This window comes from Sphaeramia orbicularis, chromosome 18 (assembly GCF_902148855.1).
Source record: "Sphaeramia orbicularis chromosome 18, fSphaOr1.1, whole genome shotgun sequence".
NCBI lineage: Eukaryota > Metazoa > Chordata > Actinopteri > Kurtiformes > Apogonidae > Sphaeramia > Sphaeramia orbicularis.
Window position 1 is genome coordinate 40,693,616 of NC_043974.1, and position 129,092 is coordinate 40,822,707.

The window sequence follows — 129,092 nt, forward strand, 5'->3', positions numbered from 1 at the left end:
AAAATACACACATTAACAGTAATAACAGTGTATTAGCAGTATATGTATATATGCAATATTAACAGTGTGTATATCTATGAAAGTCTATAAAATATAGTGCATTTGTATTTGAATAAATGTTGAATAAATACTGTATTGTTATTGTAAGAACATTGCACATAATTCACAATTTTACAGGTTATCGCACATTAATGATCGTGACTGTATGAGGGTGCATTGTGGGAAGTGACTGTAGTGAAAGAACATCAGATTTATGACTTTTTGCAGTTTAGTGTGGTGACGGCTCTTGGGAAGAAACTGTCTCTGAATCTATCTGTCCTTGTTCTGAGGGACTTGTGGAATCAGCTCCTGTTTATTTAAGAAAACACTTCATTTATCAGGTAGCTTGACTTTATTCTGGGGCGCCGCTAGCAATTGTGAGCCTCCTGAAAGCTACATGTTGTGGGCCCTTGCTACAAGAAAGTATCTGTTGGAGCGGGGGGGGGGTATATACGTGGGGGTGTGTTCCAGAACTGCTGGAACAACCAGAACTAGCGTAAACCAAAAGTGAAACTTAACACACTTTGAACATCCAACTCCCGGCTTCTATGTCATCTATGCCATGTTACACTGGATCTTACACGAAATTTTCACTGCTTCTAACCTGTATCCACTGGGCCCCCTCCACTGCTCTATGGCCCCCCCAGGAATGCTGGGCCCCATGAATTTGTCATGTTTACCCCCCCTTTACGGTGCCCCAGACTGTAGTTGTGGTTAATATGTCATGACCATCGCATGACTCTCACACAAATACTTGATTAAATTTACCATGATTAATTTACCATGTTATCATATCAGTAAGCTAGTGTTTAGCATTAGCTCAGCAATCACCCTTCAGTTCCACCCTTTTGTCCATATATGGTCACGTCTGGATCTTAAGAAGCATAAGGACAACAGCCATAAAAACAAAACAAAAAAACCTAGCTTCTGCGGGTAGCCTAGGGTGACAGTGTGCTAATTGCTAACAGGGCTGGAACGCGGTGACAGGTTGGAGCTGCTGATGTTTGTTAGCCTGCTAGCTCTTAAGCTGTGCAGCTAACATTAGCAGTGCGGTGCTAGCGGCTGCAGACGGAGCCTCAACCAGCGTGCCAATGTGACCCGTCTGGGGGTTCCTGTCTCCGTGTCCCCCCACTGCAGCTCCGGTTCTGCGACCTCGTCCGTGAAGTGAAAACAAATGTCCGAAACTGTAATGTCTGGCTAATGTTTCCCACTCCCCTCTGCTCCAGTAGCGGATTTGATGACTATTTTTTTGCCTTGTTGTCACTGGTTTCATTGAAAACAAATGCACATGGTTGGAGGGGGGAGAGTTAAGTGTGGGTTTAAAGACAGTGAATATGTACTTCGAAACTGTAGGTGAAGCTTCATAGAAAAAAATTTACAAAAACAATGAAGAAGAACCAAAATGGTTCCACTTGAAACGTTTTGTCAAATTCATCTTGTAGGGGCAGATTGGACCATGTGGGGGGCTGGTTTTGGCCCATGGGCCATATGTTTGACACCCCTGTTTTAAAGGAACACCTCCTAGTTACTGTTTTTAACATGTGGCTAAAACACAACCTAAACTACACCAGTAGAAATGTGTCCACCAGGTCCTGATGGATGTTAATAAATCCCCATTATCATCCTGTAAATCCTTCCTCCTAAGTAGATCCAGACTTTTTGAAATAAGTAGATCCAGACTTTTCTAAGGGAATAAACCAACTCTGACCACGTCCACCAGTCGGTTATATCACACTCTGTGTTTCCCAGATGGCCAGCTCTTGGTATTCAAAGCGCTGATCACAGCGAGCCAACAAGAAAACTAATAATCCAGTACACGCAGTGATTTGCCAGGCTATTTTTTAAAGGCTTAGAATTTGTCAGCCGTGAGCTTGTGGTAAGCTGATTCCTACAACAGTGAACGGTGACACTGTCTGACTGGTGCTTCATTATGTGAAGTTAACAACCGCCCAACCCACTGGTAAACGATACCTGGAAAGAACACCTCAGTACACAAATAATCTGCAGCCAGACCTCCACTTAGAACAGTTACACATAAGGAACCTGTGGCTCTGACTCATGCAGTAACCCTTAGATGCATGAGTGGATTAAAAATGACCCAGTGAGGTGTTTCTTTTGCAATATCTTTGTCATGAAAAGTTATTATTTCATATTCCAGGTATTCCTCAAAAGACATGTTACTGACATCTTGCCATTTCAACTTTTAACTTATCTTTTATAGATTTTATGAAACTATAGTTTTTGTTTTACTACCCCGACCTTTCATAGGTGGGTCAAATTGACCCACATTCATTTACAATGGAATTTCATCTGAACCTTTGATTCATTCTACAGCAAAACCAAAGGACGGACGGACAGACAGATATATATTTTGCTTTCCAAATTTTTAAAATATACAGTATATATATAAAAAAATTAACATTTTAAAATTGTTAAAAATTATTGTTTGGTTTTTTTTTTAGAAAATAATAAATATCTCAAACATAAAATCGTTATTTTGTGGACCCAAATATAATACAAATCATTATTTCTTAACATAACAAAATGACAAAGGTGTCATAAAAAGCCACTAATTTTAATACAGGTCATTTTGGACCCATTTTGGAAGAGTGTAGGGTCCAGACACTGGTGCATTGAAGGGTTAATGGACATACAGGGACATACCCCTGAAAGAAGATGATACAACACTTGTGTTCTTAGTCATGTGCTGTAAGCTCAGTGTGTGAAATGCTCTGACACTGATCCCACCAACAGAATAATACTTTAACTGGACACAAGAGACAAGGAACCTTCAGTAAGGACTGAATTATTTTACCTTCCCTTGACCAGAATCATCAGTCATTCCACAGGTTGTGCAACAAAATTGCTTGTGGTCTTAGTATATGACTAAATACAACTCAATAAAATACAGATATATATTGAAATAAATAAATAAATAAATAAATAGAGTGCAACAGAAATATGTGCAAATTACAGATATATAACAGTTAAACTTTTAACAAGAGTTCATTGTACATCATTTGTCAATGAGCTAAATAGGTTATAATTCAATTTTAATTAGAGAAAATCAGAGATTGCAGACTGTCATCCCCTTAGATCATTTCCACCATGCAGAATAATTCCACAATGTGTAAATTCATGCAAAGAACCAATATATTGTACAGATTCCGATTAAAGTTTATGTCATCCACTCTTTTTCTGTTGCTTATGGTGAGTGGTGTCACTTCCCACTTCTATGGGGACATCAGTCTCCCCATAGAAGTGGGTGGGACTTTCCCTGGAGGAGAACTCAACTAATTAACTCATACAGACCCAGTGTTACTTTTGTGTCAGTTCCCAAATGATTTTTTCTCTCTATTTAACCTTTCTTAAGGGATTTATTACAATTTATTGTACTATTATCTTCTATATTTTTCATTTTTTCAGTGTAAATCATGTATTTTCCTATATTTAATTCATTGATCATGTAGATATTCATAAAAGCTCAGAGTAAATTTGAGGTTTATATCAAAAATAGAGAAAACTGAAGAAAAAGTAACTTTTTCAGCAAATCTATCATTAACTGAACATTAAAACACCCATCTGTAACCACTGTCATTGATCCAACTCCATGGGTTTTACTGGTGAATCAATGTTGTAGAAGATGACGATGTTTCTATGGTAACTACAGAGCCTCTGAACATCCAAATGGGACATATCTGATGACCCTGAAATAAAGTATTTCTTTAAGTATCATTTGTTGTTATTCCCTCATTTGTGTATCACAAATAACCCACAAACAAACTTGACAAAACTCATTCATTTCATCACAGAAACAAAAAATCACAAATAAACGGCAGGGGTATGAATAATTTTGAGGATGACTACATGATCAGTGAATTAAATATAGGAAATAAATACATGATTTACACTGAAAACATTCACAATAAAGAAAAATAATATCAGAATAAATGGTGATAAATCACTTAAGTAAGGTGAAATATAGAGGAAAATTAATTTGAGAACTGCTACAAAAGTAGAACTATAGGTCTTAATGAGGTAAGATTTGACTGTGTAGAAAGAATGAGTCCAAATGAACAAAAACATCATCATCATTTGGTTTCAAACTTCTGAACATCTTAGTGTTGACAAAGGAAACAACAACAATGACAACAACAACAACAAAAAAAAAACAATAAATGTCATGTGGTGAAACAACCAATCATGTTCTGGCGTATTATTGTTACTCAAACGAAAATTTACTAATCTACTGTGTACAGGTACAACAAAATTGAAAATTGCAATCATTCTAGGTGCCATAAAAAATATAAATAATGTATATAAAAGAATATAAAAACTGAAATATAAAAGAAAAACCATGATGGCATAAATATCTAAAAAAAAAAAAAAAAAAAAGCAGTTTAACCGTTTAATACCTATTGATCCACTAATCCTATCAATACATGTCAATAATTGTTGTAAAATACAGTTTGTCATCTTTTCATGGTCATCAGACGTGACCCATTTGGATGTTCAGAGGCTCCGTAGTTACCATGGAAACACCATCATCTTCTGCCACATTGATTCACCAGTAAATCCCATGGAGTTGGATCATTGACAGTGGATGGACACACTGGGTTTTACATTATATTACTGATATATTTGCTGAAAAACTCTCTTTTTCTTCAGTTTTCTCTGTATTATAATAAAAAATTCCCAACTTTAATCTGAGCTTTTATGAACATCTACATGATCAGTGAATTAAATATGGTAAAATACATGATTTACACTGAAAAAATGCAAAATGCAGAGGAAAAAAGGATAATTAATGGAGATAAATCACTTAAGAAAGGTTAAATTAAGAAAAAAACTGACGCACAAGTCGCGCTGGGTCTGTATGGGTTGTGTTTCCATTCTGTCCCATCCTTTTCTGATCTGCGGTTGTGTTTGTCATTTGTCTTTGATTCGGGAACTAATTTGTGAATACGTGCCACTTGTTGACAGCTCCACACTAACGTATGCACAGACTCCCAGTCAAACATTCAGCCTCATTATTCGGTGGAACCTTCCTTGGCCTAATTAGTTAGTGGCTTGAACAGAAGCCTCCTGCTTAAACAATGACCTGTTGATTTTGCCAACAGGCAAAGCAGGGGGCAAGCGTGTGTGTGTAGGTGCGGGGGTGGAGGGGGTATTACCATGTTGTATAAATCCACACCAAACGCAATTAACAAGCAATTGGGAGGAGAAGTAATTAGTATTATCTGCTTATCACCGACAACCTCCATTCGCAGGAAAATGGGTTAGAAAACACACAATGACACACACACACACACACTAATTCCCTCCAAATGTGTAAGGGCTAATTACAAGCTCATTTGCATCTCAATAGTGGTATCCTCTCAGACAGGTCTATCCCCATGCGTCCCCCTCCTCCCCCCCTCCCCTCGGCCACAGCATACTGTGTTAGCTTTAGCTCTCAGCCTGTCCGCCAGGGGCAGCTGCCAAACCAACAAGGACTTCCTCGGCGGCGGCTGTGTGGTGATAAAAGAAAGATCTGCTGATTCAATAGACACAGGTGAGGTCTGCCTTCACAGCAAATACTGACCTGCTGATAATGTCATTAAAACACAACTACGACAGGAAAGATGCAAAGTGTATGTACGGTAGAGCTGTTTGAGCGATATACAGTCGCAGAAAAAATGATTAGACCATCAAAAGTCATCAAAAACAATGGTTATGCACTCAAATACTAACTCCTGTGTGTCTCATGTGACTAAAACAGACAGAGAAGAAAACATTGAATGCCTAAAAGCACTGTTTTTGTCAGTACAATGCCACAGATATCAATGTAAGGACTATAGAATAAAATCTAAAATAGAATCCACACGGTAAGTAAGGTAGAGTAAAACTACCATAATAAATAAAATATACCAAGAAAAAAAAAAAGAAATCGAAGAAAATAAAAAAAAAATAATAATAAACTCTTAATATATACACAATTCACAGTTTAAAGCCACAGTACAGTTAAAGTGGTGGTGCATATGGCAGCAGCAACAGTGACAACCTGAACTAAAATGAGTTCCACACCTTTGACTAAATACAGTTGCGGAAAAAATTATTAGACCATCAAAAGTCATCCAAAACAATGGTTATGCAATCAAGCACTAACCCCTGTGTGTCTCATGTGACTAAAACAGACAAAGAAAACATGGAATGCCTAAAAGCACTGTTTTTGCCAGTACAATGCCATAGATATTGATGGAAGAACTAACGAATAAAATCTAAAATAGAATCTATACACGATAAGTAAGGTAGAGTAAAACTACCATAATAAAATAAAATACTGACAAAAACAGTGCTTTTAGGCATTCCATGTTTTCTTCTCTGTCTGTTTTAGTCACATGATACACACAGGAGTTAGGACTTGATTGCGTAACCACTGTTTTTGATGACTTTTGATGGTCTAATCATTTTTTCCACAACTGTATTTAGTGAAGAGTGAGGAAATCATTTTAGTTCAGGTTGTCACTGTTGCTGCTGCCATATGCACCACCACTTTAACTGTACTGTGGCTGTATACTGTGAATTTTGTACATATTAAGAATTTATTCTTATTATTTCTTTTATCTTTTTCAATTAACTTTTTTTTCTTTGCATATTTTATTTTATTATGGTAGTTTTATTCTACCCTACTAACTGTATATATTCTATCTTAGATTTTATTCTTTAGTTCTTACATCAATAGTTATGGCATTGTACTGACAAAAACAGTGTTTTTAGACATTCCATGTTTACTTTTGTCTGTTTTAGTCCCATGATACACACAGGAGTTAGGACTTGATTGCGTAACCATTGTTTCTGATGACTTTTGATGGTCTAATCATTTTTTCCGTGACTGTAGATCAAACAAAAACCATATTTAAAATGGGAGTTAGTGGTCAGGATGGGGGTGGAGCAAACTAAGGAGGGAGGGACATTCTCCTTTTAAAGACTTCAACTGGCCAATTACAGCCAAGTGAGGAGAGACATGGCAGGTGCAGCTGATAACCACTAACGACCTGTGGACAAGATCCAACCAAGAAAGAAAACATCTGTGGGATCTGTGTGTGGAACAAATGACACTGAGAAGATGAAGGGAATTCACTAAATCCACATTTAGAAGTAATAACAGTTGACAGTCAGCCTGTCTCTTGTCCACCCCTCTACCATGTGTCTGTGGTGGAATTTACTGGAAAAGATAAAACAGTCAATAAAAACCTGTTTATAAACTTTCCTCCTGTCGATCCATAACTGTACATCTTATCTCAAAAATTCTTGCTGGTGAATCTTGTGAATGTATCGATGTAAAAAAAATGTGGGAAAAAACAGTCAGGACTGAATAAGCAGTGATGGTGGGAATATGGAGTTTGTCAAACATGTTAGTGAAAAATAATAATAATGAAATAAAATCCCAACCTGGTTTAAGGCGCCCGAGTTTTTTTTTTTTTTTTTTTTATAATCACATTTTGACTATGTCTCTCGGCTGGCCTGGGAACGCCTCGGGATCCCCCCGGAAGAGCTGGAGGAGGTGTCTGGGGAGAGGGAAGTCTGGGCATCCCTGCTTAGACTGTTACCCCCGCGACCCGGCCCCGGATAAGCGGAAGAGAATGGATGGATGGATGGATAATCACATTTTGATGTCAAGATTTCAAAATACTATAGCTTGGAAGTGTTAGAGATAAAGTAATGATGTATAGGAGAAAAACTTTGGGTATGACCCATCTGGATTCTGTTGGGTTTCTGTAAATTGGCTTAGAGTCTGGTTTTGACCAACTCTATATATGAAGTGTCATGAGATAACTTTTTTGTTGTGATCTGGCGCTATATAAATAAAATTTGATTGATTGAGTGATTTGATTGGTTTTCCCCTGTAAGTCGCTTTTGGAAAAAAAAAAAGTGTCTGCAAAATGCATAAACATCTAATTTGCATATTGTGACGTCACAGGGTGGCGGCCATATTGGATTTTGTAACTTTCAGTGAAATTTAACTTTGAACATATTTACATGAAACTTTTCTTTGTGTTTTTGGTTTTTCTCATCTTATACTTAAAATATATTAACCTAAACATGAGTAGAAAGTAAAATGCTGTAAGTTTTGGTGGCTTTTTAACCTAAAGCATCTTTGAGTACTTAGAAAAGCGCTATATAAAACCGATGTGTTATTATTATTATTATTATTATTATTATTATTATTATTATTATTATTACCTCCACCAGCAGGTGTTGTGATTGCTTTGCTTTGTGTGTTTGTTTGCGTTTTTGTTTGTTAGCAGGATAACTCAAAAAGTTACGGACAAATTTTCATGAAATTTTCAGGAAATGTTGATATTGACACAAGGAAGAAATGATTAAATTTTGGTGGTGATCGGGGGGTGGTGACAGAACTGTCTTGGCAGAGGTCTGCGCTCTCCAAGTGCTTTTCTTGTTATTCTTATTCTTCTTCTTATTATTATTATAAAAAATGGATAATAATCTGTCACGTTCCATCTGTAACACTGTGTGCTTTTATATTTATTGTTTTTTGATATTTTATATTGTTGCACTTTGGTAAGGGCATCCTGAACCAATTTCGTTGTAACTTGGAGTACAATGACAATAAAGTCTATTCTATTCTATTCTATTCTATCTGTTGTGAAGGATTATGAATAGGACACAACATTTCCTCCTAATATGACATATTCAGTCATAGTGTTGTGTTTTTCGAAGGCTATTACGTACATGACTGACCCCGTGCAGACCCCGCCTCCTGCAAACACATCCATCATCTGTCGCTCCGTTCAGCCCATCACCATCTTATCATTCACCCTGTTCTAACGGCTTGGGAGAGCTTAAGGAGATTCCAGTTCAGTCTGCTCTCAAAGTGTTAAACAGATTGAGGGAGGGGATTTCTGATAATGAAGGTGACTGTGTGTGTGTGTTTGTGTGTGTGTGTGTCAGTGTGTGTGTGTGTGTGTGTGTGTTTGTGTGTGTGTGTGTCAGTGTGTGTCATGGTCAGTGGCGGGAATCGTCTGTAACTTGAAAGGGCTAGATTAGCCGTTAGCAAGATTTTCACTTGAGCTCATTTCTCCCCGTTTGAGACTCACAAACAGTCACCCCACCCCCACCCCCTGGTACCCCCCCCACCCCTTCCATTAGTCTGACAAATCCAGCTGGTATTTTAATCTAGCTTTAGGATCTAACACATATCAAATGATTCCTACTGCTTATAAGGTAATTCTACTCCCTTTCTATGCTCTATAGAACACTGTTGTAGCTTTGGAAAGCTTCTTCCATGACTAGAGCTCAAAGAATTAGACCGGCAGAGAATTAACACGTCGTTTTGATAACTGATTAACTGTTTAAATAACCAATTAATATGTGATGGTTACAGGTTCCTCACATTTGATGCATTTCTGCTACTGTGTTTATCATAATATTGAATGAAAATGAAAAAGTGATTACATTTGAGGTGGTCAAGTTAAAAAAAAAAAAAAAAAAGGATGCTTTGTGATTAAATTTTCCAAAGTGCATATTTGTACTGAATTAATGTATGATTTTATATAATTACAATAATACAACTAATATAATACAAGGAGGAGCTCTCAGTGCTGTATTTCCCCACTGTTAGCATGTAATAGCTAATATGTCAAGTGCTTGAAAATGTATTTTATTTAAAATAATAAATAAATTTATTAATTAATCAAAAATTACTTATTACTTTCTGGATTAGCCCCCAGTTTCCAAATGAACATGGCCCTAAACAGTTCGGTACACACAATTTTAACTTAACCCTTTCATGCATTCTGGTCACTCCAGTGGACAGTTATTCTACAGCTGTTCTCTTCTATATTCATGGGTTTTTTTGTTTTTAGTTCCTTATCAGCAAACACAGTGGACACTTACGCATCATCCCATACACTTCAATTTATACCATTACTGTAACTTTGCTGTTCTTGATAAACCTGATCTGCAGTAACATGTTTGAGTGTGAATTAACTGTTATTTGTTAAACAAAAAGTTTTTTGTTTTTTTTTTGCATATTATCTCCATGACGTGAGTAATAACTAGCATTAGAACATGTTAAAATGTGAGAAAACATCAGATTAGCACCATTAAACTGTTTTTATTTCATTCTTTTCATCTCAATTTCTGATATTGGCTTTTAAACACATTTCTTTACTTCAAAACTAAAATGCATGGACATTTTTGTAACTCCATGAGAAAAAAAACTGGATCACAATTTTTTTTTTCATGCCTAAGGAGGAATAAAAACACTCAATAAAAAAATCTTGACTAAGGTTCTCATCATTTATGCATGAAAGGGTTCAATAAAATTCTGATCATTTTTATGGTCATTCTCTTTAAATATCAGTTACTTATAATTTTATGTGCATTACTATACATTTTAACAACACACATATGCCCACCCAAATCATGTTAAACAAAAGATGCTAATTAAAATGACAAAATCTTCATCTCAATTTTATAGAATGTTTTTTGAAAGAATTATTTTTCCATTTAAAATAAATCAGTATAAGAAAAGTTCATCACCTTTTGTTGAGAGTCAACTGATAAATGAGTGGAACTAATAATCCCAGATGTTTGGGATCAGCCTTTAATGTCTGGCAGCTCATATCTGTATTCTAGACAGATCAGATTTGTAGACGGGGTATTAAGCCCCTTCACCTCATTTTAAACCAGATCATCCTTCACCTGACTGCAACCTCTATGCAAAGCTCTGTGTCTGCCTCCACTTTATTATACAAGATTAATTCATGACTAATTAGCTCCTCTTCAGCCCTGTAAGGACCACCATTATAACAGCCCATGAGATTTCTTCATTTGGTTCTCGCAATAAGTGTCAGAAAATGTCTCTTTTTTTGCTGATTCTTTTGCACCTTTTTACAAGAACTTAACTTTCAATTTGTAGCCATTATTATATGTAATAAATGCTTAAAACAGCTTGTGATAGCAAAAAACAAAACAAAAAAACAGACTTTGAATCAGAATTTTTAACACATTTATCATGAAAAACAACTATAAATATACATAACAAACAGTGCATCTCTTTCTTCCCGGGCTAGATCTCTGCTTATATATTTGCATCTATATTAAAAAAGGGAAGTGGTCTCTGTCTGTCTGTGTGTCTTGGGCATCACAAAAAACCTGGACAGAGCTGACTGCTGCAGTTTGGCAAACGTATGTATTTTGGGTAAGGAAGAGACTAGTGGAAACTGCAAAAAAGGACCAATGTTTTAGGAAATAGTAGTAATTTTGGAATACAATAGCCTGACAAATGCCCAGAATCACAGAATCATCATTGAAGTGGGTTACCTAGCAACAGATAAACAATAAGGCCACGTTGCCATGGTGTCAAATTTCAAGTGCAGAAGCAGACAGGCCAGCTGAGAGGTTATTCAACTGAAAATGCCAATGGAATTTACCAAGAAAGTAAAAAAAGTAAAGGAACGAACTGTATCAGAGGTAAGTTTATTACATTAAAACGACCATATCTAGAACCCACGGGTTAACGCGCTTGTTGCATATAATAGTGATAGTGTGGTTTTGGAGTGTTCTACTAGTGTGTTTTGCTGTGTTTGTTGAGTTTTGCTGTTATTTTCTGCATTTTCTTCACTGTTTTTGTCTGTATTTTTCAGTTCATTGACAGTTGTATTTCAGCTGTAAGTATTACATAATAAAATATCTATATATGTAACCGGTGGTGTTGAACTATGCACTGTGTTCTTTTTTTTTAAGGACGAGACCCGCACATATGTCTTTGGAAGCAGTCTCCGTTTATTGATTTTTCGTTCCTGACAAGTGACAGAAAAACACAAAAACCTCCAGTCAGCGACCCCCGTAAAACAAGCTCCTACACAAACCAAAATGACACAGAAATGTGTTTCAGCACATTATAAGCACCTCTTACAGCCTGAACTAGCCAGTTCATGTCAAAAAAAAAAATTAAATTAGCAGAGGCTAAACCAAAAATTTTCATGAACTGCACGGCTGCTTACCTCTCCCACAGAAATCCGGAACAAAAGGGAAGAGGCAAAGGCGTGAAAACTCCGATTATAGCGCACAGTGTCACACTGTAAACTGCTCGTTGGGGAACAGACTCAAATTAAAAGTTCCACACACTGACCTGGAGGCCCACAATGTCAGGTACCAACCAAAAGAAAATGAAAATAAAATGAACTGATTTTGTGTAATTATAACAATACACAATATCATATACATACCCACACTGCTGCAAAATAACTGACTCTGTTACATATATCTACTGCTTTTTCTTGTGCAGCTCCCTGATCTGTTGCTAGGTAACCCACTTCAATGATGATTCTATGATTCTGGGCATAGCAACGTGATTGGTCATTGGGAGGCCATTGTATTCCAAAATTACTAATATCTCCCAAAATATTGGTCTTATCAATTTGTTGTTTCTGCTAGTCTCTTCCTTGACCAAAAATACATAAGTATCCCAAACTGCAGCAGTCAGCTCTTTCCGGATTTTGTGTAAATCCCCAGACACACATACACACACGTACAAAGAAGCCACTTGGTTTTTATAAAATAGATTTACAAGAATTCACAGCAAAAACACTGCTACGAGTGATACAATTCTTCCATCTCTCTCTTGCCGACTGCACTGTGCTGCTCTCTGCTCTGCTCAGTTACACCTTTCTCTTATATGGCAATAGAAAGCTCCCAATCTCTGCTTTCAGATAACATTTTATTTTGTCAAAAGCACTAACGGTTCAGGAGTTATGGTAATTTGTCTGATGGTGTCTGCAAAAATGTGTCACCGGAGACACAACTGTCCATAAAGGGTTAGCGTTATTTAAAATGTGTCCTCTAAATGTGATTCTACAACACATGGCCTAAGTGACACAGTTTGTTTTTGTCCCCCGTAGACTGTGATCATTCATTGGAACATGCCAATAATAATGGTGACAGATGCTGACAGGAATCTGAACCTGAAATTATCCTAAGACAGTTTAATGAGTCACTAAGATCAGAGGGATTGGAGCAGGCAGCGGATGGTCAACTCCATGTCCTGGCGTTGGTCCACTGCACATCGATCTGCTGGAGGGTTCTGTTTTGGCACGGCCAGAAGGGGATATCATAGATACAACAAACAGTGTCTGGTTTAATTACATGGGTATTAGCAAGTCCAGGACCTCTGAAGGACTGAGCCCAGATAGATAGATGGATGGAAGGAATATTGGCAATACACAAAAACTACAGAGATTAAATATTAAATATACAAATACTACTAAAATACTAATTACGACTAAAATATGCAAAAAGCTAATTATACGCTGTAAAAAAAAAAAAAAAAAAAAATCTGTAATTCAACAGAATTTTCACTGCTTATTTTACAGATTTTTCCTGTATTTTTAAGATACAGGAAAATATCAATGAAATTACAAAAATAGACTGGGATTTTACATGTCAAATGTAAAATAACCTGAAAAAACTGTAACTGTGAATAACAAAAAAATTTCATTTTTTTAAGACATTTTTTTCTTTTTTCACACAAAAATACAGTTAAAATACATTTGCAAATGTATCGTAATTTCACAAATATTTCTTTTCTATTTATGAAATTAAACTGTTAATTTAAAGTTTAATACTGTAAAAAAAGAATAAAACAAGTAGGGGTGGGCAAGTTAACGCGTTATTACCGCGTTAATCCATTCATTAAATAACGCCGACAATTTTTTAATCTCACGTTAACACCGTTTCATTATTGTTCTGCCTTTCAAGCAAGTCTTAGTTGATTTATACATACGGACTCTTATTTTGAAACTCATGCTTTTATTTTGGCGGTCCACACGCAGGTGCTGAGAGGAGAAAAGAGCGAACTTTACAAGTAATGCTGAATCAAACTGTGTGTAACTCCTGCAGTTCAACGCCTGTATGTATCAATCATTCTGTTGTTTGCTAAATAATTTCACATGCAAACGTGCCGTTAGAAACATGTTTATGACGTTATTTTGGATGTGTTTATTACAATGTGTTATTAACAAGTTTAAGCTAATTCGTTTATGCTAGCAGTCGCAGATGGGTTGCTAATTCTTTATGCAGGCTCATGCTAAGTTTATGTATATTCATTGGTTGTGTTTAGGTATAATATGCCAGCCTTCAAACTAACCTTTACTTATTTACGATGTGAATGTTGTATTAGCAGTCATTTTATCTCGATGCTAACTTGAATGGGAAAATCCACAGACACGCTAACAATTAGCATTTACAGCTTAATTTAAGATTTACAACGTCTTTTTATCCAGCAACAAAGGTTCACATCAGAGATATTTTATACTATTCATTCTTACAACTGAACATAAAATACTCACAGACAAATGTTTTTGGGGCCATACAAACAGAGTGACAGAAACGTGTCTGTTAGTTTGTTCTTATGTCCGAACTGACTACAGTAACACCGCAAGGACAAAACATACGTTTGTGCAACTTATTCTGACCACTTCAGGGGCCCTTTTGCTTGCTTTGAACAACTGAACATCACATATTACTGGGCTTATTAATATTAGGACTTATTAGTGGGCTTAAGACTCCTGTCAATCACTCACAACTGTAAATACACTGGTGGGGACATAAACATGTGTAAAAGTAGTGTTTTTTTCCATGGACATTTTCATTTTAAATGTCTTCAGATGGTGGGGTTGAGAAGGACACAGTTGTTTGTGAGCACTGACGTGCAATTATTTTTATCACCGGAGTACTTCCAGTCTGAAATATCACTGAAAGGCAATACACGCTGTTGATGCCCCCCCCCCCCCAAAACAACTATGCGATTAATCGCGATTAATCACAGAACTCCACGCAATTAATCACGATTAAAAATTTTAATCACTGCCCAGCACTAAAAACAAGGTAAAATTACTGACAATTAACCGTAAAAGAAGTATTTGTTCTGTAAGTTTAACAAGACTTATTTGTTAATTGACAAACATCTTGTGTAATTACAGGAGGTTTCACAACAAAAATGTTGAATAAATGTATTTTGTGAATGTATAACATGTATAAGCACTGATAAACTGTCCAAATACAGTTTTTATCAGTGGATTGTACAACTTAGTCTCATTGAAAATTATATATATGTATGTATATATATATATATATATATATATATATATATATATATATATATATATATATATATATATATATATATGTGTGTGTGTGTGTGTAATTTGATTGTTTAATACATGTAAATATTCTTTATTAAACATTAAAAAGTAAAGAAATATGCAAAATCTCATGTAAAGTTAGGGCAAAATCTGTATTTTAATTATGGAAAATCGCCATATTTTTATGAGATGGTTATTTTACAGTATTTTTTTTGGCACCCCTGCTGCCGGAATATTACTGTTTTGTTTTGTTTTTTTTACAGTGTAGGCTACTACAGATAATAAATATGTACAACATATAAGGATATATATAAGGTAAAATTAAAAACAAGGTGCATATGTGTGGTAGGGTGAGTATTACACTGTCCATTAGACTGGAAAAACAGGAGCACTGCAGTTTGCAAGTTTTCTGTAACATTTTCAGGTTACAAAACCACACAGAAGTCTTTTCTCCACATTAATTTATAGTTTGATTAACCCATAAAAACACAAACAGCCACCAGCAACTAAGAGCATCGACATATATATTATGTTTAATACCTGCTGATCCATTAATCCTATCAATACATGTAAATAACTGGTGTAAAATGCAGTTTGTCATCTTTTCATGGTCATCAGATATGACCCATTTGGACGTTCAGAGGCTCCGTAGTTACCGTGGAAACAGTGTCATCTTCTACAACAGGGGTTCCCACAGTGGGGTACGGGTAGAAGCCCAGGGGGTACTAGGAAGTTTTTTGGAAAAATACTGTACATTAAATAAGTCACCATGTACTGGATACAAAATAAATAATGAGAATAAATGCTGAAATATAAAACACAATAAATACATTCATATAATAGTCTTATTTTCAATCATCTTGTTTAAGCTTTGGTAACATAAGAACATTTTTATTTTATATTATTCAAAATGAGTTTATTTGAGTAGCTTGGTAATTATTTTTTGTTGATGAAAGGTTCATTTATTAATTAATGACCAATTTATTTGTTTTTTATCAATGAAACAGGGCACTTTTCAGTTTATATTTTGCACAAAATTTACTATAATAATAATAATAATAATAATAATAATAATAATAATAATAAATTTATTTATAAGCACCTTTCAAGACACCCAAGGACACTGTACAACATGATAAAACAGACAATTCATAAAATACAAAGAAATAAACAGATAAAAGAATAATTACTATGTATAGAAATGACGATGTAAAATGGAGAGTAGAACCTATGGTGGGTAAGCTATTCTGAAAAGGTGACTTTACATTTTTTTTATATTTTAATATATTACAATTAAATATATGTCATTTGTTTACAAAGTCTTGAAAATATTAACAGACACCTTTGGCAAAGGAACAAATTTTGCCTAATTTTTCAAATCAAAAATGCTGAAGTGAGAGTTGACAAAAAGTATATTTCAGGTGGTACTCCACTGTAAAAAGTATGAGAACCACTGTTATACAACATTGATTCACCAGTAAAACCCATGGAGTTGGATCAATAACAGGAGACACTTGGTTTATGTTCAGTTTTCTCTATTTCTGACATAGTAACCCTCAAATTTAACCTGAGCTTTTTCAAACATCTGCATTATCAGTGTGTTAAATACAGACAAACACATGACTTTCACTGAAAAAAAGCAACATAACAGAGTATAATATGATGATAAATCACTTAAAGCACAGGTGTCAAACATGCGGCCCAGGGGCCAAATCCGGCCCGCAAAAGGGTCCAATCCAGCCCGCTGGATGAATGTGTGAAAAATTGCAAAAATTACACTGAAGATATTAATAATCAATGGTCTCAAAATCATTTTAATTCAGGTTCCACATACAGACACATACAGTCCAATTAGATTTGAAGTGGGTCAGAACCAGTAAAATATTATCATAATAACCTATAAATAATGACAACCCCTAAATTTTCTCTGTGTTTTTTGGTGTAAAAAAGTAAAATTACATGAAAATGTTTACATTACCAAAATATACGTTTACAAAAAATGTGAATAACCTGAACAAATATGAAAAAACGGAAATATCTTAAGAAAAGTAAATGCAATTTTACCAATATTCTGCCTGTTACTACGTGTGTGCAATTGTAACACACATGTGTAAATGATAAACTGATAAACTAAGGCATGATTTTGTTAAAATTGCACTTGTTTTTCTTAAGACCTTTCAAGTTGTTCATTTTACTCATATTTTTAAGGAAACTTTGTAGATGTAAACCTGATCATAATAGAATTTAACTTTTTCACTGTTATTATTTCACTGGTTCGGCCCACTGCACATCAAGTTGGACTGAATTTGGCCCCTGAACTAAAATGAGTTTGACACCCCTGACTTAAAGAAAAGGTTAAATAGAGAGGAAAAATCATCTGGGAACTTCCACAAAACTAACAGTGGGTCTTTCTGGGTTAAAACTGTAGTTTCTGCTGCTCAGAAACGTCCATCCACATCCTCTTCATCTCATCCTCCTCCTCATCATCCTCATCTCCTGAGGCAGGCTCCAGATCTGACCTGTTAAATAACCTATCCCTGCTTGTTTGCTCCCTGCAGTCCTCCCTGCAGTCAGAGGATCCTCGGGGTAAGCCAAACAAGCTGCTCAGCCGTCCGTCACCTCTGTACACACTACCCCCCACTAAGAGGCTAATGGCCGGGGACGCCTAATCCTTCTCAAAACAACCACAGAGATGCTAATTGTATCAAGCTTTAAATACAGGTTGACTTCTTGTCCCCTTTCTTTATTCGGTCCTACTCTGGAACCCTGGAGTGGCCGCAGCCGCCGGTGTGTGTCGGTTTACCTCCAACTTTTACCACAATACCAGGAGCCAGTCCCTGACACCAGACACACTGGACATAGACGCAGCCCGGCGCACACGCCTGTCCAAGACGCACCGCGCCGGAGACACGGAACTTTACGCACGGATCCGTTTCATGCATCCGGTCCATATTTAAGAACTTTTCGATCGAGCTGAGACAAAACAAGTCAGCATGTTCCCTCTTCCGATGTTCACCCCGGACCAGGTGGCCCGGGTCTGCGAAAACCTGGAGGAGACCGGGGACATCGAGCGCCTGGGCCGCTTCCTTTGGTCCTTGCCGGCCGCGGTACCGGGTTCAGCCGGGGAAGCCCTGAACCGACACGAGTCCGTGATGCGGGCCAGAGCTCTGGTGGCGTTCCACGGAGGAAACTTCGAGGCTCTTTACCAGATCCTGCAAAGCCACCGTTTTACGCGCGAGTCCCACGCGAAGCTCCAGGACCTGTGGCTGGACGCGCACTACCGAGAGGCGGAGAGGCTGAGGGGCAGGCCCCTGGGGCCGGTGGAGAAGTACCGGATCCGCAAGAAGTTCCCCCTGCCCCGAACCATCTGGGACGGAGAGCAGAAGACCCACTGCTTCAAGGTAAAAACACGCTCTTTGGGTCCAATCTAAAAGGATTCTAAACCTTTTTACGCACAAGAGACAAAAAAAAAAACCTCTTATAGAAAGTAGATTCTGTGAAGGACAACATAATAATATATTTAGGAACCAGGCAGTAACAGCACATGTGGAGGCAAAGTCAGGTCAAAATATGATGAATGTTTACAGTGTGTGACAGACTGCAGTGGGACAGAAGAGTGAATGAATATTTTACATAGATGGAGTTATAAATATGCATTTTTTACTGTTCTTTAATGCTTTAGTTTTTATTAATGTCTGTTTTTTTAATGATATACAGATGGAGTTGTAAATATGCATTTTTTACAGTTTTTTACTGTTTTAGTTTTAATCAATGTCTGTTTTCTTAATGATAACATCAGCCTGCCCAGGGACTACAGGTGGAGATTAGCACTAGTGCTAGAACCTGGCACACTACAGCTCTACTTTTTAAGGTTAATGTATATTGTGCATTGTCCCTGTCTAAATAAATAAATTAAATTAAAATGAAATGAAAATGAAATTTGACAAATATAACTGTTTTACAGATATGTACTGTTGTCCACTAACAACAACAATGTGGTTTTTAAACATTAATGTGATTATTTTATTTTATTTTTTTACCTTTATTTAACCAGGTTGGTCCCATTCAGATGGGGGATCTCTGGCCAAAACAGTCACATATTTACAGTTTTACAATAAAATAACCATTATGGCAAACACAAAACGCACCTGTTGAACTGATTCACAATGTACTTCCACACAACTACACCATAGGTTACGAGAGTAAAATACATGCTACAAATGTACTTTATAGAATGTACACATTTTCACAGATTTCTCATAAAAACATTAAACTATATGAATATGACATAAAAGACATTTACATTTCTTCTACAAACGTGCTTTGGGACTCATTGAGTTAAGCAGGTCTATATCTGACCTTAGAAGATTATTTTTGGCCTTTTGCCATAAGACCAGCTTAAAATCCATTATCCAGCTTATTCTGTCACAATATCAGACCTTAGAGCTATTTTATTTATACTATAGGACTATATAAAGGGTATACCTGACAAATCAATTAGACAAGATTGACAAAGTTATCATGATAAAACAGTTACTCAGTATTGTTAATTATAACAATAATATATTTTTCTTTCAAGGTTAAAGGCTGATCTTTGACCTGGTGGTTGTTAAGGTTATGTTTTATCGTGAAATATGAGTTTAGTTAGATTATGGTTAAACTAAGAGCACAACTACATGCCATAATGTTTTTGTTTCAACATCATTTCAATTCAATGTTCTATCTGACAGTAAAAAACATCAATTTGAAAGACAAAAGACTAAAAGGGTTGTGCTGAAGATATTTATTGCTATACAGAAATACCTCATCAGCATAAAGGAGATTATAATTTGTAAATCAAATCAAAATCAAATAGATTTTAAATACTGAATGTTAAAATACCTTCATTTCCTTAAGTCACAGCTCTTGTTAGAATACACCATGTTCATTTTGATGTGTTATATAGTTTATTTTACCACCAGTTTCTCAAATCTCACATATATTTTAACTAATAAAGAAACTACAGTGTTATGTGAGTGTGTTGAAATTGTGTATTATTTAATATTTTCTAACTTAAACACATGTTTTGTTGACACAGGATAAAGTTACAAATACTTTTCCAAAGTTTAACCTTCTCGATTCTTAGCAGCTAGTGACATTTTCACTACATCTTTATTACATTCCTAGAACACATTAATTGTATAGTTTAATATGAAAACATAAAGCCACTTTTTTTTTTTATTTGTCTATGTTTTTATTGAGGAATCAGAGAAACAACCGTTATTAAAAATTGTCCTAATTTTGAAAATTAACAGAGTTAATGAACAAAAAATACACAAAAAACAATACAAACATAAAAAACACACCAAATTTCTTCTATTTTTATTGTACACAGTGACAATAAAGGCTATTCTATTCTATTCTATTCTATTCTATTCTAAATCATATTGAACCAAAAACTCTTTCCTCCAACTATAATTTAACTAAAGGAATTCCTGCTTTTTGCCAAAACAAGTACTTTTCTCTTTAATTTCACATTTCAATAATAGGTTCAAATGTATTATCGCCTCCAGGGTTCAGAAGTTACATCTGTTGAGTTTGTGGGGTTTGTGTGTGGACGCTCCCTCTTGTGACAGGGTTCGGTATTGTTCTAATCCATAGTTCATACTTAAGCCCCTTAATATGATCCCATTTACCGGACCTACATTATAACATACATAATATACATCATCTCTTATGAAATCCAGTCTAATATGATTATGTTGAGCACATGAGGGTGATAGGAGATTAGTGTTATTTAATAGGATGATGTCAGACCAACACTAACCATGTCACAGATGCTGGACATCCATCTGATTATTTAGTGTTTACACACACATTGAATAGATACCAAGTCTTTCATCGTTCCCCAAACAGGAAAGGACTCGCAGTTTACTGAGAGAGTGGTATCTTCAAGATCCGTACCCGAACCCATCCAGGAAGCGTCACCTGGCCCAGGCCACAGGACTCACACCCACTCAAGTCGGCAACTGGTTCAAGAACCGACGCCAAAGAGACCGCGCTGCCTCCGCAAAAAACAGGTACGTCCGAAAATGGATATTAGGTGTGATACTGTTAAAAATAAGTTCCCAGGAGCTCATTTTAACCAAAGAATAGTTCCACGAAACACAAAAAAAAAATACACACAGAGGAAATGCATGGAGCTAAACGTCTTCTTCAACATACAAATTATCAAACAGACCAAATAATTCCATTCAAACAAACAATTTTAGATGGAAATCAGTGTAGTTTATAGGGTCACCCATTGATACTACATAGCCTTGTTAACTTTCTGGAAATCTACTTAATGGAAATGGGCCTTAATAGCAGTTTCTTTTTATGAAAACACGTTTGCTTTAAATCGACTTGATAATTACAAGGACACATGCATTTATTTTATTTAATTTTCATTCTATGTTTATACCAATTCCAAATTTTTCATTTTTCTTTTTATACTTAATTTTCACTAATTTCTATCTAATTTTATGTGGGTTGCATTATTTGACCCTGATAATAATGGAGTAAAATCTTGAAATCATTTCACTGGTCCTTTTAAACTGTCTCATAGCACCACCTACTGTTGTGGAGGATGAGATACTAAGTATTTGCATTGGTTTGTGAACAGTGTTTTATTATATAATCAGTCTTTGGCTATTTGCAAAACATGCTTCGTTTCTTTGTTGATTTTTTTAAAGGAACTGAATTTGGTTTACGTTATTTTAACAGTGGGCCTATATGTGTAAATGTTAACAGATGTCAAATTTTAACGGGAAATTAGCCATCATCCCTTTCCATTTTTAAAAAAAAATTAACCTTTATTTAACCAGATAAAGTCCCATTGAGATCCAGATCTGTTTTTCAAGGAGGACCTGGCCAAGAGGTCAGCAGCACACACCATAATGAAAAACAGGTTAACCCTTTATAGGACACTCATTAAAAAAACTCTGAAATTCAAAATTTTAACCTTACTGTGTTATTGGACATCGTCATCTACCTCCTCGTCGGTTGCTGTGAAAACAGTCTCTCTCCTCTTGCCGTAAAACATCCGAGCAGGACTTGCTAAAAAGTAAACACATGCAAGAAAACAACTGTTATAAGGTCATAAACATACAAAAATCACTCATATTTACTACTTACAGCTTCAAAATAGTGTATATTGTTACAAAAACCAACTGGACTTCACTGAGGCAAAGGATTGGACCATATTTAATGTTTGAGGAAATTACCAAAAATAGTCACTTGCCTAATAAAGGGTTATAAGATCAGTAATAACAATAAATTAAAAATCACGCAATTATTTAGTAATAACACAAAGTAATAAAAAGTGTTTGACCAAATTTTTTTATACTGCAATGTAATTTATGTTGCCAGCAATTTTTCAAAGATTTTTAGTGTCACGTAGAAAATCAAGGTCAATGAAGTTACCATATTTGGTTCCTTGCACATAAGCGGCCAAAAAAAAAAAAATCCAAAAAGTATAAATAAAAAGTACAAGAAAAACTCATGTAACGTGAAAGGAACATGTATTTTAGAGCATTACAACAACATAAGTGCTGATACAAACACCTGTAAGCATCCACATTATCACTTTTGGTGATAACAATAAATTAATAAAACAAACAATAATTTAGTCATAACCAAATTTTTACAGTGCAATGCAGTTTAGGTTGCCGGCAACTTTATTACTTTTGTAACATTTTTTTTTTCTTAATTTGGATTGTCGTGTAGGAAATCAAGGTCAATTGAAGTTACCATATTTGGTCACTTGCCCATAAGTGGCAAAAAAAAAGTCCAAGAAGTACATATGAAAAGTACTAGAAAAACCTCACATTAGTACCATTACTTCACGGTACCTAACAAAGCAGGTCCACTCACTGTTCATGCAGAGGTGGACCTTACAGACCCTGGAGACCACATTGGACCTGAGATTGTTGACTCACTGTAACTCTTTCTGTCACTGTCTTGTAATGTATGTCAAAATTACCAAAATAGTCACTTGCCTGATAAAGGGTAAAAAGATCAGCGATAATAAATGAAAAAACAAGCAATAACACAAAGTAATAAAAATGTTTACAGTGCAATGTAGTTTATGTGGCTGTTTATTTTTCTAAAGTGCCAGATTTGGTCTAGATCTGACTGTGGTGTGTGGTTTCTGTGCAGACTTCAGCAGGACCCGTCCCTCTTGCCCTCTGAGAGCTCCCCTGAAGGCCCCCTCCAGGAGCGCCGCCACCACCCCCACCTGCTGCCTGCGTCCCCCCAGCGCCTCGACAGCCCCGAGGCCAGCGACTCCAGCACCGGGGCCGAACACAGAGGAACAGGGGCATCCACCCCGGAGATCTCAGTCAGCAGCGACAGCGAGTTTGAGTCTTAAGACGCTGGACTATTTTACACGGACAGATTCTGGTTTCCTGCCGAGAGCAACGTCCGACATCTGCCACGGTGAAATAAATATCCAAGACACTTGAACTGTCTGTGGCTGTGGACGCTAGAGGCAATATCAGTGGGAGGAATGCAAGGATAATATGGCTCTGAGCGACGATGTAAAGTCACAATATGCAAAAATATAATGCACTTAAAAGAGTGCCATGGCACATGACCTTGACTGTTACATGAGTTAATGTTCCAGTGGGTAATTTCACATCAACAACAGTTTTTTTTTTTTTTTTTTTAAATCTCTCACACAAAGTATTTATAGAGGTGAAGCCAATGGCCTATAGATAATGTGAAGATCCAGTATATTGCAAGTTTTGACGCTGTTTTCAGTAAATATTTTGAGATAGATAACTTTCTAATAGCTGTGTGACCTATATAAGCCATTTGTTTGCAATAAGACACAACAAAAACTGTGGGCTATCGCTGTATCCTTACATGCACATTTGGTAATTTGACCATATTAAATCTTCAATAACATCCATCTTTTTCATGTAAACCTGAATCCTAAGCAAAGGTTCACTTAGGAGTTGTAACAAAGTTAGTGCAAGTCAAAACCGTATGTGTTAGACTTCATTTGAATTGTAACATCTTTTAGCTTTGTGTTTAGCATACGGCACTACAAAACTAAGAGGGTTATTCAAAGTATTCAGTTTTATTTTTAGTATTAATAACCAATGTAACACAATTCAGCGCCTTAAAAGGAACTAAAAGGAACTAAAGGGCATCACACTTGAATAATGCAATGATAAATATGTTTAGACAGACATGACCTTATGTAATTAATGATATAATGTGACATGTGATGTGCTGCTCAAAAAACTTTTTCTTATCAGCTGTTGTTCTCAGTTTTGAGGATGGTTCGAAGGCTTTTTGTGGGGATAAAAAAAAAAAAAAAAGTGCTCCTGAGCTGCTCTGGTGATGAATTCATGCAGGAGCTGAAAGAAAAGAAGATGAAACCGAGGGAATATAAAGCACTAACCGGTCTTAACTCAGTGTGCCTATTATATTTGAGAACAGTGAGACCTCCACACATACTCCAAGGCCTACTGTTTGCTTTCTTACAACCATCATTTCTCATAGTCAATTCCAAAGGAAACGTGTATTTTGTAAATGTTTAATGTAAATAAATTGACCTATTTTTATTCAACAGTGTCTGCTTTGTTGTGAACATCCTCAGTTGTGTACAAATAGACTAATACAGTATTCACCCAGTTTAAGAGGATCTTACTTATCCCACCATTGGATGAAGGACACCTCAGAACAAGACTTAAGATGTTCAGGGAAATACATCCACTAGATATTTTTGTGTATTTTGTGTCTAAAATTTTGAATGGGGTTTGTGTTTTAGTCTCATAAGACGTATGTAAGACGTATGTATGTGTGTGTATGTATGTACTATGTGTGTATGTATGTATGTATGTATATGTGTATGTATGTGTGTATGTATTCATGTATGCATGTATGTGTATCTATGTGTGTGTGTGTGTGTATATATATATATATATATGTGTGTGTGTGTGTGTGTGTGTGGGGGGGGGGTTATGTATGTATGTATGTATTTATGTGTGTGTATGTATGTATTTATGTATGCATGTATGTGTGTATGTATGTATGTATGTATGTGTGTGTGTGTGCGCGCGCGTGCATGTATGTATGCATGTATGTGTGTATGTATGTATGTATATGTGTAAGTATATATGTATGTATGTACTGTATGTGTGTATGTATGTGTATATGTATGTATATATGTATGTATGTATGTATGTACGTACGTACGTGTGTGTATGTATGTGTGTATGTATGTATATGTTTATATGTATATGTGTATATGTGTATGTATGTACGTATGAGTGTGTATGTGTGTAAATATGTGTGTATATGTGTATGTATGTACATATGTGTATGTATGTATGTATGTATGTATGTATGGGTGTGTATATGTGTATGTGTGTATGTATGTATGTGTGTGTGTGTGTGTGTATGTATGTATGTACGTGTGTGTATATGTATGTATGTATGTATCTATGTGTGTATATGTGTATGTATGTATGTATGTATAAATTAATGCGTGCATGTATGCATACATACATGACTGCATGTATGTGTATGTATGTATGTATTCTAAATTATTTATTTAATGGTTTACACATCGTTATCTTAAAGTACTTGTGTATGACAGGTAAGTGCAGTTGTTACATTTCAAATTAATGCAGTAACAAAATTTACTCTTTGATTTATAACATTAGCAAAAATGAAAACTATTTATCATTAAATGAGTGTCAAATTTTATCCAGCAGTAGGTTCCACTGCATCCACGAACCTGTCAGTCCACATTAGTCCACTGACACACACACACACCCCTCTTCTACCTCTACAGAAAAGGGCGTCCACTCCTCCTCTAACACCTCCTTCTCCTGCAGAAGTTGTCACAGCACTTGCTCTTACCTGTCAGTTGAATCCACTGCTCCACACTGGCAGACCAGAATAATCCTACATCGTTTCTTTGTTAGTTAGACCTGTGTGCTGACAGGAGGGAGTCTGCAGGCCTGTTTTAGTATGGACAGCCAGGGACGGAAAGTGGTGGTCTGTGACAATGGGACGGGGGTAAGTGGGTCTACCCCTATGAAATGAGCTGTAGCACTATTAACTTCAACTGAAATCTAATAATTATCTTAGACATATCGCCTTGACTGTTTTTCTGCAGTTTAAACTACGTTCCACTTCCTTTTTTAAACACTCGTGAATGTTCTTGGTGGGACAACTTTACATTTCGTATTGATTCATAGAGCAGAACTAAAAATGGTTCCAGGGTGTGAATGTGTGTGCATACTGCAGCCTGATTCCACATCTGTCTGGGCTTGTCACTTGGCCTGTTTTGAGCTCACACAGCCATAAATGGTAGTGATGCTTTGAGCTGAGCCGTCATTGGATGAGGAGAAGGAAGCGACAGTTGGCTTCAAAAAGTCTGTGAACTGAATTATATTTTGCCATGTAAAAGGCAGACATTGTCTTAATTTGGACGGATATTAAAGTGTAAACCGTCAGAAGCTCCATGTTACATATTTCGGGTTTCTCCTGTGGGCTCTACCTGGGATATAGTGTTCCCCCTCAGGCTAAGGAATGTGTCTGTGGTCAAACAGACATGTTGAAACAGCACAGTGGTAAAAAGGAGTAGTCATGACAGAAAGAGGAGAACACAATTAAATCTCTGACTACACAAAATAAATTTAATGCAGCTTTAATTTTCAAAATGAACCATTTCGCATTTTGCATTTACATTGTCTGATAAGCACAATCCAATCTGGTAAAAGCCTTGTAATTCCACACTGGGTTATTTTTTTTTGTTTGTTTTACAGGGTGCAGATTAAGCTCAGTGCTGGATTATAGTGAATGGACTTGATTTATAAATGCAACGTGTTCGCATGAATGTCAGTTTGGTTCAAGCATCAACAGAGATTCAGAGCTTTATAAACAAACTTAAGTTTTTGTTACTCAACATTTGGGGTGTATACTGGCAAGAATCTAACGATACGATACAAATCACAATGCTATGATTAGGGGTGCAAGAAAATATCAATTTTGTGATATATCACGATATTTCATTTCACAATACTTTATCGATATTAAAACGTACTGTATCGATATTTTTAGGTGTTTATTCAATTGCAGATATTGTGGAGGCTCATTTTTGTTTTTTGTTTTGTTTTATATTTTATTTATTCTTATTTATCACTCTTATTAAACAATGTTAGTTCCTTTGTTGGCATCGCACAAAAATAACGTTATGATATCAGTTCTGAACTAACAGAATATGAACATTTGAGCAGGATCTCAAACTGTAATGTCTGTAAAACTTCATTTCAGTTTGAACACAGGAACATTTTGTGATATAGCATTAGATCCTGTTGTGATCGAATAAAAACGTGTTTAGTATTCATGCAGATTTCTGGTGTGATTCAATTCTTCAAGGATATAATTATAAAAAAAAAAAAAAAAAAAAGAAACAAACAAAAAAATTGCCTTTTTAACAGTATCATGATATATTGTGATATATTGTATCAGGATCCGAGTATCTTGATTTGTATCGTAATGCCAGATTCTTGCCAATACACACCCCTAGATATGATATATCACGATACTGTTAACAAGGTGATTTTTTGTTTGTTTTGTTTCTTTTTTTCAAAGATTATTTCCTGAAAGAATTGAACTACCCAGAAACATACACAAATACTAAACACATTTTTATTGGATCAGAGCAGGATCTGATGCTATATCACAAACTTTCCTCTGTAAAAACTTAAATTACGTTTTAAAGACATCACAGTTTAACATCTTGCTCAAATGTTCATATTCCATTAGTTCATAACATTATTTTTATTCAATCCCAACAAAAGAACTAACATCTGCCTCTCTCAGATGGTAAAACATATTTTTAGGTGCTTCAAATAACCAGTATTTAACAAAACAGTGTTAATAAGGATAAATATAAACAAAAAAGAAAAACAAAACACAAAAATGAAGTTCCACCATGTCTGCGTATGAATAAGTACCTAAAAATATCAATACAGTACTTTTTAATATCAATACAGTATCGTGAAATATCGTGATATATTGCAGAACCAATATTTTCTTACACCCCTACTCGACATGTTGAATGAGCAATATTTTCAGCTTCACTCTCACATTCTTCCACAGTTTGTCAAGTGTGGTTTTGCTGGATCCAACTTCCCAGACCATATCTTCCCTGCCATGGTGGGTCGACCAATCATACGATCAACCACCAAAGTGGGAAACTACGAATTAAAGGTACTGTTTTTTAAGGCTTTTATCATGTTAAGTTAGGATAATCACATTGACAACCATCTGCCATCATCTGCCTTGTCGCTATGGAGTTTCAACACAACAAAATATGTACAAAAATATAATTATTATTATACCCCGGCCCCGAAGGGAAGGCAAGGGGTATTGTTTTTAGTTCGTTTTGGTTTGTTTGCTTGTTTATTTGTTTCTTTGTTTGTTAACACTCAAGCAGCAAATTGGGTTTATAGATTGCCAGTGACCTAGAATAGATGTCACTACATTTTGGGAAAAGCAGGTCGAAATTCATCATGTAGCATCGACATTGACTTGTTATTTTTGGATCATATCTTTCCAAGTGAACACTAGGGATGTAGCAATAGGAAAATTTCATATCATGGTTATTTTGACCAAAATTATCACGGTTTTCATTATTATCACGCGGTATTGTAGAAATTGTGCTCAAAATGTTAAAAAGTACTTATACAAACCCTGATATAATTGAACCCTTTCATGCATACTGGTCACTACAGTGGACAGCTATTCTACAGCTGTTCTCTTGTATATTCATGGATTTTGTTGTTCTTTTCATTGTTGTTGTTGTTGTTGTTGTTTTTCACACATATCTTTATTAAAGTTTTAAGACACTACATATCTTTTCTGGCATGAACTGGTAACATTATGTAGATCTCTCCTGAGCATAAAGCCCCAGAATCACAAGCCCTCCCCATAGTTTTAAAAAAAATGTAGCAATAAATACATATTTCTGTGTGTCAAAAATTAAATGTGTGGTGTCCAGCTGAGTGGACATTTTTGCAACTTCATGAAAAATAGGTTCACAAGACTTTTCGCATTGTATTTTTTTTTTTTTTTTTCCATGCCTAAAGAGGAATAAAAACACTCAGGAAAAAATCTTGATTAAGGTTCTCAAAATTTGTGCATGAAAGGGTTAATAAAGTTGCATTTAAAATAATAATAATAATAAAATAACAGCACAAAGTACTTTGTTGGCAGAAACATTCATACATTACCATGTAAACATCAAACATACAAATGTGCATTACAGATGACACTTTAAGTCTGAGTTGTTTTAGTTTCTTTTCCAGAGATAGATAGATAGATAGATCTAACAGAGGTCTCTCTCTCTCTCTGTTTTCAAAGTGCAGTAATAAAACACAGTTATCATGATAATTAGAATAATAGAAAAATAATTTTAAAATAATCAAAAAATAATTAGAAAAAATGGTAATACTAACCACGGGGAATTTTACCTCGGTTTATCATTATACCGGTCATCCTTACATCCCTAGTGAACACACACCTCAACATGCTTTAGTGCGCATGTGTGAACAAACAGAACTTCATCACCGTTTGCAGGTGATACACTGACTAGGTTTTCTTACCTTTGCTGTGACGACTGTGTTTGCACAATTCTCCGGTTGAAATGAGTAAAACTCCTGCACCCAGCCATTGGAGAAGTGTCCATGAGCCTCAAGAGATTTGTCATTTTTAAACTCTTGAAAAGTGAAAGCACTTCTGCCGTAAACCAGTTAGTAACGTCCATGGAAGAAGTCACTGTGTCGGCTTTCCAGCTGTTTTTTTTTTTTTTCAGGTTATAGGGATCCATGTTGTTTACAGAGGCCGACTTAGCACAGTACGGATCCCTGGCATTCTTGCTAAGCTTCTCTTGATTCGGTGTCCGTTCGTTCTTCTTTTTCCTCTCCATTATTATATTTCCTTACTTCTCCTCTCTGTTGTTGTAGCTGTTGTTAGCTTACCCATCAAAATGGCGTCGGGGGCGTGTCTACGACGTCGATATCAAAGACCATATCGGTTTAATGACGTTCGGTAATCTAATAAATTACTATTTGAAACGTTACAACGCCGTTACCATTACCAGTCAGTGAAATATTGTGCGTTACTATGCACTGATATCTAACGGATGTTATCTATCCTGGCTAGCTAAGCTAGGCATTAGGGGTGTGACGTTCGAGGACCAGTCGAGTCGTTTGAACGGCTATTTAAAGTGAACAATAAGAACCGATTTGTTGTGAGCTGTTCTTACATTCAAATTACCCACACTGCCTTCATGCTTCACCTGTGCGCCCATGAGTCTGAGTTGTCCATGCTGCCTTCATCTGAACGACTAATGACATCTGCGAGTTTGAGTTTTCCGCCGTACAGCCCGTGCACTTGAACGCAGCTATGTGCGCAGCTAACTTAATGCAGGAGTTATCGCTGAGTCTTTTTTTTTTCAACTTTATTGAAAATATTTGGGTATACAAGACATATAAATTTTGAACAAACATCAAGATGTCAAAAAGAAAAAGCATTTGAACAAATAGATTTAAGAAAATAATGCATAGGTTTAAAGACACAAAGTGGAATAGACAAATAATAGTATAAATAAATAAATAATCTAATAAAAATAAATAAATAACTGCATCAGAGAGTTCAGTCTATTTTAAAGAATTGTTTATAAATTGCCAGGGTGCTAGAGCTTTTTTTTGTTACATCAGAGACCTTCTAGTCCAGTATGAACCATCCAGACCACTCAGGTCATCTGGTGCAGGTCTGCTCTGTGTTCCCAAAGTCAGAACTAAACATGGAGAATCAGCGTTCAGTTTCTATGCTCCGTATATCTGGAACAAACTACCAGAAAATATCAGGTCTGCTGAGAGTCTGAGTTCTTTTAAGTCAAGGTTAAAGACTCACCTGTTCACTGCTGCCTTTGACTAAAAGGCTTTTGACTTTTTAAACTTTATATTCTCTTTGAAACTCTTCACTGCAACTCTTACTTTAATATGTGTGTGTTTTTATTTTTATTTTATTCTATTTTTTTAATTTTATTTTTTATTTTATGTGTTGTTTTATTACTCGCTGTTTTTAATCACATTTTACATGTTTCTTTTATAATGTTTTAAATGTGTTTCTTTTTGTTTCTTTTATTTCAATGTCCTGTGTGAAGCACCTTGAATTGCCTTGTTGCTGAAATGTGCTATACAAATAAACTTGCCTTGCCTTGCCTTAAGGATAAATTCTAATGATTTAATATATTTTTCAAATTCCATTAGGAAGATTTCAAAATTTGGGTGTGTTTTGGTATATTTATTTTTGTGTATATTAAATTTTCCAAATAAAATGATCAAATTTACAACAAATTCTAAATTATGAATGTCATGTTCAAAATATGTAATTACATTTTAAGAAGTTATGGGTATTTTTTCATTACTTTTAGATATGATATATTTTTCATGGAGGTATTCAGACCAAAGGCACTAACCGGCACTAAGGTACAGTCATCATCATCATCATCATCATCATGAATGAGTATTTTCTCTAGGACAGGACTAATATTATCAGACAAAAGTCGCCGCAAGATGGAAAAAGTGACATCACTTGTCTTCTTTAACTCAAATTTGCCAAAGTATAAGAAGGAGAGGCAGTAGAACCTTTAAAGGATGCAACTACATTATTATTTCAGGGATAATGTCTTTGATTTTGTTCACACTCTAATAAATATTTAGTTAAATGAAGTACCTGTCTGTGCTGTTCTACTCTATGAAACTGGCCTGTGAAACACGCTCAAAAATCAGTTTTCTTTTACATATTTGAAGGTTTTTCAAAAAAAGTAATGCAATATTACTTTCCCTAGTAACTTAGATTCATGAAGGAGTAATTCAGTTAGAAATAAAAATTACTTTTTTGGAAAAGTAACTATAACTAATTACATTTTAAAAGTAATTTGCCCAACACTGATCATAACCATTTTATGTTTATAATATATATATACGCAGTATATGTTGTTTGTTTTTTGTTTTTTTCTGCTGTTTGAGCTCTCTCTGTATATGCCTCCCCCTGGCATTCTGATGTTCCTCATGTTACTATGTCCTACAATTATTCTCTTTATCACTGTAAACAAAGAACTTGAATAAAGAAAGTGAAAAAAAAAAAAAAAGAAAAGTACCGCTCAGCTGTGTAATTCTGTGATGAAGTACCACATCACTTTTCTCCAGGATTTGATGGTGGGGGATGAGGCCAGTGAATGTCGGTCTATGCTGGAGATCGCCTACCCCATGGAGAATGGGATGGTGCGCTGCTGGGATGACATGCTCCACCTCTGGGACCACACCTTTGGCCCAGATCGCCTCGATATCAACCCATCAGAGTGCAAGGTACAACAGAGCAGACCCAATGTACAAACATGTCACAGCCCCCCAGGAGGAATGACTGACTGAATTTTATTCTCATAAGATCCTGCTGACTGAGCCGCCCATGAACCCCACCAAGAACCGGGAGAAGATAACAGAGATTATGTTTGAGAAGTACCAGTTTCATGGGATTTATGTGGCGATTCAGGCTGTGCTTACTCTGTATGCACAAGGTAAGTGGTATATCAGCATGTTTGACCCAAAAAGACCCAAAAAGACCCAAACAGCCACTGGCAACCAAGACCATCTACTGATCTAAACTGTTTAATACCTGTTGATCCACTAATTCTATCAATACATGTGAGTAATTGGTGTAAAATACAGTTTGTCATCTTTTCATGGTCATCAGATATGACCCATTTGGACATTCAGAGGCTCCATAGTTACAATGGAAACACCATCATCTTCTACAACATTGATTCACCAGTAAAACCCATGGAGTTGGATCAATGACAGTGGATGGAGACACTGGGTTTATGTTCAGTTAATGATAGATTTTACGGAAAAATTCACTTTTTCAACAAACAGCTTTTGAATTTACTCTCAAAAACTCACTTTTCTTCAGTTTTCTCTGTTTCGGATATAATAACCTATGAATTTACTCTGAGGTTTAATGAACATCTACATGATCAGTGAATCAAATATAAGAGAATACATGGTTTACACTGAAAAAACTCAAAATAAAAAGGATAATATCACAATAAACGTTGATAAAACACTTAAGATTGGTTACATATAGAGAAAAAAATAATTTGGGAACCACCACAAAAGTAGTACTGGGTCTTTATGGGTTGATGGATGTGTCTGCAGGTTGGTTTTATGAATGGGATAATCTAGAACACATTCTTATGCCAGGTCTGCTGACTGGTGTGGTCGTGGACTCGGGTGATGGCGTCACCCACATTTGTCCGGTCTATGAGGGTTTTTCTTTACCCCACCTCACTCGCCGGTTGGACATTGCTGGACGGGACATCACACGCTACCTCATCAAGGTGGGCTTTAAAATGGTCTGTTTATAACTGGGGGAGGAGTCATGACATCTGCAATTACATTTTTGGAGGAAGAATTTTGGAGGAAAAAATGATATTTTGACAAAATTGGAGAAACTCTGAATTATACATGAGCTAATGCTAAGCAACCTTACTGATTTGGTAAATAGTATACTTCATAAAACATTATGTCTGGTTATAGTAACCCATTAATCGCAACTATGTTTGAGCTGACTATTAGACAAAAGTTTTATTTAAAAAAAACAGAATTACAAAAGACAATGGCAGGTATAAAAGCCTTCTATTTCCCCTGAGGTCTTACAAACAGAGTAGGAACTGGAAGATGGACCAGCAGATCATTTATTACATGGTCCAAATTAAACAGATGTAACTTGAATATATGCTGAAAAAAAAAAAGTTACACAGTTTTTGACAATTTTTTGAGGAAGTCCAATGTAAGTCCATCAGCGCTATGACTTTATGAAGCCACTTTAATAGCTCTACAACATAAAGATACTTCCATTTTTATGTAACTCTCGTGTCAATTTCCTTTTCCCTTACATGGACTAAAAAAAGATATCATTTTGAAGCTGTGAGTTTGCGATTTGTTGTGTTCTGTTGTCACCATTTTTTTTTTTTTTGTGACCAGAGGTGACTGTACTGGGACAAGATGCTGGAACTGGGTATAAATTGCATGTAAAACTAATCAACTTATCATTAACTTACTACAATTTTCAATCCTAAACAATGATGTAAACACTGTTTGTTATCCAAACCATGTAATTTTAACTATTTGATAAATGTTAACACATACAAAAACATTGTTTGATGTTTAAAGACACCACTTACAGCACTGGCTGGACTAATTAGCAGACAATAGAATCCAAATATAATTGAATATTGAATCAATTTAACTTATATATGTCACCTGTTGAACTACATGAAATACTTCCCACACCACTTACATTGTAATGTTAAAAGTCACTAAACCAAATGATGACACATACAGTTGTGTTGCTCACTTCATGTAACGTGGTGGATAATGACAGAGATAATGCAAACTGGCATAATTAGCAGGTTCTATCATCTAATTCAATACTGAATGAAAACTATATTTTGCTAATACAGCCACGCTAACAAACTAGCTATTTTAACTTTGCATAAATGAAACATTTGCAAAATACAGTTTTGCAAGTGTCACTTATTAACCATAGTCGACAGTATAGATATCTGTCAGAAACAGCATGTTTTATTCAACAGGAAAAGAAACTCTGAAAAAGTCTTCAGGCAGTATGGTATCAACTTATGACTACCAAAAACTGTCAGTATACACACACACTTTTATATAAAACTGTAACAGGTCTCTGTTTATTGTCTCTTACCAGCTGCTGTTGCTTCGTGGTTATGCGTTCAACCACACAGCTGACTTTGAGACTGTACAAATGCTGAAGGAGAAACTGTGCTACGTGGGATACAACATAGAACAGGAACAGAGACTGGCAACAGAGACCACCTACCTGGTGGAGTCCTACACGGTACGCACTCTATCTATCTATCTATCTATCTATCTATCTATCTATCTATCTATCTATCTATCTATCTATCTATCTATCTATCTATCTATCTATCTATCTATCTATCTATCTATCTATCTATCTATCTATCTCAGCTCTAAGTATCACATAATATCTAGTGCTGGGCAGTGATTGAAATTTTTAATCGCAGTTAATCGTGTGGATTTCTGTGATTAATCGAGATTAATCGCATAGTTGTGTGTGTGTGTGTGTGTGTGTGTGGGGGGGGCATCAACAGCGTGTATTGCCTTTCAGTGATATTTCAGACTGGAAGTACTCCGGTGATAAAAATAATTGCACGTCAGTGCTTCCAAACAACTGTGTCCTTCTCAACCCCACCGTCTGAAGACATTTAAAATGAAAATGTCCATGTAAAAAAACACTACTTTTACACATGTTTATGTCCCACCAGTGTATTTACAGTTGTGAGTGATTGACAGGAGTCTTAAGCCCACTAATAAGTACTAATACTAATAAGCCCAATAATATGTGATGTTCAGTTGTTCAAAGCAAGCAAAAGGGGCCCTGAAGTGGTCAGAATAAGTTGCAGTAACGTATGTTTTGTCCTTTCGGTGTTCCCGTTGTCAGTTCGGACATAAGAACAAACTAACAGACACGTTTCTGTCACTCTGTTTGTATGGCCCCAAAAACGTTTGTGAGTATTTTATGTTCAGTTGTTGTACGAATGAATAGTATAAAATATCTCTGATGTGAACCTTTGTTGCTGGATAAAAAGACGTTGTAAATCTTAAATTAAGCTGTAAATGCTAATCTTTAGCATGTCTATGGATTTTCCCATTCAAGTTAGCATCGAGATAAAATGACTGCTAATACAACATTCACATCGTAAATAAGTAAAGGTTAGTTCAAAGGCTGGCATATTATACCTAAACACAACCAATGAATTTACATAAATTTAACATGAGCCTGCATAAAGAATTAGCAACCCATCTGCGACTGCTAGCATAAACGAATTAGCTTAAACATGTTAATAACACATTGTAATAAACACATCCAAAATAACGTCATAAACATGTTTCTAACGGCACGTTTGCATGTGAAATTATTTAGCAAACAACAGAATGATTGATACATACAGGTGTTGAACTGCAGGAGTTACACACAGTTTGATTCAGCATTACTTGTAAAGTTCGCTCTTTTCTCCTCTCAGCACCTGCGTATGGACGGCCAAAATAAAAGCATGAGTTTCAAAATAAGAGTCCGTATGTATAAATCAACTAAGACTTGCTTGAAAGGCAGAACAAAAATAAAACGGCGTTAACGTGAGATTAAAAAAAATTGTCGGCGTTATTTAATGAATGCGTTAACGCGGTAATAACGCGTTAACTTGCCCAGCTCTAATAATATCTATATATCTACTGCCTTTTCTTGTGCAGCTCCCTGACGGACGGCAGGTGCAGGTGGGTGGGGAGCGGTTCGGGGCCCCTGAAGCGCTCTTCCAGCCCCACCTCATTAACGTGGAGGGAGCAGGAGTGGCCGAGCTGCTGTTCAACACCATCCAGGCTGCAGACATTGACCTCAGGTCCCCACGCTGCTGCCTTCACTGAACCTAAACACATGAGTAGTCTATAGGTCCAACAGCCTCTTCATTTGAGCGTGTCCTGTCTGTTCTGAATGCAGGGCAGACTTCTATAAGCACATTGTTCTGTCAGGAGGAACCACCATGTATCCAGGCCTTCCATCCCGACTGGAGAGAGAGATCAAACAGCTTTACCTGGAGAGAGTCCTGGACGGGGACACCCAGAAACTATCAGTATGTTTGTTCTGCTTTACTGCACAAACAACACACATTTTTACATTTCTTTATAATACGTTACATTGAAATATTCAAAAATGACTTAGTTATTGTAAGTGTTTGGAAGTCATGTCATCTCAGACGTCAGTGTATTGCATTCCAGAGGTACTGTATCTACAGCTGATAAAAGTACAAAGAAAACATGTTTTAACCCAGGGGTGTCAAATTCATTTTCGTTCAGGGGCCACATTCACCCCAGTATAATCACAAGAGGGCCGGACCAGTAAAATAATACCAGTGAAACAAGTAAAATTACATTAGGATAATATTTACATCCACAATGTTTCCTTAAAAATCTGAAAAACATTAACAACTTGAAATATAATAATATAAAAGGGCAATTTTACCAATATTCTGCCTCACTTTATCATTTACACATGTGCATTACAGTTTACGTTACAATTACAAATACATAAAACATTTAGTAACAGGCAGAATATTGGTAAAATTGCATTTACTTCTCTTCAGACATTTCAAGTTGTTCATATTTGTTCAGATTATTCACATTTTTTGTTTGTTAATGTAACATTTTCATGTAATATTACTTTTTTTTTTACACTTAAACAAAGATTAACCCTTTCATGCATGAATTGTGAGAACCTTAGTCAAGATTTTTTTCTTCAGTGTTTTTATTCCTCCTTAGGCATGAAAAGAAACAATGTGATCAAGTTTTTTTTTTTCTATGGAGTTACAAAAATATCCATGCATTTAATTTTTGAAGAAAAGAAACATGTTTGAAACCCAATATCAGAAAGTGACATGAAAACAATGAAATAAAAACATTTTTACTGCTGCTAATCTGGTGTTTTCTCACATTTTAACATATTCTAATACTAGTAATTACTCACTTCATGGAGATAATATGCAAAAAAAAAACAAAAACCTTCTTGTCTAACAAATAATTGATTTACACTCAAACATGTTAGTGCAGATCAGGTTTATCAAGAACAGTAAAGTTACAGTAATGGTATGAATGTCAGGGTATGAGATGGTGCATAAGTGTCCACTGTGTTGGCTGATATGAAATTAAAACAACAAAACCCATGAATATACAAGAGAACAGCTGGAGAATAACTGTCCACTGTAGTGACTTATGCATGAAAGGGTTAAATCTGCAGTCGTCATTATTTATAGGTTATTATGATAGTATTTTGCTGGTCTTACCCAAATAAGATTTAATTGGTCTGTATGTGGAACCTGAATTAAAATGATTTTCATACCATTGATTAATAATTTCTTCAGTATGATTTTTGCATTTCACAAGTTCATCCTACAGGCTGGACTGGACCCTTTAGCGGGCTGGATTTTGGCCCCCGGGCCTTATGTTTGACACCAGTGTTTTAACCCATAAAGACCCAAACAGCCACCGACGACCAAAACCATCAACAATAAACAGTTGTTAGTGTTTTGGAGGCATCAACATCTGCTTCCATATATATTCTTAATTTAACCAGGTAAAAAGCTTCATTGACATTGCAAATCTCTTTTTCAAGAGTGACCTGGCCAAGAAAAGCAGCATAGCACACAGTTTCTGACAAGACAAGACATAATTAACACATAACACAAAAACTTACTATCGATAGTGACAAACAATCATTTGTACAAGTTTAAAAACAGTTACATTGACCAAGCTCACTGATTTCACACTCCTTTAAAATAGCTGTAAATTCATCCATAGCAGGGGTGTCAAACTCATTTTAGTTCAGGGGCCATATTCACCCCAATATGATCTCAAGTGGGCCAGACCAGTAAAATAAAAACAGTGACAAAAGTAAAAAATTATATTATGATCAGGTTTACATCTACAAAAATCTGAATAACATGAACAACTGGAAACATCTTACGAAAAACAACTGCAATTTTAACAATATTATGCCTCAGATTATCAGTTTATCCTTTACACATGTGCATTATAACTTACATTACAATTACAAATACACAAAACATTTAATAACAGGCAGAATACTGGTCAAATTGCATTTACTTATCTTAAGACATTTCAGGTTTGTCACATTTTTTTGGTAAAATAACAGTTTTTTAATATAAACATTTTCATGTAATTTTACTTTTTTACACTAAAACAAAGATAAAATTGGCTGTTTTCATTATTTATAGGTTTAATATGATAGTATTTTACTGGTTCTGACCCACTTGAGATCTAATTGGTCTGTATGTGGAATCTGAATTAAAATGATTTTGACATCCTTGATCGTTAATATGTTCAGTGTAATTTTTATATTTCACAAATTCATCCCACGGGCCAGATTGGACCCTTTGGCGGGCCAGATTTGGCCCCTAGACCGCATGTTTGACACCTGTGACCTATAGTATAGTAACAAGTTCAGATAGATGTAGGTTGTTTTGCAGGGCATTCCATGTAGAGGGGGCAGCATATTGAAATGCAGTCTGACCCAACTCTGTTCTGGCCCTAGGAAATGAATAGAAATGTTTATATTTACACATGTAATTTAGTTGGACCGTGATGTAATTAATCAGAGATGTTATTTATTTATTTATTTATTTATTTATTTATTTATTTAGTTAGTTAGTTAGTTAGTTAGTTAGTTAGTTAGTTGTGACTTATTCCAATTTTTCTGGGAATAGGGTTTGCATTCAGAGGAATAACACATCTATGTTTAATAAATGGAACTCTGAGTGTAGCTTTGAGTCTATAATGTGTGCATTGGTTTGACTTTGTTATAGCTGCTCATATTTGTAGTTTTGTGCTTTTTTTTTTAACCCATCGAGACCCAGTGTTACTTTTCTGGCAGTTCCCAAATGAATTCTTGTCTCTATTTAACCTTTCTTAAGTGATTTATCACCATTTATTACAATATTATCCTCTGTGCTTTGCATTTTTCACTGTAAATCATGTGTTTTTCTGTATTTAATTTTATATATTCGATTTAGATGTCCATGAAAACTCAGTAAATTCTAAAGTTATTACATCAAAACAGACAAAACTGAAGAAAAAGTGAATTTATCAGTAAAGATATCAATAACTTTACATAAAACAAGTGTGTCCATCCACTGTCGTTGATCCAACTCCATGGGTTTTACTGGAGAATCAATGTTGTAGAAGATGATGGTGTTTCCATGGTAACTACGGAGCCTCTGAACGTCCAAATGGGTCATATCTGATGACCGTGAAAAGAAGACAAACTGTATTTTACACCAATTATTTACATGTATTGATAGGATTAGTGGATGAACAGGTATTAACAAGAAAAGCACTCGGACAGCGCAGACCTCCACCAAGGCCAATCAGTGGGGCCCCCCCTGTGGGCCCCCCCACCCCCGATCACCACCAAAATTTAATTACTTCTTCCTTGTGCCAGTATCAAAATTTCCTGAAAATTTCATGCATAACTTTTTGAGTTATCTTGCTAACAAACAAACACACATGCACACAAAGCAAAGCGATCACAATACCTCCTAGTCGAGGTAAATATTTTGGACCAGTAGATTCTTTGGTTACCAGTGGTGGTTTGGGTCTTTATGGGTTAATGTTTCTATGGGGACACATTATTTTTGGTCACTGTGAACCCTAATCCAACCTGAAAGTTTATCTCATTAGTATTTGCTTAATTATACAGTGTTTTATAAAGTCAGTAAAAACAGTGTTTGATTAATTTATTATTTTTTATTATTTTGTTTATTTATCTTTTTTTTCTCTTATGTTTTGTATTATGTTTGTGTCTGAACTAAACTAAACTAAACTAAACTAAACTAAACTAAACTAAACTAATGCCTTGTTTGTTTTCCTTTTACCTGTAGAAATTTAAGATCCGGATCGAGGACCCTCCCAGGCGTAAACACTTGGTGTTCCTGGGGGGAGCTGTGCTGGCCAACATCATGAAAGACAAAGACTCCTTCTGGCTCAGCAGAGACGAGTACCAGGAGAAAGGCTTAGGGGTGCTGCAGAAACTAGGAGGTGGAGTTAGATAAATATAAAAAAAGAATATATCAGATTGTATGTACAGCACAATTATACAGCAGAGTAAATTCAGCTTTGTGCAGTCTTATCCTGGGTCAGTCTGACAAAGTCCTAATGGGTCCAAAGAATGTGTATTTATCACTGTTTTATAGATTAAAGTCAAACATTCACTGAGTAACAACAAACTCAAAACCTCCAAAAAAAAAAAAAAGACTATATTATGGGTTATTCTTATATTTGTTAAATGTAAATGAGTGACAGAAAATACTGATGACTCCAGATTAATATAGTTAGTGAATTTGTTGAGTAGTTACCCCCCCCCCACCCCGAAGGGAAGGGAAGGGGTATTGTTTTTGTTTCGGTTTGTTTATTTCTTTGTCTGTTTGTTAACACTTTAGCAGCAAAACTATTGGTTGAATTCATACCAGATCAGGTTTATAGATTGCTAGTGACCCAGAATAGATCTGATTACATTTTAGGAAAAGTAGGTCAGAGTTTTTTGTTTTTTTTTTTAATGAATTTTTAAAAACTTTTTTCCCCCTGTTTTCTTATAATAGGCAAAATTTCACATCTGTAGCAGCAAAACTCTCGGCTGAATTTATACCAAATTGGGTTTATAGATTGCAGTGACCCAGAATAGATGTGGTTACATTTTGGGAAAAGTAGGTTTTAAAATCTTCCCATTTACTTATAATGGGTGAAATACATGTGAGGGGAGCTGGGTTTGTTGTGCCTGGCACCACTTGTTTTATTTGCAGTATTAAAATAAAAAAAATAAAAAATAAATAAATAAATAAATAAAACTGATATTGTTTTTTTTTACTCAGAGGATAACTTGTGATAAATCAAGTGTTGGAGTAAACGGCAAAGTGCTTTCTGTGTCTGTGATTTTAAATAACTCACTACTGATTTAACAATGTACAGAGTCACAAACCTGATACATTTTTAACAGTGTTCTTGTCATTGTGTGCTCAAGATTTTTATTAAATGCAAAAAAAAACAAACAAAAAGCTCCACTTCTACTCACCCAGGTTCACTTGTTTGCTTTTAGCTTTATTATAAAACTTATTGCAGGTTCAAGACTTTTAAGTGTAATTGCATTGTTTTTAGGGGTTTTAGGTTTTAAGGGGTTATTAGGAGTTTTAATGGTTTCAGAGGAATTTTAAAGGACAGTTCACTCTTTATTCCTATTTCCTGTGATTTTAGAGTAAACAACTGCTTTATTTATCAAAAACTCAATGAGCGAAACTAACTCCAAATACCCCTAAAGCACTATTTTCCTAGTGATTGTAATACTAGTGGTTGAGCTGGTGATAGCACTGGTCTACAACTTTTTTTTTTTTTTTTTTAAATATTATCTGCCACAGAGAAATTTTTATTAAACATATACACTGGTTTATACATATACATTATACAGTAATACAATAGCTTTATAAATTATCCACTAGAAAGAACCTGTAAAGTGACTGTATTTTATTGTAGATGTTGTAGATCTGGTCACTCTGAAACAAACATTCCTTTTGTGTGAAACTCATTTTCTTATTAACTGTCACAATTTTACATTTTGACCCAAGACTGTATTTTGGAAACTACAGCCAACCAAAATTTTTGACTCAAACTTGGTAAACGTTTCACTACTGTACTTTTATTCTGGAGGAATTTTACTCACAGATTGTTACTGTGTAATCATAAGTGGAACTTGTGGAACTGATTTTAAAAATACAAATAAAAAAGAAATGGTCCATCTGACATTTTCTGATCACAGAAAGTGTTTTTAAATTTGAATGGTCAGATGTTAGAACTTTATCAGAAGTTTTATTTGTTAACCTTCTGGTATCCAGGTGAGCATATTATGCACACTTTGCACTTCATGTTATAAAAGGTCATATTATTTTTCACCATTTGTTTTAGGTTAGAGCTCAAAAGTTGTTCATTTGTACATGATTTTTAAAATTCTAACCCAGCCACTAACATTAAAAACAAGGGAAAATTCTCACACTAGCAATAAAAAAAAAAGCACATTAACACATTTTAGCAAACAAAAAATAATAATGCATATTAAGTTGCGTTGCTGTTAGACATTTGACATATGCCAAGCTGCAAAAAAAAAAAAAAAAAAGTAATCCAATTTTTATGTAATATATTGGGGAAAAAATTGTTTTTTGCATTAAAAACATGATTTGTTTACTTTACAAACAAACATGGCCTTTAACCCTCTGGTATCCAGCAAGTGTGCCTTTTTGGCACACTTGTGGAATAATGTCAAAAAAATTTTCATGCAGTTTTTAAAAAAAATTCTTTTACACTTTTTTCTATTTCATCAACTTGAGCTGTAAATAAAAATACCTAATACTCAATAATTGTCACATTTTTTAACCCTTTAAAAGCCGTGTTTGCATTGTAAACAAACCATTTTTATTTTTTGGATGCAATAAACAAAAACAAAAAAGTTTTTTTCAATATACTACATAAAAATTGGATCACATATTATTTGATTTTTTTCATCCTGGCATATGTCAATGATTAACTCCAACACTGGTTAATTTGCATTATTATTTTTGGCGCTAGGTCAAATGTTCAAAAATACTAGCATCTGTCTCCAAGTGTGCGTAAAATGCACACCTATAAATCAAACTATTAAATATTATATATTGATTTATTTTTCTGCTCTAATTTGATTTTATTTTTGTAAATCAAGGTCAGTCCTAATCATACATATCAAATGGAAGAAATAGTGCGTTTTAGGCACACTTGGGAGACAGATGCTAGTCTTGTAATTTTCTTTTATTTACAATGTGCACATTTTAGTTGGTGGCCAGAATTTTAAAGATCATGCAAAAATGAACAACTTTTGAATTCTAACCTTATTTAAATTGTGAAAAATAATATGAAGTTTTTTAAAACGAAGTGCAAAGTGTGCCTAAAAGGCGCACTCGGATACCGGAGGGTTAAAGGGTAAAAAAATCTACAGTTATTGGACATTTGGTATTTTTGTTTATGGCTCAAGTTGATGAAATAAAAGGAAAAAAAAGTTAAAATCAAACTGAATGAAAACATTTGGACATTACTATGGTACTATGCAGATTATGTACTTTTAGTGGTTAGAAGGACCTCTGTGGACATGTATTTCTACATTTATTTCCCACTCCATGCAGCAGGTGTTGTTTTGTGCTGTCGTATGCTTCCCTCTGGTGGTGATTTTTTTATTGCACACCATCAAATATTCACACATTCTCCCAACAAGGGGATGTAACAGATTTGTGAACAGATATTGCAATTTAGTTTTTATTGTGATACTGAGTTACCTGACAAAATACAGTAATGTGTTTTTACACTGAAAAATAGTGAGCTCTCACAATGAACACATGCACACACACACACCACATTCGCAGAAACCTTCACATGTACAGTAAATGAAAAAAAGCATGCAATTATGTTCAAAACACATCATAGGTCTCAAATGAACCTCCTCAACTGATTAAAAGCTCCAGATGTGTTGAAAATCCATACTAAGGTTTGATATCTACCCAACAAATCGAACAATTAAAAGTAGTCTTAAATACAGAATCTGATAATCGAGAATGACACGGGCTCCAACAGTCAGTTGGTAGTGATGACTTGCAGCAGTAGCTACCAGAAGCTGGTGACATTTACATGTACATTCGACCAGTACAACCGTGAGGTCCTGGTTTAGTGGTTGGACCGTCCTCTGGAATGCAGCTGTGGCCCGGAGAAACAGTGGAACTGAAAAGCGGTGGAATCACAATATGACATGGATGCACTCTGGAAAGGATTAACCCTTTAACCCCTGACGTGTCTGTGGTGAGCGCTCTGAAATGTGTGGTTTATTCTCAATATTCATACAAATTCAAATGGAACATTTTCAAAACGTGCTGATGGAATAGACCTTGTTCTTTACATAGACATCTGAGCATGCTCGGTACACCCCCACCACCACCACCACCTGTGGAATGGGGGCAAAACACAGAGCAGTGAGTAGTCGCTTTTCCATTAAACATAAGCGCAAAACTTTACCGATATTTACTAAATGTGGAAAAAACAGAAGTGCGTAATCACAATGTGATGATTTGTTTATTTATTATCGCGAGATGACACGAGAAGTCCTTCCATAAACACGGTGACGAACATAAATATCGTGTTGATTTACAGATATATTCATTATTAGTAGTAGTAATAGTGGTGTAGTTTTATTTCCAGTACATAAACATAGAATCATCAGATAACAAAAAAACCACAGAACATGGTCAAACAAAATTTTTCTGCACTCGAAAAGGAGTAGGAAGAAGTATAACTTACTGACTCCCATCCCTTTTTACAAACTAATAATTAAATCTGCTTCGTATTATCATTATTATTATTATTATTTATTACCTCTCTATCCCGTACTAAATTGTGCTTTTCTTCTGTCTAAGATTATTATTCTTGATATTTGTATTATTATGTATGTTTTGCTAGTGCATATATGTTAAATTTCGTTGCATGTTCAGAATAAATCACTAAATTACTAAAAAAAAAATCACTAAATTAAAAAATGATTCAGTTTCCTGGTGTGTCCACACATACCGGACCATGTTTCTTATAAAACTCTTCTTCTTCACTTGTAACGTCTGTCAACATCCATTTTTTTTACTCATGTGACTCCAGTTGCAGAAAAAGGTCTTTCCATTACAGTTTTGCGTGATATACCAATTGTGCTACGCCTGAAAAACCACCTCTTGCCAGTACTAAAACTTGTAATCGAAAAACGAGTTTTGGCGAAAATGTCGTTTTTCCCATTAGGCAAATTTTTATGCGCAAGTTTTATTCGCGCAGTTTGAGGGTCAATGGAAAAGCGACTAGTGAGACCGACTCGCAATAAAAACAGACGGTTTAGCTTTTTTTTCCTTGTTGTTTTTACTGTTGTTTGTAGTGTTATGCTGATTTTTCTTTGTTTTTACTGTGATTTTACTGAGTTTTGAACATGTAACTGCTTTTTGGAGTTCAACCAGGTGTCAAAAAGCAAGACTGATTTGGAAAAAAGAGCCCCAAAACAAAAACTACGGGGCCAAAACACAAATCCTCGTTGTTCAGTGTGTTCCAGTTCATAGCCACATCCTAAATCTCTTACTGATGTACATTCTGAGCGCCTTATTTAGTCCAAACCTGTCCAACTTCAGTTCCTTTCTTTGTCTTTTTCTGTTATTCCACCTGTTTTGACCTTAAAACACACAGTAAAACAAAACTCACTGAAGAAAAAGAACACAAGCACATACAACAGCTTTTATGACACTGAAATAATGTCTGAGGGATTAAAGGGTTAAAACTCTTGACACGAGGGGAAAAAAAAAAAAAAAGGATAAAGATTTGAATACATTCACAAGTCATTCAGAAATCTGATACAGGTTTGTCTCTTGTGTGTCGCAGCTTTCAGGATTCATATTTCTCACATGGATGAAAAAACACAGACCTGATGCTTTTCTGTCACTTCCCTCCTACTCGCCCATTAGTCCACCTGCCAAAAAAACACTTAATACACTACTCAAGCAGGTGGGAGTGTCTGCGCTTTTTCTCGAAAAGTAAAAATAAAACCATCTCTGTGGGTGAGTCTAAAAATAAACAGCTGATTTAAAGCTTCCTCTGAGCCACGAAACCTAATTCCCTTCACCTGCTGTATCACAAAATGGCCTCTTTTCATGTTTATCTTCACTTTGGTATGGAGATTCAGTCTTGGCTATAAAATAACTCACCTTTTTTCTACTCATCCAACGACATTCCGAAAGCGCACACGAAGGTTTGCGACCATTTAACAACATGGTTTTCACTCAGAGATTTGCAGAAGTCTACAAATAAAAGTAAAAGAAATAAAACATCCATCTTTAAGATTTTTACCCCAGAAATATACTGTGAAAGGGTTACATCATCGAGGTGGACAATTTGCCTTTTGTACAGGAAGTGGTTTTGTTTCCAGGCAACAGTAGTCTCACAGAAAGTGTCTTTGGATTAGAGCCTCCTCATATTCTAAGGATGGGATTCTATGGAACTATTTTCATGCCAAAATGTAACAAACAAACAAAACATGTTTTACAATTGACCTGCGGTTGTTGATTGTATATTTTTGTTTACTTCCTGTATTAACAGTGTTTATTTTATATTAAATAATTGTTTTGATTGGGAACTGTTCTGTCAGATAGGTTTGTTTATTTATTTATTTTATTTCTATTTTTTCCCCCATGTTTTTATGGATCGTCATTTGCTGTGGAGGGTATTTATTTTATTAGTTTAATGTTATTTTTTAAGTGGAGCTGCCATCTATGGAACTACTTTCCTGCCAAAATTTAACAAGCAAAACATGTTTTACAATTGACCTGCAGTTGTTGCATATATATATTTTGTTTACTTCCTGCATTAACAGTATTAATTTTATATTAAATAATTGTTTTGACTGGGAACCGTTCTGTCAGATGTTTTTTGTTTTGTTTTGTTTTGTTTTTTTAAATTTAATTTTACTTAATATGTTTATTTATTTATTTTATTTCTATTTTTTCCCCCATGTTTTTATGGAATGTCATTTGTTGTGGAGGGTATTAATTTTATTTTATTTGTTTTGTTTTATTTTATAAGTGAAGCTGACAAAAACACATAGCTTGGTGTCAGAAGGTAAATCCAAAATGGGGGGACTTCCTGTTGGCTGGAGGTTTAGGGTCAAAATAAATTTTTGTAGTCAATTATTTAAAAAAAAAAAAAAAAAATTAAAAAGGTATGCTATTGATTACCAGCTAAGCATTGTATTTTCTGTGTTACCATGGCAACGCTATTCACTATCATAGTATTTCTCCTCAAAGACCAGAAACTATGGCAAATTTTACCAAATTTACTAGGTCTGTGAGGGCTTTATATTTCAAATATGAGTTTTCAATATGCTCAAAAATGTAATTCTTTGGTGAGAAGATTGTCAAAGTTATTAAATACACAATGAAAAGGGTTTCAAGCGTCTTTGAGTGTCCAAAAAAGCGCTATGTAAGTGTAACGTCTTATTATTATTATTATTTCAAAAAATACTCCTGAGTGACAAATTAGTCTCATAATTTCAGAAAATTAAGACTTTATGAGTTGTCGTCCTATTTTTTTAAAGCTATATCTGTCAGAAGGTAGCTTAACCCTTTATCAGGCAAGTGACTATTTTTGGTAATTTGGTATTAAAGTTGCTGGCAACCTAAACTGAATTGTACTGTAAAAATTTGGTTAAACACTTTTCATTACTTTGTCTTATTACTAAATTATTGTGTTTTTTTTTTTATTTTATTGTTATCATTGATCTTTGAACCCTTTATTGGGTAATTGACTATTTTTGGTAATTTAGTAATAAAGTTTCTGGCAACCTGAACTTAATTGCACTATAAAAATTTGGTGAAACACTTTTTATTACTTCGTGTTATTACTAAATTAGTGCTTGTTTTTTAATTTGTTGTTATCGCTGATCTTTTAACCCTTTATTGGGCAAGTGACTATTTTTGGTAATTTCCACAACATTAAATATGGGTCCAATCCCTTGCCTCAGTGAGGTCCAGAAGCATGTTGGTTTTTATAACAATGTACAGTAATTCAGAGAGATTTTATAGACATTCTGAAGTTGTAAATAGTGAATACGATAGATTATTTTGTCTGTTTATGACCTTATGTAACAGTTGTTTTATTACATGTGTTTACTTTTTAGCAAGTGCTGCTCGGATGTTTTATGGCAAGAGGAAGGGAGACTGTTGTCATAGTAACCAACGAGGAGGTAAATGACACAATAACACACTAAGGTTAAAAATTTGAATTTCAGAGTATTTCAATGAGTGTCCTATAAAGGGTTAACCCCAGAACTTATTAAAATAGGTTTTCTTCAATCACAGGCCATTTGGAAAAAAAAAAAATGTTTTGTTTGTTGTGCTTTGGCTTCGTCCTTTCATTGTATACCTCTGGGTTCATGTTTCAAATAACAACCAAATCCAGTTACTACACATTTCCATTTCACGAATAACACACTCCTGTACACTAGCAGCCACACCGAGTGGTACATAGTACAACTTTTGGCAACAGTCTGTATGTTGGTCCTGCTCTGCATGTTGGTCCATGTTCTAGGGAAGAGTTTAGGGTTAAAGGTCAGCTCCTGGTCTGGAGAGGGGCTGCAGTTTGTGTCCTGACCCACCACAAGACACCACACCAGAGGAACGAGACGGAACAAGGGAGGGAAAGAGACTGACCATCCATCTCCTCCTCCTCCTCTTCCTCCTCCTCCTCTTCCTCCTCCTCCTCCTCCTCCCCCCTCATTTCTCCATCCCTCTCACTCACTCCTCACACACCGACTCGCTTAGGTCCACGGCTCCACCTCTGGTGAGCCGCCGCATCTTGCTGAAGTCGTGGTCGGTCCTCAGGTAGGAGAGGGAGGGGCCTCCTTCGCTGTGGCTGGCCAGGTCCTGGGGCTGCGCCTGAGCCGGCAGCGCCCTCATCTCGCCGCCGCTGCGCCAGTACAGGGTGTATTGCTGCGGGTCGGACACTCCGAAGGTGGAGGCGCACAGCTGGGCCAAGGCCTGGCTCGTCTCCCCGGCTCTCCACTGCAACGTACGCACGGCGCTCCTCTCCCCGTCCTGGAACAGTATCCGAACGCACCTCTGGAAGGACGGACACACAGACAAAAGATGGAGCTCATGTTCTGCCAAAGCCTCAGAAAACAACCTGTAATCCACAGGTCAGTCCTCCCACAGCCAGCAGACCCTACAACACAGGTGTCAAACATGAGGCCCGGGGGCCAAATCCGGCCCGCCAAAGGGTCCAATCCGGCCCGCGGATGAATTTGTGAAATGCAAAAATTACACTTTAGATATTAACACTCAGTGGTGTCAAAATCATTTTAATTCAGGTTCCACATACAGACACATACAGTCCAATTAGAATTCAAGTGGGTCAGAACCAGTAAAATATTATCATAATAACCTATAAATAATGACAACCCCAAATTTTCTCTTTATGTTTTTGGTGTAAAAAAGTAAAATTACATGAAAAGGTTTACATTACCAAACTATACTTCTACAAAAAATGTGAATAACCTGAACAAATATCAACAAACGGAAATGCCTTAAGAAAAGTAAATGTAATTTGACCAATATTCTGCCTGTTACTACATGTTTTGTGCGATTGTAACGCACATGTGTAAATGATAAACTGATAAACCGAGGCAGAATATCGTTAAAATTGCACTTGTTTTTCTTAAGACAATTCAAGTTTTTCATGTTATTCAGATTTTTAAAGAAACTTTGTAGATTTAAACCCAATCATGATATAATTTTACTTTTTTCACTATTATTATTTTACTGGTCCGGCCCACTTCAGATCAAATTGGCTGAATGTGGAACTGAACTAAAATGAGTTTGACACTCCTGCTCTGCAACAACAACAGTTCCCAGTAACAGTTCCCACACACACACACCACTAGGGCTGTGTATGACAAGAATCTGGCAATACGATACAAATCACAATACTAGGATCACGATACGATATATCACGATATATCATGATACTGTAAAAAATGCAATTTTTTGTTTGTTTCTTTTTTTTTTAATGATTATTTCCTTGAAGAATTGAATTACACCAGAAATCTGCACAAATACGAAACACATTTTTATTTGATCACAACAGGATCTAATGCTTTATCACAAAATGTTCCTGTGTTCAAACTGAAATTCTGTTTTACAGACATTACAGTTTCAGATCCTGTTCAAATGTTCATATTCTATTAGTTCAGAACTAACATCAGAACATTATTTTTGTGCGATTCCAACAAAGGAACTAACATTACTTAATTAAAGAGTGTTATTTAATAATAAATAAAATCTAAACAAAAAAGCAAAAATGAACCTCCACAATATCTGCATTTGAATAAATACCGAAAATATCAATACAGTACTTTTTAATATTGATACAGTATTGTGAAATGAAATATCATGATATATTGCAGAGCCAATATTTTCTTACACCCCTACACACCACACCACCACCCCCACATCACATTATGTGCATGTGCAGCCATGATGATGTAAAAATGTAAATAATTTAAAATTTTTAATTCAAGTTCTTTTTTTATATGAATACCAAATTTCTTATTTTTCTCTTTATATTTCATTTTCACTTGCTTTTACCCATGATGGGATAAATGAAATAATATCTTATCTTATGTTATCGGATCTGATCTCTTTTTAACTTATCTCATCCCATCTCAACTCATCCTATTTCATCTCATCTGATCTCATCTCATCAATACCCTGCAATTCAATAGCAAGGTGTTTTAAAAATCACAAAATGATTAGCATTTAGGATGTACAGAGTATCCACAAAGTCTCTTTACAGATTAAAAAATGAATTACAAAAGCAGCTGATGAGATGTTGATCAGATTTGTTCTATGTACTCAGTGGTTATTAAAGTTTTTAACCCATAAAGACCCAAACATCCACCAGAGACCAAAATCATCTACTGATATAAACTGTTTAATACCTGTTGATCCATTTATCCTATCAGTACATGTAAATAATTGGTGTAAAATACAGTTTTTCATCTTTTCACGGTCATCAGATATGACCCATTTGGAGGCTCCATAGTTACCGTGGAAACACTGCCATTTTCTACAACATTGCTTCACCAGTAAAACCCATGGAGTTGGATCAATGACAGTGGATGGACCCACTTATTTTATGTTCATTTAACTTATATTAAGTTATATTTTGAAGAAAAAGATTCTTCAGTTTTCTGTGTTTTTCATGTTTTTAATGTCCCTCAACTTTAATGAATATCTACATGATCAGTGAATTAAATATAGAAAAATACCTTATTTTCATTTAAAAATGCAAAAATATTAAAGTAAATGGTGATAAATCACTTAAGAAAGGTTAAAAATAAAGAGAAATTCCTTTGGATCTGCCATAAAACTAGCACTGGGTCTTTATGGGTTAATCACATTGCATTTGCGTATTCCAGGTGCCCTGTTGATGAAATAGGTTCAGTTAAATAAACCCCTGAAAACAGCTACTATTTCTTTGTAAGGGGTTATATTAAAGATATCAAACAAATATACAGGTCATTAATAACCTGAAGCAAAACATCACTGATGCCATTGATGAGGCTATGCTACAGCCAACATGGAAACAAATCCAGTACCATCTGGATGTGCTTCATGATACTAACAGTGCCCACATAAAGGTGGATTAAATGAGTCAAAAACAAAACAAAAACAAAAAACCTTCAATATCTACTTTTCATTTAGTAATAATTTCCACAGATTTGTCTATTCATTTGCTTTTGTAACAAATGTGTTAAGTTGTACAGAGACTTTATGGACACCTTGTATTATTTCCAGCAGAACTTGGCTCAGACAGAGGCCAAGAGCTAACGTTTGGCTCCCCAAATGGAATTACCCACCCTGACAGAAAATAACAGCTCAAAATATAAAACTTCCCCTAGAATTACCTTGATTTTTACAGTTAGTTCTACATTTATTTATGTTTTGCTATCTTCATATTATACATATTGGTTCATTTTAACCCATAAAGACCCACACATCCATCACCAACCAAAACCATCTACTGATCTAAACTCTTTAATACCTGTTCATCCATTAATCCTACCAATACATGTAAATAATTGGTGTAAAAAAACAGTTTTTCATCTTTTCATGGTCATCAGATATGACCCATTTGGACATTCAGAGGCTTTGTAGTTACTATGGAAACACCGTCATCTTCTACAACCTACAACTTCTACAACCTTTCTTAAGTAATTTATCACCATGTATTCTAATATTATCCTCTGTATTTTGTGTTTTCTTTTTTTGGTGTAAATCATGTGTTTTCCTGTATTAAATTTCCTGATCATGTAGATTTTCAGGGAAGCTCAGATTAAAGTTGCAGGTTATTCTGTTTAACCCATAAAGACCCAAACAGCCACCGACGACCAAAACCATCTACTGATCTAAACTGTTTAATAACTTCTGATTCATTAATCCTATCGATACGTGTAAATAATTGGTGTAAAATACAGTTTGTCATCTTTTCATGGTCATCAGATATGACCCATTTGGACATTCAGAGGCTCTGTAGTTACCATGGAAACACTGTCATCTTCTACAACATTGATTCATCAGTAAAACCCATGGAGTTGGATCAATGACAGTGGATGGACTCACTGGGTTTATGTTCAGTTAATGATAGATTTGACTAAAAAAGTCACTTTTTCTTCAGTTTTCTCTGTTTTGACATAACCCTCAATTTTAATCTGAACTTTTATGAACATCCACATGATCAGTACATTTAATATAGAAAAAAACAGGATTTTCATTGAAAATAACACAAGGTAAAGGGAATAATATTAGAATTTATGGTGATAAATCACTTATGAAAGGTTAAATAGATAGAAAATTTCATTTGGGAACTGCCACAAAAGTAGCACTGGGTCTATGGGTTAAATATTAAACATTCAATAAAGGAGGGGTTCAGAGGCTCCATAGTTACCATGGAAACACCGTCATCTTCTACAACATTGATTCACCAGTAAAACCCATGGTGTTGGATCAGTGACAGTGAATGGACACACTTTGCTTTACATTCACTTTTTGATATCTTTGCCAAAAAAAACACTTTTTCTTCAGTTTTCTGTGTTTTTATATAATAACCTTTGAATATACTCTGAGTTTTCATGAACATCTAGATGATCAGTGAATTAAAAATAGAGGGAAAAATGCATGATTTACACTGAAAAACGCAAAATACATAAGATAATATTATAATAAATTGTGATAAATCACTTAAGAAAGGTAAAATAGATAGAAAATTTCATTTGGGAACTGACACAAAAGTAGCACTGGGTCTATGGATTAAATATTAAACATTAAATAAAGGAGGGGCTCAGAGGCTCTGTAGTGAACGTGGAAACACCGTCATCTTCTACAACATTGATTCACCAGTAAAACCCATGGAGTTGGATCAATGAAAGTGAATGGAGATACTTTGCTTTACATTCACTTATTGATATCTTTGCTAAAAAAAAGCCACTTTTTCTTCAGTTTTCTGTGTTTTTATATAATAACCTTTGAATATACTCTGAGTTTTCATGAACATGTAGATGATCAGTGAATTAAAAATAGAGGGAAAAATACATGATTTACACTGAAAAACGCAAAAAAATAATGAGGATAATATTATAATAAATGGTGATAAATCACTTCAGAAAGGTTAAATAGAGATAAAATTTCATTTGGGAACTGACACAAAAGTAGCACTGGGTCTATGGATTAAATATTAAACATTAAATAAAGGAGGGGCTCAGAGGCTCTGTAGTGAACGTGGAAACACCGTCATCTTCTACAACACTGATTCACCAGTAAAACCCATGGAGTTGGATCAATGAAAGTGAATGGACATACTTTGCTTTTCCTTCAGTTATTGATATCTTTGCCAAAAAAATCACTTTTTCTTCAGTTTTCTGTTTTTATATAATAACCTTTGAATATACTCTGAGTTTTCATGAACATCTAGACGATCAGTGGATTAAAAATAGAGGGAAAAATACATGATTGACACTGAAAAATGCAAAACACAGAGGATAATATTTTAATAAATGGTGATAGGTCACTTAATAAAGGTTAAATAAAGAGAAAAATTCACACAAAAGTAGCACTGGGTTTTTTTGGGTTAAAAACAATGAAGCTACCACAGTATAGAAGCCAATCCTAATGAAAACCCCGTATTTCTTAAATTTGATATATATTGGCAAAGTAAAGTGCATTTTTAGTGAATCACATTTGCAAAAGTAGTCCTGTTTGTTTGGTTGGAAATTGGCTGTATAAAGGGAAAGAGGAAAAAAAAAGAGTGACTATATACTGTATTCATTAAAAAACAGAGGTCAAGAGCCTTATGGAGTGAGGGCAAAAGAGGGGGAGGAGAGAACGATGGAGCCAGAGAATGAAAAGAGGCTGATAGGCTGATAATCCACTGTAATGAGCAAGACAGAATTATGGACACAGTCAAAAAGAAATCCAGTGTAAAACAAAAGCTTTTACTTCCCACACACAACCAGCAGGTCCCCAACATAAAAGCATCTTCATGAAATTGCTCATGTTACAGCTTCATTGACCAACTCCCATGTATTAATAATCCACCAGAGCACGCCACCGTTCCAAACTCATCAAATATAATCCATTAAGCTCACTCGCTGTGCTTGCCGAAGTTTTTCCATGCAGCGTTTAATCCAATCTTTTTTTTTTTTTTTTCCACATTAAAAAAAAACCTGATACAAAACTAACAATTTCTACTCTTCAAACACTTAGCAAGCAATTGGACTGTACCTTTTTTGGCTATTATATAATATCAGCCTGAGCCACCTACAGACGCCTTCACAACTGTTTAAATGAAAACATACTGAACATAATCCTGTTTTTTTTTTTTTTTTACCAAACATCCAACCTTTATAGAAACCAGTGAAAATCCCATTGGTGTCCGTCTACACACACATAAAACAGACACACAATGACCTCCCCTAACACAAACTGATACACAAAGTGGCAAAAAAAAAAAAAAAAAAAAAAAAAAAAATATATATATATATATATAAAAAAAAAACCACACACACATAGACATACACACAGTAGACATTGTGATCAACAGGTCTGCCATCAGAAGAACTTACAGAGTCACTGAGCTCCTCACTGTCCGTGTGCATATTGTGTTTGCCTGCTTCGATGAGTAGATGCAGCTCAATAAATTTCATGTTATCTGACCGCCCACTTCTTCATAGCACTTGGCTCACTGATCCCCGCCTGTGTCAGTGGAAAATCTGGCTGCTGGGTGAGTTAGATCAGCTATTTGAAGCCAGGAGAGGCACCACGTGATGAGACAGAAACGTTGTGGAGATGACAATGCCTTTTTTTTTTTTCTTTTTTTTTTCCATGGCATCTGGTGGACTGTTAGACCAGTCTATCTAGAGCTGCTAGTGATAATAGCGAAGAGTGTAGGTAAATATAACAGTGTGTGTGTGTGTGTGTGTGTGTGTGTGTGTGTGTGTGTGTGTGTGTGTGTGTGTGCGCATTAGTGCGAGGCAGCCGTAAGCCCTTGGTCCCAGATCAGTGGATTACCTCTTAAAATGTCTAAAAACTAATCCCCTCAAATGAATTTCAAACATGTTTACGTGCAAACGTGGGGAATCCAGGTGTGTGTGTGTTCTGACTTTGGACCGATGACATTGGCTGGTGTTTGAAGTTCAGCAGGATGTAGTGTTTCCTAAACTCACTCATGTACAGGGACAGTGGAGCCTCGGACCTCTGCATGAACGTCCAACCTGTTCATTTAGGATGAAGTTTAAAGTTAGAGCAGCTGATCTGAGGTCTGCTCTAATAGGGTTAGACTGGGACACTCCCACTGATACACTGAACCCCCCCTCTGCTCCTCCTCCTGTCTGTCCTCCTCTCTGCTCCTCCTCCTGTCTGTCCTCTTCTCTGCTCATCCTCTTCTCTGTCCTCCTCTCTGCTCCTCCTTCTGTCTGTCCTCCTCTCTGCTCCTCCTTCTGTCTGTCCTCCTCTCTGCTCCGCCTCATTTTTCCTCATCTTTGCTCCTCTTCCTATCTGTCCCCTCTGTTCCTCCTCTTCTCTGACCTCCTTTCTGCTCCTCCTCCTTTTTGTCCTCCTCTCTGTCTCTCCTCCTTTCTGACCTCCTCTCTGCTCCTCCTGTCTATCCTTTTCTCTGCTCCTCCTCCTCCTGTTTGTACCCCTCTCTGCTACCCTTCTCTGCTCCTCCTCCTGTCTGTCCTCTTCTCTGCTCATCCTCCTGTCTGACCTCCCTTCTACTCCTCCTCCTATCTGACCTCCTGTCTGCTTCTCCTCCTCTCTACCCCTCCTCCTATTTGTCCTCCTCTCTGCTCCTCCTTTTCTTTGACCTCCTCTCTGCTCCTCCTCCTGTCTGTCCTCCTCCTCCTCTCTGTCCTCCTCTCTGCTCCTCCTCCTGTCTGTCCCCCTCCTCTTCTGTCCTCCTCTCTGCTCCTCCTCTTCTCTGTCCTCCTCTCTGTGCTTTTTCTTTTTTTGCACTTTCCTTTTCTTTCATGTTTTCTTCTGCTATTATCTGATGTAATTGTATGTGTTCCTCTGTCTTTGTACAGCCCTTTAAATCGACTTGTGTATAAATGCTTCTATATAAATACATGAGCCTTACTTTGCCTTCACATCCACTCTTCCTTATTCTACTCCAGCTGCCATTGTCACAGATGTGGGTTGATCTAAATACATCACAATCAGTATCATTAATTCAATGTCTGGCCTCTTCATCATTGTATTTTTCATACATTTGCTTCTTTTGTGCCTTTGAAAGACATGGTCCATTTTTCTGGCATTAATGAAATTGTGAAAACACACACTATATGGACAAAAGTATTGGGACACACACTGAATTCAGGTATTTCTTTTTCTAACAGGGGTCTGGGACACAAAACAATATCAATATTTTCTTCAAGTTTATTGGGAGATTTTTCTTCCTAAGTCAGATGTGAAGAAAGTAGATGGTTAGTTGTGGTAGAAAAGTATTATTTACAGTCAGAGCACGAAAAATATATTTGAAATTTAGAGGCACGACATTTAAAATCATAAAGAAAAACTGAATTAATGTTGAGAGAAATTAAGTAAAAAACATCTCTGAGGTATTTGAAAGCAAAGATAACAATTTAAACCAAACTAACCAATGATATTTATCAGAATATAAAACTATATTATAACATTTGTCATTTTTGTTTTGTATCCCAGACCCCTGTTACAAAAGAAACACCTGGATCTAATGTGTCCACATACTTTTGTCCGCATAGTTTATAAAACCGAGACAGTTTTCTTGGAAGAGATCCATTGTTTACAGGAGTTGTTGTCACCTCTAATAAGTGCAGAAAACAAACTATCAAGGTGACAGGAGAGTGGATGTCAACACACTGAGAAAAGCAGACACTAGACAACACAGCAATTCGACAAACTGAGCTGCAGGTGACGCCATCAGACGGGTCAGTTCACACCGCTACGACTTCTCATTTCTTTGGTCTGAACTGTGTTTAAAGCAGTGGTTCCCAACCTTTTTTGACTTGTGACCCCATTTTAACCCTTTCATGCATTAATTATGAGAACCTTCGTTAAGATTTTTTTCTTGAGTGTTTTAATTCCACCATAGGCATGAATAAAACAATGTGATCAAGGTTTTTTTTTTTTTTTTTTTTCCGTGGAGTTACAAAAATGTCCACGCATTTAATTTTTGAAGTAAAGAAATATATTTAAAACCCAATATCAGAAAGTGATATGAAAACAATGAAATAAAAGAAAATCTGATGTTTTTTCACATTTTAACATATTCTAATGCTAGTTATTACTATTTTCATGGAGATAATATGCAAAAAAAAACAAAACATTTTTTTTCTAACACAATTGATTTCCACTCAAACATGTCAGTGCAGATCAGGTTTATCTAGAACAGTACAGCTACAGTAATGGTCTGAATGTCAATGTATTATTATGGGATGGTGCATAAGTGTCCACTGTGCTGGCTGATATGGAACTAAAACAACCAAACCTATGAATATACAAGAGAACAGGTGGAGAAGAACTCTCCACTGGAGTGACCACTATGCATGAAAGGGTTAACATCACAAATTTCTGGCGACCCCAGACATTCAAAACTGAGACTTTTTTTTTTTGTTTTTAATCATGTAATAGTTTGCTAAACTATGTTGCAAATAAACGTTAATTTTAGAGGCCATTTAGTCTATATAATGTATATTATTATGGACGGAGGCAGAAAAGCCAGGTGTAGATTACTGCACAAAGTGAGAATTTGATTTTCCTTGGTCAGGATATGTACAGTCAGTCCAGCTTGGATTTCCAAGGCTGACAATTAATACTGAACAAACAAGAACTCAAACTATGAATTACACTGGTCTACAATTTTTTACAAATGATTTGCTTCAGAGATTAAATGTGCTAAATGTTACGTATTTCAATAAGATTAATTGGAAAATAAATGACAAAAGTGCCGGTTTGCTGATGTTTTCAAGGTATATGATTACATGTTATTACACATATATATTGGTTTATGTACATTTATATAATAGTTTTATAAATCTTCCACTAAATAGAACTTGTAAAGTGAATGTATTCTAATGTGCAGACAATGTTTTGAAGTAGATCTTGTAGCTCTGAGACAAATACTCCTTTTGAGTCAAACCCATTCTCTCATTAATTCTTGAATTTCACATTTTGACCCAAGGCTGTATCTTGGAAAGTTCAGCCAACCAGCATTTTTGACTGGATTTTTCTTTATCAGCGACTCTCATGTGGTAAAATTTCATTACTTTTATTCTGGAAGCATTTTCCTTGTAGACCAGTGTTATGAAAGAGCTGCAGCATCTGAAACTGACCACAGTGAACATTTGACAGATAAACAGAACCACAGTGCTTCAGTTTCAGCTTCAGTTTGTCATATCTGCAGCCAGACGTTAGTCTGGTTTTGTCTGTCTTTTATGTTTTGTTGGTCACTTCCTGTTTTATTTTGTTAAGTTTCCCCTCATGTGTCTTGTCTGTTGTATTTACTTCCTGTTTCCTGATCGTGCTCACCTTTCCCCTGATTACCTGTCTCCGCCCTGATTTGCTCCACCTGTGTCTAGTTGTCTTCCCTCCCTTTCGTGTATTTAAACCCTGTCTCTTCCCCTTGTCAGACGCCAGTTTGTAACTCTCGCAGTTCTTACCAGCGTTTTGACCTCGTCTGTTCGTTTGTCTGCCTGTTGTGACCCGTTTTTGGATTCCTCGGTTTTTCACCTACTGCCTGCTCCCTGTCGGTTTTGTCTGCCTCATCTGATCTCCTGGTTCTGACCTTCTCGCCCTGACTATTGGTACGTGAGTTTAGTCTTGTCCTTATGTCCTGTCGCCTGTTTGAGAGCCTGCCTGTGCATGACCTGTTTCCGTCCCTGACCTCCCTTTGCTTTTCCCTAGTCGGGAAAAATACCCCTAAGGCCGCTCGGGGAGACGGGCTGTCGCCCTCGATCCGGAGGATGAATCAGAGGAGGAAATCCCCAACCATTATCCTCAAGATTCTGTCACTAATATTATTTTTACACCTGTGTGTAAATAATAAATCTTTTGAATCTTATTTTTTGTGTCCGAGTTCTGCATTTGGATTCAGTGTTTGTACTAACGTTATCACACAGTTTGTCAGGTCTGTTATGGATTGTAATTGTCTCTCTCAACTCACCACATATTTTTTATTAATAAGTTTTTTTGTTTTGTTTTGTTTTGTTTTTTTAAATTTGTATCAATTACTAGAAATTTCAGATGACCCCATTTGAATTCCGGGCAACCCCATGTGGGGTCCCAACACCAAGGTTGGGAAAACACTGGCTTAAAGTGTACCTGTATGGTCCTGCTTATGACAGTAATTATGCTTTGTGTATTACTTACAAGCAAGAGAGGCGCAAATTCAGTAAAAAATCACCATAAATGCACCACACTGGACCTTTTAAGTATGTGAATTACAGGCAGGGGTAGAACCAATGAAGAGCAGCCATTGCCTCCCGGAAGTGACGTACTAGCATTGACTCCAGGTAATCGAGTGCGAGTAAACAAGCAGCAGTCAGTGAGCAAGATTGAGTGGAAAGTACACGTTTGTGTAACTCCTGTTTGTGCACTCCACCTTGGTCCTAGAGACATGACCCAGTACTGGTCCATAATGTGTCATCTTTGGCTGCGTTTCCATTACGTGATACCAGCTCGACTTGACTTGCCTTTTTGCATTTCCATTACATTAAAGTACCTGGAATCTGGTACCCACTACTATGAGTTTAGTATCTGCTTAAATGAGGTTCGAAAACGGGTGAAGAGATACTAAAATGTGAGGTGTAAATACTGCAGACCGCTGACTGGTCACAGAGTTATCGCAGCGTCATCAATGTGCGGTCCACCATTTTTAACAAACCATATTCAGAAGTTGACAGTTACTATACCGGTAAGCTAAATACATACATGACGACAGCCCGTAAAATGACACCGTGGTCAGTCGAGGAGGTTCAGTCATTTTTGTCTGAAAAGATTCAGTGTGAGCTTGACGGGACAACACCCAACGAGCAAGTTTATCAGCAATCAGTTGGTACTATCCGGTAATGGAAACGTTCTCCGGAAATAGTACCTGGTACCTGAGTCAAGTCAAGTCGAGCCGGTACCACGTAGTGCAGGGGTCACCAATCCTGGTCCTCGAGGGCAAGTATCCTGCATGTTTAATGCTGCGTTTCCACTACGTGGAACCGGCTCGACTCGGATACAAGGTCCTATTCCTGGAGACCATTTCCATTACAGGATACTACCGACTTTACAGTACCTGGATGTCATAGTGATGCAGCGCCTTACTTCCATGTCGTCTGCTCAGAGAGTTGCTGATAAACTTGCTCGTTGTGTGTTGTCTCATCAAGCTCATGCTGAATTTTTACGTCTGAACCTCCTTGACAAACCATGGTGTAGTTTTTCGGGCTGTCATCATGTGGATTAACCTACCGCTATATTTACTATAGACTTCTGCGTCTGTTTTTTGTAAAACGGTGGGTCACAGAGACAACTCTCTGACCAGTCAGTGGTCTGCAGTGTTTACACGTCACGTTTTAGTATCTGTTCCCCAGTCTTGGAACCTTGGTGGAGGTGATACCAAGAAACTAGTACCGGGTACCAGATTCCAGGTCCTTTTTTGTAATGCAAACGCAAAAAGGCCGAGTCGAGTCGAGTCGAGCCGGTACCATGAAGTGGAAACACGGCATTAGATGTATCCCTCTTCCAGCACACCTGACGGTCGTTACCAGGCTTCTGCAGAGCTTCATGATAGGCTTATCATTTGAATCAGGTGTGTACTTCTAAAACATGCAGGATACCAGCACTCAAGGACCAGGATTGGCGACCCCTGATGTAGTGGAAACGTAGCATTGGACTAGTGTCTGCTGCATGGGGTCAGTGACCAGACCATGACAGTCCAGGTAATCATGCAACACTGTGTCATTACCGGTGCTGGAACAGCCCACGAAGGAGGCAACACGACACTGACCATGTAATTCCTCCAGCCCTGGCCTGGTTCCGTTACCTGGTTCCGCTGGTTCTCCTTCTGTCTCTGGGCCTCTCGGCTCCGTCTGCAGCTCCACTCCTGCAGAGCCTCCTGGGCCTCTGGGGTCACACAGCTGGAGAAGGCCTGATCCTTGTCCAAGCCCTGGATCAGACACAGGCTGGTGTACACACTGGTCAGGTAGTATCCACCTGGACACAAACACAAACACAGACGGAGCACAGAACTCAGACAGAGAAACCTTCAAATATGTACTTACAGCTGCACTTCAAAACTCCTACAAAGACAAGTGGTTCCTTTCACATGTTAAAGAGAAACACTCAACATTAACAAGTCTGCTGAAAAGATGTTGAATGCATCAGGATAAAGTCCAGGAAATGATGGGCATTTTTACTCTTTTAATTAAACAAATACAACAAAGCTTTTAATAAGAAATGTGGTAGCAGATTAATTTGCCAGATCAGAAAACATTATTAACTTATGATGTGAAGTTTATTTAATGAAGATTACTACATTACAGAACTAAATTACATTCATCGAAGAGTTAGTAATCAGTCATCATATAGATATACCATAGAATACCATAAAAACTGCTGATGTTTACATTCAAATACAAACAGATTACATTTCTATCATTAATCATTACAGCTGCAGAAGTCAAAATAAGGAGGAAAAAAGCTCCACTATTTTCTGCAACTCTCTCCTCTCAATCCAAATAAAAAGGCAAAGATATAAATGAACCTTGTGGTATTTCATTGGTTATGGAAGTGAAGCCACTTTTCCAAGTGTCTATATTCGAACACAGTAAAGAGCACTAGAATCAAGTCTGGTCCAAGTCCAGTTATATTGACCAAATCTGATCAGCGACTAGTAGTTACAGCTGTCAATCACATATTTAACCCCGGTACCTGTCTGTAAACACTTGTGATTAGACTAAATCAAGATGTCACAAAACATGATCTCCTCTTCCTCCTCCTCCTCCTCCTCCTCCTCCTCCTCCTCCTCCGTCTTCCTCACACAGATCGTCTCATCTTAAAGGCAAATAAGCTAATAAAATCAGTTTGTTTTTAGAATGGCTATTTTCTTTCAAACTGCATTTTTTCTGTTTTAAAAACCCTAAAAATAAGTATTTTTGTGGTGGAGCTGGAGCAGATTAAGTACATTTCAATTCATTTCAGTGGGGAAAATTGATTCGGAAAACGAGAAAATCATAATACAAGCATGGCCATGGAATGAATTAAATTCGTCCTGCAAGGTTCCACTGTACGTCAAATCCTTCTTTGATTTTAATGCTTATAAAAAATACGATGCCTTGAATTTTACATCAACTATCAGCCCGTTTACATCTACACTAATACTCCAATTTCTGGAGTTATTATATTGTTGATAATGTAAACGGTATAATCTGATCCATTTATCAGATAACAGCAGTAATCTGATTATAATAAATCTGATTAACACACCTGGATTTCTCCCCAGTACTCCGACGTCTTCCTGCATGTATACAGGTTAATCTGATTTATTTGGGGTTTTGTTACATCTCTCTCTTTTTTTTTTTTTTTTTTTTTTTTTACATCTTTGCCTGTATAAACACAATTAAAATCATAGAGAATGGAAGTTACATAGTCAAACATGAGCGGAAGACAATAACAGGGAGTTTAAGTCTACCATGACTATGTATGCACTAACTCCGAAAGACATCCTATAACGGACCAGAGCGTCTAAACCAGGGTTTTCGATCGCATTTATTAAGTGCATGTAAATACATTAGATCTGATTATTACAATTATCTGATTACTCCCAGTTATCGGACTTTTATGGTCATGTAAACAGACTCAATTCTATGTAAAAGTCAGATTATAGAATTGAATTACAAGGAAAGAGGTTTAAAAACTGTTCCAGCGACTGATCTCAAGTGAAAAAAAGAACAGCTGATTCAGTTTGGGTTCCAAGTGCAGTGGTACCTTCTCCTCCGAGCCAGGACGGCTCCAGCAGCTCCATCATATACTCCACCTCCGTCAGTACATGAGGCTTGTTGCACTCCACGATCACATACGACAAAGCCGGCAGGAAGTCCTCAAAGCTCACCTCCTGTCCTGCAAACCACAGACACAGCAAAGGCCAACATCAGTTTGAGTTTGAGACTGATAACTTTAAATTTCAACTAAATCTACGGTAACTGTAGGAGCCACTGTTTGTGTTTGTTTATTTTGTGTCTATATGAATGTTGATTTCTGGTTTGAGTTAGGGGAGGGTAAATGGAAATCTATTTAGGGGGCAGGTAACTAGGTCAAGGGGAAGGGGTGGGGGGATCATACAGTTTTTACTGTTATCAGTTAGAAGTCAGCATCATTCAGTAGTCATGTTGTCGTGTAATCTTCGTGAGACGCTGATGTGACCATCTAAGAATATTTCATAAAAGCGGGAAGCTCACTGAAGGATTCTGTCTGGACATTAATTGCTTCGAAGTGTGCCAAAAACAAGGTCTCCACCCGCACCCAACAGTAACAGGTCAGTCACCATAGTAACAATTCAAAGTAAATAACTGTTTTCTAATCAGGTGAGTAAAAGGAGGCTTATAAAAGTGTACACTGCTATCCTCTAAAGTGGTGTACTGATACCAAAAAACAAACTATGGCCACTTTTACACAGAGATCCCAGAAAAAAGGTGGGTTGGTGACCCCACCTTTTTTCTACCACTGACCAATTTCCACAACCAAACCAAAGGAGTAACAGAGGTGAGACAGGCTGGACTTTTACAGTGGACCTGTGTTCCGGAATCAAAGGGGCAGTGACGTAAAGCAGCGTATAGTGTGACATATAACTTCAATTCAATTCAGTTTTATAGAGCCCAATATCACAACAAAGTCACCCCACAGCACTTTATGAAAATTGTTGAACTGATAAAAAAAAAAAAAAAAAAAAAAAAAAAACAGTGAAAATGAACAGTCAAGTAATCAGTTAGTAAACAGTCTATAGTCGGTTTTCCATTGGACATCTGCGTAAAACTGTATTGATATTTACTAAATGTAAAAAAAAAAAAACAGAAGTGCGTAATGTTGGTTTTTCCATTAAATCCCAAATGCGATGATTTGTTTATTTATTATCGCGAGATGACACGAGAAGTCATTCCATAAACATGGCGACGAACATAAACATAGTGTTGATTTACAGATATATTCATTATTATTATATATTACCCCTCTATCTTGTATTAAACTAAAAAATGATTGGGCTTCCTGTTGAGCCGCATTATGTAATAAATTCCCATTATGTAATAAAAGTTCAAAATGTAATAAGAATGTCACGTTATCTTGTAATAAAGCCGCATTATGTAATAAACTGATGCATTCTACCTCAATGCATTATGTAGTACATTTTTTTGCATTATGTAGTAAGTTATTACAATTTGAGAAATTTATTACAAAATGCACTTGACACATTTTTATTTTCAGGAAAATGTAATGTGGTAAATTAATCTGTAAACTGTGTGGTTAAAGTTCTGATTACATTACCTGTAACTCCTGTCACTAATTTCTTCTAAATTGCTCTGAAATTATATTAATTTGGATTGTTATTACATAATAATGTTATTACTTTTTTTTTAATAACAATATGTCAAGTGCATTTTGTCATAAATTTCTCAAATTGTAATAACTTACTACATAATGTGAAAAAATTTACTATATAATGCGTTGACGTAGTTTATTACAAAATGCGTCAATGTATTACATAATGCGGCTTTATTACAAGATGACGTGACATTCTTATTACATCTTGAACTTTTATTACATAATGGGAATTTATTACATAATGCGGCTCAACACTTCCTGGTGTGTCCACACATACCGCGACATGTTTCTTCTTCTTCTTTGCTTATTGTAACGTACATCACCATCCCGTTTTTTTATTCACCTGACTCTAGTTGCGAAAAAAAAAAAGTCTTTCCATTGCAGTTTTGTGTTAGCATGGATAAAGTCCTCCACCCAAAGTGACAACAGCTCGTGGATCTCGGTGTCTCCCCGGTTCGACATCTTTCTGGTTGCGTTGATATGTTTGTTTACTGTACACGGCCTGCTCTCATTTTTAACCTCCCAAAACCCAGCTATGGGTTTTCTGTCCACGTTTGTGGACAAGAGTTTCACAACTTTATTTAAAAAAAAAAAAAAAGAAAGAAAAGAAAACTGTCCACCACAAAGGACATTCCATAAAAAAATAAAAACTGCATCTGAAAAAACTGTTGCATCATGATGTTTCCAATATAGACACTTATTTAATAAAAAACAGAAAAGCTTGTACTTTGCTGACATTTCCTGGGTCTTAAGAAGTTAAAGAAGAATTTGAAGAACATCATTACATTTACAACTTTAACGGCTCATCAGCTCATTCTACTTAAATGGAAAGACAGAAATCAACCTCTGGATTAAAGACCGTATGAACTATCTGAGATTACAGTAAATAAGAGACAATGCAGCCGAAGTCCATACCATGTAGTAGCCGGTCTTATCATATATTGAAAAGATGGACACAAACAACTTCTCATTGGAACTAAGGATATTTTTTTCTTTATTTTTTAAATTTATCTATTCATTTATTTTGGATGTGTGAGTTTATACTTTGTTGGTTGGAGTATGAGGTGCATTAGGGGTGGGACTCTGTTAGAATGGGGTTAAATAACTATGTTGTAATATATTATGTTCCTTATATAGTACAGTTATGATGGTTACAATATAAAAATACAAAAAAAAAGTACATATCTACATGTACAAGTAAGAGAAAACCAAACAGTAATGCAGGAAGTTGTGTATCCACCCCCAGTCTCCTCTACAACAAATCCAACAGAAAAATGAATACAGATGGTGATGAGAGGCAGACAGATGACGCTCGTACTAATTCAAAGCTTTATTTTATTTCACTGTAGAGAATACAGTCTTTAATGTTTTAGTCGACTGTCTCCAGCTCTGTTTCAAGGTTCAAGTACCTGTCATTAGCAGCATTACTTATACAATTTAATGGAAAAGAGAAATGAGGAAAAAAGGTTTAAAATTAGAGTTCTGTTAAGTAAAAAGTAAAAAAAAAAAAACAGCCATTTTTAAACTTAAAATTCCTTAAAAGTTAAAAAAAAAAATCCTTAAAATTAATGTTTAAACTTGGTTAATGAGATCAAAGTTTAGGTGCCTTAGAAGTTAATTTAATATAGATTTACAGCAAAAACTGATGTTTAAAGAGTCACTTACTAATATTACGGTATTATGAAACATAATTTAATGTTAAACATCCAACATCGACCTAAAACCATCTACTGATCTAAACTGTTTAATACCTGTTGATCCACTAATCCTATCAATACATGTAAATAATTGGTGTAAAATGCAGTTTATCACCTTTTCATGGTCATCAGACACGACCCTTTGGATGTTCAGAGGCTCCATAGTTACCATGGAAACACCGTCATCTTCTACAACATTGATTCACCAGTAAAACCCATGGAGTTGGATCAATGACAGACACTTGATTTATGTTCAGTTATTGATACCTTTGCAGACAATGTCACTTTTTCTTTAGTTTTCTCTGTTTCATACATATTTCGTTATGATTTGGCACTATATAAATACAATTTGATTGATTGAGGATTGACACAATAACACTAAAATAAGCAACAAAAAAAGCCAAAGTAATCAACAAAATGAATACAAATGAATAGCAAATCAACATAATAAAATGTAACATGAACAAAATAAGACAGAAAATTGAAGAACATATATTGAAATAAGCACCAACATGAACAAAAATAAATGAAATGATAAATAAAATGAATAAAAATAAGGTTGGAGACACTTGATTTATGTTCTCTTATTGATATCTTTGCTAAAAAAAAAGTCACTTTTTCCTCACTTTTCTCTATGTCTGATAAAATAACCCTCAACTTTTCTCTTAACTTTTATGAACATCAACATTATCAGTAAATTACATCTAGGAAAACACATAATTTACACTGAAAACATGAAAAATACAGAGGATAATATTACAATAAATGGTGATAAATCCCTTAAGAAAGATTAAAAAGAGAGAAAACTTCACTGGGGAATGTCTACAAAAGCAGCCCTGGGTCTGTATGGGTTAACTGGGTGGTAAAATAATAATTATTTTCTTGTGTTCATGCATCAGAAGGACTCACCATGTAGAGCCCCCATGGCCTTGTGGACACACTTGCACACCTGTAGCAGCAGGAGGATCTTATCGATGGGCGAGTGCGTTCTGTGCATGAGGATCAGTTTCTGCTTGACCCGCTCCACCTCGCGGCTGTCCGGGACCCCCGTCCTCACGCCCAGCCTCTCCATGGCCCCCTCCCCTTTCAGACGCAGCATGTTCTGGCTCAGGCGCTGGCTGGAGCCGTCCTGGTTGTGCAAAGCCACCAGAGCCTTTTCCAGGGGGGACCTCAGGGGCCTGAGCACACAGGAGAACATGGCCCTCTCCAGAGCCAGGTCTGCGGACACAGGGACAGGGTCCGAGGGGTGGACGGAGACACAGAGTCACTCCAAATACACAAGACAAGGACCTTTACTGACGGTTTTTGTGAAGTTGTGAAGTTGTTTTGTTTTTTAACCCTTTCATGCATGAATTATGAGAACCTTAGTCCTTATTTGTTATTTGTTTTTCTTATTTGTTTTCTTGAGTGACTTTATTCCTCTTTAGGCATGAAAAAAAAACAATGCAATTGAAATTTTTTGATGAATCTATTTTTCATGGAGTTAAAAAAAAAGTTCACTCAGCTATATATTTTTTAACTCCATGAAAATGTAAATAATTAGTGTAGAATTCAGTTTGTCATCTTTTCATGGTCATCAGGTATGACCCATTTGGACATTCAGAGGCTCCATAGTTACCGTGGAAACACCTCCATCTTCTACAACACTGACTCACCAGTTAAACCTATGGCATTGGATCAATGACAGTGGATGGACACACTGGGTTTATGATCAGTTAATGACAGATTTTAGTGAAAAGTCACATTTTCTTCAGTTTTCTCTGTTTTTGATATAATAACCTTAACTTTAATCTGAGTTTTTATGAACATCTACATGATCAGTGAATTTAATATAAAAAAAACAAACAAACAAACATGAATTTCACTGAAAATAACACAAAACACAGGGAATAATATTAGAATAAATGGTGATAAATCACCTAGGAAAGGCTGACTTCCTCAGACCCAGCTGTGGGTTTTCTGTCCACATTTGTGGACAAGAGTTTCACAACTTTATACAAAAAAAAAAAGAAAAGAAAACTGCCCACCACAAAGGACATTCCACAAAAATTTTAAAAACTGCATCTGAAAAAACTGTTGCATCATAATGTTTCCAATATAGACACTTATTTAATAAAAGTAACAAAAAAAGCTTGTACTTTGCTGACATTTCCTGGGTCTCAGGAGGTTAAATGAAGAGACAAATTCATTTTTGGAACTGCAACAACAGTAGCACTGGGTCTTTATGGGTTAAAAGAGTGGATGGTAAAAGGGTAAAGACTTGAACACCAAATCTAACAATTTTTTAGTTTTTACCTGTTTACACTTTTTTCTTTTTTTATATATGTGGTACATATTCTTATAGTGTGTTTTATATTGTGTGCTCATATTACACCTTTGCAATTTTTGCAAGTTTGCACCTTCTTAGCTGAAAACTACATGTCAAAATTTTGTTGTGTATAAATAATGACAATAAACAATCTTTTTAACCCTTTCATGCATGGTGGTCACTACAGTGGACAGCTATTCTACAGCTGTTCTCTTGTATATTCATGGGTCAATATACACGCAAAAGCTTATAATGTCGTACAGATAACACGCCAATTTACCATCAAAAATGACGTGCATACTGACGCAAAGTCATGATATCACGTTGCATGGATTTTGTTTTAGTTCCATATCAGCCAGCACAGTGGACATGTATGCACCATCCCATACACTGACATTCATACCATTACTGCATCTTCGCTGTTCTTATCAAAGCTGATCTGCACTAACATGTTTGAGTGTAAATCAATTTTCAGTTACTAGACCACAGGTGTCAAACATGCGGCCCGGGGGCCAAATCTGGCCCGCCAAAGGTTCCATTCCGGCCCACGGGATGAAAGTGCAAAAATGAACCTGAACAGTCAAAGTTGTCCAAATCCTTTTGGTTCAGGTTCCACATACAGACCAATGTGGTCTACAGTAAAAATAACAACACAATAACCCATAAATAATGACAGCTACAAATTTTCCTTGTGAAAAATTGTGTGGAAAAAATTTAAGTGAAAAAATAACATTACACTGTGAAAATTTTTAAATTTACAAAACTATTCTTTGACAATAAAATGCAAATAAATACATAAATAAAAACAAAGATGAACAACCCGAAATGTGCAACTTGAACAATATTCTGCCTGTTACTAAATGTTTTGTGCATTTATGGATCCACTGTGATCTGGAGTTGTGTTAAAAATAAGAGATGTAATATTGTAGAAATTGTTCAACTTTTAGTTCCAAACTCCAAAATTTGAACAATATTCTGCCTGTTACCAAATGTTTATGTAACACTGTGTGTAATGTACATGTATAAATAATAAGTCGAGGCATAATATTGTTAAAATTGCACTAATTTTTCAAATGCAATTTCTGTTTTTTCAGGTTATTCACATCTTTTTTGTAAAATGTAAATATTTTCATAATTTAATTGGGGTTTTTTTGTACTAAAACAAAAAGAAAAACTTGGAGTTGTCATTATTTATAGGTTATTAATTCATTATTTTACTGGTCTGGCCCGTTTGAGATCAAATTGGGCTAAATATGGCCCCTGAACCAAAATGAGTTTGACAGCCCTGTACTAGACTGTAATTAACAGGTTATTTAAACAAAAAGTTTTTTTTTATATATATTATCTCCATGAAGTGAGTAATAACTAGTATTAGAGTATGATGAAATGTGAGAAAACATCACATCAGCTGCTTTAAAAATGTTATTTCATAGTTTTCACACAGTAGATCACTTTCTGATATTACATTTTAAATACATGTTTCTTTGCTTCAAAAATTACACGTAACACACGGTGTGCAGCTAAGTGGACATTTTTGTAACTCCATGAAAAATAGGTTCATTAAAAAAATTCTATTGCATTGTTTTTTTTTTTTCATGTCTAAAGAGGAATAAAAATCTTGACTTTGGTTCTCATAGTTCATGCATGAAAGGGTTAATCCTATATATTGACATGAAATATTCAGAATGGCACAAAACTGAGCTTGAGCGTCGGGTTTATTTTTCCTATTTTGAAATCCTTTATCTAAAACAAAAATGCTTCACTGTTGTTCCTGAAAAGCCGACCTCCCAGAACCTGAGGGTTTTATTATCCACACACATGCACGCTCTCACACGTGGAACCCGTGTACACACTGTGGACTCAGTGGGCAGTCCTGACGGAGAGGGTACAAATTCTCCAGCGCTCACTGTTTTCCACTCATCATCAGTACCATCCTCTTTCCCTGCTGTAATAATCCACCCCTCTCCCTCCATCTACCTTTACTATATCATTTCTCCTTGTGTTTCATCATTCCCGCCCTCCACCTGTCTCCATCCTAGTATCACTACGTCTTTTACATGCCTTGGTTTTACTGGATACTTGTGTGAAAAAAAAAAAAAAAAAAAAAGCAGACTTTGTAAGCTATTGCTCATCGACGTGTATCTGATTACATTTTCAAAGTAACCTGCCTATTTCTATCCCTCCCTCCCACCTTCCCTTGAATCGTGCTGCTCTTCAAGTGAGCGTGGGACTGTGATATCTTTTTATGATAAACGAGGGGGAGAAAAAAAAAATGCAAATGCCTCCCACCGACGCAATGCGAGATAAATCAGAATCAGAACTCAGAGGAAGGAAGGGTGGAAGGACGGCAGGCGATGGCCAAACACACACTCTCTCTCTCTCTCTCTCTCTTTTTCTCTCTCTCTTTCCCCTGAAGCCTCTGCACTGCCACGGCAACCATCCATCATCCCACATTTACACACAAACACACCTGGAAAACACACACCCAGCTTGCACACAAAAGCCTACGCGCAGGTCTGTGTCAAAAAGATCTGACTGCGATTCTCCCAAAGTATTACCGAAGCGATGTCTTTACAATAATGAGAAGAATCCCACTTTGATAACTGCCATAGATGGGGGTGCGGCCAGGGCTTTCCTAATGCTGTTTTCCAAATACCAGAGACAATAATATGAGCTCCAGTGAATGAGGCTCTACCCCCCACGCAAACTACTTTGTGTTGACAATGCCTTTCAGTGGAGCCTGGGCAGCCCACCATCTATCAGAAAACATTGTCTGTTTCCATAGACCTGCATCCTCTGGCACTACTATACTCAGTCAATGTTTTCTAATGCTACACTACTGTTTTGTTTTTGTTGTTTGTTTGGGTTTTTTTTTGTTTTTTACACATTTTTCTCTCTGTCAGTCCCTTGATGCATTAGACTTATTAATGCTTATCTGACAACTATGGGGGAGTACTTTACAAATGCCAGTTTATTCAACATATACAGTACTTCTACTCCTTATACTTTCATATTGTAATGCAGGGGTGTCAAAGTCATTTTGGTTCAGGGGCCACATTCAGCCCAATTTGATCTCCAGTGAGCCAAAGCAGTGAAATGATAACAGTGAAAAAGTAAAATTACATTATGATCAGGCTTACATCTACAAAGTTTACTTAAAAAATTCTAAATAACATGAAAAACTTGAATTGCCTTAAGAAAAACAAGTGCAGTTTTACCAATATTATGCCTTGGTTTTATCAGTTTATCATTTATACATGTGCATTACAATCACAAAAAAATATTTAGTAATAGGCAGAATATTGGTAAAATTGCATTTACTTAGTTTAAGACATTTCCGTTTGTTCAGGTTATTCACATATTTTGTAAAAGTATAGTTTGGTAATGTAAACATTTTCATGTACAGAGTGGGGAAGCAAAATTTACAATATTTTGAGGCAGGGATTGAAAGACAGTGTATGACCAATTAGTTTATTGAAAGTCATGAGAATTTATTTGCCACAAGAAAATGTACATAATAGAAAATGTTTTTATTCTATGTGTCCTCCTTCTTTCTCAATAACTGCCTTCACACGCTTCCTGAAACTTGCACAAGTGTTCCTCAAATATTGGGGTGACAACTTCTCCCATTCTTCTTTAATAGTATCTTCCAGACTTTCTCGTAATAGTTTTGCTCATAGTCATTCTCTTCTTTCCATTATAAACAGTCTTTATGGACACTCCAACTATTTTTGAAATCTCCTTTGGTGTGACGAGTGCATTCAGCAAATCACACACTCTTTGACGTTTGCTTTCCTGATTACTCATATGGGCAAAAGTTTCTGAAAAGGTATGGATAATAGTGTTAGGTATGATTATGACATCAATATATGTTTGGTTTCAAAACAACTGACGTAGTGCCTGCTGAGAAAAAACAACTAAATGTTCATTGTAAATTTTGCTCCCCCACCCTGTAATTTTACTTTTTTTACACCAAAAAAACAAAGAGCAAATTTGGGGTTGTCATTATTTATAGGTTATTATGATAATATTTTACTGGTTCTGACCCACTTGAAATCTAATTGAATTGAAAAACCCGAATTAAAATTATTTTGACACCATTGATTGTTCATATCTTCAGTGTAATTTTTGCATTTCCCAAGGGCCGGATTGGATCCTTTGGCGGGCCAGATTTGGCCCCCGGGCCGCATGTTTGACACCTGTGTTGTAATGTTTACTCTCTTGTGTTTGTTCGACACCTTTAACCCATAAACACCCAAACATCCAACATCGACCAAAAGCATCAACTGATCTAAACTGTTGATCCACTAATCTACCAATACTCAATCCTATCAATGCGAGGATGATAAGTGAGGTTAATTACTTACAAAAGATCTAAGGCAGGGGTGTCAAACTCATTTTGGTTCAGGGGCCATATTCAACCCAGTTTGATCTCAAGTGGGCCAGACCAGTAGAATAATGACTTAATAACCTATAAATAATGACAAATCCAAGTTTTTCTTTTTGTTTCAGTACAAAAAAATCTCCCAATTACATTATGAAAATATTTACATTTTACAAAAAAGATGTGAATAACCTGAAAAAACAGAAATTTAATTTGAAAAATTTGTGCAATTTTAACAATATTATGCCTCGACTTATTATTTCTACATGTACATTACACACAATGTTCCATAAACATTTGGTAACAGGCAGAATATTGTTAAAATTTTGGAGTTTGGAACTAAAAGTTGAACAATTTCTACAATATTACATCTCTTATTATTAACACAACTACAGATCACAGTGGATCCATAAATGCACCAAACATTTAGTAACAGGCAGAATATTGTTAAAATTGCACATTTCGGATTGTTCATCTCTGTTTCATTTATTTGCATTTTATTGTGAAAGAATAGTTTTGTAAATGTAAATGTTTTCACAGTGTAATGTTATTTTTTTCACTTCAATTTTTCCCACTTAATTTTTCACAAAGAAGATTCGTCGTTGTCATTATTTATGGGTTATTGTGTTGTCATTTTTACTGCAGATCACATTGGTCTGTATGTGGAATCTGAACCAAAAGGATTTGGACAACCTGGACTGTTCAGGTTCATTTTTGCACTTTCATCCTGTGGGCCGGAATGGAACCTCTGGTGGGCCGGATTTGGCCCCCGGGCCGCATGTTTGACACCTGTGATCTAAGGGACTTGACTTTTCATATATTCTGCTGATAGGAAGCTAAAGGATAAACTGTTGTGTGGAGAAGGGGTGGGATTAAATAAGTTCTACTTCCTCCCACTCCTTTTCGAATGTGCAAATGAAGTCATGTACACGTATAAGTTTTGTTTTTGTTTTTTGTTTTTTGTTTTCTTCCATGACTTCTTACTACCTGTTTTATTTCTAAGGACTAAGTAAAATTATTTTGTCTTGTTGCATATTCGAAATAAACTAAACAAATAAATAAAAAAATAAATAAATACATGTAAATAATTGGCGTAAAATGCAGTTTGTCATCTTTTCATACTCATCAGATATGACCCATTTGGACCAGCCCAAAACCAGCTTCAGGTGTTTTATAAGCCTCTCTTGTCTACTGTCTAAATCAGTATTTTAAGGGCTAATTTTTAAATGACAATAATGAACCAAGTCTTTATAGTGAGTGTTGGGAATAACACGTTACAACTAGAAAAGCACTTGGAGAGCGCAGACCTCCGCCAAGGCAGATAAGCCCCCCCCCCCATCACCACCAAACTTGAATCATATGTTCCTTGTGCCAGTATCAACATTTCCTAAAAAGTTTCATCCAAATCCATCCATAACTTTTTGAGTTATCTTGCTAACAAACAAATTAACAAACAAACAAACAGACAAACCCTGATGAAAACATAACCTCCTTGGCTGAGGTAAAAACAATGCATTACAGTAACAGATTACTTTTTGCTGTAACACAGTAGTGTAAGGCATTACTAATTAATTTTCTTTGATATTTTACTCGGTACATGTTCAGTAGCGTGTATTGCATTACAATACACTTTTTGCCTATAATTTAATTGCGCAAATGAAAAAAAAACCAAAAAAAAAAAACAGCAAGACCATTTGCCAAGATCCCTGTGACCAGCAATGGCAAAGTAAGCTAACGTTGTATTCCAAAATTACTAATATTTCCCAAAATATTGGTCCTATCAACTTGCGGTTTTCACTGGTCTGTTCTTTAACCAAACATACATAAATATACCAAAGTGCAGCAGTCAGCTCTGTACAGATTTTGTGTGAATTCCAAGACACACATACACACACACTCACAGAGGCCACTTGGCTTTTATAATATAGATGGGGAAAAAAAGATTTAAAAATCGACAAAAAATTTGAAATTTGACCTACTTTTCCCAAAATGTAATTAGATCTATTCTGGGTCACTGGCAATCTGTAAGCCCAGTTTGGTATGAATTCAACCAATAGTTTTGCTGCTAGAGTGTTAACAAACAAACAAACAAACAAACAAACTAGAAAAGCACTCAGGAGTGCAGACCTCCACCAAGGCAGATCAGTCGTAGTCCCCCCCCCCTCAATCACCACCAAAATTTAATCATTTCTTCCTTGTGCCAGTATCAACATTTCCTGAAAATTTCTCTAAAATCCTTCCATAACTTTTTGAGTTATCTTGCTAACAGACCAACCAACCCTAATGAAAACATCACCCCCTTGGAGGTAACAAACCAAACAAACAAAAAAACAGTCCCCCTTGCCTCCCTTCAGGGGGCGGGGTAATAATTTCCCTCTGGCTTTAATAAAGTATTGGGACTCTGGTTCAGACTTGTCCCTGGTGTGTTCTTCTGTTCAGTGTGTGTTTACCTGTCTCAGGCTCTGGTACCAGGGTTTCAATGGGGGGCTCCAGCTCTCCACTGTCCAGCAGACAACACTTGGCCTGTGACAGAAACAGCCGCAGACCCTGCAGAAGCTGCACAGAGGTCACCCGAGACGAAGAGGAGGAGGAGGAAGAGGAGGCCAGGGTTTTCAGCGCCTCCCTCTGAGTCAGCAGGAAGTCCTGGACCATGCCTCCAAAGATGGAGCGTCTGTCTCTGGACAGCTCCTCCACCAGTCGCGTCAGCCGTTTGTCCGGTGCGAAGAAGCACACGAATGCCTCGCTCATCCGGTGCAGTCCGCCGCGGCCTCGGGAGCGCACCAGCGGCGGGCGCTGGTGGGCGTGCGTTTGGGTCTGGGCCGCGCTTTCTGAATCTGAATCCGAGTTGTTTTCCTCGTCCATGCTGCTGAAGGAGCTGCTGCTGTCCAGCTCAGCCAGGGACGGAGCTGGACGGCGCTCCAGGGCCAAAGCTGCCACCTCCACACCGGACTGACCGGCCCGGGCCGGCTCCTGAGACCCCGCAGGCTCCTCCGCCTTCCCCGTCTGTGACAATGGTACAATGTGAGAAGTACAACATCCATCCCACACACATGACAACCATGTCTTCTGCTCAAAATCTGTGTGAAGAGACTGAATGAATGATGAACCATCGGCCAAAACATCTACTGATCTAAACGGTTTAAAACCTGTTCATCCACTAGTCCTATCACTACATGTAAATAACTGGTGTAAAATACAGTTTGTCGTCTTTTCATGGTCATCAGATATGACCCATGTGGACGTTCAGAGGCTCCATAGTTACACTGTAAAAAAAATCCTGGCAGCTGTGGTTACCAGAACAATACTGTAAAAAACACATCCAACTGTAAGCATATTGACGGAGTAACACGTAGATTTAACATTTTAAACATGTAGATTTAAATGGTAAATGGACTGCACGTATTTAGTGCATTTTCTGCACCCTCATGGTCTCCAAAGCACTTTCCAAAGCCAACAGGCCATGGACATATGGACAGTCGGAGCCAGGATTCAAACCACCAACCCTTTGGTTGGTGGATGAGCCACTCTACCAACTCTACCAACCCATTCATTTACAAAATTAAAAATGTTACTTTGTAAATGTTTACTTTTTTTAAATGACTTCTTTATTTAAAAAAAAAAAAAAAAAAGCAAATATGCTGTTATTTCAACATTTTGGTCTTTGCAATTTAAACGGCACCAGATTGTTTTTCAATTTACAATTTTATTTTCTAAAAACAATAGAAATACATCATTTCTACATACAAATCTGGTTTCGTTCACATACTCTTCCTGTAAAAACTACAGCTATATTTGATTTAATCGTTAACAAAAATCTTTTCAAATAAACAACTTTGCATTGTATTGTCACTTACGGTTTTTTATGTTGCAATTTTACAATTTTTTGGTGTTAATTCTACAGTCATTTTTTACAGTGTACCATGGAAACACCGTCATCTTCTATAACATTGATTCACCAGTAAACCCATGGAGTTGGATCAATGACAGTGGATGGAGACACTTGTTTTACTCTCAGTTATTAGTATCTTTGCTGAAAAAGTCATTTCTTCTTTAGTTTTCTTTGTTTTTGATATGATAGCCTTCAACTTTAATCTGAGTTTTAATGAACATCTACATGATCAGTGAATTAAATATAGGACATCAATCTACACTGTTTAATACCTGTTCATCCACTAATCCTATCAATACATGTAAATAATTGGTGTAAAATACAGTTTGTCATCTTTTCATGGTCATCAGATATGACCCATTTGGACGTTCAGAGGCTCCATAGTTACCGTGGAAACACTGTCATCTTCCACCACATTGATTCACCAGTAAAACCCATGGAGTTGGATCAATGACAGTGGATGGACACACTGGGTTTATGTTCAGTTAATGAGAGATTTAACTGAAAAAGTCACTTTTTCTATGACATGTTTCTGTGTTTTTGTTCATTGTGATTACAGTCCACACATTCATGGTTCAGTTGGATCTGAACTGACAGTACTTCTGTACTTCCGACACACTGTAGACTGTTTGAGAGTTGACATCTGTATATGTCCTTTCAATCAAACTGGGAAATCTGAGCCAAATGGGCCGGTGTGAGACGTCCTAGACCAACGTCCACTGACCAGTTCAAGTAGGTTGTACAAAGATTAGGATTTTGTGAGACAAAAATGTTTATAATTGTGGATTTCTATGTCAACAGATGCTATTCCATTTGGGTTATGAGATGTTTCACAAAAGATGTTCATGTTTATTCTAGTTATGTTAATTCTACTGTCCCCGTGTGATTCACAACATTCTGTTTCATTCTGAAGAAAAATGACAAGAAATCAGATCAAATTATCTTCTTTTAAAATTTGACCATAGCACCAGTTTAGAATTTAAAACCAGTTTTACTAAAGATCCTAGTAAAAACAACTGACAAATACATATTTATATATATATTTCCTCACTGTAATGCACAATAACCAGTCCCTGAACATATGCCTCATGTCTGGCACATGCATGTTTACAGTGTTTACCCTGTTGTATTGACTCTGTTTACAGTGTTTACACTGTTACATGTGTGTTTACATTGTTTATACTTTTACATTTGCACATTTTTATACCACTTTAATTTTTTTTTTCTAAATTTACCCTTTCATACAGTATATCTCTTAATTTGCACATATTTTCCATTGTACATTTTTAAAATACTCTCTCTATTTTTTTGTCTGTCATTTAAGTTTTTATTGGTTTCATCATATTTTCAGTCATTCACGAAAGATTTGTGTTTTTATTTAGATTTAAGCGCACTGACCTGCAATTTCGTAGCACAACTAGTGTTATGACAATAAAGCCTATTCTATTCTATTCTATTCTATTCTATTCTATTCTATTCTATTCTATTCTATTCTATTCTATTCTATATATTTAAGCCAAACTCCAGACTGATTGCACCAGTTCTTACTTGTTGCACATATGCAGACATCATGTCGTCCTCCTCTGTAGACCCTGGGGACACAGCGGGGGTTCTCCTCAGGACCCCTGCCCCAGCGTGGACTCTCCTCTGAGGGTTAGTGTCAGACTTCTGGAGCCTCTCTGACCCACCGGGCTGCTCCTCTGAAGTGGGGGGTGAATAGGAGCCCACCCCCTCCAGGGACAGGTTCATGGAGGACTCGGACAGTCGGAGCCTCATGCTGCGTTTGAAGCGGTGCCGTTTGTTGGAGGCACTGTGGTTCTGGAGCTGCTGCTGCTGTGGAACAGGACGGAATAGGATGGGTTCAACATTTGACTCAGATAGTGTCCCTTTGTCCCAATGTCCCTTTGACAAGTTTGGTTTTCGAGAAGAAAGAGGAGACATAAAGGTGAACTGTGGCTATATGACAAGATAAAAAAGCATGAGGACGTACAGCAGTATTTTGAAGGAACGATGGAAAATGCACTTTGACTGCTTTTGATTTTGCTATCAAAATTTTTAGCATACACTCTAAGAAATGATCCATGGGGTTAGTAAGTTATGTTTAAAATCAAGAGCTTTTTGTGCTTAAAAAATTAAGTTTGTTACATGTACACATTGTAATCAGTTATTTTATTAACCCTTTCATGCATACTGGTCACTCCAGTGGACAGTTCTTCTCCAGCTGTTCTCTTGTATATTCATGGGTTTTGTTGTTTTAGTTCCATATCAGTCAACACAGTGGACGCTTATGCATCATCCCAAACACTGCAAATCATACAATTACTGTAACTTTGCTGCTCTTGATAAACCTGATCTGCAGTATCATGTTTTTAGTGTAAATCAATTGCTAATTGTTATTAGACTGTAATTAACAGTTTTCTGTAAAAAAAAAAAAAAAAAAAAAAGTTGTTTTGTTTTGTTTTGTTTTTGCATATCCTCCTGAAACCCAGCAATGCATTTTGTCCGCTGTAGGGGAAAAAAGTTTGACAGTTTCACTTTAAAAATGTTGTACATTGCAAAAGACATTCCATTAAAAAATCAATCAATAAATAAAAATAATAAAAAATGTATCTGAAAAAACTGTTGCATTTTGCAGTTTCCAATCAAGACATTTCTTTAATGTAAAAAAGCTAAAACTTTCTGTTTCCTGGGTCTCAGGAGGATATTATCTCCATGAAATGAGTAACAACTAATATTAGAGTGTGATAAAATGTGAGAAAACAGTAGCAATTTAGCAATTAGTGGCATTAAAAATGTTTTTATTTCATAGTTTTCACACAGTATGTCACTTTCTGATGATGATTTTTTAAAATAAATGTTTCTTTGCTTCAAAACTTAAATGCATTGTGTCCAGCTGAGTGGACATTTTTGTAACTCCACGAAAAATAGGTTCATAAAAAAATCAATTGCATTGTTTTTTTCATGCCTAAAGAGGAATGAAAACACTCAAGAAAAAAATGTTGACTAAGGTTCTCATAATCAATGCATGAAAGGGTTAAGTTGGTCTAAATGAAAAATAAGGGAAACAGTCTTAACTTAGTAACATCGATTTTGAACAGACATTTTCGCCTTTAACTTAACAAAGAAGTATATTAAGTTAGTACAACTTAAAAATCTTGTAAACGTCCTCTAAAAGCTGAGTACAAAGCTGACGTGCCTGGACATGTTTTGCTGACAGACCACGCCCACCACAAGAAATGGAGGAAAGCACAGAAAGAAAAGGAGAAACACGATATTATACAGAACTTTACCGAACTTTAAGGCTTGATAGAATTTAGCTTTGTTCCTGCAATGGTAGTTTTAATTATTCAAGGACTAATAACACACATTTTGCTCCTTTCTAATTTAAAATTGTAGTATATATTGTGACGGGTTTGCTGCATTGCATTGTGGGTATTGGGTATATTATTGAAAATGTGTTGTTTTCTGTGCAGGGGTTCAGCAGGGTTGTTGTGTTGGTATTAATTTGGAGTTAATGTGTGCATGCTAATGTTTATTGGCCTTTTGTGTTTATTTTTGTATGTTTATAGAACTGCACCATGAGTCAGAGCCATAGGCCAAACCAGACCTTTCCTGTTTAGTGACTACTGTTCATGCATAAATTAACCCTTTCATGCATAGTGGTCACTTCAGTGGACAGCTCTTCTCCAGCTGTTCTCTTGTATATTCATGGGTTTTGTTGTTTATGCCCCATATCAGCCAACACAATGGACACTTTTGCACCATCCCATAATAATACACTAACATTTATACTATTACTGTAACTTTACTGTTCCATATAACCCTGATCTGCACTAACATGTTCGAGTGGAAATCAATTATTAATTGTTATTAGACAGTAATTACCGGTTTCCTTAAACAAAAAGTTGTTCTGTTGCATATTATCTCCATGAAGTGAGTAATAACTAGTGTTAGAGTATGATAAAATGTGAGAAAACATCAGATTAGCAGCATTAAAAATGTTTTTATTTCATATTTTCACACAGTATATCACTTTCTGATGATGGTTTTAAATACATATTTCTTTACTTCAAAAATTAAACATATGGTGTGGATCTGAGTGGACATTTTTGTAACTCCATGAAAAATAGCTTCATTAAAAAAAATCTCAATTGCATTTTTTTTTTCACATGCTTAAAGAGGAATAAAATCACTCAAGAAAAATTATTGACTAAGGTTCTCATAATTCATGCATGAAAGGGTTAATGTAATTTCTCGCTGCTTGACAATTATAATTTACTGGTTGTGATTGAATGGGAACAGAAGTACTGTGTACAACTGAGATTCTACCATGCAGATAGATCTACTAATTGAGATACATAGAGAAATAATAAGTAGTGATAGGACTGTTGGCTCTTTGAAGGAGCCGTTCAATCAGGAGCCGTTCAACAGACTGGCTCTTTTATGTTTTTTGCATTATTTTGAAACGCCAATGTTTTAATGACTAAATAGGCTACATGTGATGATTGACATTACATTTTAAAGGTGTTTAATTGGCGCGGCAGTGAATATTATCTTACCGTAAAAAAGAATAGTTAGTTCAAATGAGTGGGTTAAATCCATGACATGAGAGGTGACATGAGGCAAAGGCTGGAATTGGACCAAAAACATCACAGTACATTATGTGCACTAGTCTGTAGCCTAAAAATGAAGAAGAAAATACATTTTCTTATGAAATAACCTTTTTCTTTGGCTCATTACTCACAGGTGCTCACTCACTCACTCACTCTTAAACTTTTCTCTGGTTTGGACCAGTCTTCCAGCTCCGCCTCCTCCGGTATGCTCACCTCACCCTTCAAACTGTTGTTTTTTTTGCTAACTTCTTGCCATGAGACACGCGCAAGCACTCTGTTTTTTCTGCTCGAACATTCTCCTCCTGTCCAATGCCTCCCCAGTGACGCTAAACTGACAAACAATCGGACACTCCCTCCTTAAAAAAAAAAAAATGAACGGCTCTTTACAAAGACTCGGTTCCCATCATTAATTTCAAAGAGCCGTTCAAAAGATTCGATTCGTTCGAGAATGTCACATCGCTAATAATAAGCAGTATGATCATATAATTGAAATTTCTATGTGGAATTTGTTCAGATGTACAGAAATAAGTTAGGCCAACTCAAAAAATGAAGGAAACTACTTGTATGGACATTTTTGAGTAGAATAAAAGTAAAATAAGTCAGCATAACTTAATGGAGTAGTTTTAACACAATTAAAATTAAGTTGGTTTGACTTAATTAAGCTTGAAGAGTAAAAAGCAAATCATGTTGTTTGTACTAAAGTGATAGAGTTTACTGAACTACAGAAGTCTTGTGGCATTTAAACAATTATGGCCAAGTTGAAATAACTTAAAAAGATTAATGGAAATTGTGACAGCGGATGGAGTCACTTGGTTTATGTTCAGTTAATGATACCTTTTTTGGTTCTTTAAATTTTTATTGGTTTTAACTTATTTTCAGTGAGTTACAAAAAGGAAAAGACAAAATGAATCTGAGTCTGATCTTTGCTGAAAAAGTCACTTTTTCTTCAGTTTTCTCTGTTTTGATGTGATAACCTTTAAATTTACTCTAAGTTTTCGTGAACATCTAAATTAAATATAGAAATATACATAATTTACAATGAAAAATGCAAAATGCAGGGGAAAATCTGATAATAAATGGTGATAAATTGCTTAAGAAAGGTTGAATTGAGAGAAAAATTCATTTGGGAACCAACACAAAAGTAGCGCTGGGTCTTTATGGGTTCAGTTCAATAGCAGATAATCCACTGCTCTGCTGATTAACCACTAAAAAGCAGTAAAAAAGCACTCATCTTTTTGGGTTGTGGGATGTACATACTGATTTCAGACAATGCTAAACTGCTGAAAGCCAGTGCAGTTTAGTTTATATACCAATGGAATTCGACTTGAGAATCAGAATACCTGATGTGTAAAACTGCATTAGGGGTTTTTATGAGAGAAGTGACACAACATTAGCCTCATAGCACAATTGCCTATGTCATACACTATATGGACAAAAGTATTGGGACACATTGAATTCAGGTGTTTCTTTTCCATCAGGGGTCTGGGACACAACATTGATCCAACTTATCATTTTTGAATGTATTTAAAACTTTACAAAAAAAAAAGTTTATATTTGATGAATAACTCATTGCATTGGAAATGTCAAAATGATAATGGTACTCTGATCCACTGTTTGTGGGAATGTCCAATTATCAAACGTTTCTGGATGGTTGTTGTACATACTCTACATAACTGGTTGGACAGAATGGTCCCAGTCTGTCCATGGCTGTGTTTACTGGGTGAAAAAGGACAGATCGCTAACGTATCAAACAGGAAATTTTCTGTTATCATGGTTGGGGTCTCAGTGGCAGTTAGGATTATTCTTAAACACTGGGAAACCCCTAAAGCCCCACAGTTTAAAGAACGGGTCAACATGATGATACAGACTGCTTCATATGAATGTGTGCTTCATAAGTTTCACAACAGGAATGGAACCACAGCACCAGTTTGGGAACCATTCTGCTCTTACATAACTATGACTGACAGCCAGCAGGATGACAGCTGAACTACTTCCCTCTAATATTTATTTTTTTATTTAATTTAACCCTTTCATGCGTAGTGGTCACTCCAGTGGACAGCTGTTCAAAGCTGTTCTGTTATACATATATTCATGGTTTTTGTTGGTTTTTTCTTGTTTGAGTTCCAACACAGTGGACACTTATACACCAACACATACACTGTAATTCATACCATTACTGTAACTTTGCTGTTCTTGATAAACCTGATCTGCACTAACATGTCTGAGTGTAAATCAATTGCTTGTTATTATTATTAGACTGTAATTAACTTTTTTTTAACCCTTTCATGCATGAATTATGAGGACATTAATTATGATTTTTTTCTTTATTCCTCTTCAGGGATTTAAAAAACAGTGAGATTAATTTTTTTTATGAAGCTATTTTTCATGGAGTTGCAGAAATGTGCGTTTAATTTTTAAGCAACGAAACGTGTATTTACCAATATACTGTGTGAAAACTATGAAATAAAAAACTTTAAATGTACCTAATTTGAAGTTTTTCTCACATTTTAACATACACTACAAACTAAAAGTTATGGATATTTAAAATATTTGGGCTATTTTTTTCAGTTGGGATTTTTGCACAACGCTTTTTACTTTTTTTGTGTGTGAATTGAATTGACACACATTTTTTTTTAATGACCAGACATAGTTTTATTTACAAATGGCAAAAACAACCAAATAAAGACAAAAAAAAAATATCCTTAACTTTTTGTTTGTAGTAAACTCCAATACTAGTCACTTCATGGAGATAATATGCCAAAAAAAAAAACAAACAAAACTTTTGTTGTTAATTACAGTCTAATAACAATAACAAGGAATTGATTTACACTCAAACATGTTAGATCTGGTTTATCAAGAACAGCCAAGTTACAGTAATGTTATCAATTGCAGTGTATTGTGTATTGTGTTGGCTGAATAACAGAATCCATGAATATACAAGAGAATAGCTGTAGAATAACTGTCCACTGTAGTGACCACTATGCATGAAAGGGTTAAAAAAAAAAAGTTTTTTTTTTTTTTTTTTTTTTGCATATTATCTCCATGAAGTGAGTAGTGACTAGTATTGGAATATATTAAAATGTGAGAAAACATCAGATTAGCTGCATGAAAAATGTTTTTATTTCATAGTTTTCACACAATATATCAGTAAATACATGTTTCGTTGCTTCAAAGATTAAACGCATGGTGTCCAGCTGAGTGGACCTTTTTTGGAACTCCATGAAAAATAGGTTCATAGGAAAATTTTCAATCGCATTGTTTCTTTTTATGCTTAAAGACGAATAAAAACACTCGAAAAAAAAAAAAAATCTTGATAAAGGTTCTCGTAATTTATGCATGAAAGGGTTAATGTAATTTAATTTATATTTAATTTTTTTCTTCTTAAAACATTTCCACACTTTGTAGCACTTTTGATCCTTTTCAGACTTCAGACTTCCTTTATTGTCATTTAATAATGCACCATCAGTACCTTATCAAATGAAATTTCAGGTGCTTGGCTCAACACAGTGTCAGTTATAAAAATAAATAAAAACACACCTCATGAAATATATAAATAATCTAAAATACTGTTTTCATGTATGTATAGAAGCCCTGTTTGTTAACATTAAGCAACATTGTATGATTGTCATGTACCAAGTGAAAACTCCAGTAAAAACTTGAATTATAAAAACAAAAGTTTATATTTGGCATCTTGTTCTCTTTTCTACTTATCTGTAACATCAGCTTCTGTGAGGATCAGTTCCAGTGACTTTAGTATTAGTTTGGGAAGAAATACTCTAGACTATATAACGATGGATTAAGTCATAGGTCCTCAGAAGTGAAGTCATTTTTTTTTTTAATGTAACCTTTATTTAGCCCTTTAAACTTTAAGCCTAAAATAGTGCACCTAGACTTTTTTTTCCTTCTTATTTTGACTATAAAAAGGTTAGAAAATATGCTGTGAGTGAGTGAGTCCATTTGGCCATTTTTCCGGGGCACTTTTTTTTTCCAGATCTTTCAAAATCTAGCAAAAATTTACATTTTATTGCATGTTATAATTCTGCTAATACAGCTTCTTCTCCAGGTTCTAGTACAGGCATGAGTGAAATTACTGTAATGACCCAATAGAGTCTATAAAGCACAATGTCTCAGGTTTCAGAAACTGTTGGAATTTTTCCAATTGCACAAACAATGAAAGAGTTACAGGCATCCAAACTGCATATGTGCAGGGTGTGTCAGCGATGACACGTCAGGTTTTAAAGAGTTAACCTGAAAAAAAAAAAAAAAAAAACTTGTTGAAATTAAAAATCTCTTTGGCAAGAGTATCCTGACGAAGACAGCAGCAGAAGAATCCACACTAAAAATGTACATAAAACACATAATAAAACTCTAAAACCATATATAAATCACTGATACATATAAAACACCATCAATAATTTAAAATATACTAAAGGCATCTCAAAGCAGAACCTGATTGAATCAATTAGGAAAACATCTACATCTAGATTTATCCTTAAAATGACTTTAAATGTACTCAAATAGACCAGTTCCTTCAGTTTCATCTACTGTAGGCTGTGGAAGCAGAACATTTAAAAGCTTTCTTTGACATTTCTGTTCTGACTTTTGGAACATAGATAAAAAAAAAAAGTCGAAATGTCTCCACCAGTGCCTTTTTTTTTTTTTTTTTTTTTTTTTTTTATTACTTAAATTGGTTATACTATCCTCCCAAACTCCTCTGTATTCTCTACCAACCTTGGTGATCTCCAGCTGCAGGAACAGTGGGTTGATGAAGCAGAGTTTGCCTTGTTTGTTTCGGTTCAGGAGGGAGGCCCAGTCCTGGTTCTGGCTGCTGCTGGTCGATGCTAACTGGTCTACTGGTCCATTTTGGATCTCTGAAGCACTGGGTGAGCTCCAGAAGTCTACAGAGAGATTCACAAGGAAGGGGAGTTTAGATCCATCCCAACAAAAATTCAAACTTTATTATTATTTTTTTTTTATGTCTTATATTTAGTGTTGCCTAGTAACCTACAGTCAAACTTGTAAATAACCTGACAACCTCAACAATTCAGATAATGGCAATTATTACAACATAGCTCAAAAGATAGATAGATAGATAGATAGATAGATAGATAGATAGATAGATAGATAGATAGATAGATAGATAGATAGATAGATAGATAGATAGATAGATAGATAGATAGATAGATAGATAGATAGATAGATAGATAGATAGATAGATAGATAGATAGATAGATAGATAGATTTTATTGATCCCAAACTGAAATTGTAGAAAAATTGCTCAAATCTCCAAAGATTTCCTAAATTTATTCCTTAAAATGACAAATCATTGCAAATAGAACTAAGGAATCTCATGATTTTACATTGAAATCAATCTTAATTTGTCATATAATCCTCTCCTCTAAAGTATTGTGCATATTGTATCATTATACAGGGTGGAACTAAAGTCTGGATAAGAAAAGTCATTCAATATATACTGTATATTGTTACTCATTTTGCCATGAGGCTGAAAGACAATTTCATATTATTCTAAAGGAGAAGGTGTAGTCAATGAAAATGACAGATGGAACACTTTTTTTAATTTTATATTTATTTAACCAAATAAATCCCATTGAGATTAACCCTTTATAGGTCACGCATAGAAATATTTTGAAATTCAAAATTTCAACCTTAGTGCGTTATTGGAGGATATAACAAGACTTTATTACTATTGTGAAATTTTTCAGATTTTTTTATTGTTATGTAGAAAATTAAGGTCAATGAAGTTACCATATTTGTTGCCTTACCCGTAAGTGGCAAACAAACAAACAAACAAACAAACAAGCAAAAATCCAAGAAGTAAATATTAAAAATACAGTAAAAACACATGTAAAGTGAAAGGAGCATGTATTTTAGAACATTAGATCATCACTTCTATAACATTACAACAACATAAAGGGTTATATTAAATAATATTAATATTATACTATAAAGGGATAATATTTAACCCGATAAAGGGTAAAATATTATTTGAATCTTATTTCTTTAGAACATGTATTTTTGTCTGTGTCCATACCCTTACAACAGCACTGTCGAAACACTGCTGCTGAGAATGTTGCACTATATACGTTGTAACATGTAGGCTGTGACGTTTATTTCAGTCTATTTAACCCTTTGTCAGGCAAGTGACTATTTTTGGTAATTTCCACAAGACAGTGGCAGCAACAGTTACATGATGTTCAAAGGGATAATGTGGATGTTAACATGTTAACAGGTGTCTGGATCAGTACTTCTGTTGGTCTAATGTTCGAAAGTACATGTTCCGTTCACCTTACATGTGTTTTTCTTGTATTTTTTTAATCCACACTTCTTCTTTTTTTCTTTTTTTTTTGCCACATATGGCCAAGGAACCAAATAAAGTAACTTCATTGACCTTGATTTTCTACATGACATTAAAAAAATTGGAACATTTCACAAAAGTACACAACACACTAAGGTTTAAATTTAGACTTTTGGAGCAAGCGCCACATAAAGGGTTAAAGTGATTATTTAGGTAGGGTCTATAACGAGTAGGGGTGTTAGAAAATATCGGTTCTGCAATATATCGTGATATTTCACAACACAGTATTGATATTAAAAAGTACTGTATTTATATTTTTAGGTATTTATTCAAATGCAGACATGGTGGAGGTTCATTTTGTTTGTTAGTTTTCTTTATTGTTTATATCTTACTTATTTATTTATTTATTTATTTATTTTTAACACTGTTTTATTAAATAATGGCTATTTGAAGCATCCTAAAAACACTTTTTACTGTCTGAGAGAGGCAAATGTTAGTTCTTTGGAAACTAGGAGAAACAGAAAAACTTTGTGATACAGTTGTCCCTCTCTATAACGCGGTTCACCTTTCGCGGCCTCGCTATTTCATGGATTTTTCAGTGCAATTTTGCATGCTTTTTTTTTTTTTTACAGCGAATGAACACACATTGTGTTCTGCGTCCTGATTGGCTAAGGGACAGTAGACCATTGTCAGTCCATCTCCTCCGTGCCGTGTCTCCTGTACAGTACAGAATGCCTTCTTCTTGCCAAATTTACATAAATGTTCGATCGCTAGCAGTGTGACTCTGAAGTGCTGTATGTTTGGAAGTTTTCTCCCCGACAAAACCCACAATCTCGACAAAACATTCTGCACCGACAAAGGCACCTGCGGTCGCACCAAAATGGAAGAGGAAGATGCTAACCATCGCACAAAAAGTTGGACTTCTGGACATGCTGAAGGAAGGTAGAAGTTGTACTTATTTTTTAAAATCTACGAAGGTTTGAACTTTGACAGTGTTTAAACAAGAGAGAAATGTGAGAAAATGTTAATACTTGTCTGAGAAAAGTGTGTAAAGTGTGTGGTGAGGGGTTTTACAGCCTTAAAACATATATAATAATTGTAAAAAATACAGCTGACTATTTCGCAGATTTCGTCTATTGCGGGTTATTTTTAGAATGTAACCCCCGCGATAAAGGAAGGACCACTGTATAGCATTAGATCCTGTTCTGATCAAATAAAAATGTGTTTAGTATTTGTACATATTTCTGCTGTAATTCAATCCTTCCATGAAAAATCTTAAAAAAAAAAAAAAGAAACAAACTTTTTAAGAGTATCATGATATATCGTGACATATTGTATCATGATCCTAGTATTGTGATTTGTATCGTATTGTCAGATTCTTGCCAATACACACCCCTAATAACGAGGGTGAGTGGTGTGATTGTACCTTGTCCCATGTGTGAGATGGCTTCCAGCTGTCTGTGCGTCGTAGCTTTGGCGATGGCCTCGGGCAGCTGCAGAGGGAAAGGCAGCACATCCCTGCAGAAATCCAAAAACAAAGGAGTGAAAAATTGAAATGTACAACCCATGAGTTCCCCCAGTGACGTCAGGCCCGCCTAGAACCATACACACATCTGATGTGGACACCCACGTGCGATTGTTATACATCCAGTTTCAAAGCCACGGGCATTACTCTGCTGCCAACAGCCGCCGTCTTCTGGGATCTAAAGCCTCTTCACAACATTTTGGAACATGACGGCAGGGACTTACTCCTGAGCCATATGAGTATTAGAGAGGTCAGGCTCTGCAGTGGGGTCAGGAGGCGTTCTGTTTATCCCAAAGATGCTGACTGGAGTCTAAGTCAGGGCTGTCCTTTTTTTTTTTTTTTTTTTTAAATAGATTTATTTTTTCACACTACAACAATTTAACCCATAAAGACCCAACATTCACCACTGAACAAAACCACTGATTGAAAATGTGTACCACCTGTTAACCCTGTAAAGCCTGAACCATTAAATCATTGACAGAAAATTCCAATTCTTTGAAACTGGAGCCTATATCGGTCCTTCTGAACAACCCCCTTTTTTTTTTCAAATATCAATTTCCATGTATAAGTTTAAATTTTGTATCAAATTTGATACATCGGGTCTCAATGCTCAAATATTATGTTTGAACAAACAAAAACATAATATAACACAAACATGTCTCACAAATTGGTAATTCCTTTTCAAAATGGTCAAAGTTCTTCCTCCTTCCTCATTAATGACAGTCGTGTAGTGTCACTGGAAAGGCCTCTGGTGAATGAATTCCTCCCCCTGGTGGACTATCTGTGTATTGCATGTATCTAATTGTATACATCAGGTTTTTCAAGAAAAAAAATATCACACTGATCATGTAGAGGGCTTCAAAACTCATGTATCAAATATGATACGTTTGGTGTTATAGGTTTAATGCCCTAATCCTACTATTCCATGTCAATAATTGGTGTAAAATACACTTTGTCATCTTTTCATGGTCATCAGATATGATCCATTTGGTTGTTCAGAGGCTCTGTAGTTACTGTGGAAACACTGTCAACTCCTACAGTTTGTAAATTCATCCCATGGGCCTGATTGGACCCTTTGGTGGGCCAGTTTGACACCCCTGGTTTAGAGGTGAGAAGTATCTGCAAACTTCATAAAATAATGTGTGATGACACACACCTTCCACTGTCTTGTTGGTGTTTCTTAACCACAACTACAATAGAACTGTCTGTCAGACAAAAAATATGTTTAATTTAAACAAACGCTCATTATAGTTCCCACTGAAGTGAAGTGTCAGTCAGAGCCCACAGCAGACAGACACAATTCACCTAATGGGAAACTCATATTTAATTCACCCCCACTGCATATTAAACTGTTAAAGGTTACAAACTTATTTATTTCTGCTGGAAATCTGAATATTTTAATATTGAATTAACCTGTATACTGTCATGATCTGTGCCTGTGTGGCCCTCGGCTCCTCCCTCTCCTCATCTCCTCATCCTTATCTGACTCACCTGCTGGCGCTGCGTGGCTGCAGCCAATTACCTCCAGCCTATTTAAGGCTTTGGTTTGCAGCCATGCAGTGCTGGTCCATTTCTCTCCATTCGACTCCATAACCCGGACATTTATCCATCTTCTCTACGGACTCTGACCCAGGTTTTGTGTGTTTTTTTTTTATCCGTCTTCCTCTACGGACTCTAACCCCGGTTCTGTATTTTCCGTTGTTTTGTTTTCTTTTGTGTTTAATAAACTTGTGTTTTCTTTCCCTTCAGTATCGTGCATTTGAGTCCTCTCATTTTCCCCGTTGTGACATATACATGCAGGAAGACATCGGAGTACTGAAGAGAAATCCAGGTGGGTTAATCTGATTTCTCATAATCAGATTACTGCTGATATCTGATAAAACAGATCAGATACACTTCTGTTGGACTGACTGGTTCTGCAGCACTTCTCATTTGCAGAATATTTAATGATTATGCATGTGTTTTTGTTTCTTGCTGCGCTTTTATTCATTTGCACCATGTTCCTCTTTCTTTCATTCTATTCTATTCTATTCTATTCTATACTATGCTATTCTATTCTATTCTATACTATGCTATTCTATTCTATTCTATACTGTGCTATTCTATTCTATTCTATTCTATTCTATTCTATTCTATTCTATTCTGTTCTACAGAAGCAGAATCATGGATCTGTGTACACGTACTGTCCCATATCTCATCCACATAATGCATTTACAGATATTTCAGTGTATACATAAATTACCTGCTGATGCAGTAGAAGGCCACCAGGCGACACAAGTCAGGGAAGCTGAGTGCGGAACTCTCCAAGGCAAACGCTGGTTATAAAACAGAGAGTTTGATTGACAGCTGGGCAGGAGGCGGGAATATTTGTACAAGTTGAACAGAATATAACGGTGGATAGACTGGAAATAATTTGGATGATCCATCCTCTTTATCCCACATGCCTCCACCCATTGCACCCAGAGTGAGCACAGACATTAGAGTGTTGTGTGCACTTGCAGATAAATGTGTGCTGATCCAGCTGGTTTTATACTCACTGGAGTCCTCCTCACAGATGAAGCGCTCCTTCACAGAGGAGGCACTTCTATCTGCTGTGGCTCTCATACACAGAACCTTCCTCTGGCTCAAACTGCATTTACGCACCAGAAAGGTCTGAAACACAAGCAAAATGGAACAGTCACTACCCACAAATGACACTTCATCCTCACTTAGAATAATAATAACCCTAACCCTAACCCTAACCATAATAATAATAATAATAATAATAATAATAATAATAATAATAATAATAATAACTTTATTTATATAGCACCTTTAAAAACTGAGTTTACAAAGTGCTTTGACAGATAAAAGTGCATAATAGCAGAATAAAAACATAGCTAACAACACAACACAATAAAAGAGATGAGTCCTGCAAACATGAAAACATGACTAACTTTGAATGTATCACAGTGGAGAGGGCAGAAATAACAGAACATGATGCTGTCAAAAGCGAAATGAAAAATGAAGGAGTGGAATAAAACAGCATCATGCACAGTATGTCAATATAAATGAATTACCAAAACAGGGTAAAATTAAATATTCAATATTAAAAGCATTAAAAAGAGACAACATCACATGAAGGCAAGTCTATAAACATGCGTTTAAAGAAGTGACTTAAAAGATGACACAGATTCCACAAACCTTATCTCCTTATGTTTATATTATTATTGTATGTATATTATTTCATGTATTTTCAGCTTTTTTTTTTTTTTTTTTTAACTACTGTGTCATTTCCTGCACAGAATCACTGAAATATGTTTTATCTTTCAGAGAAATATGAGATGGTATGAGTAATGTAGGGTTTTATACATAATTAGGATGAATGCCTTTGTTTGTATTTGGGTTAATATGACTGTGTGGTGCATTTAATGTCCTCCGGCAGAATCTGTCACCATGAACACATCGCAAAATAATAAAATTCTATATTATGAATGGGCACACCCTTACACACATATATCAGTACGATTTTAAACCTCTTGAAATGTGATTTTACTATTTTGTACAATATTTTTTAAGGGAATGTACATGATTTGTACATGTCCTTCACACTGTCCTTCAAATTTCAGTGAGTTTAAGTGTTTAAATGAAAAAAAGTAAATACTTTTTAAATGTTTTCAGTATACTCAACAAGTTTTTCGATAAAACAAGTCATTTTGATCATTTATGCTTTATTTTCATAATAATATTTAGCATTCTACACATGTCCTTGAAATTGCTGTCCACCCTGTCACCTTTTTAATAATCTGGTTGATGACATCCTGATGATATCATCATTTGGAATGTCCTCTTGGAGGTGGAAACATAGTCTATAGTGGCTTTTCCATTGGACATCTGCACAAAACTTTACCGATATTTACTAAATGTCAAAAAACAGAAGTGTGTAAAGTCGTTTTTTCCATTAAATTACAAATGCGATGATTTGTTCATTTATTATCGTGAGATGACACAAGAAGTCATTCCATAAACGTGACAAATGTAAATATGGTGTTGATTTACAGGTATATTCATTATTATTATATATTACTCCTATATCCTATTCTAAATTAAAGATTTTTCGGTTTCCTGGTGTGTCCACACATACTGCGCTGTGTTTCTTCTAAAACTTTTTTTCTTCACTTGTTGTAACATCTGTCATCTGTCTTTAATAATCTGGTTGATGACATCACTGATGACATCATCATCATTTTGAATGTCCTCATTGGAGGTGGAAACATAGTCTATAGTGGCTTTTCCATAGGCCTTACGTGCAAAACTTTACCGATATTTACTAAATGTCGAAAAAACTGAAGTGCGTGATGTCGGTTTTTCCATTAAATCACAAATGCGATGATTTGTTACCTCCGCCAAGGAGGTTATGTTTTTGCCAGGGTTTGTTTGTTTGTTTGTCTGTCTGTTTGTTTGTTTGTTTGTCTGTCCATTAGTGTGCAACATAACTCAAAAAGTTATGGACAGATTTGGATGAAATTTTCAGGGTTTGTTGGAAATGGGATAAGGAAGAAATGATTAAATTTTGGTGGTGATCGGGGGTGGGGGGGCCCACGGGGGGCACCACTGATCAGCCTTGGCGGAGGTCTGTGCTCTCCGAGTGCTTCTAGTTTATTTATATCATGAGATGACACAAGAAGTCATTCCATAAACATGGCGATGAATGTAAATATGGTGTTGATTTACAGATATATTCATTATTATTGTATATTGCCCCTCTATCCTGCGCTAAATTTAGAAATTATTGGGTTTCCTGGTGTGTCCACACATACTCCGCCGTGTTTCTTTTAAAACTTTTCTTCTTTGCTTGTTGTAACATCTGTCATCTATAACCTCCTCAGCCACAGCTCTGGGTTTTCTGTCCACATTTGTGGATGAGAGTTTCACAATTTTATACAAAAAAAAAAGAAAACTGTCCTCCATAAAGGACATTCCATAAAAATTTTAAAAACTGCATCTGAAAAAGCTGTTGCATCATGATGTTTTCAATATAGACACTTATTTAACAAAAAACAAAAAAGCTTGTACTCTGTTTACATTTCCTGGGTCTCAGGAGGATACAGATGCATATAACTGATCAAACTGTGACATATGAAACTAAAATCCTCTGTAAATAAACCCTTTGTGTTTCCTGTCCTAAGGCGGTGCCAGTGAGTCCTCACCCCAACAGGTTCTCTGAGCAGGATGTAGATGGCAGAGTCCTGGTTGAGCGACAGCTGCAGCCACACAGGGTGAGTGAGCAGCAGCCGGTCCAGGACACTGAAGGTCCTCTGGGAGCCCCGCTGGGAACTGCCCACCTGCATCTGAAACACAGGCCTGGACATGTCAACACAAACACCATCACATCCCCTGGTTCTAACACTGAACCATGAGGAGCCAAACATCCACCCATGACCAAAACATCTACTGATGGAACTGTTTCATACCTGTTGATCCACTAATTCTATCAATGCATGTAAATAATTGGTGTAAAATACAGTTTGTCATCTTTTCATGGTCATCAGATATGACCCATTTGGACGTTCAGAGGCTCTGTAGTTACCATGGAAACACTGTCATCTTCTACAACATTGATTCACCAGTAAAACCCATGGAGTTGGATCAATGACAGTGGATGGACACACTGGGTTTATGTTCAGTTAATGATAGATTTGATAGAAAGAGTCACTTTTTGTTCAGTTTTCTCTGTTTCTGATTTAATAACCTTTGAATTTATTCTGAGCTTTTATGAACATCTACATGATCAGTGACTTATATATAGGAAAATACACTGAATTACACTGAAATAACTCAAACCAAAGAGGATAATATTAGAATAAATGGTGATAAATCACTTAAGAAAGGTTAAATATAGAGGATAAAACTGTTTTGGAACTGCAGCAAAAGTAGCCCTGGGTCTTTATGGGTTCAATTAGATGAAATATTTTCATCTTTATTTTTGTTACTTTCATTCATGTAAACAATCCCATAGTTCAGTGCAGGCTGATGTTGCTCTCTAGTCTATCCAGTGTATGTCTGTTACTGTTTGGAATTGAACTAATCTAATGGGGTCTCCTTTTATTCAAAACATACTTTATATGGTTAATACCTTTTTACATTTAAGAACTTGTTAGGTTTTACTTATTTTTTGCTCTTAAATGTCGATCACAAGCACCCAGCTGTGATTTTTCTTTTTTCTTTCCCATACTAAACTATGAACTAAACGGTGCACTACACATGTAGTCATTTGCATTACAAAGTCACAGTCAGTAAGAGGGTGAGTATTGAGTCACCTGACATGAATGTGCTGTGAACATGCAGTTGAATTGTGCAGAAGCAGGTGTTCTTTGACCTTCTCTGTGTTTTATTTTTCACTTGCAGCAACGAATACAGCTCTGGGCTGCTGAATGTGCACACAGGATGTATACAGTGTGAGTGGGCAGTTAATATCTACACATGTAAAATCATATAAATGGCTCAGGCACTTGTTTTCTTCCTCTGTTGACTTTTGGATGAAATTCAACACCACAACAGACCATAGATAGAAAACAGCCAAAATAGATGCTTAATATAAAATGTGGTTTAGCTAAACTGGAAACTTAGAACTAATATTAGATTAAATAAAATGTTATTGGTCCAGTTTAGGCTTTTGTTACTTTGCATTTGCAAAGTGTATTTCAACCCTCTAACCCACAGGTGTCAAACATGCGGCCCGGGGGCCAAATCTGGCCCGCCAAAGGTTCTATTCTGGCCTGTGGGATGAAAGAAATGAACCTGAACAGTTCAGGTTGTCCAAATCATTTTGGTTCAGGTTCCACATACAGACCAATGTGATCTGCAGTAAAAATAACAACACATTAACCCATAAATAATGACAACTACAAATTTTCTTTGTGAAAAATTATGTGGAAAAAAATTTAAGTGAAAAACCCCCCCAAAACATTACACTGTGAAAACATTTACATTTACAAAACTATTCTTTCACAATAAAATGCAAATAAATATATAAATAAAAACAAAGATGAACAATCCAAAACGTGCAATTTTAACAATATTTGGTCTGTTACTAAATTTTGGTGCATTTATGGATCCACTGTGATCTGGAGTTGTGTTAATAATAACAGATGGAATATTGTAGAAATTGTTCAAATTTTAGTTCCAAACTCCCAAATTTTAACAATATTCTGCCTGTTACTAAATGTTTATGTAACACTGTGTGTAATGTGCATGTATAAATAATAAGTCGAGGCATAATATTGTTAAAATTGCACTAAATTTTCAAATGAAAATTCTGTTTTTTCAGGTTATTCACATCTTTTTTGTAAAATGTAAATATTTTCATAATTTAATTGGGGGGGGGGGTTTGTACTAAAACAAAAAGAAAAACTTGGATTTGTCATTATTTATAGGTTATTAAGTCATTATTTTACTGGTCTGGCCCACTGCAGATCAAATTGGGCTGAATATGGCCCCTGAACCAAAATGACTTTGACAGCCCTGCTTTAACCCCTGACGTGTCTGAGGTGAGCGTTCTGAATGTATGGTTTATTTGAAATATTCATAAAAATTCTACTGTTTGCTCAATAGGAAAAAATTCAAAACATGCTGATAGAATAGACTTTGTTCTATCCATAGACATCTGAGCATGCTCAGTGCACCCCCCACCACCTGTGGAATGGGGGGTGAAACACAGAGCAGTGAGTGAGACCGACTCAATGTAAAAAGTTTTAGGGTCATTTTTACAGTTTTCTTTGTGTTTTTACTGTTGTTTGCAGTGTTATAGTGATTTTCCTTTATTTTTTTTTACTGTGTTTTTACTGAGTTTTGACCCTGTAACTGCTTTTTGGAGTTCAACCAGGTGTCAAAAAGCAGTTGGACTGATTTAGAAACTGGAACACAACTCAAATCCTTGTTGTTGTTCAGTGTGTTCCAGTTCACGGTTCATGTTCAACATCCTAATTCTCTTATTGATGTACATTCTGTGTGCCTTATTCAGTCAAAACCTGTAAAATTTAAATTCCTCTCTTTGTCTTTTTCTGTTATTCCACCTGTTTTGACCCTAAAACACACAGTAAAACAAAACCACTGAAGAAAAGGAACACAAGCACATACTCACAGCAGCTTTTATGAATTTGAAACAGACGACAATTCACAGCAGAAATAATATCTCAGGGGTTAAAGGGTTAATAATTTTCATAGTTGTGCTGTTACTAAATGCAGTATCCTTGGATTCATTCATTCCGATTATGCCCCAATTAGTAAAAACTCAAACTGAGACTAACACACAAAGCTCAAGTGCACTCACAGAGAAGTAAAACTCCCATGTGTGAAGGTGAAAACACAGACCTATTAATGCAGGGCTGTCAAACTCATTTTAGTTCAGGGGCCATATTCAGCTAAATTTGATCTGCAGTGGGCCGAACCAGTAAAATAATAACAGAATAACCTATAAATAATGACAACTCCAAATTTTTGTCTTTTTTTTAGTGTAAAAAACCCCATTGAATTAAGAAAATACATACTTTTATAAACTATCCAAAAAACAAAAAAAAACTGAAAAAAACTGAAATTTAAATAAAAAAATACGTTAGAAAATTTAATGCAATTTTAACAATATTATTCCTCAATTTATCATTTCTCCATGTGCATTATGGATCAGATCTGCAAAGACACTAAACACTGAGGAACAGGCAGAAAAAATGTTCAAATTGTGCTGAATTTTCTTCAGACATTTCAGGTTGTTCATATTTGTTCAGGTTATTCACATTTTATTGTTACAGGATAGTTTTAAATGTAAATATTTTCATAATTCAATGTTATTTTTTGCACTCACATACTCTTCCTGTAAGAACTACAGCTATATTTGATTCAACTGTTAGCACAAAAATCTTTTCAAATAAACGACTTTGCATTGTATTGTCACTTACAGTTTTTTTATGTTACAATTTTACAACTTTTTGGTGTTAATTCTACAGTCATTTTTTTACAGTGTACAAAGTTTACTTAAAAATTCTAAATAACATGAAAAACTTGAATTGTCTTATGAAAAACAAGTGCAATTTTAACAATATTCTGCCTCGGTTTTATCAGTTTATCATTTACACATGTGCTTTACAATCGCAAAAAACTTTTAGTAACAGGCAGAATATTGGTCAAATTACATTTACTTTTCTTAAGACATTTCTGTTTGTTCATATTTGTTCAGGTTATTCACGTTTTTTGTAGAAGTATAGTTTGGTAATGTAAACATTTTCATGTAATTTTACTTTTTTACTCCAAACACACAAAGAGAAAATTTGGGGTTGTCATTGTTTGTAGGTTATTATGATCATATTTTACTGGTTCTGACCCACTTGAAATCTAACTGGACTGTATGTGTCTGTATGTGGAACCTGAACTAAAAGGATTTCGACACCACTGATTGTTCATATCTTCAGTGTAATTTTTGCATTTCACAAAGTCATCCCGCGGGCCGGATTGGACCCTTTGGCGGGCCGGATTTGGCCCCCGGACCGCATGTTTGACACCTGTGCTTTAGATGATGTGAAGCTCAGAACAAGAACCTTTAGAAGTGAGTTTTCAAAGGCCATGTTCTCCCTTTTCTAATCAGACTGCAATTAATACCTTTGTGCATTTAAGAGAATGAGTTGTCTTATGTAATTAAAAAGACAATGCTTCACTTTGAACTTGTGAGGTTTTACTTATTTTTGTCTTTTCAATGTTGCGATCGATCACAGATTGACTTTCTCTCTCTCTCTCTCTCTCTCTCAGATTGGCTTACTGCTGGATGTCACACTGTGTGGGCTGCCGGCGAATGCTTGCGAGCGTAGCAGCAGATGGTTGCCATGGCAACCCGGGCCTACACATCCTACCAGGCATTCCCACTCAGTGAAACACCCTTTCTATGACAAGTTAGTTAAGCGCGTGCATGTGCGAACATGCAAACACATGCACACATGCAGTATTTCTTTCACAGTATACATACTTGCACACACACACGCATATGTTGTGTTAAAGGGGTGACAGGTTTTCAGTGGGTGCAGAGGTGTTTTATTTCTAGAAAGCTGCCTTTTCCTGCCACTTAATTTCTTAAAATAATAATAACAATGGTAAAAAAAAAAAAAAAAAATGAATATGTTTTAAAAATCCCTGTTATTAATGATTTTCCGTGCCTCCCTCCCTTATATCAGACTATAAACATTCATTTCTAAGACCCAGCAGCCTCTAATAGTGGTATTATGGGATGCAGTATGAATGGTGTTTTCATCCAATAACACATGTGAATTCTTCACATTTTCCTCACCTCCTGACACCTATTACATAACTGTCGATTCCTCCAGGGGAAATCAGTTCACCAGTGTGCACTCAGTAGGACCATTAGCAGTAAATGGTAAAGAACGACAGAGAGGTTAGAAACCAAATGGAAGAAATATCAATCAAAGGACAGGGGCACTTATGTTGTATGTTCTAGAAGTGACAAGACTTGAGCACAATTGTACATAAATACTGTAATATACTTTGAGGATAAAATTTGCTTAGAGGTCTTCTTTATGTCTTTGTGCATAAGAAATCAATCTAAGTGAATCCCCAAAGGAACTTTGTGTTGGTAAATGCAAGTTCTGCAAATTTACAGGATTTCAGTTCTGTTCAACATGTTGATGGTCATATGAACTATGTTTTCAGCTCAAAAATGTCCAATTTCATCACAATTAATGCTATATTTTCATGTCACAAATGGCCAAGTTATATTTGAACTGAATTTACCTGGAAAACAAATATTCTATTCTTTTAGATTCCCCAGTTTTTCTTACAAGATTCTATCCTACATATCACATGTTTTATTTTTACAGGTTCAATCTGGAGTATGGTGCTGATCCATCCTGCTTATGTTACACCAATACATACATGAAGAATGTCACACGTCACTTTTTAAATCAACAGTTTTCTAATAATAATCATTTTTATAAAGAAATAATAATACTATATTGTTATTTACTCTTTAGTATGATGATAAACTATACAATAAATAATTCTGATCCTAGTTTTTGCACAGGGATCATTAGTGTAAACGGTGACATGGCTGCAGAGCATCAGTATGATGGGATCCACAACAACCATGTCACATCCGTCCACTGCCACATTTTGTGTTTTTGTTAAACTGTTATTGTTTTAGATCCACAATACTAACATTTATGAATAAGAGGAGAATTAGTAATAGTAAGTATATAAGTTTATTACTAATAAAGTACTGGTACTGACCAGAGCATCATGGGTAATGTCACGTCCGTCCACCAGCAAAAGTTTTCACATACACGTGCTATTCAAAATCCAATATTTCTGAAAATAGAGCTTCCACTGTCAAATAATATCAGTAGTCTGTGCACAAATGGATTAGCATTATTTCAACACAGTTCTATGCATTTCTTACAACTTTTTTTTTTTTGACAAAAATGGCCACTCATTTGACCCCCTAAGGAAATTTTAGCCGTTTGGTTATCTGTCAAATATGGACAAATCGACTGCATAAAGTCACAGTATGTAACATCTGTAACATCTGTTCCGACATCTGTGTTGGAGTTTGTGTTTCACACTGTTGGTGCTGTAGAGGAACTGATGAGAATTCAGGAACTGAACTAAACTTTTTTTTATAGCTGGGTTTTTTTTGTATTTTCTTTAATTTTTGTCTTTAATATTTCTTATAGCTATACAGTCGCGGAAAAAATAATTAGACCACCCCTTGTTTTCTTCAATTTCTTGTTGATTTTAATGCCTGGTACAACTAAAGGTACATTTGTTTGGACAAATATAATGATAACAACAAAAATAGCTCATAGTAGTTTAATTTCAGAGCTGATATCTAACCATTTAACATGGTTTTCTTGATAATAACCAAAATCACTTCTGTTCTTCCATCAGTATCTATGGCATTGTACTGACAAAAACAGTGCTTTTAGGCATTCCATGTTTTCTTTTCTGTCTGTTTTGGTCACATGATACACACAGGAGTTAGAACTGGATTGCATTGGTTGTTTTGGATGACTTTTGATGGTCTAATGCAGTGGTTTCCAACCTTTTTTGCCTCGCGACTCCTGACATTAAAAATGAAGACTTTTGTTTGATAAAATACATTTTTTTTGATCATGTATTATTTGCTATACTATGTTGCAAATAAATGTTAATTTTAGAGGACATTTAGTCTATGTAATGTATATTATTATGGACGGAGGCAGAAAAGCCAGGTGTAGATTACTGCACAAAGTGAGAATTTGATTTTCCTTGGTCAGGATATGTACAGTCAGTCCAGCTTGGATTTCCAAGGCTGACAATTAATACTGAACAAACAAGAACTCAAACTATGAATTATGAAAGAGCTGCAGCATCTGAAACTGACCACAATGAACATCTGACAGATAAACAGAACCACAGTGCTTCAGTTTCATCTTAAGTTTGTCATGTCTTTTATGGATTGTGATTGTCTCTGTCAACTCAACATATTTTCATTAGTAAGTTTTTTTTTTTTTTTTTTTTTTTTTTTATCAATTACTAGAAATTTCAGGCGACCCCATTTGATTCCCAGGTGACCCCACGTGGGGTCCCGACCTCAAGGTTGAAAAACACTGGTCCAGTAATTTTTTCCGCCACTGTATATAAGTAAAATTTGATTGATTGATTGAGCCCAATTTGATATCAAGTGGGCCGGACAAGTAAAGTAATAGCATAATAAAAGCTGACAAACAGTATTTTACACCTATTATTTACATGTGTTAATAGGATTAGTGGATCAACAGGTATGAGACATTTTTTATCAGTAGATGTTTTTTGTTGTCAGTCACTATTTGGGTTTTAATGGGTTAAAGTTAAAGTCATTCACACATGATCAGTGACAGAATCTTACAAAATCCAATGTTTCTATTTTTTTGTCCAGTCTCCCATACCCCTCAGCTCATTTTAGGTATATTACAGTCAGTTCACACATTTTAAATAAAGATCAACACGTCATTTTCTTCACATTATATATTATACTTTTAAATCAGCCTAACAGAAGCTTCACATGAATATTATATGTGAAAGCAGCCTCATCTTTTTTTTTTTTTTTTTTTTTGTGTGTGTTTCAGGGTGCGCTTTAAAAGATGAGCTCTGTGTGAGTGTGTGACTCTGAGTGGGTCTATACAGTCACCCTATTGCATTATCTTTAGCCAAGTACCACGCACATCTACAGTCCGATGACCCAAAGGCACATACAACCACACAAGACAAGCTGAGAGAAGGAAAAAAAGGTAGAGCAAGACCCAAGTGTTTCGCTAGCCATTTCCAGGTCTGACTTACATAAAATGCAACACTGCCCACACAACACACACACACACACACACACACACACACACACACACACACACACACAAAAAGAGAAAGACTTATGTAATTCCCTCAGAGAAAGGGAGACTCAGTGAGAGGGAGAAGCAGAAGAAGAGGATGAGATAAATGATCAAATGAAAAAAGATAGTACTGGAAATTAAGGTTGGCTATGGAAATCACAACTTCAGTGGGCCTGGAGCGCAGATCAAACCGTCGCAGTGAAATGTACGAGCAGATTAAGACTCTACTGTATATGGAAGGTGTTTGTGCACCCAAAGGCAGCAGAAACAGCCGGAAACCCAGCGGGATGGAGGAGAAGTCTGGCGCTGAATGCACGTAGAACTTCACAAAGACGTAGATGAAGAAAAAAGACTCATCTGAAAGGAGGAGGGGGATGATGGGACCCTGAAGCGGACTCTTGGAAAACCCCCAGATCACATTAACCCAGTGGTTTCCAACCTTTTTTACCTCGTGACCCCATTTTAACCCTTTCATGCATGAATTATGAGAACCTTAATCAACATTTATTTCCTGAGTGTTTTTATTCCTCTTTAGGCATGAAAAAAAAACAATGCGACTGAAAATTTTCTTATGAACCTATTTTTCATGGAGTTCCAAAAATGTCCGCTTGACACCATGCGTTTAATTTTTGAAGCAAAAAAATATGGATTTACTGATTTATTGTGTGAAAACTATGGAATAAAAACATTTTTAATGCTGCTAATCTGCTGTTTTCTCACATTTAAACATACTCAAATGCATTACTCACTTCATGGAAATGAAATGCAAAAAACCCAACTTTTTTGTTAAAAAAACAAACAAACAAAAAAAACAAAAAACAGTTAATTGCAGTTTAGTAACAATAACAAGAATTTATTTATTTATTTATTTTTTTTAGTTTAGTTTATTTCGAATATGCAACAAGACAAAGTATTCTTACTTAGTCTTTAGAAATAAAACAGGTAGTAAGAGGTCATGGAAGAAAACACAAAAACAAAACTTATACATATACATGACTTCATTTGCACATTCGAAAAGGAGTGGGAGGAAGTATAATATAATTCCCACCCCTCCAGTACTCAAACATGTTACTGCAGATCTGGTTTAACTAGAACAGCAAAGTTGCAGTAATGGTGTGAGTTACAGTGGATGGGATGGTGCATAAGCGTCCACTGTGTTGGCTGATATGGAACTAAAACAATAAAATCCATAAACATACAAGAGAAGAGCTTTGAATAACTGTCCAGTGTAGTGACCAGTATCCATGAAAGGGTTAACATCACACATTTCTGGCAACCCCACACATTCAAAATGGAGACTTTTTTTTTTGTTGCTAAAATTAATTTGTTTTTGATCGTGTAATACACAGGTGTCAAACATGCGGCCAATCTGGCCCGCCAAAGGGTCCAGTCCAGCTCTTGGGATGAATTTGTGAAATACAAAAATTACACAAAGATATTAATCCTAATCCTTTTAGTTCAGGTTCCACATTCAGACCAATTCAATCTCCAGTGGGCAGGACCAGAAAAATATTATCATAATAACCTATAAGTAATGACAACTCCAAATTTTTCTCTTTGTAAATGTTAATATTTTGATGTATTTACACTAAAACCAAATATAATTTTGAAAAAATGTGAATAACCTGAACAAATATGAAAAACCTGAAATGTCTTAAGAGAAGTAAATATAATATTTACAATATTCTGTGTGTTATTAAATGTTTTGTGTGTTTGTGGATCCACTGTGATCTGTAAGTTCTAATGTACATGTGGAAATGATAAACTGAGGCTGAATATTGTAAAAATTACACTTATTTTTTTCAGTTTGTTCATGTTATTCACATCTTTTGAAAGGATAGTTTGTAGATGTAAACCTTTCCATAATGTAAATTAACTTTTTTCACTCTAAAACATAGAGAAAAGTTTGGAGTTCACATTATTTATATATTATTATGTTATTATTTTACTGGTTCGGCCCACTGCAGATCAAATTTAGCTGAATGTGGAACTGAACTAAAATGAGTTTGACACCCCTGGTGTAATAGTTTGCTATACTATGTTGCAAATAAAGGTTAATTTTAGATGACATTTAGTCTATATAATGTATATTATTATGGACGGAGGCAGAAAAGCCAGGTGTAGATTACTGCACAAAGTGAGAATTTAATTTTCCTTGGTCAGGATATGTACAGTCAGTCCAGCGTGGAGTTACAAGGCTGACAATTAACACTGAAAAAACAAGAACTCAAACTATGAATTATGAAAGAGCTGCAGCATCTGAAACTGACCACAGTGAACATTTGACAGATAAACAGAACCACAGTGCTGCAGTTTCAGCTTCACAGTTTTTCATGTCTTTGATGTGTTGGGATTGTCTCTGTCAACTCACCATATATTTTTATTAGTAAGTTTTTCTTTTTATCAATTACTAAAAATTTCAGGTGACTCCATTTGAATTCCAGGCGACCCCAAGGTTGAAAAACACTGAATTAACCATAAGGACCCAGTCTTACTTTTGTGTCAGTTCCAAAATAAAACTTTCTCCATGTTTAACCTTCCTTTAAAGGGTCATATTTAGCTAAACCCGCTTTTATTAGTCTTTGGTACATTCTGGGGCACCGATAAGGGTAAGGGGAAGTAAACATGATAAATTCATGGGGCACAGTATTTGTGGGGGGCCCACGGAGCAGTGGCGGGGGCCCAGTGGATATAGAAGTTGTGAAAATATCGTGTAAGAGCCGCTGTATAAGAGAGGTGTAGAAGTCGGGAGGTGAACACTGAAAGCATGTTTAGTTTCAGTTTTGTGTTCACGGTATCGTAAGTGACGGTGTTCATGGACTGCACCTCCATGTATCCCCCCCGACCAATTGAGAAGCAGAACGATTATGCTTTCATTGGTAGTGGCGCTCCTGTCTAAATATATTTGTGTCTTTGGACCCTAATAGTTCATAAAGGTTGAATTTGAACCCTCCAGGTGCTGCAAAGCTATCTTTATATTCATTCTGGCAAAAATCGAGTGGATTTTTATAACCCATTTCAGTTCCTTCTTAATTTGTCACGTCTATAACTAGTTACATCACAACATTTGCACATATAAGGTCAAGACTTCCGACGAACATTTCTTCAAGTACGACATAATTGTTTGTCAGCAGCAGCGGTTGTAGTAAAAACTGAAAATATGTCCAAACTTTGAGCCGATTACCTAAAATGTTCAGCTGTTGGTTGAATGGGACAGAGCAGCACAGCCAACAACCTGGAGGGGGTGGGGCCTGAAGAGACTCATGTGCATTTAAAAATATGGTAAATGACCACGGGGACTACATTTAAACTAAGCCCTCTTCAGGTAAATAGTGCTTAAGACATCATAGAAATGTGTTTGTCGCTGGGCTAACACAAATGCAATTTCACTGCAGGATGTTTGTCCATTAAAGTGGTCTGTGCACGTCCTTCAATGCCATGTTTTATTGCAAAGCACAACAAAGTACTGTTCAGCTTTCCTGTTAAACTACACTTATCTTACAATATATATATAGAGAGAGCAGCAGTTTCTCTCCCTTTGATTTTCCATTGGAATACTTTCTTGCAGTACAATTTATGCAATAACTGTGAAATAGTGCTGATCTCTATGGAGGCTTTTTTGTTCTTACCCCGCCCCCCGTAAGGGAGGGAAGGGGTACTGTCCTTGGTTCAGTTTGTTTGTTTGTTTGTTTGTTTGTTTGTTAACACTAGCAGCAGAACTATTAGTTGAATTCATGCCAAATTTGGTTCATAGATTGCCAGTGACCCTGAGTAGATGTCATTACATTTTGGGAGAAGTAGGTCAAAGTTAAAATTTCTTTAATGAATTTTTAAACATCTTCCTATTTACTTATAATGGGCGAGGGTTTGTTGTGCCTGGCACCACTTGTTTTTAAAGTCATCCTCATGCATGTTTACGTAATGGGTGAAGTTTCACATGTCTGTAGCAGCAAAATTATTGGTTGAATTCATACCAAACTGACTTTATGGACTGCCAGTGACCCAAAATGGATCTCATTACATTTTGGGAACAGTAGGTCAAAATTCTAATTTTTTATTCATTTTTAAAATCTTCCCATTTACCTATAATGGGCGAAATATGTGTAAGGGGTGGGGTTTGTTGTGCCTGACACCACTCGTTTTTAAAGTCACCTTCATGCATGTTTACGTATGTAGGAAAAAAAGTAACAAAGATGATGGTTTTCATAGGAATAAATTCAGCAGCAGTTTGCCTCTTCTGCAGACAGAGTGGCTTGGAAACAATACATCAGTGAGGACCAGGAAAGAGGAGACCAGTGCCCAACCAGCTCAACTCAGCTCTCAACACTGTGCTTTGTTGCAGCCGTGCTCAGCCCAGGAGAATGCAGCCCACACAGCTCCTGCAGGACTACAGATGATCAAGTTCTGGTCTTTAATATGAAGGAATTTATTAGATCAGGTACAGAAACTGAGGTAAACTGGGGTAAACTGAACCATTGTCTGAACTTGACCCAATATCACAGGTACATTTCACCCTAGAATGTCCATGTTTACACATTTTACATGGTTTATGTAAAGTTTATGTCCATGTTTAGCATTTCACTCAACATGCAAACATCACACCTGGTGTTCTAACATCCAGCTGGTCTTATAGAGTAAAACATATGACCTGCGGGCCAAAACCAGCCCACCAAAGGGTCCAGTCTGGCCTGTGGGATGAATTTGCAAAGTGCAAAAATTACACTGAAGATATTAACAGTCAAGGATGTCAAAGGGTGTCATTTTAGTTCAGGTTCCACATTCAGCCTAATTTGATCTTCAGTGTGTCGGACCAGTAAAATACGATTATAATAACCTATAAATAATGACAACTCCAAATATTTCTCCTTGTTTTAGTGTGAAAAAGTAAAATGACATGAAAATGTTTACATTTGCAATCTAACCTCTAACAAAAAATGTGAATAATCTGAACAAATATGAACAACCTGAAATGTCTTAAGAAAAATAAGTGCAATTTTATCAATATTCATGTTTTGTGTATTTGTAGATCCACTGTGATATGTAAATGATAAACTGAGGCAGAATATTGCTAAAATTGCAGCTATTTTTCTTAGGAAATTTCCGGTTCTTCATGTTATTTACATTTTTAAAGGGTAGTTTGTCAATGTAAACATTTTTATCATGTAATTTTACTTTTTATCTCTAAACGATAGACAAAACTTTGGAGTTGACAATGTTTATGAGCTATTATTCTATTATTTTTCTGGTCCTGCCCTCAAGATCATATTTACTGAACTAAAATGAGTTTGACACTATTGGATTAAAACATGAAAACACTGCACTTGGTCTTCTGCTATGTCTTAAAGATAGAATTAGACAAATGTTTGACCCAATCTTAAAGGAAAGACATGCAAACATCAAAGTCCTAAACATAAAATCACACCTAAGTTGCATCCAGCCTTAACCCTTTATCAAGCAAGTGACTGTTTTTGATCATTTCCACACACATTACAAGATAATGACAGCAACAGTTGAACTGGATCAGCACTTATTTTGGTCTAAAGTTCTAAAATACATGTTCCTTTTATCTTACATGTGTTTTTCTTGCATTTTTTATATTCTCTTCCCAGACATAAATTTTTTTTGGCCATAAGGAACCAAATATGGTAACTTCATTGACCTTGATTTTCTACATGACAATAAAACAATTTAAATTTCACACAAATAATAAAGTGTTCTTATGTCCTTCAATAACACACTAAGGCTGAAGTCTTGAATTTCAGAGTATATACGAGTGGATTTAAATGATGAAGTCACTTTACGCTTGGCCCCGGTTTTGAACACTTCCTCGTTAATTTGTTGTCACGTGACTTATTTGGATGGTTATCTCGTTACAGGGGGTGGCATTTTTTTTTTTTTACCCGTGGATTCCTTTTACTCGGTTCCCTCCGGTGGGATCAGCAGGAAGAACTACCTGCTGTTAATGCGTCTGTTGAGGGGGAAAAAAAAGAAGAAAAAAAAAAAGGACTTTCTTTTTGCCGACTGACTTACTGGAGAAAACCTCACTAGTTTGCACCTTTTTTACAGAAGAGCCGAAAGATTTGGACAGAAATGTGAACAAAGCTGTAAAACTCCACAGAGGGACTGATGGACAAGCTGGATGAGCGATGGGTGACAGTGACTCAAACACTTACAAAAGACCATTTCTTTGCAGATCTGAGAAAACACAGCAGGTGCTACAGGTGTCAGTGTTGAACTTCATTTTCCTGCTGCCAGTTGTATTTTGATTAAATTACTTGATAGCACTGGAACCAAAAAATAAATAAATAAATGGGAAAAAAAAAAAAAAATCTTTTTTTTTTTTTTTTCAGCTACAGATCCTTTTGGTACATAGATAATATCAGCAGACACCGCATCAGATATTAAAGTCATGCATCTGTTCAACAGAGATGCACTCAATTTTACACGTTTTATTCAATGGGGTTGAATGTAGATAGATAGATAGATAGATAGATAGATAGATAGATAGATAGATAGATAGATAGATAGATAGATAGATAGATAGATAGATAGATAGATAGATATAGATAGATAATTATAAGTCGTAGTATTATTAGTATTATTAGTAATAATAATAATAATACTAGTACTACTACTACTACTACTACTACTACTACTACTAATAATAATAATAATGATAATACAATGGGAAACCCATCAGATGTTGAACCAGAAGTTGTTTTTTCTTCTATTTCTTAAACATGAATTCCTTCCAGTGTCACTTCTTACAGTGTGCCAGCCTCCAGAGAATGAACTGGATCTTGTACTCAGTTGAGTTTTCTGTGTAGGTGGACTCATCCATACTGGTACTAGTAGCAAAAGCAAACAAGAGTAAGTTTCCAGTCAAGACAAAAGCTGTTCTTTCCTTTTAATCTTGCAGCTTTTTTTGCATTTAAAAGCTTTGGAATTACTACTGCAGTATGTTTCACATAATGATAAATGTTACATGGATGCGTCTATGAAATTGGTCCTAAAAACAGGACATGGGGCTAAAAATTCAAACCAGATGTAGACTAATGTTATGAAGCAAGTTTAGAAGCAATATTGGTTTTATTTTAAAAATAAACATTTACTGAGATAAAAGAGAAATTATTTTTCAGATAAAATACATTTTTACATTGTTTTTATACAAAAATCTATATGTAACATGGTAAAATGGACACAAAAATTACATGCTACTATTAATATCTCTTTATTCTCTCACAGGTACATTTTGGGAATAAACTAATTAGAAAATAGAGTGTTTCACAAAAATGACTGCTCTTGCAAAATAATTTGCAATTAATATGCGTTTAATTGGGCAGGTTCTGCGTGTAACGTGAGTGGACACCATGGGTTACATAAAAAACCTGGAATGAGACTGAGATTCATGAAAAACCCACGTCTGAATTAGACAAACCACTTGGCTCATCAAATTTAACACAGTGTCTTTATTTATAGTCTATATAAGACCATTTACAGCACTGGTTCTCAGTCTTTTTCTGTCGGGCCCCCCTTTGGAGCATGAAAAATCTCCAAGCCCCCCTCAACCCCAATAACATTGTACCTGTGGTGCAATTATTAGTTTTATTAAAATAAACATCAATATCGTAAGAATACTTTTTGCTTTTCCTTGAATAATTTGTTGTGCAAATTAAAAATAACGTAGATTTTTGATTGAACAATACAAATGAACTCAACAAGACTGCTCCCTGAGACATTATTTTTCAAAATAAAAATAGGAAATGTGTAATTATCTTACAACTATGACAGTAAGGTACTTTTTTTTTTTTAGAACAACAAACACATTTTGGTAACAAAGATGAACATTTTAACAATATCAGTGGCTGTAATGAGCCCGTTTACGTTGCACATCTGAGAACATCAAAGTGCAAACTGTACAAACTGTGCAAAAACAGAAACGTTGCACATTTTTCTTTCCCAGTCCAATCCTTGTGCACTCTCCAAACCTAAACTCTTTGTCTGGTCTAGTGTCAGATCACTATGGCAGTAGATTTGTTTGTTGTACGTCCCTAAAATGAGTCCAGGGTGCTCCGATGCTAAAACATTAGTTCCACTTGCTACATGTTCTAACCTGAAGAAAAAATAAACACCTAGGAATGATCCCATGCCCCCCCGGCAAGCCTTCGCACCCCCCGGGGGGGCCCGCCCCACTTTTTGAGAAACACTGATTTACAGCCATGTTTTTCAGATCAAATGCACTGACACCTGGGTAGCTTTTACTGTCCCAATTTTGGTCCTATTTTTGGCCCCAATATTTTATTATAAATTCATTAATTTTGGGATGGCTCAGAGCAAGAGTGTAATTTTTTGCATTTATCTGAGGTCATCATTAGGTATATCCTGGGGGGAAATATGTCTAAATTTACCTTTAATTATTGGGTCTAAAAAGCTGCAAAGTGGAGGGAGTGCAGTTGCATGTGTGTGTTCTTCACCTCATTCTCTTTGTCTTGTTTACTCTGTCACAGCAGATGAATGTGAACAACTGATGCTGTGTGGATTTGTTACTGGTATTATTTGTGTGAACGTGGTATCCGATATTCTGTTCATGCTTTCTTTTCTTATATTCATCATTTAATAGGTCTTATGTATTTTATTTTATTGTAGTTTTGTTTGTTTGTTTTGTTTTTCTCTCTCTTCTGCCCAGTTTACTCAGTTCTGGTTGGAGTTACTGTTACCATTATAATTATCATTATGGTTGTTACTGTTTGCATTGTTGATACTTTCTTGTGAGGGTCTTCGCCACATTCTTCTTTCTTGCTCCCTCCCCTTCACCCCCCCCCCCCCCCCCCCCCCCCCATGTCAGGTCCGCCATTGAAATGTGGTTCAGCAAAACTCATAATAAACACAGAAGAATGTCAAGTGGAGCTTCATATACTTTATGATGTTACCCTTGGCAAAGCAAATTTGTTCAGCACCAAAAGGAACCAGACTACCATTCTGCTGTTAGGACGCTGGAGAAGACAAGATAAAAAAAAAAAAGCTGCAAAGTGCCAGATACCAAAATGAACCCAGTTTCATGAAGCAAACATGTAGAAACCACATTGACAATAAAAAAAAATAAGACAGTGTGGACAGTGTGGATGGTGTGGACAGTGTGGACGGTGTGGACAATGTGGATGGTGTGGATGGCGTGGACAGTGTGGACGGTGTGGACAGAGTGGATGGTGTGGACAGTGTGGACGGTGTGGACAGAGTGGATGGTGTGGACAGTGTGGACGGTGTGGACAATGTGGATGGTGTGGATGGCGTGGATGGTGTGGACAGAGTGGATGGTGTGGACAGTGTGGATGGTGTGGACAGTGTGGACGGTGTGGACAGAGTGGAAGGTGTGGATGGTGTGGACAGTGTGGACGGTGTGGACAGTGTGTAAGATGTGGACAGTGTTGACGGTGTGGACGGTGCGGACAGTGTGGACAAAGTGGACAGTGTGGACAATGTGGATAGTGTGGACAGTGTGGACAGTGTTGATGGTGTGGATAGTGTGGACAGTGTGGACGGTGTGGACGGTGTGGACAGAGTGGACGGTGTGGACAGTGTGGACGGTGTGGATGGTGTGGATAGTGTGGACAGTGTGGACGGTGTGGATAGTGTGGACGATGTGGACAGTGTGGACAGTGTGGACGATGTGGACATTGTGGACGGTGTGGACGATGTTGACAGTGTGGACATTGTGGACAGAGTGGACGGTGTGGACAGAGTGGACGGTGTGGACATTGTGGACGGTGTGGACACTGTGGACAGAGTGGACGGTGTGGACGATGTTGACAGTGTGGACATTGTGGACAGAGTGGACGGTGTGGACATTGTGGACACTGTGGACAGAGTGGACGGTGTGGACGATGTTGAGAGTGTGGACATTGTGGACAGAGTGGACGGTGTGGACAGTGTGGACAGTGTCAGGGGGCAGATGAGGGGCACACGGCGGCGTCCTCTCCATCTCCACATACATCCACTCATGCTGCTCCAGCTTCAGGACGTCTCCTCCTCTGCTTCACATTCCACAGATAAAACAAAGAGTGGAACACAAACCTAACCTTCAGCCAGTAAACATGTAATGCTAGTGAGTCGACGGCAGTGTCCTGCACTTTGCACGCTGTCACATCCTACATACGGCATTTCCATCTGGAGCTGCTGATGAGTCGGCAACCACCGCCGCAAATATGTGACAGAACACACTCATGTGTCATGTTGGTGTTTGTGCGCTGCAGGTACACTGACTATGTTCAACACAGCGATCAGAACTGGGACGGAATGACCTTGTCAAAGACTTGTACACAACTGAGCACGCAATTCTGTTTTTTATCATTGTTGAAGTTTAAAAAAACACATTCAGATTAAAATTACAGAGTTTGAACGAAATCCCTTTTTATATTCTATATTTACATTTATTTTACATTTATATTTTTGTGCATTAATGCCAAAAAAATGGTATACCATGCTATGTTTATTGGCTCATTTTCTTTCATTATCTGCAAATCCACCATGTTGTCATATTAATGTAGCTTCAGTCTGTAATCTCACCCCAAAAACCACATGAATTTACTTTTGGTTGTAATGTTTAGAACGGTTCAAATGTACATGATGGAAGAAAAGGGCTTTTAGATACAGATGGTAGAGGAACAAGAGGAACGGAGAATAAAACAGGATTAGATGGGCTTCTGTAATGCAATACTAAATACATAAGATAAGATAAGATAAGATAAGATAAGATAAGATAAGATAAGATAAGATAAGATAAGATAAGATAAGATAAGGATAAAGATAAAGATTAAGATTAAGATAAGATAAGGAGAAAGATAAAGATGAAGATAAAATAAGACAAAGGTAAGATAATATAATATAAAGGTAATATAAGATTGGATAAGATAAGACAAGATAAGACAAGATAAGATAAGATAAGATAAAGGTAAGATAATGATAAAGATAAAATGGGATAAAGGTATAGATAAGATGACATAAGGATAAAGATAAGATTAAACTAAGATAAGGTTATAGAAGTGTATCTTTGTATCAGTGGTAGGGGAGGTAACATGTAATTATGTTTTTCCTGTTTTATGTACACAAGTAACAGACCAGTGGAACTTGTCATCCATGGTGACAGATCTCATATTAACGCTTACATTTCCATTCGCAAAAGACTTTTATTGTGCACAATTCAAATTAGCGCTGTTCACTGAAGTATGAAAACTAACCCGGGAGAACCAAAGTTGTAGAAGATGGCAGTGTTTCCATGGTAACTACGGAGTCTCTGAACGTCCAAATGGGTCATATCTGATGACCATGAAAAGATGATAAACTGTATTTTATACCAATTATTTACATGTATTGATAGAATTAGTGGATCAACAGGTATTAAACAGTTTAGATGCTGGTCACCAGTTGCTGTTTGGGTCTTTATGGGTTAAATTACACAGGTTGGTTCCTCCCAAAGTGACTACAAGCCTTGGCAGAGACACAAACGCAAACAAACGCTGCACTTATTATTCATTGTCTCTGACGCCAACCGCCACCATCAGCCTTTAGAATCTCCAATTTGCAACAAAAGTGACCATGACGATGGCTAAGTATAGCCAGCAGCCCCTCACTGCATGCGTGGGATGACTAATGGAACAACATAATTGCAGTGGGCTATAAGTATCTACAGGGGGCATCGGTGGGCACGGGGGCCTGCTGACTGATGACAGGTGTCCGTTTTAATGCCTGCTGCAAAAGCGCTGTGGAGATGGCACTCAGGGGCAGCGACAGGGAAGTGAGAGCTGTGTGTGGACAGTGTGTTTGTGTGCGACAAAGTTGTACAAAGGCATTAATGTGAGTCACAAGTAACACTTGGGCTGTAGGAGACAAGAAAGACTGTTAGCATAACTGTGAATATTCATAAATTTAGAAGCATATCGCTGAACTGATGCACTGATTCAAAAGGGGCATTATCACAAATATATCTGTCAGTGTGTGTGTGTGAGAAGGCAAGTGAGAGAGATGTTGTAATGTTTTATTGTGTCATAAAACTATCTCATATTTCTTCATTAATGCTCCACTGCATTAACCCTTTATCGGGCAAGTGACTATTTTTTGCTAATTTACACACACGTTGATCTGTAAGTTGTAATACATATGTGTAAATGATAAACTGAGGAAAAATACTGTTAAAATCGCACTTATTTGCTACTGTGAACACAGTTTTCAACCAAACATTTTCTAAAGATTAAAGTTTGCTATTTTAGGTGTAATCCCAGAAAGCTTCAAGGGAAATAACCGAAAATACCTCTTATGAATTTTAATAAACACAGTGTAACAGTAAGGTTCATAATATTTTTTCCATTCATAGTTGTATTAATTTTCGATTATTGGTGATGGAGAATCGGACCGTTGCATCGAGTCTTCAACACATGGAGGTTAACCCATGAGTGAAAATGAGGTCTCATTCTGCCTGAACCATTCTGACACAAGCCTGATGATCCTGATCAGTCCTGGCACTGTCCAATCTTCTAGACATTAAAGACATGAGAGGACACTTACTGTGTCAGTTAGTGTTAAACAACTTGTTACAGCTGAAGACTTGATGCAGCGGTCCGATTCTCCATCATCAATAATCAAAAATAGGACCAATGGCCCTGTAGCTTACCGGCACTTCCTGTGTCTTATCATGGGGAAATTTTTCAAAGTCGCACCAAATCCAGAATCAGAGCTGGATCCCAATAATTTCACTAAATTTTGTTGACATCATCATAAAGAAGCTGTATACCAAGTTTGAAGTCAATCGGAATTGTAGTTCCGGAGAAGAAGACGATTGAAAGTTTAGTAACGGTTGACAGACAACAGACGACGACGACAGACGATGACACACGACCACAGACAACGACAGATGACGACAGACGACGATGACAGACGACAACGACAGACGATGACGACAGACGATGACGACAGACGACGATGACGACGACGACAGATGACAACACATGACGACAGACGCCGCCGCCAGAGGCCACATGACAACAATAGCTTACAGCCCAGCGGCTGGTAAGCTAAAAATGAATGCAACTTTGGATGGAAAAATTTGAACCTTAGTGTGACACTACATAAGCATTATGTGGCAAAAAAGATGAGACAGTAAATGTGTCCTGGAATCCAAACCAAAGGTGGTGCAGTCAAACATTGCATGTGTAACTCTGTTTTTTTTGGCCGAGCAATGTATACTCACAATCCATGATCTGAATCACAACTTTATTTTATTTCCTCTTATAAACTCTAGATGAGTTACATCAGTGGTTCTCTAACTTTTTACAGCGGAGTACGCCTTGAAATATACTTTTTTATCCAAGTATCCCCAACTGTCACTTCAGCATTTTGATTTTTAAAAAATTTGGCAAAATTAGTTCCTGTGCCAAAGATGTCTGTTTATATTTTCAAAACTGTCTAAACAAACAACATACAGTATATTTAAGTGTAATATATAAAAAATAAGAATTTTTAAAGTAAATTTTGTGCATAATATAAACTGAAAATTGCCCTCTTTCATTGATTAAAAAAATAAATAATAAATTGGTCATCAATTAATAAATGAACCTTTCATCAACAAAAAACAATTACTTAGCTACTTAAATGAACTCATTTTGAATAATATAAAATAAAAATGTCCTTCAAATGTTACCAACGCTTAAACAATCAAACTATTACATGAATGTATTTATTGTGTTTTATATTTCAGCGTTAATTCTCATTATTTATTTTGTATTTGGTACATGACTTATTTGATGTATTTTTTTAAAAACATTTCTAGTACTCCCTGGGCTTCTTCCAAGTACCCCTTTGGGAACCCCTGAGTGGCATCATTCTGTTATTATTATCGTATTAGTCCACATTCTCCTACGCCAGCAGCTGTGTTTCATTAAGAACTCAGACTGTGGCAGCCAACACTCACATTCTAAAGCACAGGTGTCCAACATGTGGCCCGGGGTCCAAAACCGGCCCAACAAAGGGTCCAATCTGGCCTGTGGGATGAATTTGTGAAATGCAAAAATTACATTGAAGATATTAACAAACAAGGATGTCAAAGGCATTTTAGGTCAATTCAAATCTAAAGTGGGTCAGAGCAGTAAAATACTACCATAATAACCTATAAATAATGAAAACTGCAAATTCTTCTCTTTGTTTTACTGTAAAAAAACCAAAACAAACAGTTAAATTATACGAAAATATTTACATTTACAGATTACCCTTTTACAAAAAAATTAAATAACCTGAACAAATATGAACAACCTTAAACATCTTAATAGAAGTATGTGGAGTTTTAATAATATTCTGCCTCTTATTAAATGTTTTGTGTATTTGTAGATCCATTGTGATCTGTAAGTTGGAATGCACATGTATAAATGCTAAACTAAGGCATAATATTGTAAAAACTGCACTTATTTTTCTTAAGAATTTTCAGGTTGTTTATATTTGTTAATGTTATGTTCAAGTACAGTTGTAGATGTAAACATTTTCATTACAGAATCGTACTTTTTTCACTCAAAAACATAGAAAAAACTTTGGAGTCGACATTATTCCAAAGTTCTTAACCTATTATTTGTATTATTTTACGGGTCCGGCCCACTTTAGATCATATTAGGCTGAATGTGGCCCCTGAACTAACATGAGTTTGACAGCCCTGTTCTAAAGCATCTGTTTAAAGCAGACTCAGACTCAGAGTCAGAGTTCAGACGTTGGACCTGCAGCTGGTTCCAATTTTTCATTATTTCTTCAGCAATAGCAAAAAAAGTACACCAACAATCAATACACTGATTCTGCAGGTCACTGTGGATGAAACGTTTGACAAAAAACTGGCAGACAGATGCATTAGTGTCATAATAAACGGACTAAAATAAACTGTGCCTCTGAACCTGTGCTAGTGACATTCATGTGACAAATGCACTGGTTATTTCATCATAGTCTGTAAAACACAGGAAAGAGGCCAAATTTGGACAATGCTGATTTTTTCACTACCAGTTAAAGGTGGGGTAGGAGATCTTAGAAAAATGGTTCGAGCAAGCTACATTTTGAAAATACTCAATTCATTTTCAAAAAAAGTCATTTCAAAACATCATACTTGTAGAATGTGTGATATTTATATAATAAGCACCCAGTTTTATATATTTGGGTAATAGTCGATGCATTTTGCTAATTTAGTTTACTTTATTTAGTAGTGACCATGGCTCTTTTTGTCAGATCTGTATTGGGTTGCCATGGCAAATGTGTCCATCTGAGCAGCTTATAATAATAATAATAATAATAATAATAATGATAATAATAATAATAATAATAATAATAATAATAATAATAATAATAATAATAATAATAAGCCTGTAATAAGGAAGACAGGAGGACGCAGGAGGACTTCTAAGGATACAGTCGACTTAAATAAATCCTCTTGACTCTACTGAAAAACAACTTTTCTTCAGATACTGTCACTTGTTGCTGTCAATTCTCCAAACAGGTGATACGAAACAACTGCAACATTCTCATCACACTGTCGGATTTTTCACACCTATTTTAATGAAAATAATATTGGATGCTGAATAGTGGTCTCAACTGCTCAGCAACCTCCTCATTTACAAGGAAAAAAAAAAAAAGTGACTATTATGTGAATTGTGAGACATAGAGATGTAAATAAATAACACTAATAAGTAAAGCTGCAAGGAGCTATGATTGGGTTGTCTTACCTAGAGACTGTTCAATGTTTGAATATTGTTTGAGGAACAAAAAGTCACGTTTGATAACTTGTACATGACACTGACCATACTTGAATCTATTAAATCAGTCACCAGGGATCAGTGCAGGTCTGTCACCTCTGGACGGCAATGGTTGCCCCCCATGGATTCTACCCCCGTCCTTAATTCACGTAATAAAAAGGTCCAGTGTGGTACATTTGTGTTGATTTTTTCCTGAATTTGCGGCTCTCGCCTCTACACTTTAAAGGGGTCATATTTTGCTAAACGCACTTTTATTAGTCTGTGGTTCGTTTATTTGTACTAGTGGCATTGTACTCGTACGATAGCACCCTCCCGTGGTGCAACAGCGGCATTGCACCCGTATGCCCTCCCATGGTGCAACATGTGTCAGACAAAGACGCACTGGACAGACACCGGACACGGGGCGGGGCCGAAACGTGCATGATATATTAGGATATTTGGACCCTAATAGTTCAAAAAGTTTGAATTTTGGAACCCTCCAGGTGCTGCAAAGCTATCTTTATATTCATTCCGGCAAAAATCGAGTGGATTTCTACAACCTGTTTTAATTCCTGCCTAATTTGTTACATTTTATATCTAGTTACGTGACGACATTTGCACATATAAGGCCAAGACTTCTGATGAACATTTCTCAGAGTATGACATAATTGTTTGTCAGCAGCAGCGGTTGTAGTCCATCCTGAAAATATGTCCAAACTTTGAACCAATTACCTAAAATGTTCAATTGTTGGTTGATCAGGACAGAGCAGCACAACCAACAACCTGGAGGGGGCGGGGCCTGAAGTGGCTCATGTGCATTTAAAGGGCCAGCGCTCAAAACAACCTTTCTGGTGTCATTAGTCAGAAATATTGTTGAAGATGGACCTGTGGAGTTGAATTAATGAAGAATTCAGACCCAAGCAGAGCATTTACAGTTCCTGTAGACCACAGGGAAATGTTTGAAAAGGCATGATTTCATTAAAAAAAAAAAAAAAAAAAAAAAGCAGAATATCACTCCTTTAAGAGTCTGCTTTGGACCAGCTCTAAATGTAAAGTGTCATGAGATAACTTTTGTTACAGACCACTTCAGAGTCAATGCCATGGTCAACGTCACCACAGTTGCCCACGCAATCTGGTGGCAGAAAAACACTGTATATCTATGAAGGTAAAGTGAGATCAGAGAGAACAGAGAGAAAAGAGGAGGTAACATGTCCTGTGCTGTAGGTTGCGTAGATGCTTATAGTTGAAGCCACTGAACAGACGGACTAGACTGAGGAAATCATCCGGTATTCTGGGCTCTGCAGTGCCCATTTCATATCAGTATGTCCACTAAACAACACTTACCCAGCCATGCAAGTGCAGTTGGCTGTCAGTATAGAGTTGGTCCACTTGTCCATGATCGCCCACATCATGTAAAACTGTGCTTTATGTCCTTGTCGCTGACTAAGCAGCACGATGGTCCTCAACGCACGAAAACCATCAGACAAATCTAGGTATTCAACATCCTGGACATGACCGCAAAGTACAAAGTTTGTTATATAAAATGACCTGTTCTGTGTTCTTTGTGCTCTTAAACTGAAGGGTCAAACAGGATGTTCACTAATTAACAAGTGATTTTTGCGATCCCTTGAGCTTTTCTTTTGTGTAAACGCTGGGTTTTTCAGTAAGAAAACACATGTCCATCTACTGCAGCTTCCACCATTTGGTCAGGACAGTGAGTGTGGATCAGGAAACACCACCACCACCACCCCCCCCTGCTGCTAATGGTCAACTTATCTTTGGAAGACACTTTGTCTGTCGTTGACAGACCATTAAAATAATTGGAGAAGGCCTTGCTATCTTCAGTTACTCAGTTTCTGTCCTGATTTTCACACTCCTGACACCAGCTTCCATGTACTGTTGACACCACAACTGTCACTTTCTGCCACCAGTTAGGCCCCGCCCACAAAATATGTCATCACTGTTTACCAAAATCGAAACCGTCTATTATTTGGCAGTAAAAAAATTGATTGGTTGGTTGGTTGGTTGATTGGTTGGTTGGTCGGTCGGTCAATCGGTCAGTTGGTTGATTGGTTGGTCGGTTGGTTGATTGATTGGTGGATTTGTTGGTTGATTGGTTGGTTGGTTGGTCAGTCGGTCGGTCGATTGATTGGTTGGTTGATTGGTTGGTTGGCTGGTTGGTTGGTCGGTCAATTGGTCAATTGATTGGTTGATTAGTTGGTTTGTTGGTTGGTCGGTTGGTTGATTGACTGGTTGGTTGGTTGGTTAGTTGGTTGGTCGGTTGGTTGATTGATTGGTTGGTTTGTCGGTTGGTTGATTGATTGATTGGTTGATTGGCTGGTTGGTCGGTCGGTCAATTGGTCAGTTGATTGGTTGGTTTGTTGGTTGGTTGATTGACTGGTTGGTTGGTTGGTTAGTTGGTTGGTCGGTTGGTTGATTGACTGGTTGGTTGATTGGTTGGTTGGCTGGTTGGTCGGTCGGTCAATTGGTCAATTGATTGGTTGATTGGTTGGTTTGTTGGTTGGTCGGTTGGTTGATTGACTGGTTGGTTGGTTGGTTAGTTGGTTGGTCGGTTGGTTGATTGATTGGTTGGTTTGTCGGTTGGTTGATTGATTGATTGGTTGATTGGTTGGTTGGTTGGTTGGTCGGTCGATTGATTGGTTGGTTGATTGGTTGGTTGGCTGGTTGGTCGGTCGGTCGGTCAATTGGTCAATTGATTGGTTGATTGGTTGGTTTGTTGGTTGGTCGGTTGGTTGATTGACTGGTTGGTTGGTTGGTTAGTTGGTTGGTCGGTTGGTTGATTGATTGGTTTGTCGGTTGGTTGATTGATTGATTGGTTGGTCGGTCGATCGGTTGGTTGGTTGATTGGTTGATTGATTGATTGATTGGTTGGTCAGTTGATTAGTTGGTTGGATGATTGGTTGGTTGTTTGATTGATTGGTTGGTTGGTCGGTATATGCAGTAACAGCTCCTACATTTGCCAGTCCAAGGCTTTACTCTCACCAGTCATCTTTTTGATCCCAAAGGCAAATACCACAAATATTTATCAACACATGGAGCCTAGTGACTAAATGTTTGCCTATTTCCTGTTTGGTGGTGGTGGGGGGTTCAATCTGAGCAAACTGATGGAAATTCTGATTTAACCATTCCTCTTCATATCTTGAAAAACTGTTGTGATAAAAGAATTCCTTCCCTTAACCCTAATCCCACTCACAGATATACTGTTTGTCTCAAATGTGGTTCATTGTGCTGTTCTCATTTTCCGTTTTAATTACTGCTGTTTAAAAATAACAATATACTCCATGCAGCCTTGTCTTTGTATGTTAATTATGATGGTAGGATGAAGGTTAAAAGGCTTTTAGCGCCACATATTCTGCCCATGCTGATCTGTTTTGACCTCTGGATAACTCTGTGTGACTCACAGTGTGACTAATGATGGATCGGCATAAGGAGCACTTCATACAAACTGTTATTTTTGAAAAGGACTGTTAGATAATGCTGAAGTTTTGGAGAAGTGAAAGTGAATAATACCCTTAAATCTAAACAGAAATGTATGATTTTTACCTTTCACAGAGGAGCTGTGTATATGTTGAAATTATTCTATATAACACATTTTTATGTTTATTTACTTTCCACCAGCTTCACCAACTTTTGAAGGTTTGGGTTTGTTTACACTGTCGCTCAAATCCGTTCACTTACAGTAATAATAGATAAATGAGTCTTAGACGGACGGCCTGATAATACCATGACATAACGGTGAGTTAACGGACACAAGCCTTTCTAACGTGAGATCTGAAACATCCTCCATTTTCAGATTGTGTTAGAGTGACCACAAGAGGACAAAAGCCTGCATGATTACCATTCTCTCTGAAGCAGCCAGGGAGGGGGGATGAGAGTCAAGTCACGTTTCACTTTTAAAGGGCTGATCCTGACACAGTCCCAGAGAAACGACAGCTCAGGTGTTTTGGGCCAATCAGAGGGAGACTACACAACACTGGGCAGAGATGGTCCACATACATGCACATATACTGTACACCAGGGGTGTCAAACTCATTTTAGGTCAAGGGCCAGATTCAGCCAAATTTGATCTGAAGTGGGCCGAACCAGTAAAATAATAACATAATAATATATAAATAATGTCAACTCCAAACTTTTTTCTATGTTTTAGAGCGAAAAAAGTTCATTTACATTATGAAAAGGTTTACATCTACAAACTATCCTTTCAAAACATGTGAATAACATGCACTAACTGAAAAAAATAAGTACAATTTTAACAATATTCTGCCTCAGTTTATCATTTCCATATGTATATTATAACTTACAGATCACAGTGGATCTATAAATACACACAACATTGAGTAACAGGCAGAATATTGTTAAAATTGTACTTACTTTTCTTTAGACATTTCAGGTTGTTCATATTTGTTCAGGTTATTCACTTTTTTTTTTTTTTTGCAAAATTATACTTTGTTTTAGTGTAAATACATGAAAATATCTACACTTACAAAGAGAAACATTTGGAGTTGTCATTATTTCTATCTTATTATGATAGTATTTTACTGGTCCTGCCCACTGGAGATTGAATTGGTCTGAACGTTTAACCTGAAATAAAAGGATTGTAAATATTTTAGTGTAATTTTTGCATTTCACAAATCCATCCCAAGGGCCGGACTGGACCCTTTAGCGGGCTGGATTTGGCCCCCGGGCCGCATGTTTGGCACCTGTGCTGTATACGTATATATACATGCACTGTTTCTTCTGCATTCATCATATGTGGGTGCTTCTATGAAACTGGTCCTAAAAACAGGACATGAGGCTAAAAATTCAAACCAGATGTAGACCAAGGTTATTATCGTTAACAAAAACGAACGAAATGACAACAACTAAAACTGAAAAACCATTGTCGTTAACTGAAATAAATAAAAACTTGAATTAAAAGAAAAAAAACGATAACTAACTGAAACTGTATTGTGTGCTTACAAAACTAACTAAAACGGATAAAAATGATGTATTAAATTCCCTCAGTTTTCGTCTTTGTCAATGTTGATAATAGGATAGAACATGTGAAAAGTTCGTCTAAGATCAGCAGTAAAACAGAGGTATAGAAGTCGGGAGGCCAACGGTGAAAGTACTGAAAGTTTCATTTTCACGTAAGTAGCGTTGTGTATGGATCACACCCCCCCTCAAAAAAAAAAAAACCTGCTGAAGGGAATTTATACATCGTACTGTACATATGTTTGTGTCTCTTCTAAGTCAATGAGCCGCCCTAACCCCACCCCCAAATAAAGTGTCCAGGGTAACCCACTGATCCGTGCCTCACTAATTTCTTTGAATAGGATGGCGAGGAAGAGAAAATATATGAAAAAACTAATACTAAAACTAAACTAAAACTAAGCATTCAGAAAAAATGAAAACTAATAAAAACTAGCAAACCTGCTCTAAAAAATTAAAACTATCTGAATTAGAGAAAAAAAAAATCAAAACTAAATAAAAGTAAACTATAATGAAAAATCCAAAACTATTATAACCTTGACATAGACTAATGTTATGAAGCAAGTTTGGAAGCACTTTAAGTCTATTTTAATAAGAAATATTTACTGAGATAAAAGAGAAACTATTTTTCAGATAAAACACATTTTTATATATTTTTTTTATATTATTATTTTTATATAAAAATCCGCGTGTATCACAGTAACAAGGACACGAAAATTATGCGCTACTATTTTTTTTTAAATATCTTTTTATTCTCTCTGGTACATTTTGGGAATCGAAGTAAATATGCAAGAGAGAGTGTTTCACAAAAATGGCCGCTGTTGCAAAATCACTCACGATTTATTTGTGTCTAAATGGGCAGGTTCCGCATGTAACACCAGTGGACACGATGGGTTAGTCATGGAACCTGGAATAAGACTGAGATGCATGAAAAACCTGCATGTCTGGATGAGATAAACCACTAGAATCATCACATTTAACATAGTGTCTTTATTTATAGTCTACATAAGACCATTTACAGCCATGTTTTCAGATCAAATGCACTGACACCTAGGTAGCTTTTCCTGTCCCAATTTTGGTCCTATTTTTGGCCCCAATATTTGATTAAAAATTCATTAATTTTGGGATGGCTCAGAGCAAGAGTATAATTTTTTTTGCATTTATCTGTGGTTATCATTAGGTACATCCTGGGGGGATATTACATGATGTCCATTACATGCATAATTCTGTCCGTTCTCTGGGAGTTTGTGGATGCAGTGTTGAGCGGCCGGAACTCGCAGTGGTGTGTTGTTTGCACGAGACCAACGACAAACGAGTACAACACTACAGGACGGCCTCTATCTGAAGATGTGCAAGATTCTCTACCTCTATCTTCTACTGGCACCATCTTTGTTGTTTGAAGTTGACCTCTGAACTTGGAAGAGTACTTGGGGAAGTGTGCTCTGAACTCTGCATTAGCCCTCCAGTGGATGTATCGCTTACACTGCAAAAATTAAAATCTTCCCATGTGTATTCTTCTAATTTCTAGTCAAAATATCTCATCACACTTAAAATAAGACATAATCACCTAAAAAGTAACTTTTCAGTGAGATATAAGAACTTATTTTTAGACAATAGATCTGGAAAATCTTCTTTCAAGAAATCTTACCAAGATAATTTTCACTTGTTCCATTGGCAGATTTTTTTGGGTTAATTCACGATGTTTTTGCTTAATTCAAGCAAAAAAACCTTGGTAAGATTTAGATTTTTGCAGTGTACAACCATCCAGTATGAGGGTAATGATGCTAAACAACGACTGAAACAGACATACTTATCTATGTAGGTAAAGCGAACATGAATGGGTCTGTAGAAGTTAGAGTCCTGCATGGCCTTGGAATTAGGAATTTGAATTAGGAAGTTCAACCGCTGTGGTGAATTTTTAACCCTTTCATGCATGAATTATGACAACCTTAGTCAAGATGTTTTTTCCTGACTGTTTTTATTCCTCTTTAGGCATGGAAAAAAAAAATGTGATTGAAATTTTTTTTTAATGAACCTATTTTTTAAGGAGTTACAAAAATATCCACTCAGCTGGAAACCGTTGTCTTTAATTTCTGAAGCAAAGAAACATGTATTTAACCCTTTCATGCATGAATTATCAGAACCTCAGTCAATATTTTTTTCTTGAGTGTTTTTATTCCTCTTTAGGCATGAAAAAAACAATGCAAATGATTTTTTTTTTTTTTTATGAACCTATTTTTCGTGGAGTCACAAAAATGGCCACTCAACTGGACATCATGCATTTAATTTTTGAAGCAAAGAAACATGTATTTAAAACTCATCATCAGAAAGTGATATACTGTGTGAAAACTAAGAAATAAAAACATTTTTTAATGCTGCTAATTGCTAAATCGCTAATGTTTTCTCACATTTTGTCATACTCTAATATTAGTTATTACTCCTTTCATGGAGATAAAATCATCCTGAGACCCAGGAATTTGACAGTTTTAGCTTTTTTACATTAAAAAATTGTCTCAATTTGAATCTGCATACTGCAACAGTTTTTTCAGATAAATTTTTAAAATAATTTTTATTTATTGACTGATTTTTTAATGGAATGTCCTTTGTAATGCACAGCATTTTTTAAGTAAAACTGTCAAACTTTTGTGCCCTACAGAGGACAAAATGCATTGCTGGGTCTCAGTAGGATATGCAAAAAAAAAAAAAAAAAAAGAACTTTTTGTTTCAGAAAATTGTTAATTACAGTCTAATAACAATTAGCAACTGATTTGCCCTAAAACATGTTACTGCAGATCAGGTTTATCATGAGCAGCAAAGTTACAATAATTGTATGAATTGCAGTGTATGGGATGGTGCATAAGCGCTTACTGTGTTGTCTGATATGGAACTAAAACAACTAAACCCATAAATATACAAGAGAACAGCTGGAGAAGAACTGTCCACTGGAGTGACCACTGTGCATGAAAGGGTTAAAGTGCAATATCAGAAAGTGACATACTGTGTGAAAACTATGAAATAAAAACATTTTTAATGCAGCTAATCTGACGTTTTTTCACATTTTAACATACTCTATCCATCCATCCATCCATTATCCACCGCTTATCCGGGGCCGGGTCGCGGGGGTAACAGTCTAAGCAGGGATGCCCAGACTTCCCTCTCCCCAGACTCCTCCTCCAGCTCTTCCTGGGGGACCCCGAGGTGTTCCCAGGCCAGCCCAGAGACATAGTCTCTCCAACGTGTCCTGGGTCTTCCCCGAGGTCTCCTCCCGGTGGGACATGCCTGGAACACCTCCCCAGGGAGGCGTCCAGGAGGATCTGAAACAGATGCCAGATCCACCTCAGCTGGCCCCTCTGGATGTGGAGGAGCAGCAGCTCTACTTCGAGCTCCTCCCCCTATCCCTAAGGGTGAGCCCAGCCAGCCTGCGGAGGAAACTCATTTCGACCGCTTGTATCCGGGATCTTGTCCTTTCAGTCCTGACCCAAAGCTCATGACCACAGGTGAGGGTAGGAACGTAGGTTGACCGGTAAATCCAGAGCTTTGCCTCTCGGCTCAGCTCCTTCTTCACCACAACTGACCGGTACAACGACCGCATCACTGCAGACGCTGCACCAATCCGTCTGTCAATCTCATGCTCCATCCTTCCCTCACTCGTGAACAAGACCCCAAAATACTTAAGCTCCTCCACTTGGGGCAAAGACTCCCCACCGAACATACTCTAATACTAGTTATTACTCACTTCATGGAGATAATATGCAAAAAAAAACTTTTTGTTTAAGAAAACTGTTAATTACAGTCTAATAACAACTAGCAATTCATTTACACTCAAACCCGTTAGTGCTGATCAGGTTTATCAAGAACACCAAAGTTACAGTAATGGTCTGAACTGCAGTGTTTGGGATGATGCATACGTGTCCACTGCGCTGGCTGATATGGAACTAAAACAACCAAACCCATGAATATACAAGAGAACAGCTGGAGAAGAACTGACCACTGGAGTGACCACTGTGCATGAAAGGGTTAAAGATGTGCTGTGCGTTGTGAGACCAGACGAAGTCCTCGCATTGGACCGATTATAAACTGGGGAGTGTGTCTTATCCCTCCTCCTCTGTTCAGTTACTATGTCCTTGGTCTTGTCCACATTCAAAGTGGGATAACTGTTTTGGTACCAGGTCACCAGGTCTACCACCTCTCTGTGGACTGGTTTTGACCGTATCCAAACTGCACCAGGTCCACGTGCTTCATGATGATCCTTTCAAAGCACTTCAGCTCAATTGGTATCCACAAGCACATCAGCGAGCTGTTATGATCCACCCTGAGGGCAGGTCCGGGGGCCGTAGTCTGGACCAGGTGCTTTCCTCTGGTTTATTTTCTTTGGGGCCTTACACACCTCTGCTGCTGAGACAGTGAGTGATGTGTTTGGTATTTCAGGCCCTCCCCTAGCATGATGAAAGTTTAGAAGGATGTTTGATGCCCAGCTAATCATATTCTGATGAAGGGGGGTCACATCTGGATGAGTGGGGTCCTCCTGTTCAACGCTGGCGTAGACCAACAGACATGTAGGTACTAC

At 36.3% G+C, this 129,092-nt stretch overlaps 3 protein-coding genes across 3 annotated transcripts; 2 read left to right on the forward strand and 1 right to left on the reverse strand.

Moving 5' to 3' along the window:
- Window positions 1-17,799: 17,799 nt before the first annotated feature.
- six7 (SIX homeobox 7) lies at window positions 17,800-24,789 on the forward strand. The gene is made up of 3 exons (XM_030161960.1): window positions 17,800-18,592; window positions 21,087-21,250; window positions 23,370-24,789. Exons 1-3 carry the CDS (start codon window positions 18,185-18,187, stop codon window positions 23,578-23,580), a joined length of 783 nt encoding a protein of 260 aa, XP_030017820.1. The 5' UTR covers window positions 17,800-18,184; the 3' UTR covers window positions 23,581-24,789.
- Window positions 24,790-26,071: 1,282 nt separating this feature from the next.
- Window positions 26,072-41,211, forward strand: LOC115438381 (actin-related protein 2). The gene is made up of 9 exons (XM_030161959.1): window positions 26,072-26,246; window positions 28,338-28,448; window positions 32,456-32,614; window positions 32,694-32,823; window positions 33,506-33,642; window positions 35,025-35,174; window positions 36,611-36,756; window positions 36,855-36,987; window positions 40,807-41,211. The coding sequence occupies exons 1-9, from the start codon at window positions 26,199-26,201 to the stop codon at window positions 40,975-40,977; spliced, it is 1,185 nt and encodes a 394-aa protein (XP_030017819.1). The 5' UTR covers window positions 26,072-26,198; the 3' UTR covers window positions 40,978-41,211.
- A 7,604-nt stretch (window positions 41,212-48,815) lies between these two features.
- On the reverse strand, window positions 48,816-100,258 carry rin1b (Ras and Rab interactor 1b). The gene is made up of 12 exons (XM_030161934.1): window positions 100,208-100,258; window positions 95,595-95,735; window positions 92,943-93,057; window positions 92,648-92,720; window positions 90,307-90,398; window positions 87,296-87,462; window positions 79,500-79,781; window positions 76,513-77,065; window positions 68,280-68,588; window positions 64,066-64,197; window positions 62,123-62,292; window positions 48,816-49,620 (listed from the first exon to the last, which is right to left on the reverse strand). Exons 1-12 carry the CDS (start codon window positions 100,256-100,258, stop codon window positions 49,297-49,299), a joined length of 2,409 nt encoding a protein of 802 aa, XP_030017794.1. The 3' UTR covers window positions 48,816-49,296.
- Between the last annotated feature and the right edge of the window lie 28,834 nt (window positions 100,259-129,092).

Coding starts and splice junctions, on each gene's coding strand:
- LOC115438381 (XM_030161959.1), top strand. CDS start 26,199: ATGGACAGCCAGGGACGGAAAGTGGTGGTCTGTGACAATGGGACGGGG. Junction 26,247..28,337: donor TCTGTGACAATGGGACGGGG/GTAAGTGGGTCT, acceptor ATTCTTCCACAG/TTTGTCAAGTGTGGTTTTGC. Junction 36,757..36,854: donor GCTGCAGACATTGACCTCAG/GTCCCCACGCTG, acceptor TTCTGAATGCAG/GGCAGACTTCTATAAGCACA.
- six7 (XM_030161960.1), top strand. CDS start 18,185: ATGTTCCCTCTTCCGATGTTCACCCCGGACCAGGTGGCCCGGGTCTGC. Junction 18,593..21,086: donor AGAAGACCCACTGCTTCAAG/GTAAAAACACGC, acceptor TTCCCCAAACAG/GAAAGGACTCGCAGTTTACT. Junction 21,251..23,369: donor GCTGCCTCCGCAAAAAACAG/GTACGTCCGAAA, acceptor GTTTCTGTGCAG/ACTTCAGCAGGACCCGTCCC.
- rin1b (XM_030161934.1), bottom strand. CDS start 100,258: ATGGCAACCATCTGCTGCTACGCTCGCAAGCATTCGCCGGCAGCCCAC. Junction 95,736..100,207: donor ATTCGCCGGCAGCCCACACA/GTGTGACATCCA, acceptor CCTGTGTTTCAG/ATGCAGGTGGGCAGTTCCCA. Junction 49,621..62,122: donor AGGAGAACCAGCGGAACCAG/GTAACGGAACCA, acceptor CCGTCCTTCCAG/AGGTGCGTTCGGATACTGTT.